Source organism: Arctopsyche grandis, chromosome 5, assembly GCF_051622035.1.
Source record: "Arctopsyche grandis isolate Sample6627 chromosome 5, ASM5162203v2, whole genome shotgun sequence".
Classification (NCBI taxonomy): domain Eukaryota; kingdom Metazoa; phylum Arthropoda; class Insecta; order Trichoptera; family Hydropsychidae; genus Arctopsyche; species Arctopsyche grandis.
In genome coordinates this window covers 4788107-4932285 of record NC_135359.1, presented here as the reverse complement: position 1 = coordinate 4932285, position 144179 = coordinate 4788107, and the positions used below count along the sequence as shown (strand labels likewise).

Genomic DNA, 144179 nt, shown 5'->3' with positions numbered 1-144179 from the left:
GAACGGGAACGAGAAAGAGAACGGGAACGGAAACGAGAACGGGAATGGGAACGGGAACAACGCATGCCGGGTTCAGCTAGTGTTATTTATACAACTGAATATATTTTTACTATACTTACTTATTTACTTTAACTTGACATCAAATTATTTTTAATTTAAGGCGGTGCTAGACATTTCCACTTGATTGGTAAAATAAAATTTTTAGGGTTAGGGTAAAATAAACAAACGCTCAATAAAGTAAAATAAACAAACGTAAAGATAAAGTTCGCTGCCTGCGTTCTTCCGACAAAGGGGAACGGGAACGAGAACGGAAACGGGAAGGGGAATGCGAACGGGAACGGGAACGGGAATTGCAGGCGTTATTGTGGCATTGCAACGCATTCCGGGTTCAGCTAGTGGGCAGTAAAAGTACGAAATTCAAATGGAATTTTATATTGTTACGTACACCGCGGATTAAGCGAATAGAATCCCAGAGACTGTGTGACCGTTCAAGGATTATCTGTTAACGGATTAACTAAGTGCACGATAGCATACCGTGCGACCGGGATAATTGTTTTCAAGGATTATATCTAGACTCTAAGTGCATTTAGGCTAAACAATGACCGTTATTAGTCCTCTCTCAGAACCGGTACCGTGAGACCAAATGTCGTGGGAATACATATGCGAATACGTGACTATACAATAGGTAAACAGATTAGACGTTCTGAGAGATCTACCCTTTATAAGGCGGTACGTAGGCGATATCAGGTCATTCTGAACTGAGCACTGCCAGTGCGTGTATCTCCTTAATCATCAATAAATGCTGTGAAACGACTAAGGCCTTTTACTTGGATCATCCACCCCCACCCCTACGCAACAGTATTATAAATGTCAAATTTTCATATGAATTATATAAAATTTCCACGGCACGAAAAGTTTCTCAATCGGGACGATTTGACCTAAGAGGGAGGCAATGTTACGTACGCCGCGGATTGAGCAAATTGCACTTAGACCAACGGATATCTGTTATCGGATTAACTAAGTGCATGCACTTACTTCCAAGGATTATATCTGGACTCTAAGTGCATTTAGGCTAAACAATGACCATTATTAGTTACTTCTCAGAATCGGAACGGGGAGACCCAATGTCGTGGAAATACATATCCGAATACGTGACTATACAACAGGTAAACAGATTAGGTGTCCTGAGAGATCTACCCTTTATAAGGCGGTACGTAGGCGATATCATGTCATTCTGGACTGAGCACTGTCAGTGCGTGTATCTCCTTAATCATCAATAAATGCTATGAGACAACTTTGGTCTTTTACTTGGATCCTCCACCGCAACAATATTATTAAGTCTATAATATGTGTATATTGATATAAAATCTTATGGAATTACAATCGAAATCCACTTGTCGACTTTAACATATTAATTTTATTCATTATAGGGTAATAAAATATCAAAAGGATATTTAATACGAAAAAAATACACCACCGATAAGAAAGGGGGATTTTTTAAATTCCATTTTGAAGTTTGGCAGATTGCGATTTGATGGATTTTTCATTAATCGCCGATTACGCACTCGTCTCGAATTTCCAATGGGGGGATGGAAAATTCGTTTCGCCTGTTCGGATTCCTCAAATGAAGCACCTCTCGGGAAAACCGAGGCAAAAACCAAAACGTCTCGCGTTTCGCACCCCCATCCAAAATGAAAATATTATTCACGACGGAGAAGAATACGAAGGGGTGGCGACATCGTCCCTTTAAAATATATGTTAGAGGGGGCGTGGGCGAAAAAAGGAGATAAAGGTTGGCTTATTGGGGCTGTATACAACATGTAAATTGGTGTGGGCTTCGGCGTTTGTTAATTTAACGGCGCCGTAAGATAACGCCGCAACGGCCCACCGTTATATATCACTGCGTCGCCTTTGAACGTTAACGTTTAATTGCTACACACCGTGAATTTTCAGCGTGAAATCTTCCCACCCCTATATGTTGTGAGAGCTTAAAGAAACGGGGAGTGATCATATTTTACGTTATATTAAAAAAATATATAATTTGCGTCGCAAAGACCCTCGTCTCGGGAGTGAAGCGAAAATTTCACACTCTACTTCGGCTATATGAAGAAGCGCATCTTTATGATGATAAAGCTAATGAAATATATGGCAAAAAAATAAATCCGGCGAAAAAGAAATGAATTTTCGCGTGAGGGTGTATGAATTTAATTTCAAAATTCAAACTAAAAATGTGTTTTCTAAGAATTTTTAACACTCAATTTTGCAATGTTTCCTCGTGGCAAATTGCGTATTCCAATGTTCATTGTGGTGAGCTCAGGTGTTCTTCATTTCAAAGTGTTTTACACGATTTATTTCTTTACCCCAGACAGATAACAATGATATAAGTATATGAAGAAAAAAAACATTACATCTATTCGTGATAGTTTCTGTAATTTTAATAGATATATTACTTATTAATAATGCATAAAAAATAATGTGACTGCAATTAGCCTTTTATTAGGCTTGAAAAATTTTGATACGATAATTTAATATCGTATCATAAGGATATAATCCTAGTTATTTCGATGCATGATAAAATAAATATAAAAAATGGATATGTATGTGGTTTCAGTTTGGAATAGTCTTCCCAATGAAATTGTAATTTCTGATATCCTTAATATTTTTAAGAATAAGCTTGATGTATTTCTTAAACTTAAAGGATTTCTGTAATTCTTCTTTCCCAATTTCTTATTTCTGTTTATTATTTACTTTTTTTCTCTTTTATTTTAATATTGTAATTTTGAATATATTCTACTTTTTTTCCCATGTAATTTATATATGTATATATAGGATCCATGAATGTGTGCGGGAGGATATTCAAAGTCAAAGTCTTTACGTAACTCATTTAATGTCTCGCTTCGGGCTCGACCATTGCTCAAGTACCCGAATGACAGCCACAGTTAAACAACTTAAAATATTCTCAGTCATACCAATCCCACATATATGTATAAATCAAACTCCTTGGGTTTATCGGCTTTGTCGCTTCCCCCCAAGTATGTTAAATAAATAAATAAATAAAACCCATTAGAAATCTATTAGTGAAGTAAAAATATAAATATACATATATATGTTAATTATTTTGATCTGTATTATGATATGTTTAAAATAATAAACTTTAAATTATTTTAAAATATTGTAGTCCAGAGGTATATATGAAAATTTCAGCAAGCATATTTGTAACAGGACGAAACGAGCTCTCGAAATATGATGGAAAAATATTCAGTAGACTGAGCAGACAGACGGGAAGCTGTTTTCAGTTCGCTTTAGGCAAAGAAATAAAATAAAATCCTATAAAATTGCATCGGTGCTGTACCGACCTAAAATTATTCGACAGAATTCAAACTTTCATGAGAAATGTCTGATTTATTTATTTAACTAGCTGAACCCAGCATGCGTTGCAATGCCACAATAACGCCTGCAATTCTTGTCCCCGTTCCCGTTTCCGTTCTCGTTCCCGTTCTCATTCCCGTTCCCGTTCTCTTTTGTCGGAAAAACGCAGGCAGCGAACATATTTGAAATAATTCAATTGTTTGTTGATTTTACCCTAACAACCCTAACAATTTTATTTTATCAGTCAAGTGGAAATGTCTAGCACCACCTTAAATTGTCGTTACATGTCAAATTAAAGTAAATATACAATGTAACCTTTAATATTTGCACTCACGGAAATACATATATGTCTACCAATACTCTTTCCATAGCTTGCGGTAGTGATATACGTATATATGTATATCATCATCATCATCATTTACAGCCATTCGCCATCCACTGCTGGATGAAGGCCTCTCCAACACGCTTCCACTCGTCTCTGTTTTGCGCAACACTCATCCATCTCATTCCGCACATTTTCCTAATTTCGTTCACCCATCTTCCTTGCGGTCTTCCTTTTACTCTTTTGCCTTCTCTGGGGGTACCATTCAAGCACTTCTTTTGTCCACCTTTCGTCCATCCTCCTAGCTACGTGACCCGCCCATTGCCATTTCAATCTCTTCACTCTATCCACTATGTCCACTACCCTTGTCATATTTCTCACCCACGTGTTCCGCTTTCTGTCTTTCCTCGTTATGCCAAGCATACAGCGTTCCATACTTCTTTGAGTGCATTGGATTTTATTTAGCATCTTGGCGTTCAGTGTCCAAGTTTCACATCCATACGTCATCACTGGCAAAACGCATTGATCAAAGATCCTTTTCTTCAGGCAGAGTGGCATTTTTGATTTAAAAACAGCATTCATCCGTCCAAATGCACTCCATCCTAATTTCATACGTCTCTTTATCTCTTCATTTTTACTACCAGACATGTCAATTATTTGACCTAAATATAAATAATTATTTACTACTTCTACTGGTTTATCATCTAAGGGGATGCTATCAGGCATGCAATAACTATTGAACATTAGTTTAGTCTTATCTACGTTAATTTTTAATCCTACTTTTCTACTTTCCCTGTCCAGCTGTGTTAGTCTGATAAGTAGGTCAGCTGAATCACGAGCTACTAAAACTATATCGTCTGCGAACCGAAGGTGACTCAAAAAGCGACCATTGATGCTTACTCCGGCTGTATCCCAATCCAAGTTCCTGAAAACTCCCTCAAGCACCGCATTGAATAACTTGGGCGAGATTTTATCTCCTTGTCTTACTCCTTTTCCTATGCTAAATCTATCTGTACCTGAAAAAATTTTAACCGAAGCTGTGGCATTCTTATATATTGCAGCTAACAGTCCCACATAGGGTTCCGGCACTCCCTGTGTTTGTAGAGCGTTAAGTACTGCATTATGACTAACTGTATCGAAGGCTTTCTCATAATCGACGAAACCTAGGCACAATGGCCGTTGATATTCGTTGGCGCGCTCGATTAGTTCGCCAACTACTTGGAGGTGGTCCATTGTGCTGAAATTCGCCCTAAACCCTTCCTGCTCTATAGGTTGGTTCTCGTCGAGGATATTCTTCAGCCTTTCTGTAATAACCTTCGTGAAGAGCTTGTAGACCGCTGAAAGTAAACTAATGGGTCGGTAGTTCTTGATATCGCTTTTGTCGCCTTTTTTTGTGTATTAAAATGATAGTTGCGTTATTCCATCCTTCTGGTATAGCTTGGTTCTGGATGCATTTGCTGAAAAGCCTAGCTAAAATATTAATTAGGGGGGGGCCGCCACATTTTAGTAAGTCAATGGGAATATTATCTTCCCCTGGGGTTTTACCGTTTTTTGCAGTTTTTAGCGCGGCCTCTACTTCGCTAGGCAATACTGCAGGAACCCTTTGGCCGAGTGTCGATTCCGGAGCGGGAAATTGACCGTTGTTGTTCTCGTAAAGTTTTCCATAGAACGTATAAACTCTGTCTATGATCTCTTCTCTATTCCTAATTATTACTCCGCTCTCTGATCTGATTGCGATCATTTGTTTTTTCCTAAGAAAAGATCTTGTTTGCACTTTTTCAGGCTACGGTTATTCTTAATGGTATTTTCTATTAGCTTGCTGTTAAAATCCCTGACATCCCTGACTATTCTCTTCTTAATTTCCTTATTTACTAGATTGTATTCTTGCTTATTATTATCCCTATCTAACTTCCTTTTATGCTTAATTAGATTTTTGGTTTCCTCTGAAATTTTGCTTAGCTTAATCTGTTTCCTGAGTCCAACTAATTTCTTACCTGTTGAGGCTAGAACCGAACTAATTACAGTGTTCAATTCCTCGATGTCTGCTTCTGGGTTTAATTTCCCGTATCGATTTCCAAGTTCGAGTTCGAATTCCTTTTTCCTAGACCTTAGTTGAGCGAAATCTGGAGAGTTACTGCATCCTTTTATTAATTTCCTACGTTCGCAATTTATATTAATGGCCATCCTGACACGGACTAATCTGTGATCGCTACCTATATCTACTTTACTTAAAACACTAACGTCTTTAACGGAGTGCAGGGCATTTGTTAGGATGAAATCGATTTCGTTTCTGTCTCCTTTAGGACTCTCCCAAGTCCACTTATTGTTGGTGTTTTTCCTGAAAAATGAATTAGTGATAAAGAGCCTGTTGTGTTCTGCGAATTCTATGAGGCGATCGCCTCTGTCGTTTCTTTGGCCGGTACCAAAATTGCCTACTGCTCTTTCTGTGTTTGCCTTTTGTCCTATTTTTGCGTTAAAGTCGCCCATGATTATTTTAAAGTGGTGGCGGCTATTATCGTATGCGCCCTGTAGTTTTTCGTAGAAGTCTTCTATTTCCTCGTCTGGGTGGCTAGATGTGGGGGCGTACACTTGGAAGATTTGACAAGTGTACCTGCTCGAGATTCTTAATACTACATAGCATATACGTTCCGATATGTCGCTTATTTCTATAATATTTCTTTCTATTCTCTTATTGATAAGAAACCCTACTCCTCCTATTCTACCATTTGGTAGCCCTCTCCAGTAGAGACAGTTACCACTTTTTAGGATTATTTGGTTTTCCTGTTTTCGTCTTACTTCGCTAAGTCCTACTAAATCCCATTTGATACTTTCTAATTCATTCTCTAATGCAAGCACACTTCCTTCACTCGATAACGTTCTTACATTGTACGTGGCTAAATACAGGTTTCTATTAGCTAAGCTATCATCCATCGTCACTCTTACCTTGTTGGAGGTTTGGATATTATTTTTCTCGCATTTATCCAAGATGTGTTGAGAAAAAGGCGGTACTTGAGAGAGATTTCCATTCAAGGAGTGAGTTCTTACCGCCATAGACTCTTCTCTGTGGTCAGCTTTGACAGATAGTCATCCTAGGTATCACTTGGATCACTTATGAGTTATAACATGCCATTTAACAGGGTTACTTTGTAAGTGAAAGTAGTTAGTTATGATAATAATAGATTAGCAATTGTTATACTACTTTTTTACAGATCTTTATCGTGAGACGCCTCTTTGGAGACAACGGATTTATATATGTGTGAGTGCGGTTTGCAATTTAATATTTTAATAATAAATTTAGTAAAGAATATAAAATTACACGAATTGCTTTGATATAATTTAAATATGAAAAAGAACTGATAGACAGTTGGGAAACACTGTTTCTGCTTGTTATTAAATAAAGTTCGTTAAAAATTTTGCTGGAAGCAATTATGTGGAAGATTTATTGCTTCTGTGGGACAAACTATTGACTGATGGGAAAGGACCTTTTTTTGTATTCAGGTAGGGAGATATTACGAATATACCCCGGCCGTATTGACTTTGCACAGATTTTAGACACAAAAAAAAAAAAAAAACTAATATGACAAAATTTTACGAATTCACTGATATAAATACGCTTTACGACCGATCTGCTGATTATTTTTACACTTAAATTATACTAGGATGCAATTAGTAAAATAAGTGAGTGGATGGTTAAGTTTTTAGATTTAATTTCGTGCAATAGCCGGGTTTAAGCGAGTAGTAGCGGGGAGAACGCAGAAGCACGTCTTCCCCGCATGACACGATAGACCGAACTCCCCATATATGTATATATGTGTATATAATTTTCTCTTGTCAACGCACTGTGATCGAATTACAAAATGCTCGTTTTGCCTAGTGACTTGCCTAGTCTTTCGCCAATAGTGTCATAAATGAACCTTCAGAATCTTCTTTGTGGTGTGTAGTTTTTTTAATTTAGTTTTAGCTTGTTCTGCTACAGCTTCCTGGACATGCATACAACAAATCCTGAAAATTACATCGTAATCGGTTGAATGTTTTAGGAACCTTTTTTTATTTAAATGTATGAAACGGTTATTTCCTACTTTACCTATCAATAAAAACACTGGTAATGTAAATGTTCCTTTGTTTTTGTATTTGTTAATGTTCCTGGCTTTCCGTTGTTTTGCCCGCGACTTAATACAAATTTGCTTTCTTCAGTTAGCAGACGTCGCATTTCAAGTAATTTTTGATTTTTAAATGCTTTTTATTATTACGAAATTATGAACGTTCACAATACATCTTATATCTATTTTAATAGCTACTAATCTACTGATCATTTTATATTTTACAATTTAATTTAATTTGGTTAGTAATCATAGTATTATATTATTCTAATGTTAATCTACAGCATAATAGGAAAAAGAGCTCAAAAACCTATTTACAATCCTTATTTGGAGTTGGAGTTGGCGGACTTGGTTGGAGATTAAACAACGTATTTTCAAAGCCGTGTTGTCAAAAACCAACTGGTTATCGTGGTTGCCAACAAACAAATTTTCTTGACTAAACAATGGCGCTTCATACTTACGCGTCGATAATACGAATTACGAATCGTAATTACGAATATTATTATTAAGAAGTTTTTTTTTCACAGTAATCTTCCCAGACATGCATACAACAAATCCCGAAAGTTCCATCGTAATCGGTTCAGTGGTTTAGGAGCCTATTCGAGGGAGACAAACATTCAATTTTATATACATATATATATAGATGACTCTCAATGTACATACATATATATGTATTTTGTTCAAAATAATCATTTTTATTGCGTTCATAGCTAATAATATTTTGCGTTTATTATAAGAAAGTCTATTAGGTAAACAGAGCCCTCTGGGAATATTGATTAGGTTTTCACGCTGAAAGGAAATCTGATATTTCATTATTGCGACATTGGTGTATATGAGAGGAATGGAAATTTGTTTCTTATAATTTTTGTCACAAGAAAATCTTTGAGTCTGTTTTTTCTGTGCAAAGGCACAGTGAGAGCATGATTAAATTCTGAGGCGTTGTAAATAAAATTTCGCTCGAAAAACACGTTTTTTATCAGAGATAATTTGTGTCACTTTTTATATGAAAATTTAATACGCATCAGCAATTTATGTAATACCGAAAATTTTACATAAATTTTCATCAACATATGCATATATAATTAGCGCATGTTTACGTTATTATATTTTTTATTTAATGAAATTAAATTCATTATGTATATACTGAGTCATTTAGAAAACGCTGTAAAACCATTTATCGCACTTGCGAGTGACATTGCGTGATTAAACATTATTGAGCGATCAAGTTTCTCGTTTACACGTGAAAATTACACGTGCTCTTTGATGAGAAAACTTTCGCGAGTGTTCCACAGCATACCGGTGTGTCTCAAAGGAGAAATTAGCATGTGCTGTCGGCGAAAATTCCGCGAAAAACCTTGTTGTTGAAAGTGAAAATCTTTCAAAGGAAAATCAGATACGGGTATTGAGCTGTACGTGTTAATATTCCATTATCAACAGTTCAGTCTGGGAAATTTCGAATGTATTATCAAATTACGATGAAGCAGATTTCATCGAAGAATATAAATCGGAAAATTTCAAAAAAAATTTAGAACAAATAACTTTTAATTGCATTTGAAAGTTAGAGTGAGAGCGAACGGGGCCCCAAGGAAAATAGTTACTGTACGTTTAATAACATTTATTTTATACATATTATTATGAATACAATGGAAATGAAGTTAAGCCGGATCGCAATGGCATTAATTTGAAGCATCTCATTTCGCGTTTCGCATGAATTTCCCATTATTTTGACGTAGTTGTTCAGAGTTTAGACAAGTGGCCATTTGAGTTTGAGAGTACAGGCCGTATTCATACGTGAAATGTTCGTAAAGTTTTCAGTTTTGACATGTCTCTAGAGAGTAATAGCACGTGGATATATCCTGAAAAATATATAAAAATAAACTCACCATTGTATAAAAATCGTTTATTAGCGCTTTTTTGACATTTATATAATACAAATATTTTTTTATATAATATATATATTTACAATATTGATTATTTTTCAATAATTGTGTTTACATCTCAACAACTATACCAGATATAACAGCTATAAGATCGCTTGGTAGTATTCAATTGAAAATAAGAACATTTAACGAATATTCTAATCTATTATTATATATGTAATCTACACAGCGATAAATATAATATGTATAAATATTAACAATATCTAAACACAACGTTCATGTATATAATATATTTCATAAATACGTATTATTTTTTACTATACCTATAGTTACATACATACATATAATAATATCGATATTTTAATACTATTATATTCAGCTTATAAAAGTGTAACTCTTTTTTTTATGACTCGTTTTATGTTCCATTTCTATGTAGTATTGTATACGTTTCGTGAATGTTGAAAGTTTTTCATTATTATTATTCATAATTTATATGTATTTCCCTCTTAAAACAGAAGGGGAAAATCTTTTTGGTCCCGGCTCGTCCTCCGGTGTTTTCATATCCTTTTACGTTTTTTGGATAATCTCATTTTCACTCTGTGTTAAGTGAAAATATTATATTATACCTTTATAATAATTAAATACGTAAATACACTTGTCTTTATGTAGTATTTTAAATTTTTACTTTAACGTCATAATATATTTTAAAAGGAATGCAAAAAATAAATATGATACACATTTTTTGAATATTCCTATACTATTAATTTTCTAAATAATTTGATTAGGTCTATTTTTTTATGTTAACATATATATTTACAATTTACACACATTTATGACTATAATTTGAACACAAAAACAATATATTTAATCAAAATATTAGTACATATATATCAGCACATGTAAATATATTAAATTTATTATAATATAATGTCGCAACTTAGACTATTTAAAAGCATAAAAAGACTTTATTTAAATTAAGCTATGTATAATGCATTCTGGCTATGAATATAGGCAACAATTAGTACAGGTAATTAAATTCAACATAAATATGTAAATATCTACTCAACATTTTAGAACGTGTATTACGCATACCAATAATGAATAATATTTAAATACATTATATTAGGATTTCTTTCATCTATAATATTCAGGATATGAAAAAGATATGTTATTCGATTTTTATATACATACATAAATATTGCAAACTAATCAAATACATTTCATATAATATAAATATTGTTCATTTTCCTCCTACGGTCCTGTTTTTTTTTAATACAACACCATAAAAGCGATAAAACCCGTACCATGAATGTCCATTTTCCGAAATAATGCATTCGAGTACATTTCAATGATAGTGCATTGGCTGAATATTACGCTTCGGCAAATCGCGATCGTAAAACTCAATACAATGTTGGCGATTGAAATACAGGCCATATCACGATAATTGGATTCGATTGATGTTGAAATTTTATTAAATTTCGTCGACGATTTAATCGTTTCACACAATTAGTCGAAGTTTTCATTACCAAATTGACGAATTTTCCACCGATTATATGCACGAAACTATTACACTTAGTCCATATTTAATTTCAATTTTGTGTCAACTCGAAAATATAACTTTTATTGAAGATTTTTGATTGATAAACACGTTTTTGGCAATGCTTTTCTGTAACTTGGAAATTTAAGATAACTTCACTTATCAAATATAACTTAATTCAAACATCAAATGTGTCATCATTGAAATCTGTTTTTTTTTTAATATTTTTTCAATAGATTACATTTAAAATTAATTAATTTAAGCTACGAATTATTTTTTGCATTGTGCTTTAAATACGTTAGATGTATCTTATAGCGAATATCTCTTTATACTGAAATATTTATATACATCTGAATGCAGCTGCTTCATCTTGAAAAAGGTTATAATAACCTTTTAATAAACATAATTAAATTATATGTGAAGGATTCTTTTCTTTATTTTTTTGAAAGGCAATATATATATATATACATACGTATTTTAATCAAATTAATTAAAACTCATCAAAATTAATATATAATAATACCAACTTTGCATAGAACACTAATGCAGTTAGCAAGCATAACTCGATCAACATATTCTTCCACATTTCATCGACACATTATACATATTATGTTTTAGAAAATCAGATATATTATAGGCCAGATCAGCTATTACCAATTGGTTATGTTTCTCTAGTGACATGACCAGCTCTTTGGATTGTAATAATCAAATGGATGTAATATATACTAATTTTGAGAAGGCGTTTGATAAAGTTGATCATAAAATTTTAGTTAGTAAATTAAGTTTTATTGGATTTACTAATAATCTTGTTAGTCTTTTTATTTCTTATTTACAGGATCGACGTCAATTCGTTAAGTTTGGGAGTTGCTTTTCTTATGAGTATGTTGCCACTACTGGGATTCCCCAAGGATCAAATCTTGGCCCTTTATTATTCAATGATATTCAATATTCTATTCACCATTCTAAATTTGTATTACAATATGCGGATGACTTAAAAATCTATAAGAGAATAATTGATTTACTTGACGCTCTTTATTTGCAAGGGGATTTGAATTATATTTTTGAATGGGCTAATTTTAATAAACTTCCCTTCAATATCCTAAAGTGTCGGGTCATTTTTTACCCTCGTTCTCGTTCTCCTATTAAATATCCGTATAAATTTCATGATTCTCTTCTTCAGAGAGAATTATTTATATCTGATCTGGGAATAGTCTTCGAAGATAGTTGGAGTTTCAACATCCACATTGAGAATATCTGTGATAGGGCAACAAAAATCCTTGGATTCGTAATCCGTAATTCGTCCGAACTAGGGCTCACTGTCATTCGTCTCTTATGTTGTAAATTGGTTCACAGTGTGCTCGAGTTTGGCTCCATTATATGGTCTCCCTATCAACTTCGTTACTCTCTAACGTTGGAACGAGTCCAAAGGAAATTCCTTAGATTTTTATATCTGAAGACATTTGGATTTATCCATATCTGTTCCCTAGTGATTCTGTTCCTAGTTCTTGGGATCTTTGGGTTTCAACTCCCTGGCAAAGAGAAGAGATTTATTTATTTGTATTATAATCACATTGACGCTTTGGGGAAACCTGTCAAGTCTCTGTGGTATTGATTTTTTAAAAATAAAATATGTTTGTAAACATTTTTACCACCTCAAGACATGTATGTATGTACATGAAGGCTTTGATATTGATTCACATCAAAGTCATATACAGCTGTTTCGAATCCATTCTGAAATGAGTCGTGTTCCTACATAATATTTTACGCTATCAATAAAATCAAGTATGCGTATTTTCTTTCCACATCGAACCGTTTATAATGGATTTATATATATATATTGTATACTATACGAGAATACATATATCAAAGGAAATTCCTTTGAGAAGAACATTAAATTATTTACGTACACACACGCCCTGTGCGATGCTGGGTGAGTACGTTACGTATGAAACGGGAATTGTTTCCTAATATCGGGTCCATTTACCGAAACTCTCAGAGGAATAGAAGAGGGGAAAAAAATTCACAAGAGCACATACGCAAGAGGAGTGTTTCAATCACTTACGCAATATAGTTTAGTTGGCCTCCTTTATATCGTACGTACATTTGTGTGTACGTTGAAACTGAAACGCACTCTCTCTCTCCCCCTGCCTTTGAAGAGTTTTTCTCGTATGTGAAATTATCGGTAAAAAGCTCGAGACTAAAGCTTATTTATTCCACGGAGAGGTTATTTAAGGTTTATTTGTCGAAGAGAATTTATGCGTATTGAAATCAGTTAATGGATGAGGGATGTTCAATAAGTGAGTTCAATTTGCGTGAAAAATTGTATCAAAATGAATGTTTGTATAACCAATATGCAAATCTAAACTTTTCGGCTTCACGGTGTACTAATTTAGAACGTAGATGAGTTTGCGTTTACAATTCAGGAAAAAATTTGCCTCTTATCCGATCGTTTTCATACTTCGCCATATTGCTCATTTTGGTCATTAATATAAGTAAAAGGATCCTCCGCCATTACGATGGTGCAAAAATATCGTGTAAGACGCGTTTGAAATTTTAATTTCTGAAAAGTGACTGACGTCTATCCAGTTTTTAGTTTTAAACATAGATGGCGGTAGTAAAATAAAATGATCTAATCTTCAACTTTCATTTTGAACACTGTGTAATTCGAAAGTTGTTAATATTAGACTACAAAATTTGATATACTATCTAATAGTACTCAAACTAAGAGGATAGATGGACTTAGAGTTCGGGATCAAAAATGCGCGGGAAAATCCGGATAAAGGTGTGTATATGCATATGTATTTCCCGTATTTAAATTCAGTTTTTATCTTCAGACCATTAAACTTGATGTGTCATCTCGTGCTACCCAAATTTAGACTGTAGATTGTAGATGGAAATTGAAAGGAGTTGGAAAAACACACTCGACTACATAGTTAACGCTGGACAGGTATGTTTGTTATGAAATTCCACTGTTTTAATATATAATTTTCATTCGTGATTTATTTTGTATTATGTTGACGTTAAAAAAATATGAATTCTGGGAGATATTTATGAAAAATGAATTTTTCTTATTAATTGTTAAATTTTTAGGAGTAGTAATGGTAAATTCTTTTATTTGAACAAATTTGATATATTTCAGCAGTTTTTCGTTAAAACTTGTTCTATATTGAGAATTATTCTTTAAATTTATTTGCTGAAATGGTTTTGAATACTTTAAAGCATAATATCTTTGATCAATTGTATTTAAGATACAACAAATAGATCGTTGTATTTAAGATCAAGTTTCACAAATGAAAGTGTCTTGTACTAATACGGTATGTATTATGTGTGTTTGCAATATTATTTTCTACTTTTTATAAATATTATAATAAATGTTATAACTTTCCATTGAAATAACTGAATTTTCTGCCTGTGACATTTCTTTTATGATGACTCAGAACGAAATTTCACTAAAAAGGAAAAGGCCAATTAGGAAAGTCAGACGCAATTGACAGTTTCAGTGTTCTCGTGGGTTGATATTTCAGAAGCTGTTCATGACTATTTTTTGAGAAAACCAAATAGAAAAATTCGTGCTATTTAAACATCCTTGCACTCTATAATAGTCAACATATGTAGCATCGAATATTGGCACGACAAAATAAATTGGCACGAAAACGTCAACATGAAAGCTTTTCACCAAAAATTTACTACATGCATATATACGTCACTGAAAAGCTGTAGAAATTTATCGTTTCACCACCAGTTTGGTTTTGTGTTGTTTTATTATGCTTTCACAACGTTCGTTTCATTCGGTCGCTTTTCCCAATATTGTGCAAGTTTCCCGTCAAACTACAACAATTCGCATATTAAAACTCCCCACAACTTTAAACATACCACTTATAATATAACAGTTGCGAGCAGTTAAACTCGAAGTGCTGTCAGCCGCCTTATATTTTATGTATGCATGTACATATATAAAGGTTAAACTGCATATGTAAAAAAAACTGAATGTGTCATACGTTCTGCGAAAATCTCCCCGATTCGTAGGTATATTAATATAATGTATATAATATTCAAATCCGGTGATTGACACCTGTCATACATTCCCGACGTACTGAGCGTCAAAAGTGATGTATGCATATCGCGAAAAAAAGAAATCACTGTCGCGTATTCGGCACGTAAATATATTTTCAAATATTCGGTTTCGTAATTTAATTTTTATTTTATTTATCTCGAGCGTATCGCAGATGCATGATTACGGTCTAATTTCTTGAAGAGTATATTTTGTAAAGTTTTCTCATTTTCAAAATTAATCCATCAGATTTATGTAGCGATACGAAACAAGATTATTTAATATTAACTTAACTTTAAATTTCGGTAGAGGAAATTTGGGAACATATACTGACAAGTTTTAATTTTAGAAGAAGCAAACCAAGCATAATCTGTGTGAAAGTTATTAAAACACATGTTTGTATATATGTAATATGTATATATTATTTTATGGTTTAAATTTTCAGATGATTAATGATTTTATTAAAATATTGAGACTGGTAAGTTTAGTTCAAATTTTATCTAGAAGTGAATTTCCATTTGTACTTTTTCAACTATTTTTCATTCAGGTGTTTAAGATTATGACTTCTTAATCTCTTCTTCTTAACCACATCTCAATTTTCTTGTCTCCAATGATTTATGTAAGTTTGGAAGACATTTTCATTCAACAAGTTCCAATCACCAATTTATTGAAGTGACCGTAGGTTATCGGAGATTATTTTAAACTATTTGTCTGGTAGCCTGCACTCATCATTATTTTCAAAATTTAATGTGATGTATGAGTGGAATTTGACCTTTCTCTTCTATTTGGGCCTCGCAGTGATGTTTTGTATTTGCATCTGTTTCTTATATATTATGTATTGGTGCAAGACATTCCCTACTTTGTATTTTATTATTTTATATTTTTACTTAATCTGCTATTATTATAATGCTATTGATTTTTATGATTATTTATAAATGTATTTTTTGTACATATGTTTGAATATAATTTTATTTTTCTATCATTGTGGCGCATTAGGGACTCCTGTAATGCCACAATGGTCTAAACTTAAACTTAAAATAAAATAAATAAATATTATAATTGAAGTGCCTTATAAAACCATAAAATATTTAATACGTAATATTTTTCGTAAAATAATTGCAATCCACCGTTCACACAATGTATTAAATAAAACCCATCAGAATTTCCATCAATCGTGATCACATCTATCGGGATTATGACCCGAAACCTCAATTTTTAAGCACCCGATTAGTATAGAATGAACTGTGCATATACATATATCGAGGCAAAATATAATTCGATCGTAAGCCTTTTACCGAGCGATCCAATTCCGCTCATATCCGAATTTTACATCCAAAACCACACATTCGAAATTAGCATAGTCAAATCCAATGCACGTCCTAAAATAACAAAAGATATCGAATCGTATCAAACTGTCGAACGTATCGAAATATGAATATGAGACGAACACATGTACGTACATATGTATATAGCGCCTTTAGAGTGCAAAGGTGATAATTCCATAATACCCAATTATAAATCAGAGGACTGATTATAAAATTGATAATTTTTATAAGTTAATATTCCTTTTGTTTTTTTTACTAGTCAGTGTTATTTGATAAAGCCACTTTAAAGTCTGGCATTACTCAGGTTGATGAAAGTTGAAAAAAAAAAACTTTCGACGAACTCCGAACTAAACATGATTATTTAGTATTGAAAATTGAATCTTCAACTCTCGGGAATTTGTTATGAAAAAATTTCAATTTTGGGATCGGAGCTTTTAAAAAGCGTTCTCAATCATTCATTTTAAAAAGTATTCATTTTAAAGGCTTCGTCGAAACCACGCAAACCAAAATAACGCGGTGACAACGAGCAACGCATATATAAACAAATATAAGCAAGAAAATGAATACAAAAACATGTAATATGAATATTAAAAACAGGTCTAATGTATAAGAAAAATCCCACATAACACAGTAATGCTAAAATAAGAATCGTTTATTTATTTTGAAAGTGTAATTTTGAATTTGTGCCAATCCTTCGATATTATTTTAAATTTAGGATATATAACACACATAACTGAGTGGTCACGGTTCAAGTCCCACTAGTGGCTGCTGGTCAGACCTTGGTTTGTGACTTTAGGTCAATCGTCTCCTATCAGATTTGGCCAATTTTTCTGATTTTCATTGAAACGGTTCCTGTATAATTGGCATTTCCTTTACTAAATTGAAAATTTTGAAAATTTCTCCATAGATGTCTTTTTAGATGATGTTTGCATGAATTCGTAATTCGTAAATTGATCGTATTGAAGGTATTGTAGAATTGCTTACAATACTACTAGCAACGCTTGCAATGTTTGACCATAGATGTCATAATAATGTAAAAATATATAATAATGATTATGTCTTTAAATATAATTTATTGTTTCTTGATCTGTATTTAGTATACTCCTCGCTTTGAATCAACATGAAAAGGCGAGTGTACACGTTCGATTAAATAAATAATAAATAAAATCACATTTATATATAGTGTGAAATTTAGTTTTCTAACCTACAAAAATCCATGAATGAATGATTGGGTTGGCATGCATGAGTTGAAGAATAATTAAGTTGTCATCCTGTACATGTGACGCTTAGTCCATTGCGGCGCTCCGCCTAATATACAATGCTTTAAACAGCCCAACGAGTCTCATTTCAGTCTACCGCCCATGTCTCCTGACAACCAGATCCTGCATTTTTATATTATATATGTATTATACCTACACGTTTTTATATGATAGCCCTTCAATCGTGGATAGCACATGGACCTCCTATGCTACATATGTAGGTTGCTGTAAGATAGTTTAGTGTCTAATTTGAAAACTGTGGATGCGTGTTGCTCGATGACATATCCATTGCTGTCTTTTGAATTGATATATGATTTGTAATTAAAGTTGAAACTTTTGTACCTAAATTGCATTACGAAAAATATAGAGTGAAAAAAGAAAAAGCTATAGGCGTTTAAATAATTAAAATTTAACAGCGAGATGGCAGGGCGAAAAGTAATGAAACTACCGATGTGAATGATGAATGTGACAGATAAACGTCACCGTGTAATACGATGCAGTATTTTCAAACGTGTCTAATACGATATTTTTTCACCATCGTAATTGCGGATGATACCTTAACTTATATTGATGACCAAAATGAGCAATATGGCAAAGTATGAAAACGGTCGGATAATAGATAAGGGATATAAAAAATGACCGCTTACACGAAAACCATGTGAAACGTATAAGAGGTTAGTAAATGACATATTTGGCCAAAAATCAATATATATCGTGTATTACATTATATGAAGCTAGACGCCAAATTTGAAATTTATATATGCATATGAGAGTTAAAACTATAAATATTTATATATTAGAGATAACGAGAACCTATAGAGCAAATTTTATAAACTACAGAGTGAATTATAGGCGTTTAAACAATTTAAATCTGATATGGTCAAATCACGGCGAAAAGGTTGAAGATAGATTATGGTAGCTTACAAGACTTCACCGCAATATTTGATACGCATTGTATACGATATTTTGTCTCCAACGTAATGGCAGACGATACATTAACCTATATTGATGACCAAAATGAGCAATATTGCAAAGTATGAAAACGATCGGATAAGAGATAAGAGATATAAAAAATGACCCCTTACACGAAAACCATGTGAACTGTATAAGAGGTAAGTAAAATAATTTGTATATAAAATTATTATTTTGAATACAAACACCAATAATTTTTTTTTACTATCGCCATCTATGTTTAAAACTAACAAACAAACGTCAAATAGAATGTCGGCGGGCAAATTACAAACGCGTCTTACACGATATATTTGCACCATCGTAATGGCGGAGGCTCCATTTACTTATATTGATGACCAAAATGAGCAATATGGCAAAGTATGAAAACGATCGGATAAGAGATAAAAATGACCACTAACACGAAAGCCATGTGAAACGTTGTGTGTCTGATGTATTTAAAAAATACAGGAATAAAACTACATTTAGCTAAATTGTAGAGTTATTACCTTTGCGGTCTGTAATATGTAGATATGCATTTATATATCTACATATATGTATGTATGGAGAGAGATTTTAGAGAGAGAGAGAGAGAGCACTAATCCGCACTGTGCAAATATTAGCGAATGGTGGATGCGAGAAATTAGACATTGTTTCGAGCCCCAGACCGGTATTTATCATTTCCAACCCCCGTTCCCGATCGAAGGGGTGTATTAGCGGTAAATTCGATATGTGCATACGTACAGGGTGTTCGCAAATGGGTGGCGGAGCCTTTGCGGGCGCATTAGCGGGGGCCGAATCGACACATCCGGTCGCACTAAATCAATTAGCCGGGCTTACGGTGAGCCAGCGGTCGTCAAGTGCGGTCCCCGGTCCGTTCAGGTGATTTGTGAACACGCGGGGACCCGCCATTAACGATACACATATCGACAATTGGAAAATTGACGACGCCATGTGGTGTCGTAACTTTTGGGTCGGTGCATTTCGATTATGGCGGTTCGAATCTACCCCGAGACGGGTTTTGGTGGATTCATGTCTAGATTTGTTTTTTTTTTTTTATAATAAACGTATATATGATGGGTGAGTGCTATTAATGGGCACATTTATGTAACATTAGAGTGGTCCTCATTTTGTATGATATTTATTTTAAGAAAGTCTCATAGCATACCATACCATAACAATCCACTACCACTACCAGTGCCTCAGGTAGGGGCGATTCCGGTTTCTGAGCTTCGATAATCCGAGTGAATAATGTCAATATGAAAAAAGATATGAATTTTCTGTAGTTGAATTGTTGATATTTTTAAATTTAAGGAAAAAAAATTTTGGAGCGCTAACTTTGACTAGTCCAATGACGACACGCCACTGTTATATACATATGTACGTATTATTAATAGATGATGACATTAATAAAATTCAATTTTGAAATTTTGACTGATTTGAAAACAGAATCAAATCATTGATCATGTTTTCATGCTTAGAAAAAATGTGTGTGTAAGTATTTTTCTTTGTATTTTGGAAATAATTCTATAAAAACATATTTAATCCTATTAAGAGGGCTCAACACCCGAAACCTTAATTTTTTTGCCGTTCCTTTCTTCGATATATATATTGAGTGAATGTTTGTATATATTGAGTGAATGTTTGTATATATTGAGTGAATGCGACAGTTGCGCTTCGACCAGATAAAACGTATTTTAAATTGACAAAATCGAGGTTTCGTATTCTTCTATTTTCTCCTCCAAAAATGGACCAATTTGTAAAAAAATTTCATCATCGGTATGAGAAAGATATTTTCTGTGCAACTATGTGCGTATTTTTTTTAAAGTCGACCGTTAAATAAGCACGCTGGACTCTTTTCGTGGGTGTAAAAAAGAGGCAATTTTATTGATGTTTGGCGGCTACTAGCTCATATAAAAAATAATTAATCAAAAAAATAAAACGATAAATGCACCCCAATGGTGGATATCCATAGCATATTAAAAAATAATTTCTCTTGTGCCATAATTGAGGAAGGGAGAAGTCTAATACGTTTGTATGGACAAGGCGCTGGTGTCCAGCCCTCTTAAATGAAACTTACTACCAGTTACTAAATGTTTATCCTTGTGTATAAAGGTATTTAAATATGTAGAAAAACACTAAAAATCATATTCTAAACCTAAATTATGGGACATATTTGTTTATTTATTTTAAAAAAAATATAGAAAAAATAAAAAATTGCGTCTCCTTAAGGTGGTCCATCGATTGGAAATTTATTCGTTGTCAAATCTTTCGTAGAATCTCTGGGTACGATAGAGCCTACGAAAGACATTCCAAGTGTCAAGTCTTTTGTCTAATATTGTTTTAGGTTTATATTATTTATAAAACTGAATATATTTTTATTATAATATTTAAAAAAGCAAATATTATGAACTGATAGTTTGTTAATTGGAATTTGGTTATTATAACTGCAATAAGAATAACCCGACTGATTGTATTTTGTTATAAAAAGCATTATTTTTTGACAAACAAGTTGGTTGTAGAAATCGTTACGACGTAAATTGCTAGAGATTTGCATGCCAATGTTTGAACAGAAAGTCCATGCTTAAAAAGTTAATATGTATGTATATTTTTAAATTTGCAAACAAGAATTGTTAATAGGGTTTTTGAGCTCTTTTTCCTTTTATGCTGTTCAATTATAACATTAGAATAATATTAACATCAAATACTATGATTACTAACAAACTTAAATTAAAATTTTAAAATATAGAAATGATCAGTAGATCAGTAGCTATTCAAATTGATATAAGATGTATTGTGAACATAATTAAGAAATAATAAAAAGGATTTAAAAATCAAAATTTGCGAATATTATATTTATTTGCGGCTGTATTTAGAAATAAGAGCTTTGCGAAATGTAAATGGAACTGACTTTATATTTAGAATAGTTTCCATTTCCAGTTCCATCAAATTTAAATATCTAACTACGCACACGTGCTTTGAGAGCGAATTTAATAAATATTAAAAACATTTTTAAATTCATTTTTTATGTTCATTCTATATATTATATGTATGTATTTACATTGTTAGATAAATGGACTATGAGACTTTCTATGAGTATTTATTTGAAAACCAAAATATTTTCGGCAAAGTGAGGACCTTTCTATTGTAAATATAATATAACATTTATGAGCCATTATATTTAACAATGGCATAAGCCCTCTTTTATTTATTTTGAAAAATATTTCGCAAAACATAAAATATAATGTTTTAAGTTTAATATTTAAAAATACTGGTGGCCTGTAATACGTTTATTCTGCTTTTCCGAGATTCTGGACATATCGATTTAAAATAAATGATAACAATTTGTGAATTAAATCAAACAGAAATATTGTTTTTCTTTTACTGCTTTCAAATATAACGGTTCATATAGAGAATGTCTTAATTCCATTGGGTATATAAAATTATGATTACATTCAACGTAAAGGCAATAAACACGTTCAAATTCAAATCATACATACGGTTACATTTGCCGCATTGCCGAATTCTACTCATTTTTGGTATTTGTCGTCTTTGAAAAATTTACAAGATGATGAATGGTTGCCAAATGACCGGACGTTCGTTGCAACAACAATGGAGTGTGCACGAAGCTGAAGAAAAATGACGTTAATGCACCGGGAACGAATGCTGGCAGTGCAATCAATCATTCGACGATCTTTTTGCGTTGAAAAAAACATTTCATTAAGTTGAATATAAGACGGGAAATATCGAAGAAAAGCGTCGAAGCTTTTCTCGGTTTTCCGCGGCGAGTGTAGTATTCAAGTCGAGCGCTTTTCGCAAACGACACTCCAAATGCTGCGGCTTTCACAGAGTGACTTCTGAAAGCAAAAAGTAGAAGTGAAATCGTATTATTGCAGGTTTTTTTTTTGTGCTTTTTTTATTTCTAGCGTTGTCGTTTTTTTGGTGACGTGAAAGAGATCTCGCTGATTTGTGAAAAATAAAATTTCTCATTTTCCGCAATGCAAACAAAGTCGTTGCCCATATGCACTCTGCCTGCAAATTTCAATTAGAAATGCCTAAACGGTTCATTGAAGTGTTTCTGAATGCAATACAAATAAAACTCTCGTTAAAGATGCATTATTTTGCGCATTGAAAATTCAATAAAATTTTAGATTTTATTATGGTTTCAATTGCTTTTAAGATGATGCATTTATTATTCTACATTTGATTAAGATGTAGATGAATAATACAAGAGCTCATTATTCTACATTTGATTAGTTCATTAATGATTTCAATCTATTATAAATACCTATATTATAATGGAATAGTATTTTTAGCACGGCTGTAAAATAAATAATACGAAAAATGTCGAAACGTCAAATTAACATTTCTAAAATAGCTCACACGACAGAATCGGCGATCGGTTGGCAAATCAAACGTCAAACGGGTTGCCAGTAACAAAATAAAATTTGACGTTTCGGTGAAATCATAACCAGTTACACTTTTACTGGGTAATCGTAATATCTTAGCAGCCAACACTTATTTATTTAAGGGTCAGCTTATGTTAGGTTAAGTTAGGGTTGGCCCTATTCGTTTAAGATTAGGTTATAAATAATTAGGTAAAACAACTAGTATATAATATTTAAGTATACATATCTGTGGAGTATTTGAGATAAATTCATCAATTTATATACATATGTACATATGTGTAATACAACAATACTGTGTCAAATCTTCAGAATACGGATGAATAAATGTATTTATTTCATTGTCTAATGGTGCTTACGGACTAAACCAACGACGATTTTGGGCCAACTTTTTAACCAGCAGTAGCGTACAAAATATCGAAATAAAAATTAAATTTTAAAATTGAAATTAAATATCAAAATCAAGCTAAAGAGCGGGATTGAGCTAAAATTAGATCATCGTTGATGTTTTGAATTACAACAATGTTTTGAATTATGACGATGCGCATTTAAAACCAGAGAAATATTATAATTTCTCTGCTTACGAGCGAAAAAAAATATTGTTAAAGTCGTCACGAGATGTTACTGTATTTCTACCGTCGACGATCGATAAAAAAAAACAATTCATAAGAAAACGCGGTGTCGGATGTCGGTGATTTGTCAAAGGGTTTTTTTTCTTTCGTCGAAATAAAATTAATAATCACACATTATCCGATAAAATTTACCTCTGAAATGATTTAATTAATTGATTTATTTCGACGAGAGAAACAATTGAAGACTAAAAAAATTTCGTTTGATAAACCGACTACGTACCGGGTTGGGACCATCGCACGGTCACCCATACTATCACATGATATATTCTCAGTAACTGCGCATTAAGGGGAAGTAAAAATAATAATTCTTTGATTTTTTTTTCGATCTTAGTGCGTATCTTCGTAAGTCAAAAAATCTTCGACAAACAAAAGTCGAGGATTACCTGTATGTGATTGTTGATGATCTAATTTTAGGTCAATCTCGAAAATTTATTTAAATTGGGCATGTTCTGTTTTAACTTTCAATATTTTATTTTAATTTTAATATATTGATTATAATTTTATTTTGATATTTGAATTTAATTTTAATATAATAATAATATGTTTAATTTTGATATTTAATTTCAATTTTTAAATTTAATTTTTATTTCGATATTTTGTACGCTACTGGTTTTATCCTGCTGGTTAAAACGTTGGACCAAAATCGTCGTTGGTTTGGTCCGTACGCAGCATTACAGGATGATATAAATTTACATATGGAATATTTTCCGTATGAAATTAAGCAAAATAAATACATTAAAAATTGAAATTCAAATTGATACTATTGAGTCAGCAATAATAATCATTAATAAAAATGTATTTTTTTGTAGAAATATAACCATATTTCTAACTATAAAGAATATGATTGAAAGCTGTAGTTTAAAGTATGAATGAGTGGATGATATTTTTACGACTCTATTGTATGATTAGATTTTTAATAGTCGGCAATATTATAAACTTCCCATGCTTACATAAAAACAAATTAATACATATTATACTAAAATTAAATATGCAACTCAGTGCACGTAATATATTAAAATCTTGATATATGTCAAATGTCATATATGTATATGTATATTTTATTACATTTGAAATAAAATTAAAACATTATATCCATTCAAGAGTGAACATTGAAATACATAAACAATAAAACGTGCATATGTATGTTGAATTGTATGCGTGCGGTAATTACTTAGATTGCGGTGAGCATTTGTGTAATTGAAATACGACTGTATATTATAAACCATACACACATATTCGCAAAGAGCTCGCGTTTGCGAATAATTTATGTTTGTCGGCGAAATAGTGCGCTCTTGTAATAGAAATACAGAAGGGGATTAAATCGCACGTGAAGTTTAGATTTATGCAGTTTATTTATCAAAAATGAACCGCCGAAACTACCCCCTCGGTTTTATTGCGAACATCAATTCAACGCCAACTCCACCTAGTACAGTGTATACGTAGGTACGCTACTCTCGTATCAAAGTTTTATAGTCTCCGTTGTGTTGTGTAAGAGAACTTTGTGTTTTTTGAGAGGAAAATGGGTCTATTTTTAAATTGTTGAAAATTGGATTGACTGTTGGGGATGTAGTCGTAAATAAAACGGAATGTCGACAGCGGATAGATAGACCTAGGATAGGTACACCTGGTGTCCAAAATTCCGTCAATTTGTACCGGCAAAAGACGGTGTAAATTGTAGTATAGCAACCTGGAGACAACGGACCCCCTTATATTGTAATATGTTTTCAATTTAATTATCTATGAAGTATCAAAAGATAAATTTGAATGAAAATTCGACCGAGAGTTTTTCATTGATTATGAGCTGAGACTCAGAATCCATGCCTTTTATTGGCTTTTTTTTCATGTCTAAGATTTTTAAACATACATATGTACATACATTTGAGATGGCATTTATTTGAATTAATTTTTAAGTATGGAAAAAAGTAAAGTTTAGATAGGTCCTTTTTTCCCCTTTGCGTCTCGTCACAGTGGAAAAAAAAAATTAAAATGTGCGTTTATTCCAATTAAATTATATTATTCATGGTATCATATAAAATATATTATAGATTTAATACATATTTATATGTAGTTGTTTATTTTGAATTTCGTCAGTTTGTTTTTATATAAATGTGAGCACTTCTATCTATACGTTGTTTTGAAATATTCGTCGACTTTTATTTGGCATATCGAAATACGCTTAAGTAAATTTTTGTCTTTTGATCTTCAGCTTGTGTATTTTGTGTCTAAAGCGATTGATCGATATTTTCGAAAATCTGTACTTAAACCATCGAGTAGTATTTTGCTTTAAATTTTTTTCACATGTGGTGGTCTGTTTGTTCCAGTTTTACTCTATGTACTACATATATCTTATTTTAGAATTATGGAAAAAATAAATCGCCATTGTATGTATCGAGCGAGTGGATTCGTTTGGCGATTAATTATTCCCTTTAAGGTTTATCCTGTTGGGTATTATTTAGGAGCTAGCCAAGTATAAAACAATTGAACTGCTGGTAGTTTTGCGGTAGTTTTGCCGGCTTAAATACAGCTAAAGGCAAACCTGAATGCGCTACCGATGATAAATTGTGGCTTTAGGGTTCCGGTTCGGCTCAAAGTTCTTCCCCGATAAATAATTAATTGGATACCGGTGGTGAAAATGCACGTAAAACTAGGCCGAGTGAGTTTTTCCGGTTTGATTTCGCGTGTGTATTTTTTTTTTTTTTTTCCGACACAGAAAGTTTCCTGTTAACTTATATAATATGCATGTAAGAATGGATACGAATCGAATATCTTACACGTCCAATAAAAGCAGGTTTATAAAACCAAATAATGTTTGAGTTTTTTTCGCATAGTGTCTATCGCTAGAATGGGAAAAAGGTGATAAAATAAGGGAATATAAGATAGAGATAAAGGGAATTCTAACAGTTTTTTGACACAGCGTGAAAGTTATGACATCGTTTACTTCGCATATAGAAAGGAATATGATAAATGGATCATTTTACGACTTTTTTCATGTATAAATTTGATTATATAAATATATTTCCAATGTGTATACGCGTAGAAGTTTCGAAATTACATTAATGCTATACTATGTATGTCAAATTCAATAAGAAACTTAATTTTAAACACTTATTTTGATTATATGATACAATATACACATATTTTTGTATATATGTTACAGTCGAAGTGTATTTTCAGTTGTAATATATTACAACTGGCATTTTAGGTCATTTATATTCGAATGCAATTCAATTGGTAAATTATATCTCTACAAGCACACATGTACTTTCAACAATGTGCACCAGTTGTTATATAACAGTTGAGTTGTGACAGCTCTGATGTTTTTACGAATGCTTTTGAATTCAATAATGCGAAAATATAATAATTGCAGAGTATTACGGATAAAGGTAATGAGTACTTGTGTAATGGTAATGAGTAATGAAGAATGTGTTCAAAACAAAAATATGACTTTCTAATTCAATTTACCATCGAGTGACGTTTTCATGAAAACCTATCTTCTCCATCTAACCTGGTACCAACTTATAGTTGAACTTTTTTTTCTGTTGTAATATATTTTGACCAGTTGGAATGTAATTCGACATATGAATCAACTTACTCGAGTTAGACGGAATGTGTTTAAATTAGTCAATATATATATTACAACTGAATATATGTACATATACACGTCAACTATAGCTATAACGGTAGTTGGTACCAGGTTAGATGGAATATATTCCAATTGGAAGATACACACACTTCAACTGTAACATATACAATGTAAAAAATATAAATATAATATAATATTAAAAATATAGATATTGAAAAATAATTGGAATCTCAGTTCGAGTCGGATTGAGATGCGATAATATTTACGTGAAATTTAATAATGGAGTTATTATTTTCAAGAAAATATGAAATATATTCCCGCATGAATTCTTTTAATTGTATGATTTTGTCATGTCTGAGATGTTCGTGAAAAATTCGAATTACTTTTAGGGAATTCGCGATATTGAAAAACGTAAACGTACACGTAGACATTATCTAGAGGGCAACGTATAAATTACTCGCTTTCGAAAAGTAGACGAAGGGAAAACTTTGTTTCGCGGATGAAATGAAAGGAAAAACAATTTGTTCTAAAATAAAAAGTTAAATTGAAAAATCGTCCAAAGGCAGATACGCTCGTAGAGGAGATTTTCAATTTAATTGAATCGTTCAAGAAAGTCAAAAAATGAATTGAATGACACCTAACTTTTCCTAGTGACTATGCCTATATACGTACATATACCCATATATTAATATAAAATTTGTTATCACATTCATGAATTTTACCAACACCCAACTACATAATTAAAAATACAACTATGCATGTTTAAAAATGCAACAAGACATATTCAAAAACCTTAAACGTACATTAAAAATACGATTTAAATACTAAATTCAATTGAAGAATGAATTATTGTATAGTGTATTATTTTCCCCCGGGATAATTTATTCATATGGCAAAAAACTTTATATACAAAACATTTATCAAAGCTTTACAAGTCTACGAATACGAAAAAATATACGATCGTTCTAATATATGTACATATATGTATAATAATAAGCCCAGTCTCAACGATGCATCGTCACATCGATTCATAATTATCTAATTATAAACTCAACCCCAATGGCTCAACCCCGGAACTTTCCCACATTCCATTCGAGCCGATCGACTTCGTTACATTCAAAGAACACACACGGTGATTAAAATAATAACGAGATTGTCGCGTAGGGACGTTTGAGAAGCAACGTCGTACCGTTCAAAGTTGTAGGGAGTGTGAAACCTTTGCGATTTGCTCGAATGTTAGAAAAGATCTTGACTGGTGCAGTTGTATGCAGCTGCAGGTCTCGGCTGCATCACTTCTTCGTAAGGGGGTATTTGTGCTTGCTCATCCCTGACTCGTTCCACTTCCTCGAAAACCCTGAGAAAGTTGAGTCCCGCCAGCTTCTTCAGCTCCTCTGTGGACCATCCTGCTGCTAAGAGCTCGGCAAAAAGCAAAGGATACGTAGAGACGTCTTCCAATCCTTTTGGAGTGCTGCGAAGGAAATAAATAGACGTATGAGTGTACTTCTGGCGATATAACGGAACTGAAAATGTTTCTTTCAGTTCGGCGCTAAAACTTCAGCTACGAACACATAAAAGAACATTGAATATAACGAAAAAAATCGAGTAAAAAACCTTCAATTATAAAAGCTCAAACTTTAATAATAGCCTTCATTACTTATTTCAGTGAAAAATTCCAAAGTTTTTCAACGTTAAAACTTTCTTTTTCTATAAGGATCGACAACAGATGATAAAGAAATATTGTGAATGATTTATGGTTTTAAATCCGCCTACTTTTATAATTAGTAATGAAAGTTTAATTTTAATCACAGCAAAAACATTAGATATAATATTACTTAATTAAAACTTTTTGCCTTTAAGAGGGCTGTACACCCGAAACCTTAATTTTGTTACCGTTCCTTTCTTCGATATATATATTGAGTGTATGTTTATATTGAGTAAATGCGACAATATATATCAATATATATATTGATTGAATGCGACAGTTGCGCTTCGACCAGATAAAACGTATTTTAAATTGACAAAATCGAGGTTTCGTATTCTCCTATTTTCTCCTCCAAAACTGGACCAATTTTTAAAAAAATTTCATCATCGGTATGAGAAAAATACTTTCTGTGCATCTATCGGCGTATCTTTTTTAAAATTGACCGTTAAATAAGCACGCTGGACTCGTTTCGTGGGTGTAAAAAAGGGGCGATTTTATAGATGTTTGGCGGCTCCTAGCTCCTATAAAAAATAATAAATCAAAAAAATAAAACGATAGATGCACCCCAATGGTGGATATCCATAGCATATTAAAAAATAATTTCTCTAGTGCCATAATTGAGGAAGGGAGTAGTATAGTACGTTTGTATGGACAATGCGCCGCTGTCCAGCCCTCTTAAGGATGTTTCTAAGAAGGTAATTTAATTTTGAATTCTTGAATATTGAAATTGAAATGAACATTTGACTTATCAACCAATCAATTTTATTGCAATGTATGTACATATGTATGTGTATATGCGTGTAAGGGATGCGGTGCATCCGCTCGAAAATCGCCAGACAAATTGAACGACAGATTAACGGACGGCTGCTTTAAATGCAATTCTCGTCTTCTCGAATGATAGATTGCACATCAGATGACGGGTAACCTTTCGATGTGCACAGATATAATTATTTAAATGGTAATTATTAAAATTGAGTTGGATCTTTCAGGCGAGTTTAATAAGGGAAGATTCGATAAGTTCCGAATCTTGCCTTATTAAACTCGCCAGAAAGATCCAACTCAATTTTAATAATTGCATCTGTGCACATCGAAAGGTTACTCGTCATCTGATGTGCAATCTATCATTCGAGAAAACGAGAATTACGTTTAAAGCTGCCGTTCTGTTAATCTGGCGATTTTAGAGCGGATGCACCAAACCCGCGTGTAAGTATTTGTGTATATGTTACACCGAATCCGTGAAATTGTCTATTACACGCATTCGGCAAGATAATTGCCGAATGCGTGAAAAATGAAAGCATGTTTCCCAGTTCACGGATTTGGCAAATTTTTTGGCGAATGCGTGTATTCGGCAAGAATTTGTCTGCTCAAAGCATGGAGTCGGCAAATAGACAGCAGCGCTCCGGTGTTGTTTTTTAGAACTGGACAGCGTGGACAAGTGTCAAAGTGACAGCTGAATGAGGATGTTTAATTTAGTTTAATTTACATATTTTTATGTATAATATGACTACATACCTATATTTCGATCATCTCATATGACTTATACATAAATTAATGCCATTTTTATACATTTTGATCAATATTTTAACAGTGAAACATATGTATGTAGTCATATTATACATAATAATATGTAAATTAAACTAAATTAAACATCCTTATTCAGCTGTCACTTTGACACTTGGTTATAATATAACACGCTGTCCAGTTCACGCATTCGGCAAAGAATTTACGGAATCCATGAACTGGGCAACGTGCTTGCATTTTTCACGCATTCGGCAATTCTCTTGCCGAATGCTTGTAATAGACAATTTCATGGATTCGGTGTAACATATATATGGATTATATTATGTGTATATGTTTATATAATTGTCTTTGGCCAGGAAGGCACATTGGGTTTTCCTGTTAGGCCTTCCTGGTATAAATTAAATAAAATATGAGTTGACCTCGATTGAAAATAATTTTTCTGAGTATATCTGTAATCCTGCTGGTCAGACCTGGATATTTGTGCTTCAGGTCGATCGTTTCCTATCAGAGTTTGCCAATTTTCTCTGACTTCATTGCTGAAACGGTTCCCGATTAAAAATTGCCAAAAAACCTTCCTACCTTCTATCCCACCACTATTTGAGTATGATTTATGTACAATATAATTAATGTACAATTCATAGATGTCTCGTTAATTTGCGAGTTTTCAGTGTTTCGTAATTCAGCGACTTGTATAATAAAAAAAATGCTGCAATGTTTGTAATTGACCAGGAAGGCGAATTGGGGTTACCTGTAAGGCCTTCCTGGTATATATGTAAAAAAAAATTAAAAATTATACATATGCAGTTAATACAAATATTAAAGTTAACCAATTAGCAAATGAAAATTAAAGTTAACCAATTAGCAAATGAAAGTTAACCAATTACCAAATAAGAATCTATGAATTGTACATAAATCAATCTCAAATAGTGGTGACATAGTAGGTAGGAAGAATATTGTGCCTTCCTGGCCAATTACAAACAATGCAGCATTTTTATTACACAAATCAAAGAATTACGAGATACTGAAAACTCGTAATTTAGGATACATCTATAAATTGTACATAAATTTTATTTTACATTAATCATACACAAATAGTGGTGACATAGTAGGTAGGAAGGTTTTTAGCCAATTTTACCGGGAACCGTTTTAACAATGAAATCAGAGAAAATTGGCAAACTCTCATAGGAAAAGATCGACCTGGAGTCAAAAATATCCAGGTCTAACCAGCAGTACTACAAATATACTCTTTTATATATAGATAAATTCTTTTCAATCGAGGTTAGCTCATGGGATCGAACCCGGCACCTCTCGACGCTAAGCAGAAGCTTAGCGACCGAGCTATGCTGCTGGATAAGAACTTAGTTCTATTTTATATGTGTATACATAGGTAATGAAATGCTTTATTTAATCCAAATACACGTGCGCGAAATTATATTTTTATATTAAACATTTTGATGAATTTATTTAAATCATTAATGGAACAGCTGTTGTTAATAACGGATCAAAAATTACGTAAGTTGTTAATATTTCTACATATATACCTATACATTATTACATTTACAAATATATCTTTATGAGATTTGAGTGTGCGGGATTGTATTAAATAATGCAAAATTAAACTGAAATATATGTTCGAAATAAACTTGGAAGAGTGTAAAAATACTTGGCTATAAGAAACGGGGCAGCTTCAAAGTATAAAAAGAAAATTTATACGTACTTAAACGCTAGTGTGAAAACTTTCACAGCTCAAAGGGGAGGGGAAATCGATAGGGGGTTTTTACGTCTATATCGAGGCTTTTTTTATATCGCCTAACGGAAAAATATGGTAGTTGTACACGTTTTGAATACGGCTGACTTCTTTGAGAAAAGTCCCGACCGCGGAAATAAATTCAATAACTATTCATCGCTTTTGAAACGTGCGTTTCTCGAGTGGCAATTCATTCGCCGCGCCGCGGAGAAATTGTGAGGCTTTCGCGGGAGACAACTTTTCGCAAAAATAAAAACGCAAACACACTACAATGATTTCCATTAATTTATATAATGGTTCGAAAGTTGCCCTGGCATCGAAAATGATTTTTTACAGCCAGTGTACGGGGTCGATGCGAATACGTGCGGTTTTCGGTATCGGAGAAGTTGGCCTCGTAAAAATGTTATTTTATGAAGCGTGTGCTTTATCGAAGAACGTTACGTGGTTTAACGAGCCTGATATTTCCTTACAATTTGTTACAGATTTCCAACATCTCTAAAAAGTTATGATGATTCATATAAAACTCGGCAAGTATCCTCTTGTATGCGAGGCGTTATATAAAATGTTTATGTCCGAGCATTATTATATAAGATTTTGTTAAAAATGATACATTATGTCTGTTTTTGTAGATAAAACGGAATAATAATAAAAGAGATGAATTATATACATAATTTAAATATGCGTAAATTCATTTTTGAAGGTTCATTAATTCTAAAGCAAAGCACGTTTCTTCGGTGATATTTTTCCGAAGAAAATTACGTCAATTTTATTCGAGCTTTCTTCTTGCGAAAAAGAAATACAATCAGATTTCGATTGTAATTTTCATAAAATGGCAATACGAATTTTTACAGAAATGATAAAATCTGCTTTCAATATTATCTATACATATATTATATTAAATTATAAGGAAATACATTTTTTGTTCAGTTATTAATTACAGTTTATGAACAGTTTTGTATTGAATAATCTGTAATTGTGCATGTGTATGAATATGAATATGAGGTCAGTTGAGATTTATCAGATGTCGTTAAATATTTTCATAAGATTCGAAAAATATTGACCATTATATATAAAATACTGACCAATCGCTAAATATTTGATCATTTGATATAATTACTGACCACATGTCTATTAATCGAATGTGCTGACCGCTTATTTCATTTATTCACCACTCTCACAGTAACTGACCAATTAAATACAGGCCATATTATAAGTAAAATATAATAACATAACATATGTATCCATTTCAAATTAAACAAATATAACTTTCGGTGATTCGAAAAAAATAAAACAACATATGTACAAAGACGTAATTCAAAAGAAAACTTTCACATATCACACTTTCAGAAAATTTTCCGAATTTTCTCACTGTAAAAGTTTCCTGGATGAAAATCAAAGCTTTCGTCTTTTCGACGTCCATACTTTCTTTCGGTTGTGAAAATAAATATATATCCCATATAAATCATTTTGAATAAATCGTGCATGTTTTTCTTACACACATATAAATATACATATGTATATATATGATATTACGAACAAACATCGACGGATACACGTGTTGTAATAAAACATGTTTTGGAACGTTTGGCATTATATAATTCATTAGACTAAAAGCAAAGGCCAATTTATGTAATGGTCGATCACACTTTCTATGAATAAAATAGTAAGCACTCCCTTTATCATTGTATTTAATTTCGTAACACTTCTATGCATCATTTATCGTTTGAAACTTTACCTGACATAATAATTACGAAGGTGTGCAATTAAAATAATAAACCAAAAAGCGTACACAATCAATCCCGAATATACATAATAGATAAATGATCACATAACAGGGGGTACTTACAAGTTGATCCCATCATATCCAGCTCCAAGTCCCACGCTGTCGATCCCAGCAACATCTCTTATGTGGTTGATATGAGCTGCCAATTTAAACAATAAAAACCAGCTCTAAGTTAGTACATAAAGGATAGAAATATAAATTTTCAGCTTAATACGTTCAGGGGTGTGGACAGAGTAGTGGGCACAACATTTTCAACCTTTCTAAGTGAAAAAAATCCCACTTCCGGTATATAAAATTTAATAATTTTTTTTTTTTTCATTACATTGTTACAAGAATTATACTTGAATTTTTTTGTGACGAACACACATGTTTAAGGGGTCGAAAAAAATAGTGGAAGAAAAATCGAACAAGAGTAAACTGCCACTTCCGGTTGACAGATACTTACTAAATTTGATATATAATTTGATAATAACCAAGCTATACCAAAAGGATGGAATAACGCAACTATCATTTTAATACACAAAAAAGGCGACAAAAGCGATATCAAGAACTACCGACCCATTAGTTTACTTTCAGCGGTCTATAAGCTCTTCACGAAGGTTATTACAGAAAGGCTGAAGAATATCCTCGACGAGAACCAACCTATAGATCAGGCAGGGTTTAGGGCAAATTTCAGCACAATGGACCACCTCCAAGTAGTTGGCGAACTAATCGAGCGCGCCAACGAATATCAACGGCCATTGTGCCTAGGTTTCGTCGATTATGAGAAAGCCTTCGATACAGTTAGTCATAATGCAGTACTTAACGCTCTACAAACACAGGGAGTGCCGGAACCCTATGTGGGACTGTTAGCTGCAATATATAAGAATGCCACAGCTTCGGTTAAAATTTTCTCAGGTACAGATAGATTTAGCATAGGAAAAGGAGTAAGACAAGGAGATACAATCTCGCCCAAGTTATTCAATGCGGTGCTTGAGGGAGTTTTCAGGAACTTGGATTGGGATACAGCCGGAGTAAGCATCAATGGTCGCTTTTTGAGTCACCTTCGGTTCGCAGACGATATAGTTTTAGTAGCTCGTGATTCAGCTGACCTACTTATCAGACTAACACAGCTGGACAAGGAGAGTAGAAAAGTAGGATTAAAAATTAACGTAGATAAGACTAAACTAATGTTCAATAGTTATTGCATGCCTGATAGCATCCCCTTAGATGATAAACCAGTAGAAGTAGTAAATAATTATTTATATTTAGGTCAAATAATTGACATGTCTGGTAGTAAAAATGAAGAGATAAAGAGACGTATGAAATTAGGATGGAGTGCATTTGGACGGATGAATGCTGTTTTTAAATCAAAAATGCCACTCTGCCTGAAGAAAAGGATCTTTGATCAATGCGTTTTGCCAGTGATGACGTATGGATGTGAAACTTGGACAATGAACGCCAAGATGCTAAATAAAATCCAATGCACTCAAAGAAGTATGGAACGCTGTATGCTTGGCATAACGAGGAAAGACAGAAAGCGGAACACGTGGGTGAGAAATATGACAAGGGTAGTGGACATAGTGGATAGAGTGAAGAGATTGAAATGGCAATGGGCGGGTCACGTAGCTAGGAGGATGGACGAAAGGTGGACAAAAGAAGTGCTTGAATGGTACCCGAGAGAAGGCAAAAGAGTAAAAGGAAGACCGCAAGGAAGATGGGTGAACGAAATTAGGAAAATGTGCGGAATGAGATGGATGAGTGTTGCGCAAAACAGAGACGAGTGGAAGCGTGTTGGAGAGGCCTTCATCCAGCAGTGGATGGCGAATGGCTGTAAATGATGATGATGATGATGATGATTAAGCTTAAAAATTTAGATATGAAATTTCAGTTCAATAAACCAAAAGGTTTCTGAGAAAAACATAAAAAACCTCGATTCTCTAGAGTAAAAGTACTACTTCCGGTTCAGATAGAAATATTTAAAAAATATAAGGTTATAAAAATTATTATTTCTATCATATTTAAAAGAAATTCAGTCTGATTCAGTTAGTGGTTTGGGAGATAATTGAATTCAAAAACTTAAAAAAAAGAGGACACCTAAGGGGAGGTACCATTTCCGGTCAACTTAAAAATTTGAAAAAAAAATTGCGACGTGTCAATAAGAATTTCATTAACCGATACTAAGTTTCATTTCGATAGGACTAACGGTGTTAAAAATATCCCCAAAATACACACACACGCACATTTTTTCTAGATCATGAAAACGTGATCAGTGATCGATCAAAATCTCGAGTTCGAATTTTCGCATGATCACAAAACTTCATCTATTGTTACTACGTACATAGATGAAGTAAAAATCTCATTTATCCGTAAAGGAATATTGTGTTGTATAAATAATACGTATATTACAGAAAAAATAACAGAGCTGCGAATGTGTTGCAGCTATTTTTAAATTTTCATTTATTTCTATTTACATTTAAGGTTTTGCTCTGGAAATGGAAAAACAATCGTATTTTCACTGTAACCTTTGATGTGATTGTGCTTCACGCTCACGCATAACTTTTTTTCTGAAAAATACGGATTTCTGCACGGTGTTTACAAAATAAATAAATAAATTCAGCACGGTTTGGAATTGCAAAGATTACATCAATATATAACGTCATAATTTTTGTTAAATCATCTTTTTTAATATATAATATGTAAATCTTTATATGACAAGATGATGATTCTGCATAGCTACATTCGATCTTTTTAAGCGAAGATTAACATTAAAATGTATTTAAAAAATTAAAAAAATCATCATTATCTCATCACTTACATCCTGCTTATTTCTTCGATAATTGTTCAGAGAATAAAGATTAACTGAATATTTTTTTATTTATTTTATATAAATACATATCTATATATGTACATATAAGTACATAAATGTAAAAAAATGATACCCAAATAGACCCAAATGCGCTTTACTGGCTATTTATAAACATCGATAAACAATTCACAGAGCATCATAGTTAAATTTGATAAAAAAAATTACGGCATTTTATATATCGCCAAATTCGAGATGTTATAAACTCGAATTTTTGCGAGAAATAGGGAAAGTTGCCGATTTGTTGAAACTGTTTCAATGAAATCAGATAAATCGACAAACTCCGATCGACCTGGAGTCATATATCCAATGTCTGGAAAGCAACACCGAGCCAGGGAATGAACCCGTGACTACTCAGTCGAAAAGATTTCATGTTAACCACTGAACTATGCTGCCGGTGATAAATAAATTATATTTTAAAAATAATTTATGACTTTTGTAAAAGATAATTGAGATAAAAGAAAAATTTGTTTTGTGTATTTACAATATCAAAGTGATGAATTTTTTATTGGTTTTTAGAATTTCACCAAAATTACAAATAATCAAAATGATAGCTACATACACATACATATATAGGTATATTGTGCAAAGCTAAGAATAAAAGTTAAATGATTTTATGACCAATTAAAATAAGAATATTATTATTAAGATATAAGAAATATATGAGCCGTTATATTTTTAAGTGGCATAGATCCATTTTTCTTCATTTCGAGATATATCTATAAATAAAATATTAAATATAATGTTTTGCATTTTACAGCATTTAAAAACACTGGTGCTTTGTAATAAGCTTATTCTACTTTCCGAGATGCTGGACATATCGAATTAAAAGTAGTGTTAACAATTTGTGAATTGTTAACACTACTTTGAAAGTCCAACTTAAATAGTGTTTTTGACTGAAAATTGGCCACTTTCAAATATATGTATATTTGTATGTACATGTACTGTGGAAAATTGATTCATTGAAATTTTCAAATTGAGATTTGAGATTTATTTTTATAATGTTTATCTGAAAAATAAAAGTGTGTTATTTGAATATTATCAAATTTTCTGTATATATTTTAGTATTTTATATTCTACATTTGTATGTTGAAATTTAATACATATTTGTCTTTTCTAAGCAATTACATAGAAATATAAGTTTGTATGTACTTCAGCTGTATATACGAATGTGAGCGTAAAACTTTCACCGCAAATTCGATGAATGCCGAGGAGAAAATTGAAAAACTATTTCGATTCGGTCAACTTTCTGCAACATAATTTTCTCAACAGCGTCGATGAAAACGTGTACGTCTTTCGCTCTGAGTTGTAAATTATATTCGTTGTGCGCAAACACGTTCAAATTTCACCTTTTCCCTACAGGCCTCATAAGATTTATACTTTTGCGAAAGCGAAAGAAAAAAAAAACACGAACGTCAAAAGTAAAAACGCTCACGGTTCTCGTATTCAAATGCTGTGGATGGGTGGGGGAAAAAACGACAATGTAAAGGGGTCACATTTTATGAATAATCCCCAGCAGAAACCATTGATAGAAGAACTGATTTATGTTACGAGACGAGGACGAAGAAAAAGAGAACAAAATGTCGGAAAAACATTTTTCAACAACGGCTAAACGTCTTTGAATTTTCAACACAAGCACGCATCCCATCCCTTATATGTATATTCATCGGAATACAAACTCCATGTGCTATTAACGTTGTATTTTTATTACATTTTCCACGTAAAAATTTATTCGAGCGAGCAAATGAACCCTTACGAATATCCCTGCTTGTTTGAAATTGCGTTCCGCTTCAGTGAATGCCGCCAGCTAATTTATAGGGTAACGAGTGGATGCTGATTAACTAACGAGCGCAACGCCGTTAATTGGATAAAGTGCATTCGCATTATCCGGTTATTACATAAATTGTCGTTGCACGTACAAATGATCAGACGACAAACCGAGCGTTATCAACATTAACGGCTCGTAGTTAAAATTTAACCGAACCGAGCTAAAGTTTAAACTTTGGCGGTTCAAAGCGGTGAGTCGGCTATAATCTCGTGGAAATCTCATTCTAGATGACTATACTTTAGATTTTATAATGTAATATATGTAAATTTTGCAATTGTGAGAGCTAACGATACGAGAATAATATAAAATATAGACAATATTATCATAATCAATATTGTACATCAAAAAAATGAAATATTATACATCAAAGGGATGAAATGGGATTCCCAAATGACATGTAGCCAGTAATGTCCTAAGGGCAATAAAAAGGTAACTATACGAAATTTGCTTCAGATCGGTAGGACTGTTTAGAATCTTATAAGGAATAAACTTTTTCTTCTTTATATATTGTATTATATATGTATATAATACATATACTTTATATTTTGTAATATATATGTACATACATATAAATCAATTGAATGTTATATAAATCATTTTTCGACTACAATATACATATTATATAACATTACTAAAAAAAATAAGATAACATGATTTTAATACATATAAAATATTAGAAAATTGTGCGTTGACCGTACATATAATGTATATGTATATGCATGTTTTTACAAGACTTATGATTGATATGTTTTACTTTTGAAGTCGAATCTTTTCTGTACAAAAATTAAGCGAGTGTCTTCAACTATATATGTATGTAACATATGTACGTACATTTTTGTACATATGCAAATTTTGTTGTCGGGATTTTTAGAGGAAATTCGGGACTCGGGATTTGTCTGTTGAACTCGGGACAGTCCCGCTTAAATAGGCACTTCTGGCAACCCTGTGCAGGATAGCATTGATTAAAATCAAAGATTTTTTTTTAACATTTCTTTGAAACGACGATAGTTTTCCATTGGGTCCATCGATGAAGATCCTTTTTTCGCTCAGATCTAACTATCTCGTAAATGTACCTCGCTTATCAATGTAGTTCCCACAATTATCAAATTCACTTTCTCACATTCATATACGTGAGTAACAAGTCCATTAAACTTCCTGTAAAGGGATAGTCAGATAAGACAGGAGTGCCGGACTTTGCCCAAACCAGGAATACCGGACATTGCCCAACCCAAAAGATAAAAATCATTTATATAGATCACAGATATTCGATCACATAAGTTAGTCATCACCATCGAGACTCCGAGAGTGGTAGTCATTAATATCGACGCCGCAGTGACGATCAGTACAGCAGCAGATCAAATTGAACCAAAGTAAATTAGTGAAACAAAGTTCTACGTATCTCATTTAAAAAATTCATCATCGTTCCATAATTAAATCTGTAGTTTTCGAATATATCTACCAATAACATAAATGTATCGTTATTATGATAATAAAGAAATCTTCATTTGTTAACCAAGTAATTTAAAAAATACTTGGTTAACAAAGTATTTTTTCGTTTTGGACATGATAAATATGTATATGTATAGTCAAGAGTTTTGTATTTAATTGCTTTAAGCCTCCAATATGCTAAACTGCACAGCAATTAAATTAACAAGATGACGACAAGGAGATAACAATGAGATTTTAAACTCGTCATAAAACCGTTAACGACAACGACCAAAGTTACTACGGAAATATATCCGTCATAATCCACCTTTAGAAGAGGGCAAAACAAAAACACAAAAAGAACAAAACAAGAACATAAAAAAGAAAAAGAAAATGAAAATACAGATATACATGTATGTATGTATGTATAGGACTGACCTCAAGCGATAAAGAGTGCTCGAAACGATTGTCCTTTGTGTCGAGTTACATCGAGTCGTAAATTTAATCGTTAGCGACCGAATTAAGTGCTCGCCCTTCAAATTAATCGTCGGTATCCCGTTTTCGGCGAAACGAAAAGGGCAAAAGGTCCCGTTTCATTTTGACGAAATCCTTATCGCGTTTTTGACGACCGCGAAAGGCGTCTTTTGACAAACGCAAAGCGCTAAATTCAACCCTTCAAAACGCAGGGTAATTAAAAACGTTGAGGGCGTCGTAGGGGGACGCGGAAAAATAAACGTTAACGAGGCCGCGCGTTTTCGCTCCAGACAAAGCCTTCAAAATACTATTAAATTATCACGAACGATCGCCTTCAACGTTGTTATAAACACAAATTGACTTGAATTCTTAATGCACTCTGAGAAACTTTTCGTGCCGTGGAAATTTTATATAATTCATAAGAAAATTTGACTTTTATAATACTGTTGCGTAGGGGTGGGTGGAGGATCCAAGTAAAAGGCCTTTGTCGTTTCACAGCATTTATTGATGATTAAGGAGATACACGCACTGGCAGTGCTCAGTTCAGAATGACCTGATATCGCCTACGTACCGCCTTATAAAGGGTAGATCTCTCAGGACGTCTAATCTGTTTACCTATTGTATAGTCACGTATTCGGATATGTATTCCCACGATATTAGGTCTCCCCGTACCAATTCTGATAAAGGACTAATAACGGTCATTGTTTAGCCTAAATGCACTTAGTGCTTGTACTTACTTCCAGATATAGTCCTGGAAGTAAGTGCAAGCACTTAGTTAATCCGTTAACAGATATCCGTTGGTCCTAAGTGCAAGCACTTAGTTAATCCGTTAACAGATAACCCTTGAACGGTCACATAGTCTCTGGGATTCTATTCGCTTAATCCGCGGCGTACGTAACAATACTTATCTATATAATACTTACCTAATCTTCAAACGAAATATAGGTTTTCAAATAATATCGAATTTTAAAAGCCAACTAAACTTTTGTTTTAATAACCAACTAGAATTTGTCTATGGCTTTTAATTATGTACGAATTTGAGTTTAGACAATAAATATTTTTAATTAGATTCACCGGTATCTATTCTTCAAAATGACAAAATCACCGAGATGTTAAAAAAATAATTAAAATAATAGAAAAAATTAACTGCTCATTTAGTAAAAATACTGATCCACTACATTACAGACCATTTCTAAATATAGGTAATTAGTTTGAAAATGGATCTAAGCTGAGTTTAGAAAAATATAATACATCGCAAGTTATAATTAAAAGCATTGGAATGATCCCCTTTGATAGATTTAATTTAACTTTCTCGTTACGTATTATAAATTGGGTAGATTCGGAAAATACATCATTTAAATTCGGAAAATACAATTATTTTTTTGAAGTAGATATGAGATACACATATTATATATGATAATAAGAAAAACTATCACACAATAGAAATTTAAAGCAATACAAGGAACATCAAAAAGGATCAATATGAAGGGAATTACATGAATAGTTGGTAGAACAGGGATTAATTTACGTAGGGGTCTGATTGGACATTGGAATAGGATCTCACTTGATCAATGAGGCCCCTAGTACCAAAGACCCCTTACGTTTTTTTAATAAAATACATGTTTGATACTATATATAGGTCCTGTTTTTAAAGTTATGTAATTTAGTACTAAACTTAGCTGGTTTTGACAGTCACAATTGTTAATTACGGATTCCTTATCACCAGCGGAATAAAATAGCATTCAAACATACAATTCCAAAAAGCACCTTTGGCCATCTTTGATAATGAGGGTCTCAAATAAGAACTATCAATCATGATTCAAAAGCTCAAGCAAAAAACATAAATCATAAATTTTCCTCCTGGATTGTAAGGAAACAAAATGATCACTGTGAAGAAATTTGGAATTGCAGTAGGAACGGAACTTTAACATATACTCGATAGAGGTGATTCCAAAAAAGTACTAGCAAACTCCAAATGACTTCTTACAAATTATTTGAAAAGCAAGGTAACAGTACTATGGGATTTAAAGAGCTTTATGTATATGTATTGTTATTATTATATCTACATATACATATGTTCATATTTATGCACGTAATAATAACGCATGAAGTTTTGTGATCACACAAAAATTCGAGCTCGAGATTTTGACTGATTTTTTGCTAAAAATGATTGTCACACAATGCCACAGCAATGCTCCAATTCGTTTTGTAACGTTTTGAAAACTGTTTCAAAACAACTCGACCGTTACACGATGAGAAATGTTTCCACTGACGTTATTAGCAGCTGTCGGCCTATTTCGTTTTCTTTTTAATGAAAACTAAACTGAAAGTTTGCGCTGTCTTATATATTACATGAACGCTCTCGGCTGTATAATTTTCCATTGAGTTTAATTAATGTTTAACTGTTAATTCAAGCTTTGTCAGAATTCAATTTGTTACGTTTACTTCGCAGGATGATCGATCGCTTATAAACTACATACAGTTTCAATGTTATATTTAGCGTGTTCGTCCTTTCGCTTGATATACTTAGGAGGATAATATCGGGATAAAATGATACTCGAAAATAAAGGGAATGTGTGCGAGAGACCGTTTTGTTGCTAGAAAATAAGTTTTCTGACAATGGAAACAGAAAAAAATGGTTCATTATCAAGACGCTTTTATATCGTACGACCATAACAGTGGCAAATGAGAAAAAAAACGCCAAACAAATAAATGGGATTTTGCAAAAAGAATGTCTCGCAAACAAAACGAAACTTATAGGAAATGGAGAGGAAAAGTTTTCAATAGCAACACACAAAACAAACACCAGGATATTACACTTTGAAGTTAAATTGAATTTGCGCTAAATCGTACAAGTCTGAATTTTGCACTCTCGTGCCTACCTTATTAATACATATGTATATGTATGTATTAAATATACAGAGATGATAGCGTACCTATGCTTTGCCTTGATTAAGGCTACTCGCTGTGTGGTCTTGAGGTCTTCCTTTGACTCAATCCCGGGAGTGATGAAAGGACTTTATGAATCCGTCTTTCATGTTTAATTCACGCAGAGTAATCAAGTCAAATTGAAGTCGGTACTCTTGTAGGGAAAGGGAGATCTCCAAAGGTTAAGTAATAAATAAATTGAAAATACCTATGGCGTCAGCGACCGTGGCTGTGCTCTTGCATGTGAGGAATTGGGAGTAGAAATTGACCATGACGAGTCCTCTGTTTTCAGCGACCCGTTTCAGAATGGAGTCTGGAACATTGCGGGACGAGTTGCATAGTGCATGTGCTGAAGAGTGCGAGAATAGGATCGGGGCTTCGGTTGCATTCAGTGCAGCTCGCATTGTGCTCTGGGACACGTGCGAAAGGTCCACTATCATCCCCAGCCGGTTCATCTCTTTTATAATCAGCTGAAACAATATGAAAAATATTCATAGTGAACGGTGTTTATAGGATTTAGTGTTCGAATGAACGTGTGTGTGTGTGTGATTGAATGTTACATATAGCCAGCAGTATGCCTGAACAGTAGCGTATATATAATATTTAGCACCAAGTGATCAGTGGGTTCGATCCGCTATACTGCTGGTTAGATTTGGGGGCTTTGTGACTCCAAATCGATCGTTTCTTATCAGAGTTTGCCAATTTTATCTAATCATTGTTGAAACGGTTCCTTAAAATTGGCAAAAAATCACCTTTCCTGTTGTCACAAATCATTTAATTTATTGTATGCACATTTTGTAAAAATTATGTACAAAATTCAAATCCATAGATGTCTCAATGGATTAATTCTGTAATTAATTGTTATTTCGTGTTCTTCAGCTTCGAAATCAGTGATTTATGTAATAATAAAATGCTGCATTATTTGTAATTAATTGTCTAGGAAGGCACATTGGGGTCTTCCTGTCAAGCCTTTCTGGTATATATCTATGTAAAATAAAAATAAAAATAAAATATGTAGGTCTAGTGAATGATAAGTGGTTTTAACTATCAGTAGGATGATGATTCTGAAATAAAAGCGCTCTAATAATCCAATCAAATCCATGTTCATTTTGTTCGTCGTTTATGTTCTGACAATTAAAAACTGACAAATTTTAATGTAATTAAACATTTTTTCATTCAAAATATCTTTTTTTTTACATTAAATCGGATTTCAGAGTATGTTTTGTGACATGCTTTAAAGTGATTTTAGATTCATTATTAACCCTTTGAGTGCTGACGTCTTTTCTGTTGAAAGCCCGCCACTCTGAAAATTTCACCACCATTTTCAATTGGAATTATTTAGAAATCCAATAGAAAGTAGGTATAAAAATTGTAGTTAATCTACAAAAACCTACCCTATATGACTACCGCAGAGGATTTCGAGTTTTGTAAAGGTGTGTTTTGACTCTCTATATAGTTCCATATTTTTCATTGTTGTTAAAAAGTAATGCTCACAATCTAAATGCCAAGCCACAATCTAAAATACTCAGCAGTTAGGGATTTCCATCGAGAAATTCTGCTGTGGTTATAAATTCAAAAAATTCGGTGTAAACCAGTCTTTATAAACGTTGACAAATGAATGACACGGATTACACGAACCATGTTCAATGCTACCTGGATAGTCTTGGCGGTTATATACTTGTTTACTTTGTACATGCTCAAAATACAACGCCTATCGGCGTTTTTCAGGCCCATGGACTTGTCGGCAAAACGCAGATCGGCATTTAAAGGGTTAAGTTAACGTGTGAAAAAAGAAATTGAACTTATGTTCAATTAGTATGTATATTTTATAAATATTTAATAATTGTTAAAACAAAGAGTAAGGATGGTAGAGAAATTCTCACACGTATAAATTTATATAATATATGTATGAACATATGTAAACAATAAATCATCGAAGTATAACAAAAATTTATTAACTGGAATGTTTTGTGAAATTGAGTTATGAATTCCATTGAGTGTAATTTTTCATAATCTACATATGTATATGTATTCAGGTATTATTCATTTTCGTCCATTCAAATTCTATCAAGTAATAATTCTCCAAAGCAATGTTGAAAAGTATATGACAGACTGAAAGCTACGTCACAGAATTATCATTTTATCAAAGAAAAATAAAAATTAAGTGAGTCATGAAAGTAAAAATGTATATAACAATACGAAAAATAATTCTAAATATAAATTCATACATATGTAAATAAATGGATTTTCATTGTAAAATATTACGTATATAAACAAATAATTCCAAAGAGTGTTTAGTTATATCTGTACATATTCAATACATTACAAAATATATACAAAACTTAATTTATATGACAACCAAAAAGTATTATACCAACAGCTTGAATTATGTATGTATATTAAATAAGCCTTTATTTGTACTATTCATAATATTGTTACGTACGCCGTGGATTGAGCGAATTGTACTTAGACCAACGGATATCTGTTATCGGATTAACTAAATGCATGCACTTACTTCCAAAGATTATATCTGGACTCTAAGTGCATTTAGGCTAAACAATGACCGATATTAGTTATTTCTCAGAATCGGTACGGGGAGACCCAATATCGGGGAAATACATATCCGAATACGTGACTATACAACAGGTAAACAGATTAGGCGTCCTGAGAGATCTACCCTTTATAAGGCGGTACGTAGGCGATATAAGTCATTCTGGACTTAACACTGGCAATACGTGTAACTCCTTAATCATCAATAAATGCTGTGAAACGACTGATGGCCTTTTTCTTGGATCCTCCACCCACCCTTACGCAACACTGGTCGTCAGAAGTGGGATCCAAGATGGGCCGTGGAACAAAGTCACCAGCGAAGGAAGAGAAGCTACAGCGAAGCCATCTTCGGGAGCTGTAGGAGAGAGTTCGAGCCATGGAGACACGAAACAAAAAAAATGCAGTTTTCACTGCAACACACAGAATCGGTCATCACATTTTCGGTTGTCGAATTGCAGTTATCACTGCAACTCGACTTTGACATTATCGGCGGTGGCCGCCAAGAAGTCATCGGGATGACGGAAGGAGGTTACGAAACGGGAGGTTTCGTACAAGTGCTGCCGGGAGAGGACAACTTGAGGCGTTGTCAAGGGCAACATCGGAGAGCAGCATCCGGCAATTGCAGAGTCATCCAAAGGGCGACCGAGACGAGGGCAGTTCGCCAATTCGCCGCAAGTAGCAATAATTAGCGGCTGTAGGTGACGACGATCCACGGGAAAGCATCGTCGTCAGAAGAGGAGTGGAGATCAGGAATGGGGAGGAGCAAGAATTCATCGGGATGACGGAGGGAGGTTGCGAAACGGGAGGTTTCGTGCAGGTGCTGCCGGGAGAGGACAACTTGAGGCGTTGTCAAGGGCAGCATCGGAGAGCGGCATCCGGCAGTTGCAGAGTGGTCCAGGGGGCGACCGGAACGAGGGCGGTTCGCCAATTCACCGCGGGTAGCAAGAATTAGCGGCTGTAGGTGACGACGATCCACGGGAAAGCATCGTCGTCAGAAGAGGAGCGGAGATCGACTACAACTGAGAGATGTCGATTACAAGCCACTATTCCCTTCAACTGTTTGTTGACGGCAGATGTCAACAAACTGGAAAAAAATCTAATTGAAAACTAGTCGAGTCTAATTGGAAACTAGTTAACCACCTGTTACGTCACAGGTGTCGTCTCGCAAAGAGTCGGAAAGTAAACGGATTGAAATGGAATTCAATCGAAACCATGCAACGGCAGAGAGGCACATTTATCAGATAGGATAAATGTTGGTTGGTCAGTCAGCGGAGTCAATCAAGTCACTTTTGGGAGGATAGAGGCACCGCTTCAGAGGGAATGGCAACGGAAGCACGTTCTGGGTGGAACGTTGGTCTGCAGCAGGACGCTGGGCAACATGACAGGAAGACGGGGCCACCGCAACAAATTTGGACGTTGGGGAAACGAGCGACTTGGATCAACCACGTGAGGGCATTTGAAACCGAAGAAACGCCAGATCGCGACTTCAACGAGAGATAGTGGAACAAGTGATATACGTCAACATCGAAAAAAATCTAGTTGGAAACTAATGGAAACACGAGAACCTGAAAAAAATACATGGACAGTTGCAGCAGTGTTTAGATTATCTCGCAGATGTAACGGGAAAATACATCAGAAAGAAATGGATTTCAGTTGGGTCAATGGAACGGAAAAGAAGCACATTCAACAGAGTGGCAGACTGTTGGGTGCACATTTACCAAGGTCAATGGAACGGAAAAGAAACACAACCAGCAGAGTGGCAGACTGAGGTGTGCACATTTTCCAGGGTCAAGGGAACGGAAAAGAAGCACCACCAACAGAGTGGCAGACTGAGGGGTGCACATTTTCCAGGGTCAACCGTCACTTTTGTGAGGATGGTGGCGATTCTTGTGGGACATGGCTTTGGAGCACGTTCTGGGTTGAACGTTGGTCTGCAGCAAGATGCTGGGCCACATGACAGAGGAACACTGGGCCACCGTAGCAAATTTGGACGATGGTGACACGAGAGACATGGACCAAGTCACTTTTGTGAGGATGGGAGCCATTCTTGTGGGACATGGCTTTGGAGCACGTTCTGGGTTGAACGTTGGTCTGCAGCAGGATGCTGGACCACATGACAGGAATACGGGGCTGCCATAGCAAATTTGGACTTTGGTGATACGAGCAACATGGACCAAACACGTGAGAAAATTTTGGACCGAAGGGCTAACAAATATTGATTTCCAAATGTAGAACATCGGATGACTAATTTTAGGGGATTAGAAATATAACTGTAATTGTTTCCATTGTAAAGGTGACGTAAAATGAAGTGTAATGTAATTGTTTCCATTGTAAAGTTGACGTAAATTGAAGTGTAACGAAAGTTTAATGTAATTGTTTCCAATGTCAAGGTGACGTAAATTGAAGTGTAACGAAAGTTTAATGTAATTGTTTACATTGTAAAGGTGTCGTAAATTGAAGTTTAACGAAAGTTTTCATGTAATTGTTTCCATTGTAAAGGTGACGTAAAGTGAAGTGTAACGAAAGTTTAATGTAATTGTTTCCATTGTAAAGGTGACGTAAAGTGAAGTGTAATGAAAGTTTTTATGTAATTGTTTCAATTGTAAAGGTGACGTAAATTGAAATGTAACGAAAGTTCAATGTAATTGTTTCCATTGTAAAGGTGTCGTAAATTGAAGGGTAACGAAAGGTTAATGTAATTGTTTACATTGTAAAGGTGTCGTAAATTGAAATGTAACGAAAGTTTAATGCAATTGTTTCCATTGTAAAGATGACGTTAATCTAACTGTTACAGAATTTAAATTGTAAAGGTAACGTTAATGTAACGGTAGTAGAAATTAAATGTCATTGTTTTCATTGTAACTGCAAAGATAACGGCTGTAATTGTAAATGTAACTATGACTGATATCGGAGATAAATGTAACTACTGTAGATTTATCAGTTATGATTTGTTGGTCAATCGGGACGATTTGACCTAAGAGGGAGGCAATGTTACGTACGCCGTGGATTGAGCGAATTGTACTTAGACCAACGGATATCTGTTATCGGATTAACTAAATGCATGCACTTACTTCCAAAGATTATATCTGGACTCTAAGTGCATTTAGGCTAAACAATGACCGATATTAGTTATTTCTCAGAATCGGTACGGGGAGACCCAATATCGGGGAAATACATATCCGAATACGTGACTATACAACAGGTAAACAGATTAGGCGTCCTGAGAGATCTACCCTTTATAAGGCGGTACGTAGGCGATATAAGTCATTCTGGACTTAACACTGGCAATACGTGTAACTCCTTAATCATCAATAAATGCTGTGAAACGACTGATGGCCTTTTTCTTGGATCCTCCACCCACCCCTACGCAACAATATGTATCTAATATGAATAACTTAACTATGTATGTACATAGTCATTTTTCTTACAACATGTTTAATTTTTACTGTTTTTTATTTTATTCTTTATGTAGCATATAAATGATTGTTAAATAAAATCAAATGTATTTTATATATATACGTATGTTTGTATATAAAATGCGTATTATTTAAGTATTATCTGTCATATTGGGTTAACCCGTAAATACTCGGTGGTATATGGGAATTAAAATAAAATAAAATATGAATTATAATGAGTTTATGGTTTTGTATAAATTTGGAGATACATATGTATATACAAATTATAATGAGAATTACAAGTTGATGACCAAGATTCGAATAGATTCTGTAATTTAAAACGAATATGTCTTTCATCGTTTACATTTACATATATTAACGAAAAGCCAACAGTCACTCTCGCATTTAGTCCATATGGGAAGTGGTTTATTGAATTACGAGTGCCATTTGCTTTTGCAGCAAGCAGTAACTTTGCCCATCCCCGGGAAACCCTGACGTGACATTTTATCAAAAATTCGCTTTGACACGAGAGGAAAACCGTCGAGTTAAAAAATGAAACGTCTTTAGAATTCGTTATATTTATATGTATTAAAACGGCCCCAAATTAAATTGGCTTCTCTCCCCCCCCTCCAAGGTGTATAAATATTGCAATAATATTCCGACACATGTAACGAGCTTACTAAAAACGACAATACCCAGCGAAGATTCTTTTTCATTGTATTTTTTCTCGAGTTGAATCATTTTCCGGAAAACGGGGGGTGAAACGGAGACGGAAAGAGATCGTGAAATAAATTATTTCCCGCTTTTCTATCTCGCGGCTCTCCCGATAAGGAATTCATATCATAAAAAAACCTTAAATTGGTTCACGGTGATCTTATTTTATCAGACGCCTTCTGCCGGGCAACGTGTTCAAAATATCATATTTATTACATATGTATATAAAAAATAAATAATTTTTCTTCGCACGCGTGAACTTCATGAAGAAATCTTTATTTGATTTTTTCATTCACTAATCGTGGCTTCATAAAATCATGACGGAAAATCCCTAAAAGGCATGGAAGGGTATTTAAAGTCAAAGGCTGAATGATTAACGAAACGCGTTGACAGTGACTGATGCTGTTGACTTTTATCATATGTCTACTGATAAGGCACATTTGCATAATTATGGAAATATTGAAATATAATGGATGCGTGTGTGACTATAATAAATATTACTATACGAAAAAGTATGCGATTTTTTTTATTGTAAGTGTCTCGCACGATGTGCATATATTATGCATATAATGTTAGTCCTTTCAAAAGAAAGATCTAGATGGAGATCTTATATTAAAAATGCCACGTTTTCAGGTAAGAGCGACCGGAAAGTGAATATTTTACGTACGACAACCGGAAGCAGCGTTCATTTTATAACCTCTAGAACCCCAAAATGTGAGCTTTCCACAAATAAAATCACGACTCGTAAAAATGCTTTTTAGACACACTCTCACGCACTCACTATCTAGAACGCTCGTAAAGGGTACTGGTTATGTAAAAATACGTCAAACAAATAAATGTAAAAGAAAAAATAAACACAGAAAAAGGCTTTTATAAATCTATCCATATATGTTCTATACATATACAAAAATGAATCATTGTATATTTGTTCACTGTACAAAATGTATGTATGTTATCTAAAGGTATCTTCTTTAACTTAGACCTCATATGGGCTTTAACCTTAAAAGGATGGAGCGTTGAGATCGAAGGAGTGTCCCAAATAAGGGACGAGTAAGTATTTTTTAATCAAAATAAGATTTTTTCAATACAAATGGGTTCAATATATATCTTATTAATTATTTTATACCTCAACATAAAAAAGTTTTGGTCCTATAGCATGTTTTTGATTATTTTTGTATTTAAAAATAACGACAAGCATCGACACGCAAACGCGCATAGGAAAGGCCAACAGGCGACTGCACGACTCAATAACCACGCGCCAAAAGCGACGATAACAATAGCTTACGAAATAGCTCTCTTTCTCTCGCATTGATTCATCGATCAACAAGAATATGCAAGTGAACAGTCAAAACATGACTTATCGCTTCCGCCTTTAAATCATACTTTGGAACGTAGAAATGTGTAAATGTATTTTTTTTTACTATGTACCCCTTTTTTAAATCATACAAAATCTATTAAAATAAATTTCATGTAGTTCATTCTAGAAATAAAGGGTGTATAGCTTTAAAAACCATATAACAAAACCATAAAACCAAAATTGGGGCACTTGCATATCCCACTTCGACGAGGGAGGGTTAAAAACGACTTTGAAGGTTTTTTCCCAACTGAGCAAAATATTTACATACTAAAGATTCCAATACCGGTACTACCGAAACGGGTTCTCAGAATTTGACCTCCAGTACTGCCGGTAGTACCAAAATATAATAATCGGTTTGTATTTAAAAGAAAACGTTATATTAGCTAGTTTGTGTGGATTAGTTTAAGAATGAGTCAACACTGAATATCCTTTTTGACCTATATTTTAAACATTTAAAATCAAAGATGCCGAACAAATCGTAGGTTCTTATGTATATATATATAAGAATATTTCCGAATAAATACATTGATTTGTAACTGACTGTTAATTAATACATAATGAAAAACCTCGTGGCTTTCCGGTGTTTTCGGTAACCTATATTTCATTTGAAAATTATATAAATACATTCATAATACTTAAAAGCTAAAACCACACAAAAATTCATCAAATCAGAGGACGTAATCTATTTTTTTGACACTCGCTGATTGGTAATTCGTGCCGTGTTATTCAAAGCTAATGAATTAAAAATTCATTAATGTAATTGATTAAAATAATTTTTGATTAACCAACAATTAATGGCAAAATCTAATTAATTACCAACGATATTTATAGGTAATTAATTAAATATTATTTCACTAATTGTTTGAATAAAGTAATACCAGTAGTGGATTTTTTTTTCGGTAGAGACAAATTTCGTTATTTTTGGAATCCCTAGTACATACTGAGGCAATTCCGGGAATCGATACAATAATAGCCGATAACGCTTTGTATGAGATTATTATTTATAATTTATTATGTATGAGATTGTTATTTATTATATAATTTATTGTGACAACTTTAAAGATAATCAATTAGTTTGCTGTTAGAACATAATCAGTATGTTTGGATATCCATATGTAAGATTACATAGAGGGCTCGAAATGGAATTTTTCACGAATGGGAGCGATCGATAATTATAAAAACATGCTTTTGATTTTTTCATTGATTTTAATACATTATATCAGAGCCAGGACTTGACATTTTTTTCGGTTGTTTGAGAAAGCCTGGTGTAGAATATTAGCCAATGGGCCACTGTTCAAAGAAGAGCATCTTCATATGTATATAAGTATGTATATACATATATATATATATGTATATTATATGTATTCATAATAGATTGACATCTTTATGTGTGACAATTAGACTCAGGCGTTGGATTGGTGCTCTTGAAATAACAACAGAGGAGTCATAGTTTCTCAAATTAAAATGATTGTCCGCCTCAAAATTGAAACTTTTGGTTTAAAGCCGATATAAACATGTATACATATGTATATGTATGTTATAGTGAAAGTATATTTCAAGTGAAAATATACTTTCACCAATTCAAGCAGTGAAACTGTATCAAACAATGAATTTACAACGTTTGACTCTATAAATTTACCCCTAACAACCCAATCTTAAATAAATAGGGCCAACCCTTACTCCTAACCTATATATATGTATGTATATATATATATATATGTGTGTAAATCATCAATGAGTATTTCCAGTTAGTGAACAATCGGAGTACGAGGTATGTACGTCTATCAAATATCATAAATATCCTGGCAATGAAACCTCGTTTCGGTTGTTTGCGGTAAACGGTCGCTTTCCGGCTTTCGTTCCGGTTTTCCTTTCACCGTCTAAATCCTTTTCCTTGAGCCGAATTCCTGTCTGGCTCATTGTCTCCGGATTAAATATCACAACCTCGCCCGGATCTATTGTGTCGCTTGCCGTTTCGTTTAAAAATAATACATTGCGACTCGCCCGATCGAGTATTGTGCGCGAAAAAGACAGTTAATCAAACTCTCCTTTACTTCTCCTTTACCACGCCACGCCTTTCCAGTTTTGCCGTGTGCAAATCTGAAAGGCGAGAAAACTGCGAAATCCGAAAGGAAAATTTCGTCGGCGATTTGTACGCGCTATGATTAATTTCAAAGGACGGCATTCCTCAAACAAAATATTATTTACAAAGGATTCACTGCCGTCGCATTATTAAATAAATGGTAAACCATTGTGAACATTACGCATTGTCTTATTTTATATTGCGTATTTTGTATAATGGAGCTTTTGTTTGTAATCCGATTATTGACCCATAAACTATGTTCGTGAATTGAAATTTACATATGTACATACTATTTTTCCCATTTGATAATTTTAATGTTTCGCGGAAAAATCTTTTCATAAAAAAACAGCTTAATGTATAAATGTACATACGTATGCATAAGAAAACGTTTAAAGAATTTAAATGTTGATATTATTTTATTTTTGTAACCTTAAGTCGCTAAACATATAATAAAGTATTAATTAGAATAATCAGATTATTGGGTTAGTGCGATTCTGATTTTTGAAATTATTTATGGTTTTTATAACTTGAAAATACATACATATGTACATATGTACATATTTGGATAATTAAAAAAAAATCACACTAAGAAATTGAGGCTAGAAATTTGGATGGCCATGAAAAATTAAATATAAATTAATTTATAAATATAAATTATAATATAAATTATATTGGCCGACTTCACAAATATAAATTGATTCAATATGTAAGGTTTTCAATATAATTCAAAATTAAAAAAAAAGAATTAGAAACCAATGAAAATAAGGTTAATGTATTAAATAAGCCAATTATTTACAAGTCGATTTTTTTACATTTCGAGAAATATTTCGCATATTTTAAATATAATTGTTTGCGTTTAGCGATATTTAAAAAGACTGTTGGCCTGTAATACGTTTATTCTGCTTTCCGAGATTCTAGACATATCGAAATAAAAGAAGTGATAACAATTTGTGAATTAAGTCAAACAGGAATAGTGTTTTTGAAACTGAAAATTGTAATTCAGCGACTTTTAAATATAACGGCTCATATTATACATATGTATATAAAAGTTCCTTATTCATTATTCATATTATAAAAAAGCTACTAATTGAAATTGACGATATACATAAATACTTACGTATATACATAGGTATACACGTACTTATTACCAGTCTTAATTAAAATATGTATATTATACGAATTGGTGTACAAAATTTTAATAAACTTATAAATTCACAAAAAATATGAAGATAAATAATTTATCCACTGTCTAAAATTCAAGGGAATATTATAAAATTATTTTTTTTCCTTATATGTACAAATGTACGTATAGAGGTAATGTACTGTCCTCATTTTAATCTAGAATATGTCTATTCCTATCATACATTCCCAAAATATACAAATCACTGAAAATTTCCAATAAAATACTGCACAAACTCATAGGCAGATTGAACCAAAGAACACATCCATCAATGTTAAACTTAATTCATTACTTCCAAAGAAGAGGGTCAGAGGAGGTGAATATAATCACATACGTATAAAAAAAACCCGAATGGACCCAAACCCATTTGTATCACACCCATACATTATTCCACTTCTGCACTCTTTCGAATGAAAACAAAACGAACTGAATATATTTCGCATCGGAAACGACAGGCATTACCCTAATGGGTGTATGTAGGTGTTATTTATTTGTGTGTGCGATTAACGCTAAACGATTTCGCATAAACTGCATTTCGTAATAGTTTCGGATATGCACTCGACTGAACAATCGTTAAATTCGAACTTTGTTATTGCTGGCATTATTTATTTGTGCATGCATCAGTTTTAATGTCGATGAAATGCACTCACAAAAGGTTAATGGAATGCGAAGCGCTTAAATTTCAGTTATCTACCTACATATATATGTACATATAAAATTGAATGTCTATTTGTCTTTCTGTCTGTCTCGTATAGGCTCCTAAGCCACTCAACTGGTTAAGATGGAACTTTCAGGATGTGTTATATGCATGTCCCGGAAGCTTACTGCGAAAAAAAACTGGAAAAACCTCTTAATAATGATATTCGTAATTACGATTTTACCGACACGAAAGTTTAAATCGCCATTATATAGTCAAGGAAATGTTTTCTTTGGTAACCAAGATACCAGTTATGACGACACGGCGATGAATAGACGTTAGTTGAGCTCCAACCATCGCTTAAAACGGGAACGAGAACGAGAATTGCATGCCTTATTCTGGTATTGCAACGCATGCGAGGTTCAGCTAGTTTTATATAAATACGAACAACGAATAATAGAATAATAACCATACATAATATGTAGAACTTAATTTGACAGTTGGATGATAGCGCGTCTCCCATCTTAGATCTTAGCAGCCAACACTTATTTATTTAAGGGTCAGGTTAGGTTAGGCTAAGTTAGGGTTGGCCCTATTCATTTAAGATTAGGTTGTTGGGGTCGGTATTTATTAATTTAACAGACACGCAAAAACTGAGACAGTGAGATTGAAATGGGCCTGGAGCGAGGGGCGAGGACCGAGGGGGTTGAAAACGGAGAGGGGGGTCAATATTTGTTTAATATTTGGCTTATCAATATATAAGCCGGGTCAAACACATATCCGAGAAAAAGTCACTCCGAGGGAAAAAATCAAAAATCAGGACGCCAGTAGCGTCAGCAAGTGAAAGAAAGCCAGTTGAAAAATGAATTCGAAGTACAGGAGAAAAGCGAGAAATCAAAACACCAGTGAATGTCAGATTTTATCAACGCGTGGTCCGGCGTAAACAAAAAAACGTACACTATCGAAAACTATCCGATATGGCAACATTGGCTCTACTTCATCTGTCATTCAAAATAAATCCCTAAAAATAATTTATAATACACCCATATATACTTACTTGAAAAAAACTGCATGCCATATATAATATTCCGTTTTTTACATACATTACTAACAAACTAACCAGTAGATTCTATGACAGAATCACTAATAACCATACTAACACACTTGTGAAGAGTCTCGGTGATTACAACAAAATGTCTATACCCTTCAAGTATCAGGTATAAATTAATTTAAAATTGTAAAATAGAAAATGATCAGTAGATCAGTAGCTATTAAAATATATATAAGATGTATTGTGAACATAATTTCGTAATAATAAAAATCATTTAAAAATCAAAAAAATCTGTCAGAATGCGTAAAACTGATCGTTTCATTTAATAATTGATCATTTATTTTAAAATCTTGTCATTTCCTTTTATATACTGATCATTTTGGTGTAATAATTGCTCATATTATTTTAATACTTATCATTCTATTTAATAACTCATCGCATAGCAACTGATCAATACAAACTGATCATTTATTATATTCACCGATCAATCCATTATTTTTACCAAGCGAATGTTTTTTTTTACCGATCAAAATGTGAATTTTTTACTGATCGGTTATACCAATATTTTAAAGCATCATTATTTTCCAATTAAAAAAGCACTGGTTTTAATATGAATTATTGACAGTTCATATTTGTTTTTATTACATTTTATACCAGGAAGGCCTTAAAGGTAAACCCCAATGCGCCTTCCTGGCCAATACAAACAATACAGCATTTTTATTTAACAAGTCACTGAATTACGAGACACTGAAAACTCGCAAATCAACGAGACATCTATGAATTGTACATACATACATTCTATTGTACATTAATCATACTCAAACAGGTTTTTTTTCTAAGCCCCCTTTAAAGATCAAGAAATTTGACCCTTAAAGCCCTCAACATGAGGCCACCACCCCCCAACGAATACAGTCTAAGATACCCTTTAGTCGGAGAACGAGACGGTTGTTCATGAATATCGCACAAGAACAACCGCACATCACTGTTCTAATAAAAAAACCACACTGTACATAACCAAGTACAAAATAAACAACAACGTATGAACACATAAAGCGCGCATGCGTTAGGAAATAATACCTGAAATGTGCCATGCGAATGCACGCACACCTCAAGTAAACATATATGTATGTATGTTTATACGTGCATAAACACGCACACACACACACGCACACATTCACAGAATAAAAAATAAAAATAATAAAAATAAATAAATAAAATGAACTCATAAATGCTTATGCAATCAAGTGGAGTAATAGTATCCAGGATAACACAGATTCCCAAAGCATTCCGCGAACTTTTGCAACGGCGATATCGTAACCAATGAGGTTAATCCGAGGTGCGATTATTGCTAGTTGAAAACTCAAACAGTGACGACACAGTAGGTAGGAAGGTTTTTAGCCATTTTTTAAATCAAGAACCGTTTCAACAATGAAATCATAGAAAATTGGCATACTCCGATAGGAAACGATCGACATGGAGCACAAATATCCGGGTCTGCCAGCAGCACTATAGATATACTTAGAAAAATTCTTTTCAATCGAGGTGAGCTCATGGGATCGAATCCGGCGCCTCTCGGTGTTAGACTGGCTGATAAACAATCTAATAATATATAATACTAGCTGTATTACCCGGCTTCGCTCAGTGTTTATAATATAAACCGCTTAAACATGACTAAGCTAATTTAATTAAAAAAAAAAAAAAATTAAAAAATTTTAAAAAAAAAATCAAAAAAAAAAAATTTAAAAAAATCAAAAAAAAAATCAAAATTTTTTTTTTTGCCTTCTAGGGCTTCGCCCTCGGCACCCCCCTGAGCCTTTGCCTTCTAGGGCTTCGCCCCTCCACGCCCCATGAGCAATTGCCATTTAGGGCTTCGCCCCCATGATCAGTTTCCTTTTAGGACTTCGCCCCTCCGCGCCCCCATGATTCAAAGCCGTCTAGGGCTTCGCCCCCCTTAGTTAATGCCTTTTAGGGCTTCGCCCCCCGCGCCCCCAAGATTAATTGCCGTTTAGGGCTTCGCCCCCCTTAGTTAATGCCTTTTAGGGCTTCGCCCCTCCGCACCCCCATGATTAAATGCCGTCTAGGGCTTCGCCCCCCCTAGTTAATGCCTTATAGGGCTTCGCCCCCCGCGCCCCCAAGATTAATTGCCGTTTAGGGCTTCGCCCCCTTAGCTAATGCCTTTTAGGGCTTCGCCCCTCCGCGCCCCCATGATTAACTGCCGTTTAGGGCTTCGCCCCCCTTAACTAATGCCTTTTGGGGCTTCGCCCCTCCGCACCCTCATGATTAAATGCCGTCTAGGGCTTCGCCCCCATGATCAGTTGCCGATAAGGGCTTCGCCCCTCCACGTCCCCATGGTTAAATGCCGTCTAGGGCTTCGCCCCCATGATCAGTTGCCTTTTAGGGCTTCGCCCCTCCACGTCCCCATGGTTAATTGCCGTCTAGGGCTTCGCCCCCATGATCAGTTGCCTTTTAGGGCTTCGCCCCTCCGCGCCCCCATGATTAACTGCCGTCTAGGGCTTCGCCCCCCTTAGTTAATGCCTTTTAGGGCTTCGCCCCTCCGCGCCCTCATGATTAACTGCCGTTTAGGGCTTCGCCGCCCTTAACTAATGCCTTTTGGGGCTTCGCCCCTCCGCACCCTTATGATTAAATGCCGTCTAGGGCTTCACCCCCATGATCAGTTGCCGATAAGGGCTTCGCCCCTCCACGTCCCCATGGTTAATTGCCGTCTAGGGCTTCGCCCCCATTATCAGTTGCCTTTTAGGGCTTCGCCCCTCCGCGCCCCCATTATTAAATGCCGTTTAGGGCTTCGCCCCCCTTAACTAATGCCTTTTGGGGCTTCGCCCCTCCGCACCCTCATGATTAAATGCCGCCTAGGGCTTCGCCCCCCTTAGTTAATGCCTATTAGGGCTTCGCTCCTCCGCGCCCCCATGATTAAATGCCGTCAAGGGCTGCGCCCCCATGATCAGTTGCCGTTTAGGGCTTCGCCTCATAAGGCTGCGCCCCATGGGGCTTCGCCCCATGAGGCTGCGCCCCCTTCGGGGCCCCATGCGGCTAAGCTACAACATTCATTAGCGTAAATGGTCTACAATGTAAACAGCAATCAGCTCATAGCCGCTTAGCAATAACCCAACATATAATATTTACCCTGCCAAATGGTGCAAGTCCATCATGATCTGCAGCTCCCGTTCCCATGGCGTCGGCAAGAGCACACTGAGCCCAAGGTGTATCGCAAGTCGACGTCAAAGTCAAATAGCGAACACCCAAAGCATACAAAGCCCTCAGAACACCCAAAGACCCTCCGAGGGCATGTCCACCTTCGACTCCAACCAGCGAGCAGACTCGACCGGCCGCGTGAGCCAACTTGATATCTGAAAACAAGAAAAATCACTAAAGTCAAGAGATAATCCATCGTCATAGATTCGAGTTAGGGGGCTAATGGGTGTGTTGACGCCGCATGTTCGTTTTGGCAGCTTGTTCCTAGTTTATGACCCAAACAACATTTGTTGAGAAGTGCTCGTTATTGTGAAAAGTTGCCTCTACCTCTGTGCGCTCGTATGTACGCTCTCGGCATCTCGTGGAAAATTATTATCGTTTTTATTTTCGGTATATTTTTCATAAGAAGCGCGTTGGCAGTTCAACAAATGCGAAAATTACGTCCGTTGACGGGAACGTTTCATTTCGCGCAATCTGACCTGGTCACCCCCTCCCCTCTGGTAACGTCGTAATTTTCACGTGGTGATTTCGGAAAACGGGAAAAATGAAGAGCGGAAATCCCGGCGCCACGTTCCGGAAGAGTGAGATTTCGAGAATTTCAATTTAACAACAATAAATCACGATTTTACAGCGAAGTTTCACTAGAGAGTTTGACCCGGAAGTTTTTCGTTGCGAGTGTTCGCTTGCCTTTGATGCTTTTACGGTTCGGATTCAGATTATGAAAATATTTTTATTTCAACTCTTAAATATTTTATTGCTTACGAGTGTTTTTTGATTGCTTTGTTATTAAGTTTTCAGCCAGCAGAATAGACTGGTGGTTGGCATATAATGCTTTGAACAGAGTGGTAACGGGTTCAAATCGCACTGGTTTCTACTAATCAGACCTTGGATTTGTGACTCCAGGTCGATCGTTTCTATCAAAGTTTGCCAATTTATCTGATTTTCATTAAAACGGTTCCAAAAATTGGCAAACTTACCCATTTTCTCGCAAAATTTCGAGTTTTCTAAATTTCGAATTGTATAAAATGCTGCAAATTTACAAATTTGACCATAAATGTCTATGTGAATGTTATATTATATGTATTTACATATGTATGTACATACTTTATATAACACTAATAATATTTGTATCGAATGTACAATGTTTCTGGCCAGGAAGGTGCATTGGGGTTAAGCCTTCCTGGTATAAATTAAAGATAAACTAAAATTAAACTAAAACTAAAAAGTGTAATAAATCGCGTCTGTAGAGGTTCTTTTATTTCATTGTTATTTGATATTTATTTATTTAATACTAGCTGTATTACCCGGCTTCGCTCAGTGTTTATAATATAAACCGCTTAAACATGACTAAGCTAATTTAATTAAAAAAAAAAAAAAAAAAATTTAAAATTTAAAAAAAAAATTTAAAAAAAAATTAAAAAAAAATTAAAAAAAAAATCAAAAAAAAAAAATCAAAAAAAAAATTTAAAAAAATCAAAAAAAAAATCAATTTTTTTTTTGCCTTCTAGGGCTTCGCCCTCGGCACCCCCCTGAGCCGTTGCCTTCTAGGGCTTCGCCCCTCCACGCCCCATGAGCAATTGCCGTTTAGGGCTTCGCCCCCATGATCAGTTGCCTTTTAGGGCTTCGCCCCTCCGCGCCCCCATGATTAAATGCCGTCTAAGGCTTCGCCCCCATGATCAGTTGCCTTTTAGGGCTTCGCCCCCCGCGCCCCCAAGATTAATTGCCGTTTAGGGCTTCGCCCCCCTTAGTTAATGCCTTTAAGGGCTTCGCCCCTCCGCGCCCCCATGATTAAATGCCGTCTAAGGCTTCGCCCCCATGATCAGTTGCCTTTTAGGGCTTCGCCCCTCCACGCCCCCATGATTAAATGCCGTCTAGGGCTTCGCCCCCCTTAGTTAATGCCTTTTAGGGCTTCGCCCCCCGCGCCCCCAAGATTAATTGCCGTTTCGGGCTTCGCCCCCCTTAGTTAATGCCTTTTAGGGCTTCGCCCCTCCGCACCCCCATGATTAAATGCCGTCTAGGGCTTCGCCCCCCCTAGTTAATGCCTTTTAGGGCTTCGCCCCCCGCGCCCCCAAGATTAATTGCCGTTTAGGGCTTCGCCCCCCTTAGTTAATGCCTTTTAGGGCTTCGCCCCTCCGCGCCCCCATGATTAAATGCCGTCTAAGGCTTCGCCCCCATGATCAGTTGCCTTTTAGGGCTTCGCCCCTCCGCGCCCCCATGATTAATTGCCGTCTAGGGCTTCGCCCCCCTTAGTTAATGCCTATTAGGGCTTGCGCCCCATGAGGCTGGGCCCCCCGGGCCCCCTTCGGGGCCCCACGGGGCTGCGCCCCTTGTGGCGCCCCCTTTTGAGCCCCATGGGGCTGCGCCCCATGAGGCTGGGCCCCCCGGGCCCCCATTCGGGGCCCCACGGGGCTGCGCCCCTTGTGGCGCCCCCTTTTGAGCCCCATGGGGCTGCGCCCCATGTGGCGCCCCCTTTTGAGCCCCATGGGGCTGCGCCCCATGAGGCTGGGCCCCCCGGGCCCCCTTCGGGGCCCCACGGGGCTGCGTCCCTTGTGGCGCCCCCTTTTGAGCCCCATGGGGCTGCGCCCCATGAGGCTGGGCCCCCCGGGCCCCCTTCGGGGCCCCACGGGGCTGCGCCCCTTGTGGCGCCCCCTTTTGAGCCCCATGGGGCTGCGCCCCTCGTGGCGCCCCCTTTTGAGCCCCATGGGGCTGCGCCCCATGAGGCTGGGCCCCACGGGGCTGCGCCCCTTGTGGCGCCCCCTTTTGAGCCCCATGGGGCTGCGCCCCATGAGGCTGGGGCCCCACGGGGCTGCGCCCCTTGTGGCGCCCCTGGCGGGGCCCCATGAAGCTACTCGCCTTGCGCCCCCGCGGGGGTGAATCCATTGAAACGAAAAAAACAAATCGGCGCCCATGGATCGAAAAAAAAAAAATCGAATCACGTGTTCGATGACGTCACCGATCTACGGACGAAAACGACGAAAACGACGAAAACGACGACCAAGGATACATACAAAGTCTCTTTCCAAATTATAGATTAGATACTTGGGGGAGGCGGTAAAGCCGATAGGCCCAAGGGGTTTGAATAAACATATTTTACAAATTATACATATATGCAATAAAAAAATGAAAAAAATTAAAATACATTAAAAAAAACAATATTAAAATAAAATAAAATAAGAGAAGAAAAAAAATATATAAATACAGAAATATGATTATGGGAAAGAAGAATCACAAAAATCCTTTGGTTTTAAAAAAAGTATCAAGTTTATTCTTAAAAATATTAATATTAATAGAGGTTACTAAATCGTTGGGAAGACTATTCCAAACTGAAACCACTCTGTTAGAAAAGAATGTATCTCTGATCAATTTATTAGATTTATCTTTTTGGAGTCTAAGCGAGTGACCTCTGAGGTGAGTGTTTGTGTTGAATGAAATAACATTAGACATATGACAATTATAGTGATTATTAAGAATTTTATAGACTTCGATTAAGTCACCTCTAGTTCTTCTTGTCTCCAATGTAATGAGATTCATTATTTTCAATCTTTCATAGTATGGAGAAAATTATGCAATTCCGATAAGATGCAAAAAATTTGTTCTAGGGATTGCAATACTGGTATATCGGTAAATTACGGTAAATTAAAAACAAATATCGGTATTTACCGTAAACCAGTTTATCGCGAATCAAGTATAGGCATGTTATTGGATAATATTACATTAAAAATCGATGCAAATGGCGTAGTGTGGATTAGGTTGTCTGTAATTTGTTTATTTTCATTATTAAATGTGACAATTTTAATTTAATAAATTCACTGGCAACACGGACTAGCCAAATCGTAATAAATTCTATCAGACAGTTGTTCTAATTATGAACGAAACTTTCAAATAGTCCAAACTTTAAATAAATAAATATGATTGGTTAAAAATTAAAAAAATTAAATTTATTTCTTATTACGAATTTACTTAAATCTAGGTTGACGTATTTGGGAAAGGTAACCACATACAGTTATTCAATTTTTTTTCATTTATATATTTTTCATTCAATACCGGTAGAAGGAAAAATATTTTACCGTTTACCGGTTTATGAAATTTGACGGTAAATTGCAATCCCTAGTTCTAACTAATAATAATAATATATTTTGAGGTTCTTTTTAAGTCATAAAATTTTCTAGATATAAAGCAAAAACAAATCACAATCAATTGAAAAAATATCTGATTACAGATTCTAATTCTCACTTTTGGCACAGCAATACCAAATTTTGATTTAAATACTGAAAAATGAGCAATATGGCTTAGTATGAAAACGATCGGATAAGAGGCAAACTTTTTCCTGAATTGTAATCGTAAGTGAAACGTAAAGGAGGTATGTAAAAAGCTAAAAATCTGTGAAAATTGCCCATTTTTTAATACGCTTACATCTCATATACGAGAAAAAGTCAGAAAAATCATTATAATGTTCGAATTTAGTGGGTCAAATTTATTATAGACTGATTAATCTCCGCTTCGATAATATTTTTTGTTGTTCAGTGTAATTAAACTCATCTGAAATGTTGATTTATCACCAAAAGAAAATTTTTTTCAACATTACACAATATTTTTTATTATGTGTACATATATGTATGTATGTACGTATGTCTTAAGTTACGTGTGTGATTTAAGCCTTGTCTGTTTTATTTGAAAGAAACACTATCTTGTAGTTGTTTGTTTCCGTAGGGCAATAAAAGGACAATGATTTACTTTTTGGTCGAAAAATCTGTTGGTGCCCATTTGGCATGTAATCGTGCCTACAACTAGTCAACCATTAACTTGATAAGGTATTTTTTTTACTCAGGCGAATACGAAGATTTAAATTGAAGGTTATTATTCGATAAATTAAAAAATAAATAAACGATTGCCATCATCGTAAGGGTAGTTTTATATATAGTGTATGTACCTCGCTTATCAATGTAGTTCCCACAATAATCAAATTCATTTTCTCACATTCATATACGTGAGTAACAAGTCCATTAAAATTCTTGTAAAGGGATAGTCAGAGAAGATAGGAGTGCCAGACTTTGCCCAACCCAAGAAATACAGAAATCATTTATATAGATCACAATTCGATCACATTAGTCAGTCAGTTACCATCCAACTCGACCTGTAAAAGGATAGTCACATAAGATAAGAATGCCGGACTTTGCCCAACCCAAGAGTTAAAGAAATATATAGATCACGATTCGATCACATTAGTTTAGTCATCACCATCGAGACTCCGAGAGTGGTAGTCATTAATATCGATCCCGCAAGTGACGGTCAGCACAGCAGCAGAACAAATCGAACCAAAGTTATTTAGTGAAACAAAGTTCTACATATCTCATTTTAAATTCATCATCGTTCCATAATTAACACTGTAGTTTTAGAATATATCTACCAATAACATAAATTTAACGTTTTTATGATAATAAAGAAATCTTGGTTTGTTAACCAAGTAATTTAAAAAATATATAAACCTCTTTTTGGAACATGACAATAGGTAAATAGCTTGTTTTATTGCATTTTTTTAGTCAAAAAGTAATTGAATGTAAACTTTGGAAAATAATATGAAGTTGGTAAAATTGACATGTATGTATTGTCACGTTCCAATGACAGATTAAATAATTTTTCTTTTTTAAAACTACTTGGTTAACTACGTTACATTTATCTTATTGGTAGAATTTAATTATGGAACGGAGAATTTAAATAAGATACGTAGAACTGTTTCACTCTAACTTTGGTTCACTATTTAACTTTGTTCTGCTGCTAGTATGTTGACCGCAACTCTCGGAGTCTCGATGGTGATAACTACCACTCTCGGAGTCTAGATGGTGATGACTAACATAAATTCTAACAGTAATGAGTTTATATACTCTTCTTTAAAACAATGAAGTGTTGAACACACGTGTTGTACAATTTTGGTTAGTCAGTGTATAAGGTGTGCTACAAATTAATTGTGTTACTTATTAAATTAGGTGTGCCACAAATCAATGGTGTCTTATCCCTACTGGTTAGTCGACTACATTGATAAGCGAGGTACGTAACAGTATGTATGTACCATATAACAATATTAACATCTAGTGTAAATATATATATGTATTATATAGTATTTTTAAACAATACACCACTCGCATGCAATAACAATAACAACACTCGAAAGCGAATAATCGTTTTGAATGGCGGAAAAAGAAATATTCGCAAGAGAGTTGTAGGGGAAAAAAATTGGCAAACTTTCCGACCCTTATCGTCCGCAGCTTTTTTAACCGGCGAAAAACGATCCAGAGAACAACTCCAACCCACTCGATGATATTGGAACGGTACGGTAGACCCAGAATCATAACGAAAATAAATATTTGAGTGGACAACTGACCCTAGCCTTATACCGATATCGAAGTACAAAAGCACTTAACGTTCCACTTCTGTACGGTAATGCTCGCCAATAGCGTTCGTCTTTCTCCGTGTCCGGCTCAATTTACTCCTCATTGTTAAATATGCCAATAAAACTAATAAAATGAAAAAAAAATGTCAATATGAACATATCACTTTCACTCTTGTGAACAATGTTACATATGTACATTTACATATACATATGTGATTTTCGGTTGGATGAACCCGCATGCACCTCCTTGAACACTACTGTTAGAATTTATGCACGGCAAACTATCAAATTTGGAAGGATTAGTGCGGAAGGTTGAATTTAGACCCTTAGTGAAGCCCATAAGGACATTTGTGAAAGATGAGACGACGAAGACCAGCAATTAAAGATCAACGAAGGACTATTAAGCCAACCGTTCCCCGCTGACACGTTTATTATTGAATAAACAGAATTATAAATGGATATGGGAAGCTTTGGTGCATTTTTGAATTGGTCTAATTTAAGGATGTTAAATCGCTTTAAAATAAACCGAGAAAGTGATAGTATTTCACGTCGAGAAATAATTCGTAGCTCGTAAGAGATCTTAAATATGATTATCACGTACAAGGTAAAAGTTCAGAAAATAATTTCAATTTAAGATTTATAAGGCCCCAAAACTCGGTATGAAACTTTCTCGTTTGATCTTTTTCCTTTTGCGATATTTAAGAATCGAATTTATGTAAGAGAGTACTAATATGCGTTACAAAACTTTGCTTATTGAGCAAAAACGAAAATGTGAGGCTATGCATCGAGAGGTCACCGGGTTCGATCCCTTGAGCTGACCTTGATTGAAGAGAATTTATTCTGAATATAATCTTAAATGCAGAATTGTATATTTATTATCTATTATATAATAGTCTCGTTAATTCTTACATATAGTATTTGTATTATGTTCATATGTCTTTTTCTTTTATATATGTAGTATTTGTATTATGCTTATATGTATGTACATATATCTGGTCACAGTGATGCGTTTGAGTATTCATTCATGTCACTGTGGCAAAATAAGTAAATTAATAATAATAATAATAATAAATAAATATACTGTTATTTGATTGTATTCCATTATGGCATGTATTATATACATATTGGAAAGATACATATATTTCATTAATCATATGATGATTCTCATTTCAAAATAATTAGTATTTTAAATCGGAGTCTTGTCTCTATGTAGGACTATAATATTATTTATTAATAGTATTATTATAATATAATATAATATTATTACTACATATTTATTAATACTATTTTTCTAGGTATAGGCAGTATATATTGATATTTTCACTAACAACTACACAAGTTTCTGGTCATAGAGACAATTTGCAGTTACTTATTATATCGCTATGACTCAATTTGAAAATATATAGTACTTTTTACAAATCGGAAAGTTCTCAGACATTTGTCAAATATATGTAAATGAATTGCACATGACATTTTACCCAAGCATTGTCCTACAATACACATTTTTGAGGGAGGCAGGCGAAATTTCGACGATAAGAACAATTGGTCAGTTGTTGAAGCGCCCGAGTAAAATAGTTATGTGCCAGATTGTGGTCTAAGTCAACAAAGGAGCTTTCCAACTTTACCATAATGCCCAGGGGCTCTGATTCGTGAACTTGATAAGCCTCGAAGGAGAGCAAAGTTGTTGAATAGGTGTTATATAGAAGATGGCTATCGCCGCCATTCTGATGCAAATCGCCCTACAAATTTCGGTGCTTGCAACTCTTAATTTGCATTAACATATTCAAATGTATACTCGATACTCTGGAGATAATAACGGTGAAAAAAAGGGGCTTGATAAAAAAAAATCCTCTTTACAATATTAGAAATGCGTTCACAAATGGTATTATATAGCGGGCGAACGCGCAAATGTAAAATGTTCGTGATGAATTACCGTCTTTTCTTAAGAAAAAAAATGCTACGCTACAAAGATTTTCCATTTAACCGGAAAAACCCCTTGTGAATATTTAGCTAACGCTCCTGGTATTTTTCAGGCCTATATACAGGCTTTCGGAATAATCTACGAACGGGCAAATCCATTTTGAATTATCACATAATTGATCATAATTATAATCGAAGTTCATTCTAATTATGTATTGCTATAATCTAATATTTTCGTAAGACAGTTGTCTTAGGATAATATTCAATACAGTTGTTGTAATACATCAAGAATATAATAATTGTGTACCAATTAATGTGAATATTTATTCAAAGAACTATAGGTATTATGTATATGTACATTAACACTTGCCTTATTGTTAGGGTTGCCATACGTCCCGTATATACGGGACATGTCCCGTATTTCACTACTCGGTCCCGTATTACAATTTGTCCCGTATTTGTCCCGTTTTCTCCCTAAACTTTTCTCCAAAAACAGACTGTCGATTTCTTTAACACTGCTGTGGAATACATTGATAAGTGGTCCCAATCATTCAAAAAATTTAATGCTTTCGCTTGAATGACTCTCAAGCAAGTTCCTGAATGGGGGGAAATAGAACGAACCGTTGAATATTTGCAAGTAAGGAACATCGATGTTGGAAACAATGAGCTTCTTTTCAACCAGTTCGTATATTTAAAAGATTATTTAAATAAAAATAATACCAACGAAAACTGGGAGACAACGCTGAAAATGAGTATGGAAGAGAAATGGCAAAAGTTTTTTTAGAGATACCAAGCATATTGAACTGAAGTCATGTTTAATAAAACTATGTGAGTATATATTTGCCATTCCAGCCCACAATTCCAATGTGGAGAGAATATTTTCCCTGATGTCAACACAATGGTCGGATGAAAGAAATAAGCTGGCAGTTGAGACAGTTCAGGCAATTTTGGTTTGCCAGTATAATTTCAAAATGACTTGCGCCCAATTTTATCATCATGTAAAAGAGGAAAACGATTTAATTAAAAAAGTTAAATCATCGTTAAAATACGATTGGGCTAAAAAAGACTATTTTTTTTAAATAAACTATTACCAACCTACTTTTCCATGTTTTATTTATGTAGCACTTAAATGTCCCGTATCAATGCTTGACAATTATGGCAACCCTACTTATTGTGCAAAAAAAAAATCCACCAGCCACTGTGTTAGACGCCAAGTGTCCAGTTAAAAATATGTGTTTTAAATTGAAATAATGCAAAATGTGAGGCTAATTACTATAATTAGCTATAAAAATTGGTTTATCGTCTATTAAATGTCGAATAATATAAAATAACTGCAATAAATGAAAAAAATAGCGGCTGAAAAGACGGCTCTGACGGTCATTCCAAGGCGGATATCGTTCTTACACTAACCGTTTAGAGCGGCACGTACTGAATTCTGCCTCTCTCTCTCTCTCTCTCTCTCATCTGTGAGTCTTCCAGCGAAGATAATTATTTCTGATGATATTGATCAATGTTTTTCGAATTACAGAGGTTTTGATGAGGAGTACATAAAATATGAAGACCCTGCAGTATATTTGGAGAAATAAAATATAAGTTTTGGAATATACATATATATTTTTTGGCTTCATTTTGAAGTTTTCCGAAGTATATTTTTATCTCTATTTGTTTCATTAAGAATAATTGAAAAATATGGATGTTAAACAGATTTATATTATCTTAAATCAATAGAATTATATAAAATATTCAAAAATGTCTCATTAGTTCTGATGTGTTCAAATTGGCCAAGTTCTATCTACATACATTTGTATATTGTAATATTAAATAAGGATGTTATATTAAGTTCAAAAATCCAAAAAGCAAGTAATTATATTAAGTTCAAAAATCCTCTTTCTCTATCAATTGGTTTTTTCTCTGTCAACCTTAAGACAAACTATGGACATATTTGAGGTTATGTACATACGTCAACTCTGAAAAAACGAATTCTATGATTATAATATCTAAAAAAAACCGTACTGTCCAAAAAGACCATCGTATTTGATGATATGTATTTTAGTATAACTAATTATATGTAAACCTGTATGAATTAACCTGATTAGGATCTGTCATTTCGGCGGATCTGTCGGCACGCACGTAGAAATGACAAATAAACGTCATTCGACTTTTGACCGAAACACCACGCTATCTAACAATCATTTTAACAATCATTAAGTAACCTCCGAGTGAAGTAAAAATATATAAGAGAGATAAAGAGAGCCTACAATGAAAATTTTATAAAATATATGTATAGTGAAAAAAGAAAAAGTCATGAGCGTTTAAGCAATTAAAATCTGACATAGCGAGAGGGTAGTGAAAGGGGAAGAAACGATCGGAAGACTGTGGATAAATACGACAACCTTCTAATAGACGTCACCGAGAACGATAATGTAGTATTTTCAAACGTGTCTATTACGATTATTTTTCACCATCGTAATGGCGGATTTGATTTCCACATATATTGATGATCAAACCGAGCAAAATGGCAAAGTTTGAAAACGATCGGATAATAACCCAAATTTTGTCAGACGAAAAAATCGATAGCGAGCTAATAAGAGGCTAGTAATAATTTATTATTATATGTATGTATAATAATGTTTCTCAAACTTTTTAGAACCGTAACCGAACTTTCTAATATGATGTGTGCAATTGAAAATATATGGTATAATTAAGAATCGATTAACAAATGTTTTTACATAGATATAATAATTCAATTATTAATATTTTCAAAGAGTTTTTTGAATGTTTGATATATCCAAATATGTAACGAGATCTGTCATGAATTGGGCATAAATGTAATCGAAGGAGCGTATGGAAAAAGTTTGAACCATATAATGCTCATTTCCTCGTAACAATCGTGTTCGTATCAAGCAAATTCGAATGTAAGTATATAATTCAACAATTTACTTTATAAGAGAAAGTATGTACTTGCTATAAGAACCAAATATCTTATATATATATATATAGCCAGCAGCATAGCTCGGTCGTTAAGCTTCTGCCTAGCACCGAGAGGTGCCGGGTTCGATCCCATGAGCTGACCTCGATTGAAAAGAATTTTTCTGATTATATCTGTAATTAGATTTGCAAGAGAGATTGGAAAGGAAATGCCAATTTACAGGAACCGTTTCAAAGAAAATCAGAAAAATTGGCAAATTATATTACTAAACGAACAACTTGGAGTCACAAACCAAGGTCTGGCCAGTAGCGTCTAGTGGGACTCAAACCTTCGACCACTCAGCTCGAAAGCATTATATGCTTATACTAGTCTACACTGCTAGTTATATACCAGCAGCATAGCTCGGTCGTTAAGCTTCTGCCTAACACCGAGAGGCGCCGGGTTCAATCCCATGAGCTGACCTCGATTGAAAAGATTGTAGTGACTCCAGGTCGATCGTTTTCTATCAGAGTTTGCCAATTGTTGAAACAGTTCTCGATTAAAAATAGGCTAAAAACATTCTTACCTACTATGTCACCACTATTTGAGTATGATTAATGTACAATAAAATTTATGTATAATTTATAGATGTCTCGTTAATTTGCGAGTTTGAGTCAGTGTCTCGTAATTCAGCGACTTGTATCATAAATAAAAATGCTGTATTGTTTGTAATTGGGTAGGAAGGCGCATTGGGGTTTACCTGTAAGGCCTTCCTGGTATAAAATGTAAAATAAAAATAAAAAATAAAATAAAATATCTGCTGTATACGGATTTTGTAACAATTGTAACGCAAAAAGCGTTCAAACAAATCTCCCGAGAATGAATCACAGTGGTTCTGTTCGAAGAGTCGTTTCGATGATTTTTTTTATTTCTTCTTAAAACCGAATTTCCTGTTAAACGCGCGACAAACCCAGAAGAGAGTCGCCATATGGCCGAAGCCAACGGCGATGCAAAACGGAATATTATTTTATGAATATTTCATGAAGCTCGCTTCTCAATATTGTCTTCAATCTTATCGCATTACATAAGGAAATTCGAGGGGCTCTGAATATTCGATATTTAATCGAGGCTCGTAACGGATACCCTCTATTATGAGCATTCAGCTTGAAAATTTAATTAATACTTTCTTCAATTGCCTACAACATTTATAGGAAATATTTCTCACAATTGAGATTTGATTGTACGTCAGACCTTAATAACAATATGGCGGTTATTAATTTTTAATGCTTACTATCGTACTAGTTATATGCCCGTTGAAATTTCAATCGATGCTTTCGGATTGATACATGATTTAAAATATAGTTACAAAATGAATAGTAATAATTAATTGGAATCGGAACTGAAACAGAAATCGGGAATCGGTTATGCCAATTAAATCATGCAATAAAAAATAATAATAAAATTATTTATTTATTAATAGTTTTGGACCATTGTGGCATTACAGGAAGAACCTAATGCGCCACAATGGCCTACATTTAACAAAGATAATACAAGTAAAAAAAAAACAGAAAAATTAGAAAGCAGAATAAAAAAATAATAAAAAGTAACAAAAGGAAAACAATAATACAAATAAAATAGTACATAAAATGTACAAAGGAGAAAGAAAAAGTAAAATAAATCAACAAAATATGAATAAAAAAATAAAATCACAGCGAGGCCCAAATGGAAGAGAGTAGATTAAGATTCCACTCATTCATCACATTCAAATTAAGAAAGTAATGATGAGCGCAGGTTACCAGATAAATATGTTAAAATAACATCCGATAATCTACGCTCCCCAAGGTGGAAAATATCACATTCAGGGACGGCAGCAACGATTTCATTGAGAAGTCGAATAGCTCTTGGAATAGGAGCCATTCAAAAAAGAACTGTGCGAGCAGCAGGTACAACCATCAAATGATGATGTCAACCACGCACATAATTATTAGGGACATAAAGTCCCAACTGTTCCAGCAACAACGGGCATGACGTATTACCACGCAATAGCTGGAAGATTATAAAACATCGAAGTCGAATTGAAGTCGAAATCGGAATCGGAAGGATAATAAAAAAAGTACGTATTTTTATATCGCGTGACGTAAGCAAAAATGTATGTTTAATTTACAAAACCCAATACCCACAATTATGTATAAAAAAAACCTCGGTCATTGACCTTGAATATTATTTGTTTATCGCCACTATAGTCGAACGGTCTGCGAAGAGTGCTTTGGAATCGCGGGTCGTAGGTTCGATCCCGCGATCTGAAATTAGTTTTATTTTTCAAATATCGTTAAAATATAAATTAATTTCAATAAAAAATATATATTTAATTGTTTAATATGAATACAAAAAAAAAATGGTTCAATGACCTCGCTAAATAAAATTATTATAATTACGTATTTTTATATGGCGAGAGCGAAAAATTCAACTAATGCCTAAAAAAAAAGGTCAATTGAAGAATCGATTTTGGCGTCGTGGTTGAAACCGTTGAATTCAGGTATACCTATAAGAGGATATTTTGAGGTCACGGGTTCGATACCGCGGCAAAGTCTCGACGAATGAATTTATATAAAGTTTAGGCTTTTTATTGTTTCATTCATTTTTACAAGGTTCTTTTATATTTCACTACGCTTTTTGGTTTGACAACATATGGATATTATATCCTACATTCTTCCCATCATTTTGAAACTTTGTCATTTTGCGTGGTTTGGTAAACAATATACATTCAAATCAATTCCGCCTATATCGGCGATGGTGAAAAATAATCGATATAGACACGTTTAAAAAATATTATAATTTTGATCATCTTGACGTCTTATGGTAAGTGCCTTCAAATACTTTTCTTTCCACCACCCTCTCGTTTTGTCAGAATTTAATTGTTTAGTCACTTAATTTTTTTTTCTTTTTCATACTACATATATCTTTTAAAATTTGCATTATAGGTTCTCATTATCTCTCATATAAATTTTTACTTCACTCATAGGTTATATAATTAATGTTATTAAGCAGTTAAGCAACTAAAACAAGCAATCCATTGCTCGTGCTATAGCTTATTTTTTAAAGATATATTCTGTATGTATATTTATATATTTCATATTGGGCCAATTTGAGCTTGAAAATAAAAATACTTCTTTTCAACCGTTTTTTATCCATATTTTAATATTGTACGATCCTTAAATTGATACTACTCAATACTATCCATTATACTATACATATCAATACTATCCTTTATACTACTCAATGCTATCCTTTTACTATACTATCCTTTTTATTTTATTTCTTTTGTACGACGAAAAAAGAGCCTCAGAAAGCAACACGAACCTCTCAATGACATGCTGAAAAAATATTTACTAAATAAATAAATAAGGACAGAGATATCGAGTAAGGATATAACAATGAAGTGAAAATAGTTTAAGTGACACTGTAGTCCGATTTCACATATATATTATTTCGATGAAAATAGTTGAGATATTTTCCGACACAAAGACGATACAATATCAAATAAGAAAAACATGAAAGGCGGCAAATTTTTTTATAAACTCATACAAATTTAAGTCGAAAAAATCTTATACAAGCACGAAAATATTTTCCTATATATTTATCTCGGCCGAAAAAAGAGGATATATTTTTATCGATATCTCGTGTAGTTTCAAGTGCGTTTGTTTACTTGGAGCGTGCTACATCCTTCGCCAGGACGTCTCATGAATATTCATCTTTGTTGGTTTTGCAGTTTATTTTGGAACTGGTACAAAATTTACGACCCCCCCCCCCCCCCCTTCAAAAATATGCGTCCTTATAAACTCCATTATTACTTTAACATTCTAAGTGAAAATATTCTGAACCTATGTATAATACAAAACCAACCATCGAATACATTCGACATAAAAAATCAGCACTTATTTTACATTTAAAATTCGCAGAGAAAAGAGCCTCCGAATATTCTATTGCGGGTTTTTTCGTTTTTGGGACGATTGAACAGGATTTGCATATACGACTAGGCGAAAGCTTCAAGTGGGGTAAAAGCTTATTCTGCAAAAGGGTGCCTAATCTCAACCGCCAAATAAGAAGGACCTTATTTCGGAAGACAAAAGGATTATCTTGAAACATTGACTTGTTTGGTTAAACGTAGGTATGCCATTTCCGAGCGGAAATAATGACGATCTATTTTGGAAATGATTAAAAAAGAAGTATATAAACGAATACATTAAAATGATGAAAGTCGTAATGGGTATAAACCGCAATAAAGCGTGGGATTATCCATTTTTTATGACGAACGTAAGATTTAACAGCGGCCCGAAATTTAAATAAAAACGTCATAAACGTTATAGTAAAAGACTGTATTCTCTTCTTAGAGAATCTTGTGTTTCTTGCGGCAAATTTAGTGTGAGTTTCGCTTAAGATTTTCATAAAAAAATTCATAAAGAAGCGTTGTTCTAATGAAATTTCCATGAATACATTGTCGAATCATTAATGTTTCATTCACGTACGATTCCCTTCGCATACAATTTTCGCGGTAATATATAACGATGGTGTTAGTAAGCAAAGGGCCATTTTTTAGCCCATTTGATGCGATGACTATAACCGAAAGCACACACAGCCTAGGCAGGTGTATAATATAAAGTCGGGGGGTTAAAATGTACGCGTTGTTTCCCGCTAGGAGGCTTTGCGAAAATGAACGCCGCTTTGTTAAATGGTCCGTAAGAGTATTTGTTTGATGATTCAGATTACGCTTATCCAGTGAAAAAAAGGCGAAAGAAAAATAAACCCCTTTGTATGCATAGAAAATAGAGAAAGGTACTGCGTGAAAACTGTTAAGCAATGCGTGTGAAATTGAGTTATAGGGTTTATCGGAATTCGTCGCGTGAAAGAATGATATTAGAATTGGGTTAAAGTGAGCAAATTTTCGACAAGATACAAGTACGAGTGAAATTTTATTTAGATTTCAATTTTTTATTCATCAGTAATGGAATTATAATTTGAATTATAATATATATATATATAAATATATATATAAATATAGATTTTACTCAACATTTTCATATGTCTATTTTTAGCATGGTGTATATTTGCACGAATTTGTTTATTTATTTTATTAAATTTATTAAACACGAGAAAACAATAGTTATAATTTAGCTATAACTATGTATGTATATCATTATAATGTAACTATATAATGTATGTTCGCCATTGTGATCCTCCATGTGTTCTAACAATGGATCGAACATTAAAATGTTTCGGCATTGAATTCGCGCACACAAACCGAGCAACAATGCGAATTCCTCAAATAATAAATGCGCAGAGGTCGTGAGGCTTTCACGGATTAAGAATTACCAGAAGAGGGTAACCGGAGATTACATTAGACTATTCGGACATATGATGAGGGTGTGGAAGATGAGATTTACCAAGAAATTAACCAGACGTCTTCTTGGCTACTAGTATTTCGTTTATTGTTTCGAATTAATTCGACATATGTAAGTAATCATTAAAATATATATATATATATATATATATATACATATACAGTCACATATTTATGTAGGTGCATGTTCATATGTATGTACATATATACGGAACAGTTTATTTTTATAGAAAAACTAAGAAGCACTATCGTAAGACATATATAAAATAAATAATTTTAAGGAGGGAAAAAAGGGTCACTAAGTGCGATTTTTGTACGGAATTAGAGGGAGAGGAAAAACGTTAATAATACGGAAGGGTGTTCCTAAGTGAGACCCGTCAAGATCGTTTCTCACGGTAAAGTGAGGCAAAGCCATAAAAAATAATGTGTTTTTGCGGATGGTGACCCATAATATCTATACCTATCTCGAGTACGTATTGCTTTCTAGTCCGAAATTATACATAAATGGGAAAGCGAACAAAAAAATAAAAAAAACAAACAAATATGAGAACAAGAACATTACTCCGCAGTAATATCATATAAATACATTAAATATACACACAAAGAAACTGATTCTCTAGGGGATTTTATTCTCGAGCTTGAAGTTCAACTCTAATATATTGTTTATATAAATGTATATATAATATGTATAAATACATACGAATATAGAAGTTTTTCAACTCCCGTCAATATTTTGCTTGACTTTATTGTTGATATAATTCCATATCAAAAAAATGTTTTTTATCTCCTGATTCATTGCCCCCATCCTTTTGTTCCTCACGCCACCTTCCGAAGAAAATATGTAAAAAAACCATTGTCTTACCACGAAAAACAATAAAAATAACGTTTAAAACGAAGCATGCTTCTTTTTACAAGCCTTTTCAATGTTTGTTTTCGCTCGTTCGTCTGACAACATTTGGATTTGATATCCTACATTCTTCCGATCGTTTTAAAACTTTGACATTTTGCGCGGTTTGGTCAACAATAAGTAAATAACAACAAACAATAGCGTGGTCTAGTGGTGAATGTTGAATTATCTCGTACTTGATGTTACGAGTTCGATTCCCGCTAAGTCTCGCTATTGGCCAGACCTTGATTTGTCAAGGTCGATCGTTTTTTATCAGAATTTGCCAATTTTTTTGATTTTCATTGAAACAATTCCTGTAAAATTGGCGTTTCCTTCCCAATTTTCTGTTTCGAACCTTTAGTTATTGTTATATCTTAGGTTTCGCCATATTGCTCACCAGAGATGTCTCTGTGGTTGTTTATCGAATATAAAATTCGTATTGTTACATGAAAGTTATTCATCGTTATTTATCGTATTAATACGATATTTGTAATATCTGACGATAGATGTCAGATATTGTTTAGATTTACTTGTATCTATGTAATAATTATGTGGACCAGGAAGGCGCATTTGGGGTTTAACTGTTAAGCCTTCCTGGTATATTTGTATATATGTATATATGTATTTAAAAATATGTATGTAAAAAATAAATAAATAAACAATATATGTATATTCAAATCAAATTCGCCAGTTCGATGGTGAAAAATAATCGTAATAGACAAGTTTAAAAAATGCTGCAATTTTGACCATCTTATCATCTATTGGAAAGTTGGCGTATTTTTTCCTTTCCGCCCTCCTATCGCTTTATCAGATTTTAATTGTTTAAACGTCCATAAAATTTTCTTATTCTCATTATCTCACATATATTTTTACTTCACTCATTTAACTTCACGGTTATGTAATGAATGTTAAAATGTTTATATTATAATGGTGATTCGATATGCTTGTTATGGCCAAATACGTCAGGCTCAACTGTGATTGTAAAATTTGCGACACTGACATCTCGCTGTATGAATTGGTCGATCTTTTTGTTTTGTTTTCAACGTGTTGATATGGGAAGTTTTTGGTTAAAGTATGCACATCAACCGGGGTGCATCGAAAAGCCTAGAGCGTCTTTTTGGTTGCATTATTTGGTATACTTACATAAGTACATTATATATACCTACGTACATACTATTTTTCATAAATATCTGTATAATTTATAAAAAAATGGTACCTATTCCAGAAGTTTTCTATCATTTAGGAGAAGAGAGATAGTTAATTAAAAATTCATGATTACATGTATAATATGTATAGCTCGATGATTTCGTAAATATTAGCCATAGAAAGGTTCCCAGGTTCAAGCCTCAGGTTGACCTTGATTGAAGATAATTTATTCAGAGTATTTTTTCAGTGCTGCTGGTCAGACTTGGATATTTGTGACTCTAATTTGATCGTTTCCTATCAGAGTTTGCTAATTTATCTGATTTCATTGTTGAAATTGTTCCTCATCCAATTGGCAAAACCACCCAACCTACTATTTGTCAACACTATTTGAATGTGACTTCAAATATAAAGTCTATAAATGTATATATCTACAAGTTTAATACGATAGGTGTTGCTCAGGGGTAAAACTCGTAATGGTATCATGGTAAAACGTAAATAGTAAAGAAATGCTATATATGTATGTATATGTACAGGTATAATGAAATGTAGCATTCTTTTTAGAAACTCTGTTTCTATAGTAGATTTCTACTATCTCTACTAATACTTCTACTAATGAGAAGAATCAGATGGAGAGATATATTGATTTGATATGTTAAATTTTATTTTATATTTAAATTAATTTATTAATGAATAACAATATGAGTTTTTGATATTGTCAAAAGAATATGAAAACTTTTAAGCAATTATGTGTACATATGTATGTACACATGTCTGATAAAATCTCACAAGGAGATGAGTAGATCGATCCTCATTTATAGTTATTTTAATATTGAAACCAAATATCAAATTTTGTGTAGAGAATTATTTATTTATTTATTTATAGTTTTGGGCCATTGTAACGTTACAGGAAGAACCTAATGATCCACAATTGCCTACATTTGAAAAAGAGAAGAACACAAAAATAAATACAATAACATACATAAAATAAAAAGAAAACAGCAAAAGCAGAAAAACGTGATAAAAAAAAATATATCGATTGATCTACAAATGGCATATTTTAAGAATATATAATTGCATTGTATTGTTTTATTGTTAATAAAACAATGAAATTTTATCTACATTGGAAAATTGATTTGTAATATTGAGTACAAATGTTATAAAAAGTCACTGGCGGAATTAAAATGGAAAATATATAACTGGAATTAAATGTGGATTTTTTTAATCCAATAAGCAAAGGAATCATAGTAAGCCCACCTTCCTAAATTTCACGCGAAGCCGGGAAAACGAGAACGCGGCGACCGGAAACTTTTCCGAGCAACTTTCCTCAGTCAGATCGAAGCAGGCCGTCGCTTAATCGAGCTCCAGGGGAGCTTTTTGCAGCGCCAAAAGCTCAGTCTCGCACACCCATTACCAAAACAAACAATCGGGCAAAGTTTGGCGGTTCATGCTCGGCTGCATCCCGCAATCGAGGCGACCGGAAATGGGCACCCATTTCCCGTTGGTTTTCGGAAAAGCCAGCCGACGCGGCTCGAACCCAAGTGAAAATACGTCAATTACGGCTAAATCACGTCTCGGTGTGCCCCTTTACGAGTCATGCAAATCTCCCTGAGGAACTTTCCAAATTTCGGCCGCATTAATTGTCCCTTAAAAGTTCATGCCAAATGTCTACTCCATTATTATGAATACACCATTGAAAAACCAGACGTTACTAACTTGTTAATTTCTCTACAGGGCGTCTTCTTTTAACCAATAGTACCTACATATAGTGATACATATACCTACATATACTGATACCTACATATGTACATACTAGATAACTACATATGTATTATTTTAGATAAGAAATCATCACTACTTAATATTACTATTATGATTAGAGGTAGCGATAATTTTCATTAATAAAAAAAAATGTGGATGTGACCAACCCACGACTTAATTTATGCATTTGAGGAATATAACAAGGATGTCAGAACAAAATTAGATAGTTAAAAATACATACACGTTCACACATACCGGCTATATAATGGTATAAAATTTATATTTATATATTTTTTTATGTGTAAAAAAAATATTCTATTTCAGTCAGCGGTTTGGGAGATAATTGAATTCAAATACTTTAAAAAAACATTTTCGGTCAACTTACAAATTTGAAAGGAATTTACGTCGTATCGATAAGAATTTCAGCAACCGATACTAAGTTTCAGTTCGATAGGACTAACGGTGTTCACAAAATTTCTAAAATACTCATACACACATACACAGACATATGCATGTACACACACACACATTTTTTCTAGATCATGAAAACGTGATAAGTGATCGATTCTAAATTCGAAGCAGTCAAAATTTTCAGTTCAAATTTTCGCATGATCACAAACTTCATCCGTTGTTATTACGTACATCGATAAAGTACAAAAAACATTACAGAATATCGTTAAATCTGTCAGATTAATGATCCTTAATTTCCATTGTTTCTATTATATATGCATATATAAAGTAATAAAATTCAAGAGAATTTACATCAAAACACGTCTCGCAGAGTAACGAAATAATTATACCACAAGACACATTTTTTTCGCCAAGCGAACTTGAAATTTAAATACCGCGAAAGCGTCGCAAATCCGAAAACACTCGTCACTGTGTGTACATCTGCATAAATATGCTAGCTAGAGTTATATATACATCGCAAATGGGACTTTGACATAGTACTACGTTTAAATTAATAACGACTAAAAGGACTTAAAGGGTCCTTTCAAACGTATATTTGGAACCGTCTGAATTGTATACAACTCCCGCGACAAACGTGGCATTTCAAAATGCTAATTTATTATACGAATATTTTCATATGAAAGACAACGTTTATATCAAAAGAGTCTACGTACACACATAAAAGTGAATAATTCGAGAAATTTCTGCATACATAACTATTAAAGCTTTCATTGTACATCTAATACAATACATACATACACATGTAAATGTTTCAATTTTATATTTAATGTTGACTTATATTTATGTAGTGTACCTACATATGTTTGTATGTATGTACATATATACATAAACATCAGTGTTTTATAGCCTAGAAGGATACATGTATGAATAATTAAGTTGACGAGCATGAGTAGAATGAATGATGAAGTGTAACATGTCGGAGCAGTTTAGACCTGGGGTTGGCAATCTTTTTTGGCTGAGGGTCAAAATCAACCAATATGTTATTATTAAGAAAGGGTTTCAGGTCAGTAGCTATTTTTATTTTATTTATATTTTCATATAATGCTTTGAACAGTTGGTTAGGGGTTCAAATCCCACTGGTTTCTGCTGGCCAGACTTTGGATTTGATTCCAAGTCGATCATTTCCTATCAAAGTTTGCCAATTTATCTAATTTTCATTAAAACTGTTCCAACAAATTGGCAACTTTACCCATTTTCTCACAAAATCGCTGAATTGTATAAAATGCTGCAAATTTACAAATTCGACCACAAATATCTCTGTGGATGTTAATTGATGTGTATTTACTGAATTTCGTTGAATTGTTTAAAATGCTGCAAATTTAGATATTCGACCACAAATGTCTCTGGATGTTAGCTGATATGTATTTGTGTACTTTGTATAATACTAATAATATTTGTATCAAATGCACAATTTTCTTGCGAGGAAGGCGCATTCCCGTTACCTGTTATGAATTAAAGATAAAATAAAAAGTGTAGTAAATCGTGTCTGCGGAGGTTATTTTATTTAATTGTTCTTTGACAATTGGGAGAAAATTGTGTAATTCCAATAAGATTAAAGAAATATGTTCTACCAAGGGATTGCAATACCGGTATATCGGTAAATATTGGTAAATTTTAAAATGCATCCGGAAAATCAGGGCTAATGTATAAGAAATATCTGATAGAACACAGTTATGATAAAATAAGAATCGCCTACTTATTTTGAAAGTGCGCTTTTGAATTGGTGCTGATCCTTCGATATTATTTTTAATTTAGGATACATAATTATATTCAATATGTCTATTATTGTTATTTAAGTTTCAATAAAGTGTGAATAAAATCATAAGTACACTTTCAAAATTAATAAACGAATCTTATTTTATCATAACGATATGCTAACGGATTTTTCTTATACATTACAACTTACTGTTTTTAACATTTACATATATTACTTGTTTTTATATTTATTTTCTGGTTTATATGTATATGCTTTTGTTCCGCGTGGTTTTGTGACTCCGCTGTAATTAATATTATTGTAAATGTTTTTAAATTATTATTTTTAAAACAAAAACGTAATCAGACTTGTATGTATATATACATACATACTAGCTGTATTACCCGGCTTCGCTCGGTATTTGTAATATATAAACCGCTTAAACATGACTAATCTAATAGTAAACATTGTATTAAATTTATTTGAATAGTTTTATTTTGTTATAAATTTATTTGAATACTCATTTTTTTTTAATTAAATTGACTGTCACGAACAAAGAAACATATGTATATGTATATAGTAAGTCTCTTTCGAAATTATATGTATACCAGAATCCGGCGCCTGCGCCCCCTAGGGCTTCGAATCCTTTGAATCGAAAAAAATGGAATTATTTGTTCGATGACGTCACGGATTTACGACCCAACGATCGAAGGTTACATACATACAAAGTCTCTTTCCAAATACATATATTAGATTATACGATATATATCATATCGTATAATCGCCACATTCAACATACATACATACATATTATACAAACACTGAAGTTATGGACGTAGTTTTTTGCTATTGGCAGTTCGGCACGCCCCAGCTGAAAATACGATCGTTCAGGTAGGATTTCAGCTGAAAATTCCATCTGGCACGTACTTTTTCAATTTCCTGTTTAAGTTGGCTGTTAAGTCGCGTTGTGTGTGAATAGTAACATCGTCTCCGGTGAACGCTACGTTACACCGTAAAGCTTACGTTAAGTTGGAAGCTTACGCACTCCTTAATAGATTTCTCGCCTGCCATACGTACGATAATACTTCTGGGTCTGGGTACTTCAGAGAAGATCGTCGTTGAAAGGATAGCGGGTGGTGATGCGCGAAATTTTCAGCTTGCTTCGACGCGCGTTAATTCAATCTGGTTTATCACCAGATTCTAAGGAACCTCTTCGTATATGCATCTATGTAATTTTTATTCTATGCATATGTATATTTATACGGAATATAGTTGTGTGTTTTGGTTCTCAAAGTGAACTTGTTAACATGTCTTTAACTATTCGCGGAAGAAAATTTCGTGGAAAACTCGAATTTTTCCGGAGGACGTTTGAAGTATGCAGTTGTCTCAATAGTTAATGACTTTTAAATTGAATAAACTGTAACTACATATGTACATATATGTAAACATGTATGTGCATATTTATTTATTTAAGTTTAAGTTGGGACCATTGTGGCATTATGGGAGTTCCTAATGCGCCACAATGATTGGAAAATACCAATATGTATATACATATGTACATATGTACACAGACAAAAATATAATTACATATAATCATAAAAAAACAATAGCATTATTATAATAGCAGATGAAGTAAAACTTTCAAATAATAAAATACTAAGTAGAGAACGTGTTGCACCTATAGTCAGCACCAATATAAAATAAACCAACTGAAAATACAATACATCCCTACGAGGCGCAAATGAAAGGGAGAAGATGAAAATTCCACTCATACAACACATTAAATTATGAAAATAATGATGAGTGCAGGCTACCAGACAAATAGTTTAAAATACTCTCCAATAACCTACGCTTACTGAGGTGGAAAATATCACATTCAGGCTCAGCAACAATGATTTCATCAAGAAGTCGGATAGCTCTAGGAGATGGAGCCATTCGATAAAGAACTGTGCGGGCAGGAGGTACAATCATCAAATGATGATGTACATCATTATTAGGAGCATAAAGTCCCAACTGTTTCAACAACGACGATAGAAGCTGAAGAACAAAACGAATTAATGAAAAGTTTCTACGAACTTCAAGGGAATTGAATCCAAGCATTCCCCAAAGGAAAGGAGTTAGTATAGATATGGGTAATACCCATACTCTTTCCTATATAGGAAATGAAGATATGCTTTTTCCACTTTCTCAATCTAATGAGAGTAATTCGCTTCATGGGGATTCCACACAATCGCATTATACTCTAGCTTGCTTCTCACAAGCGAGTTGAAAAACAAGCGAGAAGACAAAGGGTTGTAGAATAACCTTTCATATCTCAAGAAAAATCCGAGTCGACGAAAGGAAATGTCAGCGACTGCCTTGATGGGGTAGTGAAAGGTGAGTTTAGTAATAATCAAACCACTTTCATGTTTTCGGCTTCAAAAAATATTTCATTATGCTTTATGGCGCAATAAAACTTTAATTTTAAATTTTCAAGCCTTTCGTTAAAATAATCTGGCCATTTTATTATTATAAAATATTAGCCGTTAAATATAAAATATGGATCAATCGATATGTACACGTGTATGTATGTCTGAATCTGTATCTATTGTCCCATTGTTATATGTCATTACCGAATGTTTATGTTGATCCGAATGGGTTCATGACTAAGCTTTTTTATAACAGATCAAAGCATTGATATACTACATAAATAAGAACCAAACTTAAATTCGCAACTATTTGAATTAAATGTGGATATTGAATGACATGTGTTTATTTGTGTACATGGCGAATACTATTATAGTGTAAAATTACACTAATTACAAATATCTTGATGATTATACATACATGTAATATACATAATATTTCAAATTATCGCCCTTGCGAACATCCCACGTTCTCGTGAAATTCACGCTATATTTAGTGAGAAGGTATTTTGTTTACATGTTAACGAGTGTATGAAAGTTAGGGGGAAAAATTTATAGAATTTCATAAGGGAAAGTTTGATCTCAAAATAAATTTCAGAGGAATTTCGTAGGAGCGTGTTTCGAGTTCATCGCTTAAGTTGCCGAAATATGTATAGGAAATTTCAAATATTATAATTTTTCTTGTTTATAATTAATTCTACGCTATTTTTACTTTATTTATATACAATTTGAAATTAAGTTTGAATAGCAAACAGTAATTTAAATCGACCGAGTTATTTACGTAGTAGAGTTGAATAGATGTTTCGGTGACACGATAAAATCGAAGTTTATTTGATACTCAAGGTTTTTCCCGGCTTTTGTGAATCCCACAATCATGAGAAAGTAGACGAAAAAGCCTTCTAGATAACGTGATAATACAAAGAAATAGGAAAAACAGGATCTATCCAATACGATGCGTTTATATATGTACATATGTATGTATGTAGTTTCAAACGTTTTTCTATCAATATATTTTATTTATATTTATTTACAGATAAAGAAATGTTTTATCAATTTCAGCAAGTATTTATATGTATGTACATATGTTTGGCAAAAGTAAATGTCTTTCAAAATCAAATACTTGTTGTGGTAAGCGTTTTATTTGTTGTACGGTTAGTTTTCCAGATTTAATTGTCTGCTCTGAAGTTGACAAACATTTACAAAAGCTTTCAACACTCAAAGCACGCATACGTACAGATGCACAAAACACCAACTCAAATATTCTGTATGCAAATGAAGGCTTCACAATTTGGCTAGATCGTTTCATCAGTTTTAGCTTTGCCAAAGCGTGTTTGGGCTGTGATTGTATGGGAACGTCATGTTAATTAGTGTATGAGGTTCGTGTTTGCCAATCTCACTCACATATGTGGTGGCTAAAAATCAAACGAACAATTATTCGTATGTACATATTAGTATAAAAAAGGTTTTTACACACAGAAATGGAATTTGTGAAATGAAAAGCTTCAAAGACGCTTCGTATCAATTGAAAAAAAATCGTATTTCTAAAGTGATGTTATATTTTTTACACACATTGTATATTAGACGTAAAGCAAAAATATGGAGATTTTTTGTGATTTATTTTGAGTCCGTGAGGCAATTTAAAAAAGAGAGGATTCCACGTATATTACTCGGATACTTACTTTGAGGTGTATTCGTAAATATAATAAAATATTGAGCTTTATATTTAAATTGTATGTAAACATGGAATGAGACAAGTCGACCAAACGATTTTTAAATGATATAACTAAAAAATATTTTCAATCAACGTTTGAAAATCAAAGGAAAAGCTTGGAATATTCATCTTGTAAAATAATTAAAAATATAAAGATTTCATATCAGCCTTTCAATTCACAATTTTGACATTTTTATGAATCCAATCCTCTTTTTTTAATAAAAAAAATCACAACTCTGATTTCAATAAGTTTTAATTTTCTTCTGGTATTTTCACAATAACGAAAGATTGATGTTGGGCTTCGTAAAACGTACGTACATTAGGTGTTAAGTATAGTTTGAAAGTTGAAAATGAAATCGTCGAAAAAATTCAACCCCCTTCCAAAATTCAATTCTCACTAAACAATTATGACACATTTGTTTAGTTTTGATCGAGTGTTTATTCAAGAAACCCCCTAAAAATGCATCTAAGGTTAAAATAGTATTCGAAAATTGTCAAATCCCATAGAGGAAAAGGATTTGTGTGACGTTGCCCGGGATTTTTGAACGGGAGGCCCTTTCAAGCCCTGTCTAAGGTATAAGTTGGTGTAGGACGAGATAATATACCAATATTTAGCAGTCCAACTTGAAATCTATAGATTTGCATATCGGACAAACAGACAAATTAAAAAAAAATCGTTAAAATAGAAGCTGTAATCAATACTTTATTTTAAATGGCTTAAATTTGAGAAAAATTCTAAATAGTTTTAAATTTGATATCTACATATAATATATATATATTTATTTATTTATTTTATTTAATTTATTTATTTATTTTATTTCATACCAGGAAGGCATTACAGGTAAACCCCAATGCGCCTTCCTGGCCAAATTACAAACAATACAGCATTTTTTATTGTATACATAAGTCGCTAAATTACGAGACACTGACTTAAACTCGACAATTAACGAGACATCTATGAATTGTACATACATTTTTATTGTAATATTTACATTAATCATACTCAAATAGTGGTGACATAGTGGGTAGGAAGGATTTTTAGCCAATTTTTAATCGGGAATCGTTTCAACAATGAAATCAGAGAAAATTGGCAAACTCTGATAGGAAACGATCAACCAGGAGTCACAAATCCTGGTCTGACCAGCAGCATTACAGATATACTCAGAAAAATTCTTTTCAATCGAGGTCAGCTCAAGGGATCGAACTCGGCGCCTCTCAGTGTTAAGCAGAAGCTTAACGACCGAGCCACGCTGCTGGCTTAATATATATATATATATATATGATATTATTTGTACATTACAAAGTAGAATAATTTTCATCGCATTAGTCACAATTTTTTATGTATATACATATATATAAATCAATGTTTGTCTGTCTGTTTCGAATAGGCTCCTAAACCACTGAACCGATTACGATGGAACTTTCAGGATTTGTTGTATGCATGTCCGGGAAGATTACTGTGAAAAAAAAACGGGATAAAACCTCTTAATAATAATATTCGTAACTACGATTTTATATATATATATATATATATATATATATATATATATATATATATATATATATATATATATATATATATATATATATATATATATATATATATATATATGCCAAATTATAAAATACTAGCTGAACCCGGTATGCGTTGCAATCTTTTCAATCGAGGTCAGCTCAAGGGATCGAACTCGGCGCCTCTCAGTGTTAAGCAGAAGCTTAACGACCGAGCCACGCTGCTGGCTTAATATATATATATATATATATGATATTATTTGTACATTACAAAGTAGAATAATTTTCATCGCATTAGTCACAATTTTTTATGTATATACATATATATAAATCAATGTTTGTCTGTCTGTTTCGAATAGGCTCCTAAACCACTGAACCGATTACGATGGAACTTTCAGGATTTGTTGTATGCATGTCCGGGAAGATTACTGTGAAAAAAAAACGGGATAAAACCTCTTAATAATAATATTCGTAACTACGATTTTATATATATATATATATATATATATATATATATATATATATATATATATATATATATATATATATATATATATATATATATATATATATATATATATATGCCAAATTATAAAATACTAGCTGAACCCGGTATGCGTTGCAATGCCACAATAACGCATGCAAGTCCCGTTCCCATTCCCGTTCCCGTTCCCGTTCCCGTTCCCGTTCCCGTTCCCGTTCCCGTTCCCGTTCCCGTTCCCGTTCCCGTTCCCGTTCCCGTTCCCGTTCCCGTTCCCGTTCCCGTTCCCGTTCCCGTTCCCGTTCCCGTTCCCGTTCCCGTTCCCGTTCCCGTTCCCGTTCCCGTTCTCGTTCCCATTTGTCGGAAAAACGCAGGCAGCGAACACATTTGATATTATTCAATTATTTGTTTATTATACCTTAAAAACGCATGTCGCGACGCGAAAACATTTGAAATTATTGCGTTGCAATGCCACTCATTCCCGTTTTTCCCGTTTCCGTTCCTGTGTTTGGCCGATTTTTTTTCACAGAAAACTTCCCGGACATGCATACAATAAATCCTGAAAGTTATCCATCGTACAATAACGCATGCAATTCCCGTTCCCGTTTCTCGATGCATTTCGATAAGTGAATGTTTCAGTTTCAAATTCATACTTAATAATCAAATTAAATTATAGTAAAGTATAAGAACGCACACGTGACAGACAAACAAACACTGATTTATATTGTACATATGTAGGATTGTTATGAGTGGTACGTAATGTATTTGTACGTTGGCATGCGTGCGCGCAAGTTGGTTACCAACTTAAACATTTCCTTAACTACACACTGGCGCTTCATACTTTAGCGTCCATAAAATCGTAGTTACGAATATTATTATTAAGAGGTTTTATCCCGTTTTTTTTTCACAGTAATCTTCCCGGACATGCATACAACAAATCCTGAAAGTTCCATCGTAATCGGTTCAGTGGTTTAGGAGCCTATTCGAAACAGACAGACAAACATTGATTTATATATATGTATATACATAAAAAATTGTGACTAATGCGATGAAAATTATTCTACTTTGTAATGTACAAATAATATCATATGTACATACATACATATGTTGTTTGTTCACCAAGCTGTACATATTTAAACGTGCTCTACAAACGGATTCTTCATTAAGAACGAGTTGATAAATCCTTTCCATATTTGATTTGCTTGCGTGTTCACATCTTTATTAAAATATAAATATATATTTGAAATAATCACGAGTCGTGTTTACCGACTGAATCGTTTATTGTGCGGGGTGTTTGGTTGCGGAGTGAATTATCGCACGGGATGGGCTGAGGGTTTTAACCCTATTACGGATTTGTAATTAAATCCTGTAATTTGCTTTGATCCATATTAGAGTTTGGAATCGCTCTTAAAATTAATATAAACTGTGCCCTTTCGCATATAGAAATAGACAGACGAACCCTGCGAATTTTCCCTGTGTACCACCAAATTAACCGATGTTTGCTCGATCGCGAATTTCGAATATTGCGAATTATTCTCCGGAAAATGGTCCGACGTTTTATACGACAAAAGTACGTTTCCAACAGCTAATCCTGTCACGTCAAAGGTTAATGGTGCCAGTCTGGAGTGATAATTAAATTACGACATCTACAGCGCTGAACTGAGTTAGATTCAGACCATACGAACGGGCTACCAGGATAAATTCAATCAGACTTACACAACGGATTAATTCCAGGAACACTATTGAATTTTGTCTAGACGTATGGAGTCGATTAACATTTCGATTTAGTTGAAATTCATACGTCTAAATGGAAATTTCGGTGCTTTAAGTCGAATGTGAATACATTAAAGTGTTCCTGGAATAAAAATCAATAAAACAAATATCATTAATATACAAGTACAGTGAGATAATTTAAACGATCAAACTAAATCTCATAATGAGTTTGTTTATTCTCTCAATTTTATTCAATCGGTACTTTATCATTTACAGCTTTTGCTTTGAATATTAGGTATATGTTGATCTATTATATTAACATTAATTAGAAGTCGGCCCTGCCTGAGGGCAGATTATATGGCACCCCTAGGCAGATTAGTTTCAGCAACCTCCACTTTAAATTTTTTAAAAATAAATTTCATGAAAGTTATTGAAGAAAAATATATTAAGAAAAAAACATAAAATTAAATTTACAATTTTTATTCAAAATAGGCACATTTTTTGTATAAAAAGGAAAAAAAATATATAAATTCGGTAATAAAGACATTAATTTATATTCAGCAATGAATTGACGAATTTTATAGACTAAAATTTCTTCATTCTGATATGATTTATTTGTTTTTATTTTTTTATTTATTTATTTAATAATTTTGGACCATTGTGGCATTACAGGAAGAACCTAATGCGCCACAATGGCCTACATTTGAAAAAGATATAAAAACAAGTAAACTGTAAATAAAGGAAAAAAGCAAAAGCAGAAAACATGGTAAAATAAAATAATAAAAAAAAAAGTAACAAAAGGAAAATAATACATCATTCAGAGAGAAAAAAAAAATAACAAAAGTGTAAAAATTAAAAATAAAATCCATAAATCCCATTCTTTGTTTACACTGAACAAAATTAAAATAGTATATAAAAATATACAAAGGAGAAAGAAAAAGTAAAATAAAATAAAACAAAATATGAATAAAAAATAAAATCACGGCGAGGCCCAAATGGAAGAGAGTAGATTAAGATTCCACTCATTCATCACATTCAAATTAAGAAAGTAATGATGAGCGCAGGTTACCAGATAAATATGTTAAGATAACATCCGATAATCTACGCTCCCCAAGGTGGAAAATATCACATTCAGGGACAGCAGCAACGATTTCATTGAGAAGTCGAATAGCTCTTGGAATAGGAGCCATTCGAAAAAGAACTGTGCGAGCAGCAGGTACAACCATCAAATGATGATGTCTACCACGCACATAATTATTAGGGACATAAAGTCCCAACTGTTCCAGCAACAACGGGCATGACGTATTACCACGCAATAGCTGGAGAACGAAACGAATTAACGAGAAGTTTCTCCGAAGTTCAAGGGAATTATACCCAAGCATGCCCAAAAGGAAAGGAGTAGGATAGAGATATGGGTAATACCCATATTCTTTCCTATATAGGAAACGAAGAAATGCTTTTTGCACTTTCTCAATCATCAGAGAGTAATTTGCTTCATGCGGATTCCACACAATCGCATTATACTCTAGCTTACTTCTCACAAGTGAGTTGAAAAGCAAGCGAGAAGACAAGGGGTTGGAGAATAATCTAGCATATCTCAAGACAAATCCAAGTCGACGAAAGGAAACGTCAGCGATTGTCTTGATGTGGTTGTGAAAGGTGAATTGAGGATCAAAAGTGATACCCAAGTCGACCATTGATTCCACGCGCTTCAACAATACGGATCCAATGGAATATCCGTGACAATAGAGCGAATTCGCACGTCCATAACTCATAATGGCACATTTACTAGTATTCAGTTTAAGCCCTAAACTGGAACTGAACTCTAAAGCAGCGTTAATATCAGCTTGAAGGAGAGAGGCTTGCCTCTCATCCTTAACAGCAAAGAATAGTTTAACGTCGTCTGCAAACAAGAGACATGAAGCATTGCGTAGTACTTTAGGGAGGTTATTAATGACTATTGTAAATAGTAAAGGGCCTAAGGTGGACCCCTGAGTTACACCAGATCGCGTAAAAAATGAAGGAGATTCATAAATACCATATCTAACAAATTGCTTCCTATCACTAAGATAAGAAGCAAAGAGTTTAAGAAGACTTGGAGAAAAGCCCATTTCAGCTAATCTGATCATAAGAGCGTCATTGTTGACAAGATCAAATGCTTTTCGAAAGTCAAAGTAGGCTACATCAACTTGTTGTCCACGGTCAACTTTAGACATGGTATAATATGAAAAGCAGGCAAGATTAGTGGTAGTGGAACGACATGGAGAAAAACCATGCTGCTCATCACACAACAATCTTTTGAACTGCAAAAGAATCAAACGGTGAAGGATATTATCGAAAATTTTGGGAATAGCCGAGATGATAGCAATAGGTCTGTAATTTTCAACCTCATTTTTAGAGCCACTTTTATGAATGGGAATGACTCTAGATAATTTCCATTTTTCAGGATAATTACCAGAACCCAGAATAAGGTTAAAAATAAACTGAAGAGGCTCTAAGAGCGAATTACAGCATGCCTTTAATACGTCAGGAGGCACACCGTCAGGCCCAACAGACCCCTTCAGCTTCAAAATTGCTATCCTAACATCTCCAAGCTTTTAATAGTTTTGAACCATTGTGGCATTACAGGAAGAACCTAATGCGCCACAATGACCTACATAAGAAAACAAGATAAAAAAAAAATTAATACCTAGAACACAAAGCAATGATTGGTTAATATTTAATTTCTTGAAGTAAATCCATCCCTAATATATGTAGTCATTTGTTTGGAATTTTCACAGTTGGTATACTATCTCACAGTATTTCTAAACATTGTCTTTTAGAAACATCCATTTTGAACACTTTTTTAACTATCGATGGTTTATCTCCATAAAATTCGACTATTTTAATATAAATATGTAGTATAAACGACATTAAAACTATTTTTATTATTCCGAAAGATGATTTTTTTGATTTTTAAATTATTTTATTATAACTAAATTATGTTCACAATACATCTTCTATAAATTTTAATAGCTACTGATCTACTGATCATTTTCTATTTTAAAATTTTAATTTAATTTTGTTAGTAATCATAGTATTACATTATTCGAATGTTAATGTACAGCATAATAAAAAAAAGAGCTCAGAAACCTATTCACAATTCTTGTAAATGCTCATAACACATCTAATACATAATATTAATTAAAGACTTTCTAAAGTCGACGATCAAAAGCAGATTGTATCTAGGTAATCTATGTTTATACCTGAAGGGTAAAGATATGTTGTTGTAATCACCGAGACTCTTCTCAAGTGTGTTACTATGGTTATTAGTGATCTACTGGTTAGCTTGTTAGTAATATCTGTAACTAACGGAATATTATTTATGGCATGCAGTTTTTTCAAGTTAGTATATATGGTTGTGCTATAAATTATTTTTAGGGATTTATTTTGTATTATTTGGAGCTTGGAAAGGTTAGTATTCGAGGCGTTATTCCATACAGGTGATGATGATTTGAAAGTTACAAAATGCTTGAAAATGTTTGAATGTTAGAACCGTTATTAATTTTTATATAAATAAATATATAATAAGTTAAATGTGTGCATTGTTATGTAATAATGGATTTTCCGCATAAATATTTTCTTTCGGAAAATGTAAATGAAAATTCGATACAAAATGATAAATTTCCCCGGTGATTGATTGTCTAATAGACATGTCAAATTATCCATTAGCGTCGAGGAAATTTTTGTTTGGGATGGAGACGACTTTCCATTATGTAATCGATAACCACAGACCCATTGTCGACTGCGTCTTGACCACATCTCGATATTAATCCGAGGTTTATCCCAGGAATTTCAATTACTCGGATCGGTTGTCGTAGAGCACTCGACGATATGCTTGAATTGAGATATTAATCTAAGGACTTCGCTCAGCCCAGCCTCTCATTTAGCATGCGATACATTAGATTAGAAACGACCCCCTACAACGCCAGCTGGAAAACTCTCTACGGGGAAATTCTCTACAGTGGTTGAAAAACAAAAAGGATTCCTTCCATCCGCAAGCTGTAATTAATCTCAATGTTTCACATTCCGGGTAGGAATCGATTTTTCAATGTCGTTTAATATGTACACAAATTTAGGACGGACGTCTTTTCAAGAAAAAAAGCAATTATCGCACACATAGAGTGTGAGAGGCAAAAACGATGATTGATGAAGTATGTTTAATAAAAAACAAACATACGTAGTCTTCGCGTTCAACGTTGAAAAAATTATTCCACATAAATCTATAGCATTAGCTCGACTTCGGTATATATTGGAAATCGGTCGTGTTATGCGCTGAATAAAAAATCATCAATCATATCCTTGATATGTCGCATTAGAGAAAATACTGTTTTTTACTGGGTAGTTGTTCAAGTGCAATAGAAGAAAATTTTATCTACACATATCTGAAAGAAACCTTTTATGAAAACTTCAATTCATCTTCACAATCGATCTGCTATGGAAAAAAACAATTTACATTTTATACACCCCAAATATCATACATCAAAACTTATTTTTATATTGTAAGATTTATCTGCTTTCATTTTTCAAAGTCAATTGTTTGAAGCACGGTGATATGTGATATATGTATATCGTCTGTTTTGCGCAAATCTCTTCCATTTCACCCCACACATTTTTCTAATTTCATCTACCCATCTTCCCTGCGGTGTTTCTTTTACCCTTTTGCATTCTCTCGGGTACAATTCAAGCACTTCTTTTGTCCACCTTTCGTCCATTCTTCTAGCCACGTGCCCCACCCATTGCCATTTCAATCTCTTTACTCTATCCACTATGTCCACTACCCATGTCATACTTCTCACCCACGTGTTCCGCTTCCTGTATTTCCTCGTTATGCCGAGCATAAAGCGTTCCCCACTTCTTTGAGCGCATTGAACTCTGTGTAGCATCTTGGCGTTCAGTGTCCAAGTTTCACATCCATACGTCATCACTGGCAAAACGCATTGATCGAGGATGTTTTTCTTCAGACAGAGGGGCATTTTTGATTTAAAAACAACATTCATTCGTCTAAATGCACTCCATCCTAATCTCATACGTCTCTTTATCTCTTCGTCTTTACTACCGGACATATCAATTATTTGACCTAAATATAGATACTTTTTTACTACTTCCACTGGTTTTTCTGTGCTATCAAATGCTATCAAATGCTATCAGGCATGCAATTACTATTGAACATTAGTTTGGTCTTATCGACGATAATTTTTAATCCTACTTTCCTACTTTGTGTTAGTATGTTAAGTAGGTCAGCTTTGTTGCGATTTATTATAGCTTAAAATTGTAATACACCTGATTAAATTTTCATCGGTTCTATCACTATATTACAGGTTTGACATTGCTTACGTCACGCCATATAAAAAATGCATAGCGGTAATTTAATTTAACGCGGTTTTGAACCAATTTCTTCATATTATACAATTAAATATAAATATTAAAAAAAATATGACCCCGATGTGGATCGAACACAGAACCAACACATTTCTTTTAATTTTTATTTATTTAATAATATTTATGCCATAACCCATGCGATGATATTTTATGGGGCACAACAAAAGTTTGATATTAAATTCAATGTATAATATGTACCCAACACAGAATTACATTTTCCCGCATCATAATATCAAGAATAGAAAAATATATCTGAATCATACAAATCAACCAAAGTTACAACACCCTCATCCGAATCCGGTATCAAGATTCGATTTCCCTTAAAGCTGCGCCCGTGTTTACATCACGATTCAAATAGACTTTGAAGCATCTACACACACACACACAATATGTTAGTATACGCATACACGCAATGCCTACAAACCTGTATACATACACTGAGGTTTTACAAAGGGCACGTGAATAATACCCTAGGCGAGTTTTATCATTGTCGCACGAATCGGTTGGCTCGCAAGCCCTCTCCAGCATCTCCTGAAAATACCTTTTGAGTTTCCCAGCACAACGACTGTAGTTATTCCGGCCGAACTATTCACAATGCAGCACTCGTAAACAGGGCCTTGCCGTATCCGTAATATGATCAGAAGTAAAAATATTCGATTCTATTACGTACATACAAATTGAATGTGTAAGTAACAATAGTTTTACGTATGTAGTATGGTAATTCAAAATGTATCCTTTTGATTCCGTGTTCGAAATCAGTGCTCGCTCTCGTCTAATTGATCTCGTTGTTACGTTCTCCACGTCTGTGGTCTCAAAGGATTCGCTTTCGGAATGCTTCTAATTTGCTTCCGGTTTACGTCGGAGACAACGCTTTGCCAATATGCCAATATTGGCGCTGCAGCCCATTAGCCAAGCCTTTGAATTACATGGTAGGCGTTATCGAATTTCAAAATTGGATTAAAATACCGATGTATTCACGCCGATATGATATTTTTTTTTGCGCCGTGTTGAAAATTGATCGAATTTCACAGAGGCTATCGCTTTCGGTTGTATCTGAAGTCGTATACAAATTGAGTAATTTATTTTACGAATATATTCATAGTTTAATTTTTACGTATGTAGGTGCAAAATAAGATATTCACTGTCAGATTGATGCAGTCTATATGTGAATGCTTTTTGTGTCTTTTTTTTAACGAATAAGGCTATTCGAGTTTCCAGAATTTTTCAAAATTGAACATCTGACTCGTCTCTCGACGCTCCGTGAGAACGGACGTGCCGAAGACGTACTCTCTGTGCGAGCGCTCATAATACAGCGATACGCCATACCGTCAAAAAACCCACACCTTTTAACATACACCACAAACACCCCCCACAAAACGAACACCAAACGAACACATGTTGGCACCATGCGAGGATCCAACCTGAAAAAGCGAATTAAGAAGACACTGATAACTAAAACCGAAGCTCCTCAACCAGGCTGCTCTCAGACCGCTCAGATGGAGACCGAGTGGCAGTTTCCAAAACATACGGCAAAGAACGTGAAAGATGTTGCTCCTGAATTTAAAATTCAGGAGAAAAACAAATTTGAAGGGCTCTTGGAAGTTTCCGATGTCCCCAGAAGCGGTGGAAGAATCCCGCCCATCATCATGACAGCTACTGGCACTCACGGCAGCATGATCGAGTCGATCAAGAAGTTTATAAAAGACTTCACAATGACTTACATTGGTCAAAATAATGTCAAGATACAATGTAAAAGTCTTGAAGACTTTAAAAAACTTCGGGATGGATTGACACCAGACCGACAATTCCATACCTTTTCCAGGAAGGAGGAAAAGGAAATAAAAAGTGTCGTACGTGGCTTGCCGAAATTGCCGGAAGCTGATATTAAAGATGACATCATCAGACAGGGATTCCCTGTAACCAAAGTCATACAGATGAAGACGAAGGAGCCTAGGAGCAACGCCACCGAGCTATACTTGGTGTTCTTCGAGCCATCGGTATCGGCAAAGAAGATTAAAGAAATCCGGTACATCTGTTACACAAAGGTCAGTGTCGTTAAATATACTAGTAAATCACAAAATATTACTCAATGTTTCAGATGCCAAGAATATGGACACGCTGCGAAAAACTGCAATCGGCAGGCCAAGTGCGTCAAATGTGCCGGCACTCACCTCACCGCACAATGCAATAAAGGAATAGTTACCCCTGCTGTCTGCTCAGGCTGTTCAGGATCTCACCCCGCTAACTTCAAAGACTGTCCAAAAAGACAGAGCTATCTGAAAATGCTGGAATCGAGGAAGAATCGAGCATCAATTGTCAAAGCCAACCCTTGGAAACTCCCAGTGGCGCAGCCACAAAATATCCCGGTCGTTAACGATCATAACTTCCCAAAGCTACCGACCATTAAAACTCCTTCACCAAATATCCCAAATATCCCTAAAAAACCCCACCAACCAACCAATCCCAACATTCAACCAACAACAGACCTAACTTCCATGGCGTCTATGACGAAGATGTTGAAGATCCTCCAGGAGATTCGTGCCAAGGCCAGCGGTTGCACCGACAAACTAGAGCTGGCACTCATGCTTGTCGAATATCTCGATGTCTTTGATTAACGGGAGGCGCCTGAACATTCTAGCTTGGAATGCTCGTGGACTTAAGAATAAGATTGACGAACTAGAGTCGGCGATCGGTGAGTACTGTGTTGACATAGTTTTAATCTCCGAGACCTTCTTAAAACCTCATATCCGTATTAACCTACCTAACTTTAACTGCTATCGCGAAGACCGAGAACAGCATGGAGGGGGAGTTGCCATTTTTATAAAATCGTCAATTACACATTGTCGCGTAATAACTCCGCCACTAAAAAATTTAGAACTAACCGCCATCGAACTAACAATTAACAACACCCATCACATAGTAGCATCCGCTTACAATCCTCCCCAAAAACGATTATTGGCATCCGATCTTAACAAAATATTTAACATTGGTAGTTCGGTAGTGGTAGCTGGTGACTTTAATGCCAAACATCCGTTATGGAGTTGCGTAAACACTGACCTACAAGGCACAACTCTTTATAAATACATTCAACTAACAGATACAATCTTACTTCATCCGGATACATACACACACTATCCCACAAATAACTCGCAACCATCCACACTAGATCTTGTCCTCGTCAAGAACTGTCCAAAAATATCGACACCAAATGCCCTTCAAACCCTGTCGTCTGTTCATCTCCCGATAATCTTCTCAATCGACGGGAAACCCGAGGAAATCATCAAGCATAGTTGGGATTACGGGAGAGCTAACTGGCGAGAGTTCAAGTCGTACATAAATGACCAAACCATTCTAACTTCTACCACACTCACAAACAAAACCGAAATCGACAGCTCCATAATACACCTAACGGAATCAATAACTCGATCCAAACACCTTCACATACCTAAGACACAATACATTGAACACAAATTAGAGATAACTGACTTTGTTGCAAATCTAATTAAAAGTAAAAATAAACTCCGTAAAATTTGGCAAACATCAAAAAATCCAGCATTGAAAACATTAATTAATAAGCTCACATATCAAATTAAAATTAGAATCAAAGAAATCAAAAATGAAGCTTGGTCTAAAAAATTAGAAAAATTGAGCTCAGTTGATGGCTCTCTATGGAAATTAGCTAAAGCGATTCGCAGGACAAAAAACTCGATTCCTCCATTAGATGATGCAGGAATCTCAGTGACGCGTGATTGCGACAAAGCAGAACTATTATCAAAATCCTTCCAAAAACATCACACACTCACACAACATTACAATCACATACCAACGCATAATAAAGTCAACCGGTCCATTAAAATCATCACAAAAACTCCCACTAACAGTACTAAAAATATGAAATTGGTGCATCCGTGTGAAATCCAAAATATAATACGTAATTTAAAAAATAAAAAGGCACCTGGGCGAGATTCAATAGATAACATCACAATCAAACAACTTCCATTTAAAGCTTTAGTCTCACTATCTAAAATATTCAACGTATGTTTACTCACCGGGTATTTCCCAGAATACTGGAAAACAGCCAACGTAATTCCCATACTTAAGCCCGATAAAAGCTCAAAAAACCCGGCCAATTATCGACCCATTAGCTTACTTTGCACGCTTTCAAAAATTCTGGAAAAAATAATCTACACACGTTTACTTAAAGTCGTAAATAAGAAATTAATAAATGAACAATTTGGATTTCGCACTGGACATTCCACGACCCAACAACTAACAAGACTAACTGAACACGTGACGAAGAACTTTAATATGAAGAGAAGTACCGGAATGGTATGTCTCGACATAGAAAAGGCCTTCGACACGGTTTGGCACGATGGACTCATTCATAAGCTCCTTATTAACAAAATACCAAACTACCTAATTCTCATCATCAAATCGTACTTAACTCGTAGAAAGCTAGTGGTTAGCGTAAATAATGAATTATCGTCTCCAAAAATAATCGCAGCTGGCGTTCCGCAGGGGAGCTTGCTTGGCCCACTCTTGTTCTCCATATATATAAATGACATACCTATTCCATAAAACTGTCACATAGCCCTATATGCAGATGATACAGCTTGCTTCACAAGTAGCAAAAAACCAAACACTATTCTTAAAAATCTTGAATTTGCAATTAAAACAATGACTGAACACTTCACTAAGTGGAAAATTCAAATTAATCAAACCAAAACAGACGCCATATTCTTTAGTGTTAGAAAACATAAGCCAAGTTCAGATCTGAAAATCTTCTCTGGAGAAAGTCTGAAATGGCAGTCAGTAATAAAATATTTAGGAGTAACGTTTGATAAAAGAATGAGATGGGCACCTCACATTGAGGCAGCGAAATGCAAGGCGATGCGGGGTATATCCTCAATATATCCAATATTTAATCGCCATAGTTCTTTATCAACGCTAAATAAAATAAAATTATATCGCGCGCTCATATTACCATTATTAACCTATGCTTCACCTGTATGGAATAACGCCTCGAATACTAACCTTTCCAAGCTCCAAGTAATACAAAATAAATCCCTTAAAATAATTTATAATACACCCATATATACTAACCTGAAAAAACTGCATGCTATATATAATATTCCGTTTGTTACAGACATTACTAACAAACTAACCAGTAGATTCTATGAAAGAATCACTAATAACCATACTAACACACTTGTGAAGAGTCTCGGTGATTACAACAAAATGTCTATACCCTTCAGGTATAAACACAGATTACCTAAACACAATCTGCTTTAGGTCTTCGACTTTAGATAGGCTTTAATTAATATTATGTATTAGATGTATTATGAACATTTATAAGGATTGTAAATAGGTTTTTGAGCTCTTTTTCCTATTATGCTTTAGATTAACATTAGAATAATATAATACTGTGATTACTAACCAAATTAAATTAAAATTGTAAAATAGAAAATGATCAGTAGATCAGTAGCTATTAAAATAGATATAAGATGTATTGTGAACATAATTTCGTAATAATAAAAAATAAAAAAAAAATAAAAAATAAAAAATAAAAAAATAAATAAATTGAACATCTACATATATACATACATACATATATATGCATGTTTATATTACATACATTGTATATAGAAAGTTAATTATTTTAAAATTAAATTAATTATGAATTAATATAAGAAAAAAATTTCAAGTTAATGAGAACTTAAAAGTATTTTTTGTTTACAGTTAAAATTATTTATTTATTTATTTTGAAAACACATCTGATGGACTTAGAGGACTTTCCATTAAAGCAAATAATAATAATGGAAAAATCGCTCAAACCAAAATAGCGCGGCGACAAAATTGCGCAATGTATGTATATATGTATGTACATATGTTTATAAACAAATATAAACAAGAAAATAAATTTAAAAACAAGTTATATAGATGTTAAAAACAAGTTATATAAATGCTAAAAACAAGTTATATAAATGTTAAAAACAAGTCGAATATGTATGTAGGTATAAGAAACTTCTGTTGGAACACTAATCATAAAATAAGAATCGTTTATTAATTTTGAAAGTGTGCTTTTGAATTTATTTACCCTTTATTGAAACTTAAATAACAAGATTAGATATATTAAATATAAAAATGTCCTAAATTAAAAATAATATCGATGGATCAGTACACATTCAAAAGTACATTTTCAAATAAACGATTTTTATTTTATCATTATTGTGATGTATCAGATTTTTCTTAAACATTAGACTTGTTTTTAATATTTATATTACTTGTTTTTTTTTATTTATTTTCTTGCTTATATTTGTTTATATATGCGTTGCGCGATTTTTTCACCGCGCTATTATGTTTTGCGCGATTTTGTACACCATAAATTATATATGTTTAATACTGAGAAGACTTGAATTCATTGAAGATGTTTTTATTCTTGGACTATTTTATTAAAATGAAAAAAATAAGCCACTCCACTAGAAAAAAAATGTTGCGAAATTTTTCTTTTCGAATGATGTAATAAAGATGTATATAAAAACATATATCAAAATATTTATTTATTTAATACTAGAATAACCATTTATATACGTATACATACAAACTTTACGTATGTAAATATGTACGATACGTACGTTAGTCGAACGTTAACAGGTTTTGTTCAACACTTTAAATAATCATTAATAATTCTGTAAGCTTCTATCCAATTAACTATTAGTAATTTTGTTTCCAATGTGAAGAGATTCAAGTTATTTAATTTATTTTGTTAATGTGGTAATCTTAAATCTGGAAGATATTCTTTAGTTCATCTTTGAAACTTTTCTAATTATCGTGTACCTTATTGCAAATATCTGCATACGAATTTTAATTTGAGTATGATGATTTTTCATAAAATTTAGATACGAATACGAATACGGTGGAACTTGGTAAACGCTTATTAGTCACCTTTGATACATGAAACAAAATTGAACGTGGTCATAACATATGTATGTACATATATACATATGTAAGTGAAGCGTTAATTATACCTAAACTTTTATAAGAGAACAAATTTAAGTCGAATTCAATAGGAATTTAAAGAGCGGCGATCGAACGATGCTCTTGCACTCGAAATAGAAAATTGGAGCGGGAATTTGGTCTGGTTCGAATTTCCATTAAATTTCAATCATCACCTCGTTTCGCCTAATTTATACAATTTCGACTTTGCAATGTTTCCAGTGCGGAAATCCAACCCACCCACTTATTTATTCCCCGAAACGAACCATCTAATCTTCTCAAAATTGGTCCAGGCTCGAGTGATCATCGGATTGTTATCAAGAGCCACCATAAACTCCGTTCAAAAACCATAAATTAATTTATCAAAATTCATACAACACATTATATTAAGAAACGATACGTTCATACAATACCGCTAACAGAGATTATTTTAACCTATTTGTCTGGTGAACCCCGCTCATCATTATTTTCATAATTGATTTTGATGTTTGCGTTGAATTTTGATCCTCTATCTTTCATTTGGCCCTCAGACGAAGCTCTGAGAAACTCTAATAAGATAATTAAAAAAGTCTAATAAGATAATTAGATGTTCTAACTATTTTTCTTTTAGGTGTTTAAGATTATGACTGCTTAATCTCTTCTTCTTAATCACATCTCAATTTTCTCGTCCCGGATGATCTATGTATGTACATACATATGTACATAAGTTTGAAAAGCATTTAAAGTTCCAATCAACAACTTTTTGAAATAACAATACAATATTCTCAGTGAACGTAGGTTTTCGGAGATTATTTTAACCTATTTGTCTGGTAGCCTGTGCTAATCAATAGTTTCATAATGGAATGTGATGTATGACTGGAATTTTGATTTCTCTCTTTCATTTGGGCCTCGTAGGGATGTTTTGTATTTGCAGTTGGTTCTTATATAATGTTACTGGCTATAAGTGCAAGATATTCCCTACATTTTATTTTATTATTTGATATTTTACATTATCTGCTATAATTATAATGCAATTTTTTATGATTATGTATAAATGTATTTTTGTTTATGTACATACATATATATATCGTATACATAGACAAATGTATTTCCATTTTTCTCATCTCTCTGTATTTTTAGAACATTGTGCCGCATTAGGGACTCTTGTAATTCCACAATGGTCCAAACTTAAACTTTAAATAAAATAAATCACAGAAGCGCGAAAAGGCCAGGACTCCATTTTTGAACAGGCCATTTTTGGCAAAAAATCTAAATAAAATACTTTTTATTATTATTTATTTACCAAAAAATAAGTAACATAATATGTTAAGCTAAGATATGTTTTCATAAATATGTTGCTAGAAAAATTTCTGAAATAAGTACAATTGTTATTTCCTTATTATGACAGAGACTGGGACCGTTACCTTACGTGTATTAGAAATCTGTTCACACTTGTTTGTAACACATGTATGTACATACATGTGTAATAAGGACATGTGGTAGTTTCACTTATTCTCCGCTTAGCCGTAAATGGTTTCGCTCTTGAGGGGTTTCGCAAGTTCCAAATGGGAGTTTCAACGCGAAAAAGAAAAAGCTCTCCCACTGAAACTAACCGTACGAAAATAAAAAGCTCAACCGTTGAATATACTTTTCCGACGCTATAATTTATCGAAATGTATTTCGAGTTGCGAAAAAATTGCGCGCTATAGCCGAGCTGGCTTCTGCTCGACGACAATAAAATTGCGGACAATACGTTGCAAGTATTGCGAATGGTTTATGAATGCCAAGAATACTGTGTGCATATTACAAAATCAATTTTTGGAAAAGTCCCGGTCTTTCGGAGAACTTTTCCGGAGACTTGAATGGAATTTCCGCGTCGACACTTATTTTCTATCGTGTCGGTGTAATATTTTATAATAATTCGACTGGTGCAGTTTGTGTTGGTGCATCTGTTGCAGATCGAAACTTCGAATTGCAAATCACGTTCGGTTGATTCGATTGGATGTTCAAGCAAATTGACATAAATTGCAATATCGTGACTAAATTCTGCCTCCGATTTGTAATATTTGCGGTAATGGGTACATAATTTCCAATTTCGATTGATTTCGATGGATTTTGGTTTAAACATCAATGAAGATGTCGTGCTATGCAATTTTATTTGCTTCAGAGCAAATATCTAAGTTATAGGTTTTTCATTCCAAATTGACATTGAAAAGAAGTCCATTTGAAATGAAAAATCTTTAATTTGAAATGAAAAAGGGTCAATTTGAGATGAAAAAGGGTCAATTTGGAATGAAAAACCTGTACCAAAACGTGCTAAGCATGTACACAAGTGTTAAGCTATTTTTAAAAAGTTTTAAATCATTCACCAGACTCAAATTATAATTTTAATAAAATATACAAATTACAAATTAGATGGACCTATCAAATGCGCTGATTATACATGGATTTTAAATAAATACATAGTAAAAATATAATATGTATATTATATAAGAATAACGTATTTTTTTAAATGTATATCCGTATAATATAATACATATTCTTTGACATTTATTTAATTTGAAAGCATCTTGTTGTTTGATTTTTTTTTTTTTAAATGATTATCTTTACATAAAAAAGCTATTCGTATCAATCACAATTAAAAAATTATACCAAAACTTTCCCATTAATATACCTCTAAAAATATTTTAGTTCTCACAAGTTCTGTAAATAATTATAACAAGAAATCGCTTTTACAACAAGTACTTTCTAATTAAATTCATCATCATGAAGAATAAAATCAAAATCCAACATACATACAGACAAATGCAATAACTCGTGATATAAAAGCCTCTTTGAAAACAATCATACCCAGTTCTAATTAGTCATTATTACTTACACGCAATGCGAGCTCTCAATACACATCAGGCACGCAAATTTGAACCCACATATGTGCATACGTATGTATGCAACAATACAAAACGAGCGTCCTCACAATAGGGGATGAAACCATACGGAAATGAACCCTCGAGGTATTCCACTTCCACACAATAATACATATACATTTCAAATAACATAAACACATAATACAGAGATGGAGGGATAATTCTTGCTCAAATTACAAAAACAAAATACATCTATGACAAGGATTTCCAAATCGCCAGTAGATTTATCTATTAAGTACATTTGTGTAGCAAACATTCAAATACGTACGAGCTTCATAAGTGGATCTAGAGGTCTTTTGGGGTATATGTATTTAAAAAGTATTCGGATGCGACCAACCCATGACATTATCTATGTATGTATTTAAGGAATGTAAGAAGGTCACAAAACAAAATTCGATATCACTGTTCGTCACAAAAAATGGTTCAGAGACGAGATATGAATTTTCTTATAGACCTATGCCCAGTAAACACGAATCTGGCAATAAAAAATGTTAATTAGCTGAAGATTCGGAGATATGTGTCTTTTAAATCACGCGATTTTTCTGTATCTTAGTGTTGTTTGGTCGATGTCTCAAAATCTGTCAATTTCCTGTTCAAAATGAATATTGGAATCTATAGTCGGGTATTTTATCTTTCATTATCAAGTAGTCGTCCAATTCAATTCAAAAGTCGAAAGTACTCATTTTCACTTGGGATTATTTCTAGCTGTTAATACTATTTTATATTGAAAGATGTTAATTGGGATAGTATTCCGGCCACACTATTTTTAATTTAAAAGGGTTAATTGGAAGTGTGCTGAATTTTAAATCGGTAAAATTGCGAACTAAAAGCTCGTACTAGTATTTACTCGTATTTATACGAATCTGAATTGAATTAATAGGGATAATATATTAAATTGTCTTTATATGAGAAAATTCATTCAAATTCATTAAAATTCAAATTTATATGACAAAAATTCTATTGATAACAGGCTTACCTCGATAAAATAAACAAATTTTCAAGATCAGTGATCGATTCTGAGTTCGAATCAGTCAAAATCTCGAGTTAAAATTTTCGCATGATCACAAAACTTCATATTTTTTTACTACGTACATAGATAAAGTAAAAATCTATATGACAGCTAAAGTTAAAATAAATGGGCTGCCGAATAAAAAAAGTTTGGGAACCACTGATATGTGTATACATATTATTATCATTTGTAATTCTTATGAATATATAGTACGGTCAAATTTAGTGCTATCTTCAGACTGGGTTTACGTATTTAGCGGTACACCGGATACATTATTCAATTTCGTTCGATCAGGATTTTTCCCGGGATAAGATGCGCATAATCCCGAATTTCCTGAAATTGTTGAACTATTGAATTAATACCGAATTTGTTAGTCTATTATGCGCGATCCGTTTTAATTCTTGATTTATTCGCGCCGTATCGGTTCGGATCGAATATAAATTATTTGCATCGGAGAAGGTTGTTGTTTGTTGTGCCAAAAATTGCACGGTTTGTACCTCTTGTCAGTTTCGCGTCTCATTACGCGTCAAGTCAGATTCAAATTATTAATCTGCCAAAAATTTAGGCCTATTTGCGCTTCAAATTTACATATGTATACATTATGCTATTCATAATTAGTGTACCTGGCGTCACTCGAGCTTAAATTATACACTTTTTTGATACTTGAATAACAAGAATAGACATATTAAATATAATTATATGTCTTAAATTAAAAATAATATCGAAGAATCAGCACAATTTGGCAAATGAACTTTTGAATTTGTGCTGATTCTTCGATATTATTTAGGACATATAATTATATTTAATATATCTGTTCTTTCTATTCAAGTTTCAATAAAGTGTGAGTAAATTCAAAAATACACTTTCAAAATAAATAAACGATTCTTATTTTATCATTACTTTTTTTTTGATTTTTCTTAAACATTAGACCTGTTTTTAATATTTATATTACTTGTCTTTGTATTTATTTTCTTGCTTATATTTATTTATATATGCGTTGCGCGATTTTTTCACCGCGCTATTATATTTTGCGGGATTTTGTCGCTGCGCGGTTTCGTCCAAGCCATTTTTTTTGTTTCGTCCAATTTTGTCGCGGCTTTGTCCAATTTTGTCCACGCGATTTTGTCCCGCCCGGTTTTTTCGGGACACAATATATTATATAATATATGTACGTTTTAAACTGAGAACACTTGAATTCATCGAAGATGTTTTTATTCTTGGACTCATACTTGATTACTAAGCCAAAAATAAACCATTAGACAAGAAAAAAATGACATTTTTGAAATAATTATATATATACAAACATTCATACACACACATACATATATATCATCATCATAATCATCACAATCTACAGCCGCTCACCATCTCACTCCATACATTGTCCTAATTTCGTCTACCCATCTTCCCTGCGGTCTTCCTTTTTCCCTTTTGCATTCTCTCGGGTACCATTCTAGCACTTCTTTTGTACACCTTTCATCCATTCTTCTAGCCACGTGGTCTGCCCATGGCTATTTCAATTTAAATGTATTTTCTTGCTCATATTTCTTTATATATGCGTGATTTTGTCTATGCGCTATTCTGATTTGGCGAAATTTGTCGGGACACCTGTATGTATGTACACCTAGTATTTTTTATTTATTTTCAATACGAATCTTATTTCATATTCAATACTTTTTAATAATAATTAAAAAAAATTCTCACATAAATTTAGGAAATTCAAAAAAAGTATGTAAAACGAAAAGTTGTTAAAGCAACAATAACTGCTTAACAAAAGACATTTTAACATGCATAAGAAATTACCATGTCTCTTTTGCTATTGAAGTTTTTCAATATACATATGTACATATGTATGTATGTATGTAGCTAATGTATAGGTATGTATATTTAAAAAGTTCCAAAGAAAGTTTTCCAATATCCGTAAAAAACATTCTACGAACAAATTTGTTCATAAAAGTTGATTGATTTAAAATTTGTAAATATATCTAATATATAATTTCGAAAGAGACTTTGAATGTATGTAAGTTTGTATATTTGGTTGGAAATTTGAGAAGTTGTGGAGAACCGTGTGTAGAAGGGAGACAAAAAATCTGTATTAAGTGAACCAGACCCAAATTTTGAAAGAGACTTTTTATGTGAGTATATATGTATCTTTGGTTGGGAATTTCGTAAACAAGTAAAAATTTCTATGAAGACGAGTCGATTTTTTTTTCGATTCAAAAAGATTCGTTATGTTTACGCTGTTTATATTACAAATACTGAGTGAAACCGGGTAATACAACACCAGTATAGTATATAAATATTATATAAAAACCGAAAAAAATTATTACTTCAAATTTTCAAAGCAAGAAACAGTCAAATCAAACTAAAATAAGGGTTAGATTTACAATTAAACTGACCTTTAGGAGTCGTACACAACACGAGATCAGGATTATATCTGTCTGTAAGTCTTCTCACAACGTCAATTTGCTCCAGGACCAATTGTACAGCATCCTTGTGCTGAGCGGCACACGGCACATAAGCCGCCCAAAACTGCAAAAAAAAGTGTAAACCAAACCTTAAGTTAATATTATATATACATATATACCGTATTTATTCAAATCTCCAATATTAAAGTAAGCCGACGCATAAAGAGGACTCGGCTCAAACGGACAAAGGAAAACTCGCCCTGATTTGAAAATATTTTCTCTCGATATTCAAACCGGCGATAAATTCACATTTTTATCATAGTTGTAAGTACATATATCTGGGTTTTTCAGATTTCTTTTCGCATAAATATATACGTATGATACCTTATTGATGTGCTAACAGTTTACCTCGTGAGTGAGATATGCTTGCAATGGGATTTTCGTTACTTTTTATTTCTTCTCCGCCGCTCCCTTTTGATACGTAAAAAATAGTGAAAGGAAGCGCGTAACATCCTATCCATTTTGCAAATAAAACGTGTCCATTTGTGTAATAGCGTTTTACGCATATGTACATATGTATGTGAGGATTTTGTATACATATTTAGAGATTCCCTGAAAGCCCTCGTGGGCTTGACCGCTCTTAACCTTCTGTGTCAGTTAGTATATACTTCAGATCATTGTATTCATTTTCAATCGTACAAAATGAAAAACAATATTGAAAAGCCATTACCAAGCTTCAATTTGGTAATATCTTCGATTCAACAGACTTTCGTACACTGTGGAGGCTTTCATTCCCAAATATTATACATCCTATAATATTAAAAAGTAGACAAAATTTTGGAATCATTTGAATGTCTTCTAAGAATCACAAGAATATCTCAAATAAATATAAAATGCTATTTTATTTTATATTATCAGACGTATGTGTGATAACTACATACTTACTATCAATTATCGAGTCATGAAATTTATTGAAAAATCTAAATTTTATCTTAAACATTGCACATTATAAAATAAGTAATATATTTTATGTTCAAATTCAAATGACAAAAACTGGAACAATAATAAAATCACTATATAATTTTCGTACGCAAATTAATTTTTTTTATTCGTTCCTTCTTCAGATCTATTAAAACATAAATGCTATTTTATTCTTCGTACACTTTCTGTTTGCATCTTAAAGTATTAATTAATTATATTATTTATTTGTTTAAAAAGCACAGTCGACGAGCCCATAGGAATTGTCTACATCCCAAAAGCAAATTATATTTAAGGATATATTAACGAAAACAAAAATAAATATAAATTGAAAATATCGCTATTATCTATAGAACTAACCAACGAATAACCTTCAAGATGAGCATTTTCAAATTATTTTATTTGTAAGGCATCATTGAATCTTCTCATCTCCAATATAAATAGATTAACTTTTTTAATCTACCATTATACATATATAATATATTAATAAAGAAAATTCGGAAGGCTTTCTAATCATTCTTCTTAGAACCCGCACTCAACATTGTGCGACCTTTTCAACATATGGCTTCCAAAAAATATACAAAAATTTTAATGCTAATGTCACGAACTATTTATAATATAAATACATGCAACTTTTTGATTCAAATTTGAGGTCTATTTCAATTACATAATCCAATTGGGCAGAGCATCTATGTATGTACCTACATATACATATATACGCTGATTAAGTTCCACGATTACATTACAGAGATTGTTCCCAAGATGCCGACACTTAACGATGCATTAATAGCATAGCATCATATGGTTAACTAGCCGAGTTACACATACGTCAATCAGCCGAAGAGACAAAGGCTTCTTCACTTTGTCGTCACAGCTGATCAAGACCCACCACTAAGGGTAATTAGCAAATTTAGTATGCGCGACACAGTGTCCTAATTAATATCTATGTACATACAATATCTGGATTGGAGTGATTGATCGATTTCGGCTAATCTTTAATCTGGAGCAGATTCGCGGTCGAGATTTATTGGAGCCAATATGTAGGTGCGAGCGATTGGTGTAATCTAGTGTGAAGGCGCTAATCGTTATTTATTTCGCGATAGGTTTTGACGGTTTAGTTCGACGATATATCACGATTCTTATAACGGAAGCTTTTTCGGATGGTATGGGAGTGATTTGACGTGAAATGGCGTCGTATAATTTTAGGCGATAAATTGCGATCAGTTTTGTACGGGCGCACCCTCACAGTATTGCCTTAGAAATAAGTATTAGCTTTAAGCAATATATGCACGATTATAATATAACTAGTGTTGACTAGATATTTCAACGGTCAAATTAATTGATACAGGAATTAAAATAAAGTTACATACATATACGACATCGCAATTGTAATATGACACCAATAACAATTTAAATAAATAATTAATAATGGACTCAGATGTTACATATATTATTTATTTACTATTTGTTTTTTATACATATCTACATCCTGTTGTCTGTTGATTTTTCAATAAATAAAATAAAATAAAATAAAAAATAAAAATAATCAAATTATGTAAGTGATTGGTTGTGTGAAAATAAATTAAAGGTGAATGTGAATAAAACAAAAATTATGTGGTTGAATAGTAAAAATGTACTCAATGAAGTTGGAATTGATGATAAAATTATTGAAATAGTTGATAATATAAAATATGTAGGAATTCACATAGACTCGAGACTAAATTTTAAGGTTCACGTTGAGTACATCATTAAAAAAATGGCTAGAAAAGTTGGTGTTTTATGTATGTAGGTTAAGAAATATTTTAAGTAGAAAAAGTAAAATTTTAGTCTATAATACACGTGGTTTATGTATAACATATTTTATGGCCAAGATTTAGGAAAAATATAGAAATTTCAAAATAAATCCATGAGAGGTATTTTGAATGTGAGTAGATTAAAAAATATTAGAAGTAACTATGTTAGATGAATTGAGATGGATGAGTATTAAAATTAGTTTAAATCTTAGTACATTGTCTTTTGTTAATAAGTTAGATCATAAGTAATAACCTAAGTATTTTAAGGATTATACAATAAGGAATAGTGATATACATATATTTTATACTAGAAATAAGGACAAACTAGTTGTAAGTAGAGTAAGAAAAGACAGCTGGGGGTGTTTTTCACAGGGGTGTGCTCATGTACAATGCCCTCCCTGAGTGCGTCAGGTCTTCTAAGACTGCGATTGAAAAAAATTATTTCGAGTATATCTGTAATGCTGCTGGTCAGACCTGGATATTTGTGACTCCAGGTCAATCGTTTTCTATCAGAGTTTGCCGATTTCTCTGATTTCATTGTTGAAACGGTTCCCGACTAAAATTGGCTAAAAACCTTCCTACCTTCTATGTCACCACGATTTGAGTATGATTAATGTACAATAAAATTTATGTACAATTGATAGATGTCTCGTTAATTTGTGAGTTTTCAGAGTTTCGTAATTCAGCTTCTTGTGTAATAAAAATGCTGCATTGTTAATAATTGGCCAGGAAGGCGCATTGGGGTTTACCTGTAAGGCCCTCATGGTATAAAATAAATAAATAAAAATACGTTCATGTACTAGAAGGCGAATGAATTCAACATATATTAAAGTTCGAGTATAGACAATTGTTTATTTAATATACGTTAAACTAGTGGCACTCTGCGTCTAGTTTTTATTGAGTTTTAGTTAAGAAAAGTATAAATTTTCCCCTCAGGACAAACGAGAGATACCGTTTGCAGCGGAGCGTTTTTCTCCTTGTTTTCATTTATTTTTTTGTCTTTTTGAGTTTTCCCAGACGTGCGTTTGAATGAAACGGATACGGCAAAAGTTCGCTGGGGTGAAAGCTCCAAAGAATGACAGCTGTTTCGCATTATTCGGCGAATTTATTATCGTCTTGAGCAGTCGCATACACAGCCAATCCCACATCTTCGATAAACAAAAGGTGGATCGTCGCAGTTAATTTGCGACGAATTAAATGGGCGGGTGGGTCGTGGAAAGGCACAGACGGGATGAAAAGCGGAAAATTCGACAGAAAGCCTTGCGAAAGTATTTCTATTTTGAATATAATTTGACCGCTTTTGTATGCAAAATGTGTAATTAGCTCTTTGACGCAAAACAATAAAGAACAGATCGTAAAATGCTTCTTATATAAAGCCTTGTCAAAATATAAAAAATATGAACACATGTATGTATGTATATAAAATGGATATATAATATTAAATACTTCAATATATTATAATCGTGCTGTATCATTGTACGGAAATTAATATCAAGGTACCAACATTATGAACATACATACATATATGTAACTTCAATATTTATTAATAATAGAACTATGTACATACGGGTATTAGCAGTTACTAAATAACAAAAAGACATATTAAATTCCATACATTATTCAGCTATAGTATGATACGACAATATTAATATATTCGGCTGAAATATTTTTAAAAATTGAGTTACGTAAGTTCAAATTTTGTATCGACAAATTAGTCATAACTGTAAAAAGATACATTTTTTCGATTCAAATCTGATCTCGAGGAACACATGACTAAATCTTAAATATTCGTACTCAGTAAATCGAAATATTATAGATGTTATTAACGAAGCTTTAAAACAAAGTGGAAAATATAATCAACGGTATGCGTTACAATACCACAATAACGCATACAACTCCCGTTCCCGTTCCCGTTCTCGTTCCCGTTTCCATTTGTCGCAAAATGCAGACAGCGAAAACATTTAACATTAATTAATTGTTTCTTTATTTTACCTTAACAACGCAGGTGGTGACACGAAAACATTTGAAATTATTGCGTTGCAATGCCACTCATTCCCGTTTTTCCCATTTATGGGTGATATTTTTTTATAAAAACCATTGCGGACATACACACAATAACTCCTGTTAGTTTCATCGCAATCGGTTGAATCTTATAGGAATGCATACGTGACAGACAGACAAACAGACAAACATTGATTTATATACATACATATGTGTATGTATTTCCCGCGTTATTTGGCATATCCGAGAATTTCCAGGCATTGCCCGGCGCTACACAGGTGTATAAAAGTTAAGAAAAAATTCTTGAAAGTACTCCGACTTCTTCCAAAACACAAATCTTAAATTTATTGATTTTATATCTACTTAGAATGATAAGACATTTTAACCACTCCTCATCAAAAGTTGAGGAATTCAATTCATTACCTGAGGATTTTCTTTATATATATATATATATATATATATATATATATATATATATATATATATATATATATATATATATATATATATATATATATATATATATATATATATATATATATATATATATATATATATATATATATATATATATATATATATATATATATATATATATATATATATATATATATATTTATATATATATATATATATATATATATATATATATATATATATATATATATATATAAATGAATGTCTGTGTGTGTGTGTGTGTGTGTGTGTGTGTGTGTGTGTCTCGAATAGGCTGCTAAACTACTAAACCGATTACGATGAAACTTCCAGGATTTGTTGTGTGCATGTCCGGGAAGATTACTGTGAAAAAAAAACGGGAAAAAACAGGAACGGAAACGGGAAAAACGGGAATGAGTGTCATTGTTATTATTAGGCAGGTAGCGAACACATTATTTCGGGAATGGGAACGGTAATGAGAGCGGGAACGGGAACAGGAACGGGAACGGGAACTGGAACGGGAACGGGAACGAGAACGGGAACGGGAATTGCATGCGTTATTATGGTATATATATGTATATATTATTTTTTATATATATATATATATATATATATATATATATATATACATATACATATATATATATATATATATATATATATATATATATATATATATATATATATATATATATATATATATATATATATATATTTTTTTTTTTTTTTTTTTTTATATGCCCTTCACATCGCAAAAGCGAAGTTTCAGTATGAAGAGAGACACGCTCGCGAGTTGACTCACGCACGTATCGCATTTAATTACGCATAAATATTTAACGCGCTATGTTTCAGCGAGGATGACGCGTAAGTAAGTTTCGAAACTTCGCGAAATTCTCATTCGCGAAAGTGCTGCCGTGCGAATTATTCATTCTCGTTGCAAAAATCTCGCGTTCGCGGAAAAAAGTGAGGTTTTTATTATGCTGGAGGCGGGAGCAGCCACCGTTCGGTCGAGACGGAGCCGGAAAATTCTTTGATTTCCCCCCATAGAGCGACCGGCGAACAAACAAACAAGAGGACGTTTTCCTTTTCTCATCCGGGTTTTCTTTTCAATTTTTTTTTTTTGTATTTGTGTGTGTCGACCGATGCCATGGGAGAAAACACGACGTCCGGTATTCTTGGACGCGGGAGTGAAATAAGTGTCGGGAAAATGAAGCCTGAGAGAAGGGTGACTTTCACAGTAATTGAAAATCTCCGTTTGCTTGAAAAATAAATAAAAATATATACCGCTGCTCTTCGGTTCGGAATTTATTTAACGCGTAACGGACACTCTTCTTCTGCGTTAAACGAATTCGTACTTTTGTAAACATTCGACGTTTCAAGTTGTTTGGCGCTTCTTTTCCTCTCTCCTTCAGCCCCCTCCCTATCTTAGCTTTTCCCTCCTCCCTCATGCGTATTTTCTTAGCCAAACAATGCGAGGTATATCATTTAGGCGTTGCCTTTGTTTTGTGTCTCCTTTTAGCCATGATTTATCGCGATGAAATTTACAACTGTTGCGCTATAAATCACGCGACGGAATAAATAAACAAATTCTTTAAAACTCACAGTATCCATTTCAACAATTAAGAATTAATATTTAACATATCAAATAACAAATCAAACCGTGCTAATTTTAATACTATTGTCTCGTTTAATTGTCGCTATATGGAACATATTTTTGTTTATTTTATTTCATAGAACAAGAACACTCGCCTTTACAGATCGCTTCAAAGCCTTATACAGATGCAATAAAATTTAAATACCTATACATGGGCATTTTATACAATGCGAATTCTTACAAAAATCCACAGAGACATCTATGGAGAAATTTTTGCGGCATTTTGTAATCAAATTGGCGAACATCAAGATGCAGAATAGCTTGGGATTATCAAGAGAGATAGTTAAGGAGATGCCAATTTTACAGGAATCGTTTCAATGAAAATCATAAAAATTGGCAAACTATGATGATAAATGATCGACCTGAAGTCACAAACCAAGGTGTGGCTAGTAGCGGAACTTTAGTGGGACTCAAACCCGTGACCACTCTGCTTGAAAGCATAATATGCTAACCAACAGTTCAGTAGTTTGATTGTCACGATATGGAACATATCTACTTGATGTATTATATTTTATATACAAATTTTCTTAAAAATTTGCTGGCTATTTATATAATTTTATCTATTTGTGTGTCTATGTTTTATAGTCCAAATATAAAGCGTTTTTAGGCAGAACTGAGTTCAAAATAATTTTAAATTTGAAGTGGCTTAAAAGATTTTACTTTTATTGGGATTCCAGAAACATTTAAATACTTAAAATTCGTTGAATTTACTGTATAATATATGTACATATATTTATCATAACAAATTCAGCCTTGGCTAAATTAGATTGTTTAAGAATACGCTAATAATATTCACAGAGAATGCAATTTGAATTTGAAAAAGTTAAAACCACACTGTCTTTTATTTTTAAAGCAGTCATAGAGTAGTTTGCAATAAACGTTTATTAAAATTCCCTTTGTAAAATTTTCCATCCAGTCTTTAAAAGTTAAATTTAACCAACCAGTCATAAAAAAGTGCTTTACTATTATGAATTCTTCATAAACTGCACGTACACTTTTACTACATATTTGTTTATTTTAATAAAGAATCTTCTCCATGAAATCTTCTTACTGAGCAAAATACGTACATCATACATATATATAATCTCGCTATTCTGTGTGTCTCTTTGTGTATTTGAGATAACGCTCACCGTACTATAAAAATCATTTCGATTCGACGTACATATGTATGTATGTACGTCACAGCTAAGATACTGCCAACAAAATGTACAAATGAAGAAAAAAAACTTCTATATATACATATACTGTTTGCTACCAATGTTTCCTCTAGGCAAATTATCTCTGAGCATTTAGCAACATCTATTGAAAATTGATATAATTAATTAATTAATTAAGAATTTTTTTATTGCTATTTTATATTGTTTATATGTATAGGTAGTGTTATGTACCTCGCTTATCAACGTAGTTTCATCAATAATCAAATTCACTTTCTTACATTCATATACGTGAGTAACAAGTCCATTAAAATTCCTGTAAATGAATAATCAGATAAGACAGGAGTGCCCGACTTTGCCCAACCCAGGAATGCCAGACTTTGCCCAACCCAAAAAATATAAAAATAATTTATATAGATTACGATTCCATCACATAAGTTAGTCATCACCATCAAGACTTCAAGAGTGGTAGTCATTAATATCGACCCCGCAAGTGACAGTCAGCACAGCAGCAGAACAAAATGAACCAAAGTTTATTAGTGAAACAAAGTTCTACGTATCTCATTTTAAATTCATCATCGTTCCATAATTAAATCTGTAGTTTTCGAATACACCTACCAATAACATAAATGTAACTTTGTTATGATAATATAGAAATCTTAGTTTGTTAACCAAGTAATTTAAAAAATATATAAACTGCGTTTTGGAACATGACAGTAGGTAGGAAGGTAGTTTTTACCTGTTATATAATAATACATATAAAAACGGACTGTCGGTAAATATGTGACAGACCATGGACCAGTATGGGGAACCAATCGCAGCCGAGTATTCAAGACGCCAGGAAGCGTGATAGTGGGTCACATTTGCGCCGGACACGCAGGAGGTATCGGGGGCGCGGGGACGAAGACCTCCAGGGTGTCGGAGGCGCCGGGGGCGCTGGGGGCGAAGGCCCCAGGGCGACGGCGATGCACAAGACGTATCACTTTGTAATTCGTAATTCGTAATTTCTAATTCGTGCATCAATTTCTTTCCGAAACCAGCCGTTTCGATTTCGATTTCATCATTCATCATTTCAAACGGGTGGGACTGCCGATTATAATGTGCCACTTTTTTATTACGATTAATATTACGCGCGTGCGCCTATAAATTATCTTACTTACATATATATAACATATAACTTTTTTTTTATTCGTGTTTCAATTCCTTTTCGAAACCACCAGTTGAAATCAACGGGCACAACACTAGTTAAATATAAATATTAGATTAAATATATTTAAAAGGTAGTTGAAAAAATACGACCGCGAGCGGATAGAACACAGCAACGATACATTTATTTTAATTTTTTTTTATTTAATAACTTAATATGATATAACCCATGCGACGATATTTCATCGGGTACAACACTATTTAAATATACATATATTGAGAAAGAAATTGAACTATGCTTAAAGAAAAATTGATCATTTTTATTATAATGTGTTGCGCGTGCGGAAATTAAATTAATACGTTCCCCATTCAAAAGGCTTTCGCGCTTCTTTCGCGACGAAAGCTCTCCATGGCTTTGAGCAAAAAAAGCGCTTTAAAGTCGGATCGTTGAATCGAAAGCACCGTGAAGAGCTTGATAAAATAGAAATGGTGTGGATTTGACAGTCGAGTCAAGCGTTTGCTCCAACTCTGATTTATAGCTCGAACGAGTGAGATCTGAAACCGAACGATTCACTCTGATCCTGATTTACGACTAGAAAATAGCATAAAAAACTTATGCTAGTTTTTAAAGTAAAATCGCAAACGTGATATTGAAAATTTTCAACTTTGAACCAATAATACCGATTTAAATTCGAATCTTTTATATTCTGAAATGAACGAAGATTACATGAGGCGTTAATAAAATAAAATTTTATTACGTTGAAAATCTTAAATATTTTTCAAGTGAGTTTTTCATTAAAGACGTCAATAACATTTTCATAATGCCTTTATCATTATGGCGGAAAATCTCTGCAGAAGATTAATTCTTTTAATTATTTTCAGAGAAAAGTATTCTAAAGACATTATATTTTCCCTAAAGGTCGCTTAACCGTTTTAGAAAAATTCTCAATGTAAAAAAAGGAAGATATTATACATATATAGGCCAATAAATTACGAATTGAGATGAGCGTAAATTATGAAAGCGGATAAAATAAAAAAAGTTATTCCATGACTTTTCAACTGGAAGGATGACTTAAATTTTATTTATTTAACGCCTCGAAGAAAAAACTTTCCAATTATACGCACGAATGAAATGTCACGAAAATTACACTTATTAAGGAACTTTTCAATAAGAAAAAAATTAAGCGCAATCTGAGATGCAAAAAAATTAAATGAACGGCAAGTCGAAACGGAGCCGACATACTTATTTTCATTTTCCGTAGGGAACGGAAATTATATTTCTTTTCGTTCTCGGGGAATATTTTAATTTTTCATTGAAGTGAAAATTTAGTACCCGCTGCGTTTGATTCGAAACGATATTTAATTGCTAATTAGCATATTTCACCAAATTCGAGCTTTTTCATCAGGTAATTCGATACTTGAATTTTTCCTCAGATATAGATTTTCCTTAGAAGTATGCAAAGTGTGCCCCGTCGAAATGTATAATATATTTCATGAAGCTTAATTGGATTGCTTAACACGAAGAAAATTTGAATTTATTCTCATAATTGCGATATCATAGTCTTTGATAATATTCACAGGGGAAATTCAATTTCAATTTCGTATCTTTCGGACAAATTTAATACTTCTTTCGAGTCGATAAATGGAACGAAGAAAATAAGCATACAAAAGTATTTATTTAGTGGAAGGGAAAAATTCTAGATCTTGCTTTACTTTCAGTTTCGAGACACACGTCTGAGCCGACAGTCACTGAAGTTATTAAATCCTCTTACCCACAAATTCTCAACCAGTTCTTTAGATAAGCTGGCCTACGAAATATTAATAATAAGCAAAAGGAAGGAAATTTTAATATTTCTCGTCTTCAAAGTATACATTCGTAATTTAATATTTACACGTGAGATTTTCCCATTAGCTTATTACTTAATCTTTGCATGTAAATATTCATACAAACATGAATTTAGATGACGGATAATATACAAACGTATTATAATTATTTAATCATATAAAAACACTAGGCAATCAAATGCAATTTAAAAATTTTAATATGACCAAACATTTTTATTTTCCGCGAACGACTGCAATTAACTAACTATTGCTATATTTATTTATAGTAGTAGTTTTGGACCATTGTAGCTTTACAGGAAGAACCTAATGCGCTACAAAGAAAAACAGAAAAATAAAAATAACAGAAAACAAAAGAAAAATAATACATACATATATAAATAAAATAAGAATAAAATAATATATAAATAAAATAAGAATAAAATCCATGTTGAATGAATTTAATTGCATGAATGTTAGGGATACTCCGACAGTATGGCTCAGTGGTATCGTGTATGTTTAGCACCAAGTGATTATTGGGCTCGAGCCCGCTATAGGTACAACTGGTATTTGTGACTCCAAATCGATCGTTTCTTATCAGAGTTTGCCAATTTTATCTGATTGTTGATTGTTGAAACGGTTCCTCAAAATTGGCAAAAAATCATCTTTGCTGTTGTCACAAATCTTCTGTATTTATTGTGTGTATAATTTGTAAAAAAATTGTACAAAATCTAAATCTATAGATGTCTCAATGGATTAATTCTGTAATTAATTGTTATTTCGTGTTCTTCAACTTCTGGAAATACAGTGATTTATGTAATAATAAAATGCTGCATTGTTTGTAATTAATTATAGGCGCATTGGGGTCTTCCTGTCAAGCCTTCCTGGTATACATATATGTATGTATCTATGTAAAAATAAAATAAAATATGTACAATTTGTAAAAAAATATGTACATGTTTAAAATCCATAGATGTCTCAATGGATTAACTCTTTAATTAATTAATTAATTGCTAATTTCAGCTTCTCGCAATACAGTGATTTAAATAAAATGCTAATAAGATTTATTAATAAAAATGCTGCATTGTTTGTAATTAATTGTCCAGGAAGGCGCATTGTGGTCTTCCTGTCAAGCCTTCCTGGTCTTATATATCGATGTAAAATAAAATGTGTATTTCTGGTTACTCATAGAAAATATTTCAAAACCGCTCTGAATATTAGTCATTCAGATGAAAATATTCGTATCCAAGGTTTTTTCACTATTTTTTTACATTATAGTTGTGCATCGAGCTATGGGTCCGCAGTTGATAAAATTATCATCCCCTACATTATTCTATTCGAATCCTGAGACGAGTCTTGCGTGATCGGTCAGACTAGCCGTGGAAACCTGAAGCTTTCACGCCGCATTCGTTCGCATATTTTCCCCGCTTGATCGAGCTTTCGCATGAGGAAACGTTCACCGAACCGATATTAATTTCAACTCTGTCTAAATCGCCGATTTCGTCCTCCTTTTCGCATAAGCGACTCCTCGATGAAACCTGTCGAAGATATATGTATGTATTTTTCCCCCGAATACATTGTCGTCAGAATTGAACACGACCAGTTCGGCGAAAAACATTAATAATATTACACAATCCGAGCGAAGAGTATTCTCGAATAAATATTTCCGATATTGAATTATATACAAATAAAAATGCTGATCGTATTACACTTTGTGCGGAGAAAAAAAATCGTTCGCGGAGTTTTATCGTTTGAATACGTACGACAGATAATTACTATGCGTAAATCCCTCAATCCCTACATAAAATTTTATGACAAATGCGATCGCATAAAAATGATTTATTAAATTAAAAAGTTGAAGCAAACGTAACACCGAACGAAAGAGTAACGGAGGAAAGGGCAAAGCGCACGAAAGAAAATGTCCAATTTGCCTTGTAAATTAGAAATTTTGCAAATCGCAACATGAAATTGTCAAATGCTTTAATTTGTTAATCAATTATGATGAGTTTTGAATTCATATTTCAGAACAATTATATTATTTTTAGGTTCGACTTAAATATATTCATTATTGATGAATGTATCATAATTTTACAATTATATATCCAGCCTCATTTATCAAGAATCAATAGATGTAAAGTAATTATGAATTATTATACTAAGTATTATATAATTATATTAAGTACATATGTATGTACATACATAGAATAATATGGTATTAATGAAAAGTTCTAGTGATTAAAATGAACACACACATATGAACATATGTATATATGACTTTTCACCCGGTTTGTGTGATTGTTTAGAAATGCAATACATTTTTTAAGATACTATGTAATTTTATTTGAATAGGGAATTATCAGATTTATCTATGAAAAATCAATATTTATAATGTGAATTAATAATTCTAAAAATCTTATGGTATCATTTTAACATCGTACATATATGTATTTTATTTTATTTTTTTTTTATTTTATTTTTATTAATTGAAAAATCAACAGACAGGATATACAGAGATAGGTATAAAAAAAACAAAAAGTAAATAAATAATATATGTAACATCCGAGTCCAATAATAGATTATTTATTATTATTTAATAATAGATGTATATTATTTATCTATTTATTTAAGTTTAAGTTTGGGCCATTTTAGAATTACAGGAGTTCCTAATGAGCCACAATGGTCGAAACATACAGAGAGATGACAAAAATAAAAATATATATAATAGATAAATAAACAGACAAAAAAATACGTTTATACGTAATCAAAAAAAACAATAGCATTATGATAATAGCAGATAATGTCGAATTATCATATAAAATACAAAGTAGGGAATGTCTTTCACCTATAGCCAGCACCAATATACTATGTATAAGAACCAGCCGCAAATACAAAACATCCCTGCGTCCCCCAAATGGAAGAGAGAAGATCAAAATTCCACTCATACATCACGTTCAATTATGAAAATAATTATGAGCGCAGGCTATCATACAAATGTGTAAAAATAATCTCCGATAACCCCTACGCTCACTGAGGTGGAAAGTATCACATTCAGGCTCAGGAGAAACGATTTCATTAAAAAGTCGGAAAACTCTTGGAATATGAGCCATTCGATAAAGAACTGTGCGAGCAGGAGGAAAAACCATCAAAATACAAATTATACAAGTTATCACGAATCATTGATTATCTTTATTTCTTATTGGGGTTTGTTTTACCGTATTGATCTGTGAAACAAATTATATGTACATATGTACATAAAAAACAAACTTGTCAAAATTATATCAGAGACCGTAATGGTACAACAATTGACCCAAATTTTGCGTTGTAACCGGGCAAAAAAAAAAAAACCATCGTTGAATCGACATTTCCGCCATAAGATTGCCCCGCATTTCTATGATCGTAGCCATAAAAACCAAGAAAATAATGTAAACGCGTACAAATTCGACACAAAAATGGAGGAGGGAAGGGCAACAAGCCCTAAATATTGATATATACAAGCTAGAAAATTGTGGTTTGCATGTTTTCCTTTACGACGCTATCGTTCAATATTTGTACATCTTATGTGCGATAATAAAATAAACGCGAAGGATACGTTTATATATTTTTTCGAGTACTGTTTGTTATAACGACCCCCCTTTGGTGAAATCGAACCAATTTAGACAAGATCTTTTTACGGCCGTTACGTCGAAAGAATGGCCCGAAAGAGGACTGGCTCGGTTGTTTTTTCTTTTTCGGCTTTTCTTCCATCTGTATATTTAATTTGTTCCGTTGTTGAATTCAAAGGACAAACAACATTTTCGAATTACGCAGCGAATTTCCGCGCTCAGATCAAACGAAAATTGCCGATGCGATTCAAAAAGTAACAAATTGTTTTCGCGAGACCGATCTAAGCATCCGAACGAGTTTTGAGATTTTTCAACGTATCCATAAACTGTGCAGATAAAGGCATACCGGGACCGAAAGTTTATCTTGTACAGGCCGTGTAAGTTGGCTGGCTTTACTCGGGCCAGACCGGATTTTGCATGGTGGAAAACTTAGACGCAACTTTTCCGACGACTTTCCCCCAGAAATTTCAGTCAATAATGAAGAACTTGGTGGCGATGTTCCGGTGTCACTCACTCGCCGAAATTGACTTTTTCAGAACTCCAACACTCGAGAAGAAAAAAACCACTCGAAAAGTTTTACGTGTGTTCCGAAAAATAACTTGGAAAATTTTACAATTACCCCGCAAAGTCGAGCAAGTTCGACACAATACGCGATATTGTCATTTTTCCGACAAGCGTTTTAATATGAAACACACCCGTGTAACCCTTGAGCGTTGAAGCTTTCCATCTTTTTTTTAAACAACGAGAAAAGGATTTTGTGGACAAAGAGAGCTGTTGTAATTTTGTGCTTTGAGGCACCGAAAAGTTGACAGAGTGAGCGTGCTTGTTTGGCAAACTAAAACGACGAGTTTTATGCATACAAATATATGTCGCAATATATTTCAATACATATAATATATACAGCTACTTATGCACAAGAAAAATACATTACAAAGTATAAGCATTATTGATTTTATAGAGTCGTCAACAACATCCCAATAAATCAACCCAAATATCGAAACTAATTTCTCAAAGTGGCATCTTGATTCCAAACGACCATTTGCCATTTCAATTTTTGAAAAACAATATATATGTATTGATTTATTTATTTAGTAGCAAATTGCTAATGAATATGTAAATAAATAAAAAAAGTAACAACCAAATTAAAAAAAAACTATAATATAACATAATTAACAAAACTATAATTAGTAACCATAACATAATATTAAAAAATTGCCATACATTGTATTTATTAAACTTATATTATTACATCATATTTCACAGAGGTATCCATTAACGCCCTTCAAAAAAGCACCAATGTTATTAGCACCTCTAATGCTTCCAGGAAGGGCATTATAGATTTGAACACCTCTGTGGAAAACAAGTATTTTTTTGGGTAATAGATTCTTATCTAGCTTATATACAAATTTTAAATTGCTTAACTTAAGAATATTTTTAATATCCAACCATTTTAATTTATCAAACACACTTCTAACATTCGTAAGTTCCTCACATTCAAATTATTCCTCGTTATCTAATGAGGAGAACAAGGCGGTTTCAAATTACCTCTTAATTTTTTCTGTTTAGTAATAACAAAGTCTATTCACTGTTTGAAATGTAAATATCGAAACGAATTGAAAAAAATGCTTGCAATCTTCTTAAAGATTCTTATAAAAATAGTCGAATCTTTAAATATACGACGTGAAAAACGAAGACCAATTTAAATTTTCATAAATTATGAAATTTATAATGCAATTTTTACTATAAACGTGTGCATATTACAGCGAAAATATGATATTATAACTTTAATAAAGCAAGATATGTGAGCAATCTAATCATTAACCTATTGTTCAATTAGAATGGGGCATTTTAAATACGCGTACCGAAATATTAATCCGCATCAATAAAATACTGGATTAAATAAATTATGTTAAATTAAATTATTAAACACTTCTAATTATGAAATAATTATAAGTGTTTGTCTGGCTATCTCCAGACAAACAGTTCTAATTAAGTTTTTCTTAAAAATAATACACAAAAATTCTGCGCATCTACAAATGATAATATAATCAACATTAATATTATGTATTAGATGTATTATGAGCATTTATAGGAATTGTAAATAGGTTTTTGAGCTATTTTTCCTATTATGCTGTACATTAACATTAGAATAATATAATACTATGATTACTAACAAAATTAAAATAAAATTGTAAAATAGAAAATGATCAGTAGATCAGTAGCTACTTAAATAGATGTAAAATGTATTGTGAACATAATTTAGTAATAATAAAAAGCATTTAAAAATATGTATATATAATCAATTTGACAAATTTGGAATTGAATAGTGTTTCAAGCGTATTGAGAGTACGAATACTAAATAAATGTTATTTGATCAGTTTATAGAATTTCAAGGCACAGAAAGCTCTATGCTATTTAACTAAGTGGGTCTTATTTGACATTTTTTTTTATATTAAATGAATTTATTTCAATGTTAGCGATAGGTCATTGGATTCTTAAGGCGATCGTTGTAAAAAGGTTCCCTTTTTTCATATAATTCAAAGGCTTCGAAACAATTTTTCAGTCGATTCAGAGTGAAATGAATGCTTTCCGGCCGATGAGCGGTGTAGCCAATTCCGTTTTGTGAATTGTCCATTTTTAACGTCAACCGCAACAAGCCACCATAAAAAAGGTTATCGACGGTCATTTACTTTGTTGTCTTTTGTGCGGATTTTCCACCGGCTGAAATTTCCTTTCGGACGAGAATTTTCTCCATTTTCCCGACACAAAAGTCTCGTTTACTTAAAGCCTGGCCCTCGAGGCGAATCTGTGCATTCGCACGAGCTTTCATTTTACCCCTTGAAATACGTTCCATGTTTAAATACTCTATCGCCTCTGCAGCGGACGCTTCATAAAGCTTATGAATAGTTTCAACTCTCTTTTTTAACTAGAAAAAATTCCAAAATTGGTATAATACCATACTTTTCTAGGGAAACATTTTATCTACATATCTATCTCAACTATCAAATTTACATTCACAAATATGTAAAGAAACATTTCAAGTTAATATTCTCGATTCACAACAAAATGTATAAATATTTGATCGTTTGGGTAAATATTTATCAATTCGCAATTCCGACATAAAAAGGGTATTTTATCTCAGTTTGAATGGCACCTATCGAAAAAGAAAATTGACTCGAGAGAATGTCAATATCAACCACTCAAATTTTGAATATTTACATTGAAAAATTTTGTATGCGAACATTACGACGATAGCAAATTATATACATACATACATATACATATATTTTTAACCGTTAACCGTTTGTAAATTTATACAAATCATCGACATTTAAAAAGCGTTCGATTGTCACATTGTCACATACGGGTAAATAATGTTCTACAAATTCATGATGCTTTTTACGATGCAAATATACTATATTTATAACCTATTTGTAAGGTAGCCTGCGCTCATTATTTTCATAATTTAATGTATGAGTGTAATTTTGATATTCTCTCTTCCAGTTGGGGCTCGCAGGGATGTTTTGTATTTGCGGCTGGTTCTTATATAATACATATATTGGTGCTGGCTATAGGTGAAAGGCTTCTTTGTATTTTATTAATTGATATTTTTACTTTTTCTGCCATTATTATAATGCTATTGTTTTTGTATGATTACGTATAAATGTATTTTTTGTCTGTGTATATATGTATGTACATATTTTTATTTGACATTATCTTCTATAGTTTTTACACTAAAATACGAAAAAAAGTAACAAATTCGGAGATCATGTTTAGAATTTAAGCTTTGATGTTTGAAATCATTTAAAAAAAGCTAAAAAACAAATAATTTTATTCACATTTTAATCTAAAAAAAAAAACTTTTATCAGACCGTAATTAGAATACGATATATGTAATTACTTTCATTTAACGAGAGGTTGAAAATGAATGAATCTCACTACACTGGAGACAAGAAAAATAAGAAGCGACTTAATTGAAGTCCTTAAAATAATAAAAAAATCATTATAGTTGTCCTATGTCTATACTTATTACGTTCAATGAAAGCACTCATCTTAGAGTGGGTTAGTTTAATTATTAACTGTTGGCTTTGCCGCCTTCCCCATGTATTTTTAAATAAATAAAAGCAACCGATGATATAATCATACGACCAATGCCAATGTTACATAATTCCTTTTAATTATCACTGAGCAACAAAAAATCACATGTTTGAGTTACCAGAGCAAAGACTAATCACCTCACATAGTACAGCGGTCTGATATTTCATTGCTTTACAGAATTTTAAAGCAATAAAATATCACAATGAATAGGAAAAACATCTGACTATTGATTCCAATACTTATTTTGAACACAGCAAAAATTGCGCATTTTTTAAACGCTCATACCTCCTAAACGAAAACGAACCAACAAAAATTATTATCATATTCGAATTCAATTGGTCAAACTTAGTAAAGTTTGATTAGTCTCCGCTCTGGTAATTTTTTTTGTTGCTCAGTGTTATTTAACCAAAAAAAAAACTATCCATTGAAATGTTAACGGGCAAAACACCAAACACAAAAAAAACGCTAAAATATTTAAAAAGAAATGCCTCCAGTTAATTTAAAAATATATCACAGCTTTAATTAAACGCGACTTTAAATATTTATAGCGACTGCTAACGCTTATCGGCCTAAAGTCGTTTCGCTTGCAAATCGCGCTTAATTGAATTACTCGTTAAGTATATAGTACATTTTTTACAGACGTGTTTATTAAGTCGGGCAAGCAAAATATTGGGGTTGTAATGACATCGTCATAAAAGCTGAGAGAAGAAAAAAAAACGAGCTTTTTGCCTCATTACACAGCAACAGGCGATGACGAATGCGAAATGCCACATTTGCATTTTACGCTCGAGCGAAAGCCGCAAAATATGTTTATCAAATATTATGTATGTATGTACACAAACTGAACTCGAAAGTTGTAAATTAAATTTTATCTTCGCAAACACTTAATCGCTAATGAAACGTGTAATTTATGAAAGTTGGCCAAGCACCCGAATAAGTTTTGTTATAAAACAGTCCGTAGACCCAAATAGACCCAGTTCCAATATCGATTTCACGCTGTAATTAGACGTTACACGCTTACAACTTGGCTAAAGTAAGGCTGCTAATTACATAAGATGAACCTATAACACTGGATACTTTTCCGATATAGCTCTTTTTACACGATTTCCTTTAGTATGCCATTTTCGTCTCCTAACGGTCAAATCTTGTAATTAATTTTTAAACCGCTTTCATTTCTACATTTACAATGTTCTAGCAAAATAAGATCACTCCCATATGCTATTTACAAAATACTTAAATCGCCAGAGTAATTAATAATAGAAGCTACATATGGTTGAAAAATGGTATTTGTTCACTTGGTTACCATATCAATTAATCAACATTCATTACAAACGTTAGAATACCTTTAAAATTAAAGTTTGTATTAAAAAAGTATTTCACAAAATTGCAGCAGACATAGACTGCTGGTGAATTTAATTTAAAATAAAATACAACAAAGTCGTACATCAAACAAGTTACCTAATTCAAGTTAACGGTGTACTAAGAGAACAATGCAACTCAAGTGCGCTTTGTTTTTAGAGTCGAAATTTATATCGTATTCATCCTGCACTATTGTTCTATTTTAAAATATATATGCAATATATTCATGCAGTTCATGAAATATTTCAAACTTTAAAGTTACTGTACGTATGAATAAATTCATCGTACGAAACATTTAAAGCTTAAAAAATTGCCTACAAAGTCTAAAATTAACGAATCGGCCAATGTTATAAACTAGAATTTTCCAAAATGTTATTTTGTTTTAGCATGTATGTTCATATGTATATTCATTAACAATATTATACATATATCCATATAATACACAGGTATATTATGTACATACAATAAAAAAGAGGGCTTTCTCTAGAGAAATTATATTCTGGTATATTTGGCGAGTATGCTTAATATTATAAAACAACTCTTCTCAAATATTTTTCGGAATGAATTATAAAACATTTTTATGAAAAACTGACGTATTTCTTGTCGGCTGTTATAATAACCCCTATTAAATATTACATCGTCGGCATAAAATGAAAATTCATTATTTTCATTTGAATAAACCAAACTTTAATATACTAACGGCAAATATGGTTTATTATCAGTAAAATAATACGTCAATTATTCAATTTATATTTATATACGCATATGAATATTATGTTACATGCGTATAATATTTATATGTACCAATGTAAATATTTACATATAATATCATTATTTAAGTAATTAAATATTTATCAATATACATAGATATAATTTAAATAGAAAAAAGCTTGTATTATATACATGCGTATGAATATGTTATGAACATACATATGAAAACCGCAAATAATAAAAAAATTGTATTCATAATATGTATATATGTCAAATAATGGATTTTCGTCGTATACTGATGAATTGTTTGAGTTAAGCAAAATATTTAAAATAATAACATTGTTAAAAGCATTTTCAAGATTTTTTGATTGATAAAATAAAATATATTAGAATGTTATTAAATTTGTTATACTCTGTATATTTTTTTTTCAAATTGGTATTTATAAAAATTTGCAATTTGTTTAAAATATACTATTTGTATATTATACTAGTGGTTTTACCCGGCTTCGCTCAGTATTTGTAATTGGAACTGATACATAAATCGGGAATTGGATCTGAAATCGGAACCGGGGATCGGAATCGGGAAATGGAACTGAAACAGGAATCGAGAAGCGGAACTGAAATTGGAACCGGAAATCAGAACTGAAATTTGAATCGGGAATCAGAACGAAAATCTGAATCGAGGATCGGAACAGAAATCAGAATCGGGAATTGGAACTGAAATTGGAATCGGGAATCGGAACCGAAATCGAAACCGGATGTAGGCATCGAAATCAATATCGGAATCAAGGCCACTGACAAGGCCAAGTCTCTTTCGAAATTATATGTTACCTATAGATACGTATGTTATATTATGAAACCAGCAAAATAGTTCAGTAGTTAGCGTGTAATACTTTCAACCAAGGGGTCATGGGCTAATTCCCTGGCCTGGTGTTGCTGACCATACCTTGAATATATGTATCTGACTACAGATCGAACGTTTTCTTTTAGAGTTTGCCAATTTATGTAACTTAATTATTGAAACGGCTTCATAAAAATTTGCAACCTATCCTGTCTCTCTCAAATTGGAGCTTACGGCATCTCGAATTTGTTGATTATAATATAAAAATATGCTACCCACTATATAAAATGTACGTGTTTCCCGAAATATTAGTATTATCGTTTTTGTTCATATATGTCTCTATGATACTGTATAGATATACATATGTATATATAATTGTTTATCGATGTATGTAATAGGCCAGGAAAACTCATTTGACCTTCTTGGTATACATACATATGTATATGTATGTATGTAAAAAAAATATATGTTCACATATTTAAATATTATCGTAATTTATTATTATATAATTGTTTTGTTTAAAATATAATGCGATGAAAGATATTTCAATTGCTTGACATTCTTACCAAGTCCTCTACGCCGTAAAGTCTACGGCCACGCTTTCTATGGAAAACACCACTCGGAAAGGGCTACAAATTTATATGAATATTGGGCGGAAAGTGCTCTAAATTATTTCAGCAAATCTTTGAATAGAAGACAAATCGTTTCGCGATCGTGACTTTAGAACCGCAGCTTTCCAAACACAATACACACACACATACACCGAGCATCGATTACGTTTGCGGTCTCCCCAAAACCGACATACAATTTCACAGCCTCATGGGGGAAATGTAGAGCAATTTGGTGCTCATGACACTATGGCAAAACTACTGTGGCTTTCCGCATCAAATCCCGAATTTAATTTCGCATCATACATACATATGTACATTCGCCATGACGAACAAAGTCATGCGAGCGTCAAATATGATCATACCGCTTTACGACTAACGTGGGTACGACACTACAATGTAACACATAGACACATTTCAAATATAAGGTAGTGGTTGGAGATAAAACTAAAATTTAGAGAAATTAATAACGCGAGGAATGTGTATAATTTATGTTGAATTTGGAACCCGCGTTTCAGTGCCCGATAAATCAACCACACAATACGTCGAACCGTAGCCGTGATTAATGGCTATTAAAATAGGAGAATAAATCAACATTTCATATTGAACACATAAATAATGCTAATACGTACATATGTACATCTAATATGCGTATTGTATTTTTTTGTAGGAATTTTTCGATTAAATTCATCTGATAGTAGGTGAATGTGAAGCTTACCTGAGCTGATATGAGTCCCTGCTTAAGCCTAGGTAAATCCGTATGGCTCCAAGGGCTCGTGGACCAAGGTGGAATGTTTCTCAAGTCTTCGCTAAATCTGCAACAAAAAATAAAGTCACGATATTATTAAATACTTAAAAATTATCACTAACACATTTTTTTTTATAATTCTATGAGTTTTTATTTTAAACATACTAGAAGAAAGGGGTACATAGTTTTATTTTGGTTTTAAATTACCTGTTAAAAATTTCGTGCTGAATTTTATCATTATTTATTTAAGAACTCAATTGCAAATTTATAACAACAATATTTTGATAATTATATAAAAAAAATCTCGAGTTCGAATTTTCGCATGATCACAAAACTTCATTTATTGTAGATAAAGTAAAAATAAAATCAATTAATAATCAATAATACACATACATTTCCATATGCGTAACAATTACCAATAACGAATAAAAAAACAAAATAAACTATACTTAACAATTTATTCACATGGAAGTGTTGTTTTAGGGCTACCAGGAATCTGTCAATATAGTTTTCTATTGGTTTTACCCGGTTTCGCTCGGTATTTTTTTAATAAAAACCGCTTAAACATGGCTATTAATTTGTTTTTATATTAAATTTATTTGAATCGAAAAAAATAATATTTAACGCACAGTCAATCAGAAACGAATGTCTTTTATATACCTATACATATAAAAGGGAATCGGAACCCGCAACTGAAAACGGAATCCGGATGCGGAACTGAAAAAGGTATCGAAATCAAAAACGGAATCGAAATCAATACCGATATCGTCGTCATAGACAATTTGATTTTTTTGATAACGTCACGGATTCTACGAACCAAAACTTACATACAAAGACTCTTTCGAAATTATATATTACATAGATATTAGATTTAACTAATTTCATCTGGTAGCTAATTGTCATTAACATAACCATCATATACTAATTTATTACTTCCCCTAGTACCATAATTATGTACATATATCTAATCCTCTTACAAAATACTCATTAAAATATATACTTATAGGTTACATTTCCTTATCTAGCCTATACGTGAGTAAATACCTAAAATTTATGCAATTAATTTCATTCAACATGGATTTTATTCTAGTGTATTAATAAACATTAAGAATACTTCTCATTGTTCTGATTTACTATTTCTGCAATCTTTCCTATATTTTATTATTCACTAAATTTAAAACAAATCCACAGATCATAAGATGTGGTCGGACAATTGTATTATCTAATATACATATATGTAGTTTGGAATGAGAATTTCTATGTATGTAACCTTCATTCGTTGGGTCGTAAATCCGTGACGTCATCAAACAAATAATTCGATTTTTTTCGATTCAAAGAATTCGGGGGCAAAGGCGCCGATAGCGAAGCCCTCGGGGGCGAAGTCCTAGGGGATGCAGCCACGGGGTCTTAGGCGCCGGATTCTGGTATACATATAATTTTTTATAAGAGACTTACTATATATGTGTGGGATTTTATGTGTGTGGGAATTGGTGTGAGCATAATGTTGAAGAGTAATGGCAAACAGTGGTATACATGAGTGTACACTATTGTCAGAAGTGTGTGATGCCAACTGACAGTTGATAGTAGAGTGGGGCCGCGGCCCGGTGCGTGCGCGCACGTGTGTATATTCTTATATTGTACAATAAACGTATAAGGTTGACTAAGATCGCCTTTAATGTCTCTCTCCTGCAATCTTCCCTATATCTCGAACCCTACATATGTATGTATGTTTGTTTGTTCGTGACAGTAAATTTAATAAAAATAAAGTAAAAATGAGTATTCAAATAAATTTATATAAAATAAAACTATTCAAATAAATTTAATAAAATGTTTACTATTAGATTAGCAATGTTTAAGCGGTTTATATGACAAATACCGAGCGAAGCCGGGTAATACAGAGTACACCTACTTTTTATTACAATTAGATTATCATATATTACCTGAAGTCTTTCAGCTTGTTGTGTAAGAACTTCCTAATATTCCAAGGCAAATCATTATGCCCATCGATCAGAGGTGACGAAGCCAACAGAGCTGCAGCCAGTTCCAGCCTTTCGTCCAACGATGCACCAGCAGAAACCCTCAAAGCCAAGGGGACAGCAACTCCAGCAGCTCCAGCAACCAGAAGAACAGTCGCAATCGCATACCAATGCCTCTGGGCCAACTCTACTTCTGGCGCAAACGACAGTTCAATTAAAGGTAATTTATCATCAGATCATACTTCAAACTTTACACACTACAGGTCGCGACCCATCTATCTCTAACTATGCCCCCACTGTAAAATGAACCCTCCGTGCGGTTATTTCGCATGGGAGGGTGTATTGGGAAAAAAGAATGCGATTGGTCAAGCACGAGCGCGATCTCTAATACCTCTCGGGAAAAACGAGGAGAAAGGATCCTTTTTTTTGACAAAAGAATTCACGAAGGAAGTGAACGTGACGAATAACGTCATCATGCCGGCTTTACGTGTTTTTCTTTTCACTATTTTCTAGTACATTAAACGCGATGAAGGCACGAGAAAATCGATAGACATCTCTCCACACGTACAGATATTCGAATTCGGTTTCATCTTCCACGTTCGATGCTCATATTTCGTCCGCAAATTGCACGTACACAAAGAAAATACATCTCCGATCAGAGCTTCAAAAGCCTTCTATCGAAAAATATGTGACCTCCAATATATCGTTTGAATGAAAAAAAAACTACAAGAGAATGTGTCTATATATTTATACATATAATACCTACACTTGTGCGCTCAAAGAGACAATGAAGAGGACTAAACTTCCAACGAGAACCATTGTAAGGACAAGAAGTGTCGACGAGAACGAATTTAGCTAAAGAGGGAAAATTTAGCAAGACCTTAATAGGTCGAAGAAGAACAAGACCTCGAAAGTCCGGGGGACTTACTTAAATAGGGGTTGTTACAGAGCTTTGAGGAATTTGCTTACTCAACCACTGCCAAAATTAAAGACACAGACCATGCCACGCAAACGAAAACAACACGTACGATAAGCGAATCGTAAAATATCATTAAACGAAAAACGTTTTCCCCGAAAGTAACAACGCGAACATGGCAAATTTCGACTTTTAAAGCATCATATTACGGTCGACTTTATAGTTTTGTTTTGAACGGGATTTTGCACCGAGGAAAATTTGGGAAACTGCCGCGTAGTATCTGGGTCAAAGATAAGAGTGTAACGACACAGTCTAATGTTTTAATTATGAAACACGTCAGTCACTTGCGTACACGTAATATCTTTATACATACATTTATAATACATACGTAAGCAGAAATAACTTTGGAAAGGATGTGTGTCAGAAATAAAAGATGGCGAGCATTAGCGGAGAGAATGTGAAGATGCGAAGGGAAAAAGGGGGGGAAAGTTGTACGACACGACAAAAAGCGAAAGATATATCTGAACGCTGTCAAAATATTCTCAAGCGTGCTTTTCGCACAGACTTTCATATTTAAAAAGAAAAGTGTCCTTTCTCTGAAAATTATTGACGTCTCTATACTGTCACTTAACCGAGATGAAAATTGCCGAAGAAAATTCAATTTAGCACGTCGCACCGATGAAAATTCGCTCGCACTCGCATTTAACTCCGTCAATATATTTCCAGCACGCATAAAAAGACAATAATAGAATTGCATACTTTATGCGAAAAAATAATAGTAATAAAAAAAAAAAAAGATTACATTCAAACCATGCCCATTCTTTCCAAATTAATATCGGAATAATCCGTGCAAGTAATATTTCAACAAAAGTCGGAATAATTTATTACGACGACCCCTCATCCCTTTGAGGTGACTTGATTTCATCTTTTTTTTTTTTAACAGAGACAGTTTCACCCAATTTTCCTCTAGAATTTTCCGTCGGAAAAATTGAATCCGCGACGAAATTTCATTGCTGGCGAAAATCCCTCGCTCGGCCTATGTAAATCTTCGGGAAAACTGCGAACATTTTCATGCAAATGCGGACGATTCGAACGGATTACATATGGGGAATAACACTTTATTAAAACGGTTTTAAGCAAGACTATCCCAGTCGAATGTTCCTTCCCCCCATCCCCATCCCCCACCATTCGACGTGTCTGTTTCGAAGTGTTCGCAAATCAGTACTTCTTACTAACTGGAAGATGTACCCGTGGAGCTGGACGTGAGGCTCGGTGGTCTGATGGCCAAGGCTCTGGGTGGTGCTCCTAATGGTGTTCCTATTCCACTTCCAGACAGGCCTCTGCTTCCCTGACGACTGTCTCCTCGTAGTGACTCCTGAAAGTTTTCAAATTATTCAGTAAAAGTCGCACACAGCGAACAGTGGAAATGAATTTGATTGAAAAGAAAGAAATTGGACGTGACGTACGATGCGAAGGGTTCAAAGAGGAAAGGATAGAAAGGGGTAAGATTTGATTAACCAAAGAAATAACATCAAGTATACATACAACATATAAAACGCATTTGTATATATATATTATGTTAAAATTGCGGTGTATCTATATTTTGACTAATTGGAATATATTCCATCTAACCTGGTACCAGTTACTGTTATAGTTCATGTGAATTTTCAGTTGTAATGTATTTTGACTAGTTGGAATATATTCCGCTAACCCACGTTAGTTGATTCATATGGCGAATCACATTTCAACTAGTCCAAGTATATTACAACTGAAAATACAGTTCAACTATCAGTGCATAACAGATTCAATGGAGAGGCTAGGTTTTCGTGAAAACCTCACTCAACTAGTAAATTGATTTGGAAAGTCACATTTTTGTTTTGAACAAATTCTTTGAGCAATAGTAAGACGGTACTCATTACCTTCATTCGTAATACCTAGCAAGTATTAACGCATTATTGAATTCTAAGACATTCGTCTGTTTGTCTAAGACATAAGCTGTCAAAATTCAACTGTTATACTACAACTGGCGCATATTATTGAAAGTGTATTAGCGCTTGTAAATATATAATTTACTAGTTGAATTGTATTCGAATATGAATGACCTAAAACGTCAGTTGGCATAAATGTATATTACAACTGAAAATACACATCGACTGTAACATATAATGCTATGATTTCCGATCCATTTATACAACAACACGACTGATAAAAATTCACTTTCGTTACATGAAAAATAAAAAGAAGACTGTTTTTTGTCTGTAAGCGATTAAGGCTAGTAGAAAAGTAGTAGTAATGAAAATATACTTCGACTGTAACATATACATACTTATTTAAAAAATACATCCATTAGTATTAACGGTAATTGGGAAGCTAAAAAGTGTCACTTTTATAAAAAAAAATGTCTCTTGCATGATATGACATCGTTATATAAAGCGAGAATCGTGTTTTGCTATAATTAGTTGACCAAGTGACAAAAAGTCATTCCGCAGAATTACTTCAAATTTATGAAATTTCAATATACATAAACTAGAATCGTAAAGCTAGAACGTATGTACTTTTATTTCAAAACACAACGGGCGAACAAACTGCAGTTTTAAAATTCAAAAAAGTAAAATGGTTCAAAGTATATATTTATACACCATATTGTACGTAGTAAATGGAAAAACAGAAATTTTAATTCAGAGATAAAAAAATTACACGAATTCGGAAGTTAGTCATAATCAAGCTAAATATTAACTTGCCAACAAAATGTTTTCAGTCTGAATAAAGGAAAACATACTCGTTAATACGAATTGAAAATGTGTGTAACACTTTTTTGTTCTGTAAATTACGTCTCTTATCAGTGTTGTTATATTCTGTGAGTAAGGACCATTAACTTAAATTTATACGCGTGAATTTATTTTATATTTACGGTAGGTGTAATAAAATTCAAGGTTAAATTCGTTTCTTTAATGAATACCAATATTGTATACGTATAGAAAATACTATTCCAAATACGATTTTAGTGGAGTGAATCATTTATAATACATTGTGTATGATTTTCGTTGTAATCTGACGACACCGCAATGATTATTATTGAACAACTTCTTCCAAAGAATGTAAAAATAAAATAAAATGAGTTCAAACAAGCAAAAAAAAATAGCACATATTTTGAAAAGTTTATCTGACGACTCATACATACATATACGATATATGCCAAAATGCGTACAAACTTATTCCTAAAAGGATACGGGTAGTAACCCTAGTATGTGTAAATATTCAGAACGAGCTTTCAGCGCAGTTATAACTGCTTTGTTTATTTTGATACTTAAGCATTACTACCGACACAGCAGTCTGTTGACTTAATTCCAACACAACACTCAAATCCAAAGCACCGATACAAAATTCCGAGCACCCAACATCCTAGCAGACGCAACTAGCAGATTTCCGATCAATTTCCTGGCCGTCACAAACACCCGCACACAGAATTAAATTTACATACGTATGTAATTCGGAAAGCTCACCTGCGAATGACAGTATCCTCCAGGATATCCAGCGTGATCGCACCTCTCGCATTGACATCCGCTCATGTTGTACAAAGCTTCGAACCCCTCATCCTGCTCGCATCCGTCGGGAACGATAACCCTTCTGCCACCCAAACCGTAGCTCTTCCTCGGTCTCGAATCCAGCTTGACTTCGACACCCCTCGGTGGAAACCTCCTCTCGTCGTCGCCGAAATGGGGTGGCAATGATCTGGCGCAACTTTTGCCTCCGTCGACATCTTCAGCGTAGAAGCTGTCAAAAGTTGCGTCGCACTTGTTGGCGAAAGCGTGCTGGGAATCGTAAGCGTCCCTCTCGAAGCTTCCAGAGAAGTCGAAACGGTTGCTGAACTGTGGGGCGTGTGGCTCCGACATGCTCGAATGGACGCACCTTCCAGGCGAGCAAGCATTTCTATAATTCCTGAATTGGTAGTCGCTGCCATCTAAAGATCTTTCTTTGACTGGTAGGAAGCTCAACTCGTACTTGTTGGTCGCTCTAGTTCTGGTCGGTTTCTTTCTATCTATCGGAGATACGTGTGGCTTGTTGGATTTGAATTTTCTATCTAAGCTCCTTTGGCTTACTATCAATTCCTCGCTCGACCTGTCTGTGACGATCCTTCCTGATATATTCTGCTCGCTGGAGTAAAGGTTGTCGCTCCTCCTGTCTCTGGGTAGGGTGCTAGTATAGTAGTAGGTGTGAGGACAGCTGCAGACCATCTCTTGCCTCTGTGGGTAGAAGTTGTCCGGGATGAGGCGCTCCTCTGAGAATCTCGGTCTGTAGGAGCATTCTCTGGTGTCCTCGAGGCCGAAGGAGCTGTCCAGCGTGCAGCTGTCCAGGAGGTACTCCTCGCTGGTGTTCCTGGAGTGGCCGTCGCTGAAGGTGCGGCGAAGACGACGGGCGTGTCTGGGGGGCCGAGCCCCGATGGGGCGCGAAGACCCTGCCCGTGGGGCTTCGCCCTCGGCGTCGTACGAGGACGCCACTGACACCAGCTCGGTATCGACTTGGGTGCATTTCGAGACGCTCTTCTTCACTGACATCAGACCGTGGTACGGCCAACGTGGAGCCGCTCATCAATACGCTGCTTCAACACTGGCACACGAAACACACCGATAGGGACCAGTTCATACAACTTTGGTACGTTTCTTATTTAAAAGTTTAAAATTCAACATCTGTAAGTGTTATGTGTGACACATTAGAAATAGTACTGAGCAATACTAGCGAAATTTATTATTTTAAATTCATGTAATATAATTTTATTGGTGGATAGGAAATCGTATTGAAAGAATGTGTGATACCTCTATACAAAACGGTAAACGGATTATTCCGCAAAACGCAATCTCGCACATCTCACTAAAATCTTGATCATGGAACATCTGTTGCATGAGTTCTCGTTAGTACAATATTTCGATTGTACTTATTAGCTTTCGATTGATGGAGTTTTTCGGTGCCAGATGTTCCGTGACCGAGATTTTAGTGATTTCGCGAGATCGCTTTTTGCGGAATAATCAACGAGCCGTACAGAACGTAAGCTATTATTATTTTAAGCGAAATGCAGGTTCAAAAAAATCATCAAATATCTACTTTTGTAACCGTCGATATTTAAGCCGTTATATTTTAATGTGACGGAAGTCCAATTTTCAGTTCCAAAACAATTATTTTAATTCCAAATGTCCAGAATCTCGGAAAAGCAGAGTATACGTATAACAGGCCAACAGTAATTTTAATATTTTTAAAAGCAAAACATTATATTGAATGTTTTGTGAAATATTTCTCGAAATGAAAAAAGATGACTATGCCACTTTCCATTATAATGACTGATTAAATGGGCCTTTAAAGTACAAATCCAAAAAGTTAATATTGTAAAAATACACTTGATACTGAATAAACCCTGTTTTTCTTTTAAAATTTCGAATAGTTTAGTACATTTGAAAAGTTCTCGACCAACCATTTTCTATATTTTAAATATCCTAAGCTTATTCTATCAATGAATTAGCTCTAATTAAGCACTTATAATATCAGATTTTGACATTTTCCTCTTAAGCCCGTTTGTTGAAGTTATAATCTATTTATAATATGGACATATGAAGTTCTGCAAATAGGATCCTATCTGAATTTGTAGTGTTTGGATATATGTATGTATGTATGTATGTAAGTGTCAATGAGTGGGACACATATGTTTAATAGCAGGAAAATGGATAAAAGAAGATACAGAAGAAAGAACAAACGAACATGATCGAATTATATGTGTATGTATAATGTGAATGGAAAAATCAGACTGAAATATTAGAAGATTTGACATTTTTTCACCAAGCAATGGCTAACGTAAGGCTACGAAGATAATTTGAATGACCAGGTAAGCTCAATATAAATGGTCGAAAGTATGCAGTTATTAGTTTGTTTAATAATAGCCCTAGTGACGCTCATGTGACACAATATTCGCCATTGTTCCACAATAATTAGCCACAGCGTAGTGCACTGGTAGAGCTTTTATAAACCAGTAGAGAGGTTTTGGGGTCAAGTCCTGGCCAAATACGCTGCTGACGAGATCTTGTGGTTATTAAAAAATACAAATCAACCGCCTCCTGTTAGAATTTTCCAATTTTTCCAACTTTATTGTTGTGACGGATCCAATAAATCGGTTGCCTTCACTTCGGTTTCTCACATATTCCAGTTATTGTCATCTAGAATTTGTTGAATCTTATAAAAAAATATGCTACCTACGTAATACAATATTATTAAATTAAATTAAATTCTCTCTTTTGATAGAAAAAGTTCAAAAAAAGGTTCTTAGATGCCTTTATATGAGGAAATATAAATATTATCCCTATTTATTTCCCACTGCCTTTTTACAAGCTATGCTAGGCATTGACTCACTATCTTCGAGAAAAAATTATTGCCATTTCCAAATATTTCTTTGGCGATTTAAAGGAAAGTATTGACAACCCTTCGATTTTATCGGAACTTAGATTTTGGGCGCCTGAATGCGGCAGAGCTTTGCGTCATCGTTTACTTTTCCAACCTGTTGCTGCAAAAACGTCTGCTTTCAATCACTCGTCTCTTGTAAAGGCTATCCGATTCCTTAATATGATAGATGAAGATTTGGACCTGTTTGATTGTCATGTTGATGAGCTGGTCAGATTCATGAGATTCCACACGAGTCTATTTGAATGAGACGATTGATTGCCAATTTTTACTTTTCTTTTCTTTTTTTTTTGTAAGACGCATTGGGGCAACCTGTCAGGTCACGTTGGTCATAATATTATTATTATTATTATTATTTGTCCATTTACATAATGTATTTATTATAATAATAAATCAAATATTAAATGAATAAAATAAAAATAACATATTACTCGAAAATTTGAGTTGTATCAAATTTTTTGTTGATTATTTACAAATGTCTCTATTGTATTCTATGTATTGTTTGAAAAATTGTAGTACTTATGGACAAAAATAATCTAACTATATGTGACGCCATGGGATAATTCCTGTCGTGGAACATACATATATTGTTTTTTTACAAACATACATATATATATATAAGGAAGGCCTAACACGTAAACCCCAATGCGCCTTCCTGGCCAATTACAAACATCGATTAGAATAATTTTAACAAAGCATCATAAAGACATACATTTAGATTTACATTTTCGCCGCATTTTTTTTATAAAAAACGCCAAATTTTGAGATGCTTAAAAACTCGAAATTTGCAGCATTTTATACAAATCAGCGAAATTCAAGATGCTGAGAACTTTGCAAGAAATGGGTAAAGGTTGCCAATTTGTTGGAACCGTTTCAATGAAAGTCAGATAAATCTTATGATATATGCAAGTAATATTAAAAAATTAAAAATAAATACAATACACACGTCAGATAAATCTTATGATATATGCAAGTAATATTAAAAAATTAAAATAAATACAATGCAACAATACAAACATATATGACGATACTAAGTTTTACAATTCGAGTAGTCAACTAATGTGTAACTTTAATTTTACCGTATGTATGTATATACGGAAAATTAAAGTTTGAGCACCTCTGATATACACAAAAACATATACACACATAAGCTCATACTTAAACGTCAAAGACTTTACAAACTTCAATATCTAGTTGTTGACCTACATATAATATAATGTTTGTTTGTAAGAATATTATCCGTTCACGTGGAAACCTAGGAATTTTTTCAACTGATCTGAATGATCGATTGCATACAGATAAATTCACATATCATGTGAATTTATCTGTATGCGATCGATTGGAACAGCATTTTGAAGACAAAAGGAAAGTCTAGAAATTCACTTTATCTTCGTAATTTAATTTGGAATCCATCCGTCCTAAATTTGTAGTGTCAAGTCCCGCATTTTTACGACTCGTTCCGTTTCGTCGATTGCTCCGAATGCGCCCTTCTATTATATAATTTATTATATAATAGAATTAATTCAAATATAAATTCAAATATTATTATATTATTATATAAAATCTCCGTAAATAAAGTTCTTAATATCGCATATGTAAATTTCTATTATTTATCCAAGAGAAAATGAGCCAGTATTGAACGAATGTTTTACTTCATTAATCAAATGTGAACAAAACCGCAGAAATTAAACACAGAGTACATAAAATCACCGAGAATTAAGATTAATTTCAGGCACGATATGTTTGCCAAGAGGCTTTTGATTATTTATTAAAGCAACTATTTACTTAGACCAGAATATTTACATATGTAAATTTAAGTGACTTAAATACATATATATGTATGTAAATTGAATATGGAGAAACTTAATTTTATTAGTATTCTAAGTCGCGGGATCTCATTTTTTCCCATTTGAAGATGGCCATTTTTTTTTACTTTCGGTATTATACACATTAAATATCAAGAAGATTAACATAATTTAAAAGGTCAAAATAAAATAATGAAATATTGTTTTAAAAAAATACTTCTTCCGGCTTACGAATTCTGACCATAAACCTTATCAGCTCAAAGTTAGTACATAAATAATAAAAATATAAATCTTCAGCTTGATACGTTCAGGGAAGTTGACAGAATAGTGGCCACAACATTTTTGAGCTTTCTAAGAGGAAAAATCCCACTTCCGGTTTATTAAATTTATTGATTTTTTTTTATTTTCATCACATGGATACAAGAATTATACTACAATTTTTTCGTGAAGAGCACACATGTTTGAGGGGTCGAAAAAAATAATAGAAAAAAAATCGAACAAGAGTAGACGGCCAGTTCCGGTTAACGGGTGTTCACCAAATTTTATATACAACTTAATATTCGACATAAACTTCAAGATGCGAATATTCAGTTCAATATACGAAAAGTTTTCTGTGAAAAACATAAAAAACCTCAATTCTATAGAGTAAAGTACTAATTCCGGTTCAGGTAAAAATATTTGGGTATAAAATTTATAATTTCTATTACATGTAAAAAAAATTCAATCCGATTCAGTTAGCGGTTTGGGGGATAATTGAATTCAAAAACTTAAAAAAGGGGACACCTATAAGGGGAGGTATCATTTCCGGTCAATTTAAAAATTTGAAAAAAAATTACGTCATATCAATAACAATTTCAGTAACCGACACTATGTATGTAAGTTCGATAGGACTAATGGTGTTCAAACAATCCCCAAAATACACAGACACACACACAGGTACACACATTTTTTCTAGATAATGAAAACGTGATCAATGATCGATTCTGAGTTCGAATCAGTCAAAATCTCGACTCGATCTCGAAATTGTACATTAATCATACTCAAATAGTGGTGACATAGTAGGTAGGAAGGTTTTTAGCCATTTTTTATTAGGAACCGTTTCAACAATGAAATCAGAGAAAAT

General features: G+C 33.4%; 1 protein-coding gene and 1 non-coding gene across 2 annotated transcripts; one reads left to right on the top strand and one right to left on the bottom strand.

The window, feature by feature from the left end:
• Positions 1–28648: 28648 nt before the first annotated feature.
• Positions 28649–136469, bottom strand: LOC143912079 (dipeptidase 1-like). Its single transcript, XM_077431251.1, has 9 exons — positions 136443–136469; positions 136047–136185; positions 133859–134087; positions 131889–131985; positions 108961–109093; positions 59774–59997; positions 43874–44135; positions 34229–34304; positions 28649–28880 (listed from the first exon to the last, which is right to left on the bottom strand). The coding sequence occupies exons 1-9, from the start codon at positions 136467–136469 to the stop codon at positions 28649–28651; spliced, it is 1419 nt and encodes a 472-aa protein (XP_077287377.1).
• On the top strand, positions 57925–58056 carry LOC143912472 (U4 spliceosomal RNA). The gene has a single exon (XR_013260643.1). It is a non-coding gene; the product is annotated as a U4 spliceosomal RNA (small nuclear RNA).
• Positions 136470–144179: the final 7710 nt, after the last annotated feature.

Excerpts from the sequence above, each read along its gene's own strand:
- LOC143912079 (XM_077431251.1), bottom strand. The coding sequence starts at position 136,469 with ATGAACTATAACAGTAACTGGTACCAG. Across the intron at positions 59,998-108,960 it reads GTTGTGTACGACTCCTAAAG|ATATCAAGTTGGCTCACGCG; the intron begins GTCAGTTTAATT and ends TCTTGTTTTCAG. Across the intron at positions 44,136-59,773 it reads GACTTGCACCATTTGGCAGG|CTGATTATAAAAGAGATGAA; the intron begins GTAAATATTATA and ends ATATTGTTTCAG.